This window comes from Vigna unguiculata, chromosome 3 (assembly GCF_037176805.1).
Source record: "Vigna unguiculata cultivar grain cowpea cultivar isolate G323 ecotype 2 chromosome 3, ASM3717680v1, whole genome shotgun sequence".
Classification (NCBI taxonomy): domain Eukaryota; kingdom Viridiplantae; phylum Streptophyta; class Magnoliopsida; order Fabales; family Fabaceae; genus Vigna; species Vigna unguiculata.
The window spans coordinates 43,198,364-43,342,542 of record NC_140794.1 but is presented as its reverse complement, the minus strand read 5'-3'; the positions used below and the strand labels follow the sequence as shown (position 1 = coordinate 43,342,542).

Genomic DNA, 144,179 nt, shown 5'->3' with positions numbered 1-144,179 from the left:
AAACAAATTTCACTTACAGATATTCCAAAAAAACGCATATCAGAAAGCAGTTTATGAGTTTTATTTAGGAAAGTTTTTGCAATAACATATTCCATACATTCTGAAAATTCTATTCCGAAAATCATACTTTTGAAAATTTTATTTCGAAAACTTTGTTTCATTAATATTATTTCAGAAATTTCGAAAAGTTTGTTTCAGAAAGATTTCGAAATATGTAATCCGGGAGTTGCTTTCCCAGAAGATAAAATAGTAATTTAAAAAATATGAGGGGTGTGTAAAGAAATTGCGTGGTGCAGGAAGTAAGGCTAGAATTATACATTGATGTATCTGTGATCTATCATAATTGGGAGCCCAAATTTTGATAAATTGCAATACCATCCATGAATGCATTTCTAAATAATAATAATAATAATAATGTGTGGTATTTCTTAAACTAAACCAAAGTATAGATTTAAATTACATATAATTTTTTTTTAAATTCTATCTTGCAAATTTATGATTTCTAAAAAATATTTATTTATTTTTTCTTAAAATTATTTGTACACCCAAAGAAATATTTTATCACATTTCTAAATTTGACTTCAGATAATTGGGAGTCAAGTTTTTTGATTGGGTGTGATAAAATATTTATTTTGATAAAAAAAGTGAATCTGTAGTAATAATATATCTCAGTTTGTGTCATTGTGGCATTGGAGAGAGAAACTTATGCAAACATCATCTTCTATTTCCTTTTGGTTCTGTCACACTTGTCACAAAACACGGTTTAGAAATTTGCAATTTTTTTTATAGAAAACTTATGAAGAAGGAAAGAGAACGTGCAAGAAACTTGTAAAAACAGAACTCTGGAGTATATTCTAGCATGCCATAACATTAAGTGATGTAATTGGTTTTATAATTGGAACAATAAATGAATGTATTACAAAATTTCTAACAGCAATCACATCAGCATCATCAGAAAACAAAATTAAACAATAATTTACAATCATTTTATAACTAAAATAAAGATTTGTGATAAGATGAATCATCCAAAGTCAAAATTACCAACCAAAATTGGACTTTGTCTAAAGTTCAGCTCAGGCTGCTAATTGCGCCGTGTTTGGACGAAACTTCACTCTTAAACGGACGTTTCACTTACGCTGGCATTAGATTCTTCTATAGTCATGTGCTATAATTTGTAATAAATTTAAAATGATAACAATTCTATAACTATTATATACACATTTTTTATGTTTTATATTTATCTATTAATTCTTAGGCTATTATATTATTGATGCAAAGGAATCCTTTTAATGTGATGTTTTAATCTGTCGACGTGATTTTTATTTTCATTTAAAAAAGTTTAAATGAGATGCTTTATTTAAAAAGGTTAACTGTACTTTTGACCAGACAAAAAAGTACTGTGTAGTTTAACAGTTAAATGTACAATTTAAAATTTTGGATAATGGATTATATTTTAAGGTTTAAAATTGATTTAGTATTTATTTGAAATATTGAGAAATATATATTTGTTAGGATAAAAGAATTTATCTCCCTGAATGAACCCACTACTGATAGTCAAAATTGAACCGAACGCCAAAACCAGCGTTGATTCCGCGGTCTGACCCAGTCTTTCTTGCCTACCCTACTTCCCCATTCACACGTTACTGTTTTCATTTTCAAACCTCACCTTTAACTAATTAATTATAAACTTCACTTTTATAGGATTTAAATACTATTTTTTTCCTTTCTTTTAAGCAATCATTTTTTTCCGATCACCTCAACACAATTATGATATACAAAATTAAGTATCAATATACTATGGTCAAATAAATTATTTATATCAACTGAATTCATCTTCATAGTATAATGTATTATGAACATCGATCGGATATATGTATGACTATAAATAATAATTAATTTTATAAATTAGATATAAAGATAACAATGAGCATATATTTCTCCTCTATATACTCATTTCAATAATCTCTTTTAGTTTTGTATCTATTTTAAGTTATACAATACTTTTAATTTATTAGACAAAACTTTAATTTTTTTTTTTATTTTCAAACTTATTTTCAACATACATAGTTAATAATTTTTACTCTTTTATATAATTATTTGATAAATTTTTTTAATTATTATTTATTATTCTTATTTCATATTTATATGATTATAATTCTTGATATTTGATATTAAATAAAAGAAAATGTGTGTCCATTTTAATATTAAATAGTTGTAATATTATGTTTTTAATGTAATTTGAAGTTTTTATAAAAAAATTATTTAAATTATATTTGATATAGAATAGGGATAGTAACCAAGAATACCGGTATATTTTATGGGATGAGATGATATCAAAATTTTATATCCATTATTATGTATGAAGGTCTAATGCGAATGATAATAAATATTTTACTTCAAGATGAGATAGAACTAATATCTTTATTATTATTTTTACTTTCATCATTCTTGCAATCGTCTTGTTTCGTTTGTTTTGTGATATCCCAAATATAAATTTAATAACTTTTGTATAAAAAATTAAAAATTATAACAAAATAAATAAGATATTATCAATTTAATATTAATATAAATAATTTATAATGTTAAAATTGAGTATAAAATAATAATGAAATGAATACGAAAGATTTATAATTATATAAAATAGAAAATTATAAAGAACTAAAAATTCATAAAAAATGTTTAGAGAAGGAATGAAATAATGACTCGGATATAGATGAAAGGTATGACCAACTATAATATAATATTGAAAGAAATATTTTAATTATAATAAATTAAAAATATCTTTAAAACTTAAAATAGAAACTAAGTGATGGAAATGTTAGAATTTAAAATAAAAATGAATATAAAGAGAGATACAGAACGTAGATATTCCTCGGACCAAAAAATTAAGTATTACTTATACCATCTAAATGCAAATATTAAATTGACACAATACTAAAAAAAACAAGTTTATTCCCAATTACATCAAAACATAAATTCTAGAATAGTAGCGCACATTATATAACGTCTTAAAAGAGACATTGACTATTATTCATTCCTATAACATTTTGTTAACTCAATCTGCATTCTTTTTTATCTTAATTATTATTGTATGTCCATATTCTATACACATATTAATCCACTGTGATAACTTGACTTCATACCAATGCATGTAAACGTGACCAACATATCCAATGGAATCTAAGACTTCTCATCTCACTACTACTAATTAACACATCAATAACACTCTGTGTTGAATTTTTGCACTTGTGAAACAGGGAAATGGTCATTATCGCTTTAATTCTTAATTAATCCACGTTAATGACATATTTTCACATTAATGTGGTTCCCTAATCGTTTTTTTGTTCATGACCGAAAAAACCATTCAATGTCAATTCCATATTCTACTGCTGACTCATCACGAAACTCCTATCAAATAAAATAACATTTTCTGTCTTTCTCTGTATTCGTATTTCTTACAGGCTTCCCATTCTTCAAAGTCTCATCATTACTATTACGCCCTCACGACAAGTTCCGATCTTTTTCGACGCTTTTCTTTTCTCCATCGCTCTGAAATCCCTCTTCTTCCGATCCGTGAGAGGATCCTCTTTGGTTGTGTGAATCTTCCCGAAAGGGTACGTTCTCTGTTCTCTCTGGGGTTCATTTGGGGTGTTATGTTATGGCTATGATCAATAGCGATAACGGTTCAGTTTGACTTTGAGGTTGATTATCTGATTGGTGTTTCTGTTTATAGCTCTCAAGTTCCAGGTTGTCCTCGCAAGAGTTTCTGAACTTGAGTCTGTGTTTATCTATAGCGAAATGGATAACTCAAAAACCAGGCATAATGATAGTTTGGGAGTGAACAAAACGGGAAAAAACATTAGAAAGAGTCCTTTACACCAGCCCAATTATGGCAGCAACAACAACAACAACGTTAATGGGGTTAGACAGCAACAACAACAACCTCAGCCTCACGTTTACAACATAAGCAAGAACGAGTTCAGAGATATTGTTCAGCAGCTTACCGGGTCACCCTCTCAGGATCCTTCATCAAAACCTCCTCAGAGCAATTCCCCAAAACCTCAAAGCATGAGGTTGCAGAAGATTAGGCCTCCCCCTTTACCTTATGTGAGGCCTCCATTGCCTGCTTCTTACAGTAACAACAACTTGGCACCAAGGCCTGCTCAGTTTAGACAACCATCACCCAACCCTTTTCCACAATCCAATACAGCTGAATCTCCGATCTCTGCATACGTCAGATACCTTGAACATTCAATAACAGATCCTGGTTCAAAGGGAGCCCAACTTCAACCTCTCCGACCTTCTTCTGCTTTGCTTCCAAATAATCCTATGCTCCATTCTCCGAGGTTAAATGCTACTGTTGTTGTTCCTGTCAATGGAATCAACCCTCTTCCTCCTCCACCTCATCCTCACGTGTCTGGTGTTCCTTCCCCACAAACAAATGGACCTCCTATTTTACCTTCTCCAACATCACAGTTTCCCTTACCTTCACCAAATGGTTACATGAATTTCCTGTCTCCTCAATCTGCTTATCCTCCATTACTGTCTCCTGGCATTCAGTTTCCATCTCCTTTCACTCCCAATTTTCCTTTCTCGCCCTTCGGGCAGTCAGGGACTTTTGGCCCCGGGCAGCAACCTCCTCTTTCTCCCGGGATGTTTCCTTTGTCTCCTTCAGGCTTTTTCCCCATCACAAGTCCAAGGTGGTGAGATCAATAAATACCCTTCTCATTTTTACCCTCTTTTTTCATTGGAGATGCTGCTCTCGCTAACTGAACTGATCTTTATTCTCAAAAAAAGAACTTTTTTCATTGGCATGTAAAGTGCGGGCAAGTTGTTAGATTGTAAGGTGTAGTTTTTGGCTGCTCATTGTTCTTCATTTTCCTTTCCCTTTGTTTTTTTTTTCTTCTTTTGTTGATGACCGTAATGGCTGCAATCCTTTTACTTTTACAAGTTTTAAACATTAGGCATTCTATTGAAGATCAGGAACACAATTGGATGGTTGGACAGGAGCTGTAAGATGGATGATTGGGGTGTAACATGAAAGGAAGTAGGTTTACAGACAATATTTGTTGTGTAGGTTAGGTCATGTTCTTTTGTAATATAATGGATTGCATGTTAAAATTTCATGTTATCTATACTGTGCAACATATCTTTAAGTACTCATCTTATACTTGTTTCCAAGTGCTTCTTCAGCATTTATTCTTCATTTCTTATGTTAAGTACTGTTGTTAATGGCTGTTCTGGAAGATTTCGTTTGCTGGCGAAAAATTACTACTCAGTCATCTTGAGTAAATTGATTATTCTTACGTTACACATGTGTTCTTTATTGTGTGGAAGGCAAGGCAATTTGCAAGTGTTTTTCTAAGCTGAAAGATGTTCTGTAATACATTGAAAATAAAGGTTTGGCATTCAAATAGTTTTGAGATTTTGATTCTGATAATCTTGGTAGTGATCGATGTGAAAAGATTCAGTTCTTGTATTTACACCTTGCTTTATTCTGCATTTTGTGACCATAAAGTTTAGTTTGAGGGGAGCATAAAAGGTAAATGAGCTTGGCCAATGAGAATTGAAGTGGAAAATGAAGTGATGGATGAAGTTACATGGAAAAACATTACATGGATTCTGTGATTCTGTGAAGAAGGTGGAATTATTGATGAAGATCACGACACCCCTGAGGTGAGTCTGGCTTAGTTGTGATCAGAGGGATCCATAATCCAAATTTTCAAATCTCTTTATGTTTGTCTCACAAATATGTTAGATATTAAACAAAAACAGAGTCTAAAACAAATTAGATTACATCCACTTAATTAAGGTGAGTTTAATTCTCAAATGAAGATCTGACATGGGAACGACTTAAGAGTAGAGATGGCAAATAAACCCGTCCCCGTGGGTATTGCCCGAACCCGTCCCCGTTTTGACGGGGAATCCCCGCATTGACTGGGTATGGGTATGGGTATGGGTATGGGGAATCCCCGACTTTTTCAGTTGGGTATGGGGATGGGTATGGGGATGTACATATACCCGCCATAATACCCGTCCCCGCCATATCTCCATTCTCGTTTAAATTATTAAAATATTCACAATTAATCAAGTAACCCCTATATATATATATATTTTTTTTTTCTATTTTTTATTTCTTTTAATTATTTCATTTGTCATGAAACTCATTCTCATCTCCAATATATTTTTTATCTTATCATAACCTTTATGTAATTATGTTAAATGATGTATGTTAATTAAAAAAAAATTATGCCTCACATTTGAATATTTATATTATTTTTTAATATTTTTATTTATTATAAATTTTTCTTTCACATGAGAATGTTTATACTCTCAATTTAAGATAATATAAAAAAAATTCTTTACTTATTATTATTATTAATTTTTGTTTAATTTGAAGAACTCTTTTGTTTCATTAAAATAATTTTCGTTATTTTTCAACCATTAATTATATGTTAATATTTGAAAAGTTTTCTTAATTCTCTAAGATATTTTTCGTCTTATCATACTTTAGTTATACATTTGATTTTCTTTGTGTGATTTTTTTCGATAGTCTCTCAAATTATTTCTAAAACACACATTTGTTAGTTTTTTAATATTTTTATTTATTTTTTTTATTTTTATCATGTAGAATAATATTTCGATATATTCTATCTAATTATTTTTTATTTTATAACTCATTATTAATCATAATGTAATTTTTTCACTTTAAATTCTGTTTGAAGTGGTTAAAATTTTATATATATATATATATATATATATATATAATGATATTTAGGAATAGTATATAATAATTCACTACAAGAAAAACATGAAATGGTGACTGATTTAGTCAGTAACCCATATCAGTCACTATTTTTCGTCATTGGTGGTAGTAGTTGATTTATTGTCTGAATCAATGACTAAATTAGTGACCGATTCAATGATCGAATCTGTACTTGATTTAGTGACCAATTTAATTACTAATTTATATGTAATTTAATGACAAATTTTTTGGTCACTAATGATATTTCTATTTAATTTTAACCACTTCAAACATAATTTAATAATTAGTTCTGTAAGGTATTTTTCATTTTATCATACCTTAATTATACATTTGATTTCCTTTGTGCGATTTCTTTCGATAGTCTCTCAAATTATTTCTAAAACACACATTTGTTAGTCTTTTAATATTTTTATTTATTGTTTATTTTCATCATGTAGAATAATATTTCGATATATTCTATCTAATTATTTGTTATTTTATAACTCACTATTAATCATACTGTAATTTTTTCCACTTTAATTGTATAAATAACTTTTATTTACTACAATATAAAAATTTAATGTAATTGCTATGAATATTTTTTTGTCACTATCCAACATATATTGAAGTTCAAAAGATACAAAATCTATGTCAAAATTTTATTATTATGTTTATTATTTGTTCTTTGTGTCATTTTGATCAAGTGATGTATTATAACTTTTATTAGTGTATAAAAAAGAGATTCATTATAATTTAAAAAATTGAAGTAAACAAACATTTAAAATATATTTTAATTTGAATATTTGTTTTCCTTTTATTATTATGTTTATTATTTATTCTTTGTGTCATTTTGATCAAGTGATATATTATAACTTTTATTAGTGTATAAAAAAGATATTCATTAGAATTTAAAAAATTGAAGTAAACAAACATTTAAAATATATTTTAATTTAAATATTTGTTTTCCTTTTATATTTTTTTGAAATATTTTTTAATTTTATCAACTAAGTTCATCAATGTTGTAGTTTGCAAATTTAACAAATGTTTTGGTTCACATGAAATTTTATTTGGTATTCTAATATAAAATGTAAACAATTATAATTTATTTTAAGGTATTTGGCATCGAAGAAAATCCTCCTAATATTGAATATTTTATAATATTATGTTTTCTTTACCGTAATTTTTTTTCTTTTATAAAAATTAATATTGAAGTAGTTAGAACACGGGTACGGGTATGGGTACGAGATTATACCCGTTACCCGGTGGGGATGGGGATGGGAAAAAAGTTTGATACCCGTTGGGTTTGGGTATGGGGATGAGGATGAATTTTTTATGCGGGGATGGGTATGGGATAGCGAAACCCGTCCCCGCCCCGCCCCGTTGCCATCCCTACTTAAGAGTGAGCATAGGGAGACACATTTTTGTGTAGTCAGCCTTTAGAATTGTCAAACAGAAGCGTGGGGAATTTGCTTCGAATTATTAGAACATAATAAAAATAAAATTAATATGAAAAAAAAGAAAAAAAGAGAGGTAAGCAATTAAATTAAATTGGAATAGACCAATTATCCACTCAACTATCAATCTTTAATTGATTCTAAACTGACTAATTAAGCATTGATCAATCAAAGCAAATTTCTTACAATGAATAATTTGGCGAGTTTTGATTGAATTAAGTTTAATTAAAGATGTTTCCTGAATATAGTTCAATTATAAGATTTGAATTTTACCAATTAAAGCACGAATTCAAATGGACCGTACTTAATCGTTAATTAGTCATGGAACTATAGTGAATAAATTATCGAAGATATTCAAGCTTCCGTAGCATAATGCATGAAAAATTATGCAAGACGAAGATTACACGAATTTAGAGAAAAACGACAAAATGTGAAAAGGTAAAGAGAAGAAGAAGACAAGTGATAGAAGAGAAAGTGAGAGAAAATATGAAAAACTGTAGAAAAAGGCTCAAATGTTCGTAACATTAATATAGTGATTCATATTGGGCCTTATTCATGGGCCTTGAGTAAATTAAAAAGTTCTTCCTATACCTTGTCACTTCTTCTACCACTTCCCAGGAATTTATTTTACGGAACACAATAAATAATTCAGAAATTTTATTCTGAAAATCAATCACCCCCTCGGAAAACATTTCGGAAGTTTTTGATGACGTGGGAGTGAATTTCGATGGGGTGCAGGAAGCTTTAGTCCTATTATAAATGTTCTAACATTAATCTTGCATAAGAAATTCAATAAATTTCACTTAAATTTAAAAAATCATAAAAATAGTGGAGATATTCAAATGTAGGAAAGCATAAATCCATTTTAAATTCTCATATGTCAACAATATGATAGAATAAAAAATCAACAAAAAAAGAATCATGTGGCTCAAGTTATAGCAAAAGAGTAGGCAATGGTTAAAACAGCTAAAAAAGCTAAATTAAAATATTTACTGAGAAAGAGTAAGGAAATGATGGCTGGACTGCTATGGTTAAGGATGTGGAACTAACCAAGATGTGTGAGGAAAAAAAAAACTATATAGCCCATGAAGGGGAATGGGTAAGAAAATATGGGATCCATCAAACTTTTAATACTAATGATTTTTAACCATAAAAAACAGTATCTCTCTTTGTAGGTTATCTTCAAATGATCAAGTACATATTCAACCAGTTGGATCACAAAAATTAATCAAGATCACATGAACAAAAGAATGAGTTAAAACTTATATTTGCACCAATTATAAATTCAATAAAGGAAGCCATACAAATGATAGAATAAATGATACCTCAGTTAATTTTATTAAAATCACAAAAAGGAACTAAGAATGAAAGAACTCATGGATCAAATCACATGAGTGGTTATGAAACTTGTTTTCTTGTCTCTCTTAACCTTGGCCAACATATGGAGTATTATGAACAACTCAACAATGTAAATGAATCCTTTAAATGAATAGAAACAATACTTTGATAGGTGCAAGAAGCACAATATTTCAATTGAATCTTATGGATCAAATGCAGTGTTAAAGTGGGTCAATCTGGTTCACACAAATTGGTTCACCACAACTTAACTTAAAAACACTTAACTCACATTTTGGTGAGTTATAAGTTTTGTAATTTAGCTAAACGGGTTGGTGGGTTAGGTGAATTGACTCATTTAAGAAGGTCTTATTCTTTCAATTTATATTATATATTTATTATAGTTTAATCAAAGTGGATTAATTATACTCATTTTTTTATAATAATATGATCAAAATATTAACATATTTAAATATATATTGTTATGAAGATACTAGTTTATAGTGTCAACCTACATAACTTGACAAACAAATAACTTAAATATATATATATATATATATATATATATATATATATATATATATATATATATATATATATATATATAAATATTATTGAATAACATTTTAGTATTTAAAAGGATCAAATTGTCAACATAAATATTTATAATAAAAAAATTATGAAAAAAAATGATAAACTCGCCTTCAACCTAACTTAAACTTATTTAATTTGGGGGTGGAGTGGCCCAAATTTAGTTTAACCCACATTTAAAAAAATTATTTTTTTCCAACCTAACCTGACTTGAATTCATAAGCTGGATTGGCTCACAAGTTTCAACTCATTTTGACATTTTTAATTGAATTTTTTAAATAGGTATCAAATATATTTTTTATGGTCAATGATTCTCCACACATGTAAAAACAACTATCAAAGGGATAGAAAATATGAATGAGGTTAAAAATGAAAAATACATACGCCAGATAAGTTCAAAAGGAGAATCATCACTTGAAGATAAAAAATTAAAAATAAGATTATAAAGAGATTCATCTTGAAGCTTTTGACAATTTAAGAAGAGAAAATCTAAATTCAACTTCTATTGATATCAATGAATGAGATATAATGAAGTAAAGACACACATATAATCTAAAATTTGAATAAATGTGAAATACTACAAAACAAAAATAAAAATAATAATCAATTATTTCAAGTTTATGAATAAAATGTGCAAAATTTAAAGATAAAACAAATTGTGAGTGATCCTAAATTTTAATACTTTCGGTCCCTACAAGTAGTAATCCAATATAGGATTATTTAGTGTCAAATCATACTATAAAAAGTTAAACATTAGCAAACAATATCAATTTGTATTCACATTGTAAACAAATTGAAAAAGAAAAAGAAAATAAGATAATAGTAGTTTCCATACTTCAAAATTTTTTATTTGTTTCATGTAATTTAGTTTACAAATGTTTAACACATTAATTATTAGTTTTGAGCCAATTGTGGGTACAAATCAAAACTTCAACTATTGAGACTTAGAAAACTATGAAAGACATAAAGCACATCTCTCTTCTACTAAAGACAAAACTTAAAGGACGTAATGGATACATGAATAACCAATATATCTCTGAAAAGAATATCATAATATTTTGTTGCTCTCATCCTCCACCATGTCAAAAGGTCAAATCCAAAATTATCATATTCAAATCATCTTTCGAGTATCGACACTACTCGTTCCTTTGTTCATCTCCTTCTTCTTTTTCTTCATTTTCATTCTAAATTGACTATCCAATCCTCCTCCTCCTCATCATTATTTTCATTATTTGCTAGATTAGAGACAATGTTCGAATTCATAATACTATTTTAAATAACAATAAGATGTTTCATTGCATATTTAATAAACACTCTATCTATTCATTTTGAGCTAATAACATAATTAACCCAACAGACACTTATTAGTAGTGGTTAGTTTGGACTTAGAACAAAGATCATTTCTTAATAATTACGAAATACTTTGAATTAATAACACAATTAATTATCTTAGTTTATTTTTAAATATTTAACACTAAAAAAGTGATTTTTTATGAATAAAATTTGAATACAATAGACTTCACCTAATATTTAGTTATTCACAATAAAACTAATTTTTAGATAAAGACATTTGAAGAAAAAAGTATTATTGCAATCTAGTAATTATTTTAAGGTCGAAGGGAATATATTTTAGCAAGATTGGCCAAATGTGAAAGGACAGATTTTTCAGGTACAATGTTTCTGTTGTTTCCTTGGAAAGATTAAAGAGCAGTAGAATTTTGACACGTAGATTACCATAGGTGGATGCTCTCATTCTGGTATTGACTAGGATCAATCGTCGTACTCATATGAAAATGATAAGAAACACAAAATTGCTTAATCAAAACCAGAAAAAAAAAAACCCAGTTTAAATTAAAATTAAAATCTCGCTAATATTAAAATTGAAACAGAAATTTTTTTCATGAGATGTGATTACCTCGTCAACTTTAGGTTTATTACATCAATAGAAGCTTTGGTGGTAAAAGCTAAGAAAGAAAGAGACATGGATAAAAATTGTAACTGAATTTCATGAAAAAGATATCATAAAAAAATGGGTTTAAGAATGGCAGAGAGCATAGTTGATGATGATGAGACTGACAAGGTTGTTCTGTCCCACAATGTGCGGTGGGGAGAAAAGAGAAGGCAGAGTGAGTGAAATAATGATTAGAATCAATACTTTTCCTTCAAATTTGACATTTTATCTTTCACCCACATATGTAACCAAGATTTTCGTACCATATTTGTTGTGATTTCTGAATTTTTCTGCCATTAACTTTCTTCCTTCTTTTATTTTCCCTTTTCCCAGGTAGTACACCTCAAAAATTTCTTTTTACAGAACCTGTTGACGGTGGTAAATGGCTTCTTAAGTCCAATTCTGATCATTATTTTCTGGGTTTTGGGTCAGTAAATTAATAAAAGATTAGTTTTTCATAAATTGAGTTATGGTATGGAATTCTTTTCTAAATATAAAAATTATTTAAAAAAAAATTGTTGAGTTAAAATATTTAATATTGTACTATTTAGAAAATTGATTATGGTAAAATATAGTTTATTTTCGAGTCGAGATAACTTATTAAGATTTGGGCCGATCATAAGTAGATAGAAGGTCGACCCTAAAATGGATAGAAGGCCAACTTAAGATAAAAAGAAGACTGACTTTAAGGTATATAAGGCCGACTTAAGGTAAGTAGAAGGTTGATTTTAAAAAAATATATAAACCAATAGAAATTAGTAGCGGATCTTTGAAATGACAATCCTCCCAATTTTTTTATATCTATATAACTTTTATGTTATTTTAAATAATTTTTTTAATATATTTTGATAATTTTTTATATATTCCTATCTATATAAAGGAAAAGTTATTTTTTTATTGTCCATATTTATTTTTTCATTTTACTTTTTAAATATATATATTTTAAAATAAAAATAATTATTTTATTAGTATTATCTTTTAAGTAATTATTTATTTAATTTAATCATTATTTATTTATTTTATTTTTAAATTTAATCATTATGAATGAAAAATAATTATAGTAAATTATAAAATTATTTATATTTAATTTTATAATTATAATAACAACAAGAATTATAATTTTATTTTTTTTATCACAAAAAAGAGTAAATATAATGTTTTTACTAGTTTGTTTAAATATTTTGGAATTACTCTTTTGGTCCATATCTTCGCTCAAAAATATCAAATTGGTCTTTCAGTCATTTTTAGTCTCAATTTGATCCCGATTTTTGTAAAAATAATGCAATTTAGTAATTTTTCGTTAAATTTTTTGAATCAGATCAAGGTTTTTTCATCAAAAATTGAAGTTTTGAATAAGGATGGTTTGATTTATTGGTGTAATTGACATAATCCTAATGTCAATTTTGAGGAAAAATCATTGCTCTGCGCTTCAAGAAATTTAATGAAAGAACTAAATTACATCAATTTTTAAAACACCGAGACCAAATTAAGACTAAAAAAATTAAAGAACCAACTTGACATTTTTAGATGAAAAAAAGAATAAAAAGATTAATTCAACCAAAATTTTGACACCCCAATTTGGGTAAAAATCCGCTATCGACAGAAATCCACTTATTCCTGAGTTTTAAAGGGAGGTGGGAATCAGTGATTTAAATGACCTCTTTCCTGCTTATAAATATGAAGGTCCATACCAAAGGGGGGATTAACTGATTTTAGACTAATGTTCCACTTAGTTGTTACAATCAAAATTTATTTTATGCTCCTCGAGTTGATGAGCTCCCTAGTTGACGAGTTGTTTTAGTTGCAGAAACAAATATCATTATTAATCTATTCATAATTAAAAACAAAAAATAAAGAAAAGTTAGAAATTAATACAATAATTAAAATTAGTTAAATATTAATGATATTTAACTTTTTTTATTAAATAATGGAATTAATTTTATGCTTAAAGATAAATGAAAAAGTTATTTAATAACAAAGTTAATTTTATTTGTATTGGAGTCATACAAAAATGTTTCATAGACTTATAACAATGGTTCTAGAATCAAAATATATGAATGCCATTTGAAAGTCCAAAATAAAAATAATCTTTGAAATAGACCTAATCTTACACTAACTCCTTGTCATATGTGTAGATTCCCAGTCTGTAACGCCCTATTTAATTTAAAGCGCAAAATTAAAGGAAACGTCACACAGAGATAACAATGTAGCGTAGTCTTAGGGTCCTTAATACAATCCCTACAAACCGGGCACACCACGATGCTAAGGGAACACCAAATAAAGTCTACAAAAGAGAAATGGGTAGCAAGGCGTAAACAATACATGGGCCATAGCCCTAACGAAAATCATGAAGGAAAGAAATATAAAATCCAACCCCGATGGCTAAGCAGCGGAATCACCATTTCCTTGTTGACCGCGGGAACCTCGCCCATCTGCTCCCATCAATTAGATTGATGATCATCGCAAGAAAGAACAACCACATACAATACAACCATACAACAAAACGGGTAAGCTAGAGCCAACAATATTTTCATCATACAGTCAAATATACTTTCACCATCCAATGTCCATACCACAACCAAGCATGTTATGACTCTTCAATCAATACACTACGACTCGACTCGACTCATCCGGATACGTATAACTTGGTCGGATTCAGCGGATGCTTGCACTTGTGGTGGATACCTCTGCTCACCCCCGAGCTATGTGTTACAAATGTTATAATGAATCAAATTTCCCTCACCACAAGGTTATCCCTTAATAGATTTCAGGCCTCCTGCTACTCTCACCACAGAGGTTAGTCCGCTCTAAGTGAGACTAACTGATCCCTTAGAGTGTCAGGATGCAATCCTTACCTTGAATCCTTATCCAGTTATACAGATGGGGCACCACCATGGACACCCACTAATAGGAGCCATGGAATTACGTCCTGACCACTAAAGCGCGACCCTGAAAGTCTCACCTAGAGACCCCAAGGAATTATGCACTGACACAGATCAACCACATTCACATAACCAACATAATAATTACCACGCATAGATATACATCACTCGTACCAACCTTTGAAGCCAATGCCTTTCATGATCCAGACCCAACTCATTCCAACACATCATAGTTTATCCATGTAAGTAAGATCCAACTCATCATGTTATCATGCCACTTTAATAATCCCCATCTCATTTAATTCACATGCCAATTCTCATACCAAACCCAACATCTACAATTCATGAATCATGCCAAACTTACTTAATGCTCCAATGTATATATATACATATTTCTCATCATAACGTTCATACTCAAACCAATATCAATCATTCAAGAACAAACAAGCATCCAAACAACACCTGGTCTCGCCTAGCCCCTCGCTCAGGCTGAAGAGTCTTGCTTAGGCGAGGGCTCGAAAGAGCATCCATAAACCAATGCGGGATCTCGCTTAGGCGAGACCTCTCTCGCCCGGGCGAGATGTTTGCTCGCTCAAAATTTTGAGCGGGTCGCTTGGGCGACCCTTCGCGCAAACTGGTTTGGGAAAATCCCTGTTTGTCTCACCTAGGCGAGACTGGCTCGCTTGGGCGAGATTAACAGGTCTCGCCACTGTTTCACCTGTAGCAGCCATGTTTTTCAAACCAACCAAACACACAAAGTATTCTCACGCATCAAATCGAAGGATTAAACCATACAATCAGTAACCAACCCAAGAACAAGCCAAAACAACACCAAAAACTGGAACCCTAACTTCCCGTACCTGGAAAAAGACTAACAAAACTTCGACGTAGAACCTCGGAGCACAGCAGCTCGAGTGATGGACTTGAAGAACTGGCAAAACAACGGAACAGTGGAAGAAAACGAGATTAGTTCGAACCTAAACGGTGAAATGCGAAGAACAGCTCAAGAAGTAGATACAGTAGGGTCAGAATCACTTACATGGAGTAGGAATCACTACTTGAGCTTTTAGGCGGACTGGTTCGAGGTGGGAGACAAACCCTAGCAGAGCTCTAGCGGTACAGTGGAGAGGAAACGACTGAAGGTTCTGTGAATGCAAGGAAAAGTGGGGCGTAAGGGTAACTGAAACAGGTTTTATCAGTTGGGCCAACTCTAGGCCCAAGCGCAAGGGGCAGCCTTTTACTCTAGGGCAGAAAAATAGTAAGCCAAAATTAATGGGCCTTACACAGTCAATGTTTTACTACCAATACTTAGATTGTAGTTCTTCATCGAGGGTCAATTATACTCGCATGTATTGGAATTCAACTTCCGATAGTCCAATTTTAGGTAGCTTTTTTCCATTTTTTTTTAATTTTAAGAAACCGAAGTATTTAAAAGGAATTATTTTTTTAATAAATTTTTGAACTATGTATTTGTTTACTTAGTAATAATGATTGATTATAAATTTAAAATTTTGATAATGTGATGTAAATTTAAACTCGAAAATATATTTAATTTAATATTTAAAAATAAGTTAGGAGTATAAAATTAGAAGAATAAAAATAATAAATAAGATAATTTGAATATATTGTAATTATGATAATAGAAAAGTTATGATAATAATATGTTGTAATTATTGTTGGTTTTTGTAAAATTAAATTTGAGAAATGTATATTTTTTAGTTAAATTAATTTATTTAATAAAAATTTTGGTGTAATATGTTAGAAAAATAAAATTAAATAATAAGATGATTATGTGGGAAATTATTTGAAAAGAAGTTTAATGTAAATTTAAAAATTAGGAATATGATTTTATGTAGTTCTAATTTTTCATTTAAATAAGTTAGTAGTAGATGTTTAGTAAAAATAAGAATGAAGAATAGGATGATTTAAGGGAATTATTTAAAAATAATGAATTATTTGGGAAATATTATTATTTATTTGTATGATTAATTGTAATTTTTATACAAATATGTTAAATCTTGAAAAATATCTTCTTATATTTAAATATTTAAATACAATAAAAATGATCATTTTTTTTTTCAAAAATCTAATTTACAAAAATTACCTTATGAAAAGAATTTCAACTTATAACCTATAGTAAATTAAGATACCAAATATAACCTTTTTGTATTTACTAAATCAAAACAGTCAATTTATCTCCGTAATGATTACGTCCGAAAAATATAAGAAACTCAAAATTACACATTTTTACTAAAGTATAAGCATTTCCTTTATCTTTCTCTTAGCACTCAAAGCACAACTAAAATAGAAGAGAAAGGCAAACACACCAAATAAGAATCACATTCAATCCAAAAACTTTTTGAAATTAACATTCTATGTATACTCTATTGTTAAAATTACCTCCATCACCTTTGCACGAATAGAATTATGTCCATCCAAAACAAAAAAAGAGGGAAAAGTATCAATAATATATTGTTCTTTGTTACCTCTAAAAAAATACATGCATATGCTGCATACCCAGGACGACTTTTTGCAACACCATCTATATTTACTTTGATCCATTTAGTCATAGTAGGCTGTCGAAGAACTTAAATATTGGAAGAAGATTTATCAGACCGATTATCAACACCCACAGATTTCAACATCATAAAATCTGCCATATTGTTAAGCATAGATTTTTATATAAATTTTGCAACAAAGTGAACATAATTCTTTACCATTAGAATAACAAAGTCAATCTGTAAAGGTTTCTCAAAAGCTTGATTAGTAATTTGTCCCTATATTTAGTCATATGGTTCACTTTGATTCCTATATTTTTTTTATTCAATTGAGTTTTTATATGTTTTAAATAGAGTAAATTTGCTCATTTGTTAGATTGGCACTATCACTATCTAAAAGGTGTTACATGTCAAGATCTCAGTAAACTTTTACCTTAAGGCTTCTCTTTTTTGACGTGTGGCACCTTCCAAATTTTGATATATGACAACTTACAAATATTTAACACCTTTTAGATTTTGACATGTGATACTTTCCAAATGTCATCAATATCAATTTAACATAAGAGACCAAATTGACTCTATTTAAAAAATATTAGATTTCAATAGAGTAAGAAGAATATATAGAGACAAAAATAAATTATAAATCTAAATATAAGGACCAAATTATAAATGATGACGTTTTTGAAAATTTTCATAATTACAAATGTGACATATCACCCAAATAGAAAAAAAATATCGAAACATAACTTTGAATAAAATGCACTAGCATCATTAACTATTTTATATGATTATCACATAAAATACGTTTAGAACATAAAAACTTTGATATACCTTTTTTTTTTCACTTTCTTTACTTATTAAAAAATAAAAATAATTTGTTTTTGTTTTTGTTTTCTTTCAAATCGCATTTTTCCACCTTATTTATATAAAATCTGTTGAGAAATTTATTCTTTATTTTATAAGACTTTTTTCAATTAATTATTTTTCTTATCCAAATACCTTTGACAACTTTATAGCTTTTTTTAGCCAATAAAATGTAAATGTTATGACTTCATAATAAGTTACATCAACTCATTTTTCTTAGGAGTTGTACTGTATGCACGATCATGTGAGATTACTTTGAAGAAGGTGTTCAAAGATGTGATCAACGCTCGAGTATCGCTTGTGCGAGATTACTTCGAAGAAGGTGTCCATAGATATGATCAAAGCTCGGACACCGCTCGTGTGAGATTACTTTGAAGGTGTCCAGAGATGTGATCAACGTTCGACCACTACTGGTGTGAAATTACTTTGAAGAAGATGTCCAGAGATGTGATCAACGCTTGGACACTGCTCATGTGAGATTACTTCGAAGATGTCTAGAGATGTGATCGACTATTGGTCGCCGCTTGGTCACAAATGTCACCGGGTGGTGCCACCAACTGGACTATCCACAAGATTTCATCCTAGTCCTGTATACAAGTTATGCATCGAGTCGTTCGGTTGTCTATATCGAATGACACCCGTATTAATCATTTAAACATCTAATTAGGGTAAACATGTCAGTAATCCGGATTAAAAGCAATTGGACCGTGATTAGGTCGATCCTAAACTATAAATACAGGTTGAAGGTATGGTTGTTGAAACTTTTTTTCTCACATTAATTACAACATTTATTGCTTTGACTAATCAATCCTCCACTGACTTTAGCATTAGAATGTCGAACGAACAACGAGAGTGAAGATTTATAGAGTTTAAAAATTGTTTAAGTGGACATTCGATCCTACGTCAAAAACATGAGTATTAAGAAAGATGGGTAACATATATTAATTAATTAATTAGGTTGAAAGTAATTAAGTGAAAAGAGTGAGATAATGGGCTCAAACAATTATAAGATATTATTTAAAAAAAAATGTTTTATCAACCATTATCCAAAGATGCAAGCTAAGGAACATAAAATAATATTTTATTGAAATTGGAAATGATATAAACTGAAAAAGTAGTGCTTATATATAAATTTTTATTTTGTTAGTTACCATTGTATTGTATAGACTAAAAATTTAAGAAATGATATGTAAAACGAATAAAATGAATGATTGTTTAAGTATAAAATAGTAAAATATAACAAGTATATTGTACTATTTTTAAACGATTTTTGTTCCTTAATATTTGTGATAGAAGGAGAGGTATGATGAGAACAAAATGAGCAGAAAGTTGTTGGATGCTAGGGTGGCATATCATAGAAGGATAAAGCACAATAATTGGTTGGGTTAGGTAGAGGAAGTTGTAGGGAAGTGACTATCATGATATGGCCATGCTCTTTTATCCTTTTTACCATTTTTAGCTTATTCTACAGATCAGCACACCCCTCTCTTTTTAATATATTGTTTGGACGTGCATAAAGAATAATTAAAAAAAAAAGTTTCATCTTGTTTGATGGAGAAAAGAAAAGTATTTTACTTTTGGGGTTAAATATGTTTTTGTTACTTAATTTTCAATGAATTTTAGAATTAGTTTATTTCAAAACTTTGAACAAATTTAGTCATTTATCTTTCGAAATACGTGAATTTAGTCATTTTAATCAAATTTTGTTAAGTTTATTAGATGTTTCGTATACATTTCAGGATTGTATTTGAGTTATTTATAATGTTTGACACATTTTTGCTTTAATGTTAAGTCAAATAGTATTATGAAACGTGCTTGAAATGTCAAATAAACTTAACAATATTTGATTAAAAGGACTAAATCAATATATTTCGAAAGATGAAAGACTAAATTGGTCCAAAGTTTTGAAATAGACTAATTCCAAAATTTACCGAAAGTTAAGAGACCAAAATCATATTTAACCTTTTACTTTTGGTTAATTTAGTCCTGTTAATAAGAAACCAATAATCAAATCATCAAAACCAATAAAAGCATAAGCTTAGTTAATTTTAAGTACTATTCCAAAATATATAGTTAAAAAGAGTTGACAGGGCAATAACAAATGGTTATATTTAAAAAATAATGATTTATGTAACTATATTAATTTTGATCTAGATTATTGAAAAAATCAATTTCAAGTAAATGGTACACCTAAATTACTAAATCTGTAAGAATGTTCTCACCATTTTCATGCAAAGTAAACTTTTTTCTTTAAATTAAACAAAATATAAAGTTTTTTCTTTAAGATTGTGTTTATTTTTGTTTTTGTGGATTCATTGTTAAAAGAGAATGGTGAGAAAGAATTAGCTATGATTGTATGTGTTTGTTTGGATGGATTTGGTCTAAAGAGGAAGCGCGGATTAGTGGAAAAAGTCACTTATTTCATCTTGCTTCATGTGATGAGATTTATAGATGAATGATGTTATTTTACAAAACTAACCTCGCAAAAACATCATGCGGGAGTTGTTCCTTGTTCATGGTGAAGAATCCACGAGGGACCAAAGGATGGGTTGGGTTGGACAATAAACACGGTGATAATGGAGGTTGAGAATGGCGAGAATGATGAATTGGAACAACATGGATGGAGGCCACCGTCACATTGAACAACTAGGGAATCTATTCTGGTGTTTTTTTGAACTTATTCTATGAGTTTTGAGGCACGATGGAATCAATTATAGATTTGTTGGAACCAATTTCACGATATCATGTTGGGCGATGAGAATCAATTCTCTTACAGCCTGGAATCGGTTCACTAATCCAAAAATCATTTCATATTTCTTTTATCGTCAATTTGGTAATATTTATTTACTACCTATTAAACCCTTTTTTTATCTATTGCATCAATCAAATTATTTACAAACTTTTATAAACTTCATTCCCAAATCTACTTACTATCACCTCCAAACCTCTTAAAAAAATAACACAAACTTCATGTTCAAATCCATTCAAATCCATCTTCACAAAAAATACATCCTAAGTAATAATAATAATAATAATAATAATAATAATAATAATAATAATAATAATGAAAACACAAGACTAATGCATGTCCTTACTTAAACAAGTTTCTAAGTAGAACAAATCTTGGTTATATTATTTAATAATTTATTAAAAACATTTGGATAATATTTTAGAGATTCTCTCGTAGATTGTGATTATATTTCTTCTTGAATTGAGATATACCTCTAAATCATTTTTGGTGTGTCATATTGATATTTATGATTAGTTAGGCAATACAATTATTATGGAATGGTCTTAATTTCAATGATGATTTCTATAATGATTTGTGTGTACCTCCTTTACACTAAAGAAAATATTTGCATAAGTTTTATTTAATGTTTGTTATATATCTCTTTGTCAACTTTCAACTTTTTTATCAAGATACGAGTTATAAATCTTAAAATTCCAAAAGATTAATACACAGTGTATCTTAAACTTTGCAAATAGGGAAGCATTATTATTTTGTATGAAAGCATGTAAAATAGGAAAAATATATGTATTTATAAATATTTTTAAAATGATTTTGCAAGTCTTGGGAGACATTATAGTTTTCAATAGGTAAAGAATAAATTAGGTCAAGATTCAATTAGAATGATAAAATAACAACATACAATAATGTTTACCATTACAACGAGTATTCTTCAAACCACTTATGTCTTAGAATACAAGTATTTTTAATTAGTTTTTTCAAACTAACCATACAAGTACTTTTATTTAGCTTCTTCAAATTTTTAAATTAGTTGTTTTCTCAATACAAGAAAAAATTGAATTTTTTGAACACTTATTATAACGGTTATAATCCACCGGCCACAATATGTGAAATAGTGGCAAAATTGTAAATATAATGAGACTTTCTATGTCGATTATCATTAGAACGATTATAGTAAGTGGAAGCGATAATAATTTCATAATAAGGTATAAAATTTCTATGTTGATTATAATTAGAATCGCCAAAGTAAGTGGGAACGATGACAATTTTTTAATAAAGTATACGACTTTCTATGCAGCTTATCACAAGAACCACCATAGCAAGTGAGAGCGGCGTCAATTTTATAATAAAATACAAGTTTATTATATTATTTTAAATTTAAAATACAAATACTATGTCGATTCTTCACTATAATTGACATAATATTTTTAATTTCCTTTTCCCTCCCGACCTTCTCTTGCTTGGTTGCTCTCACTCTCGCAACTCGCTCATTTGGTAAGTGGGTATTTTTGTCTCATTTAGGGTTTTTTTCATTCCTATTGCACAAATATGAGAATCTTTTCCTGTGACTTTCCAGAACCCATATTTGGTTGCATGTTCTTGATACATTTTGGTATTTTCTATCTTCTCCATGTGTAAAGGCTTCCCTTTTCTCCTTCCACTAGTGCATCTTCCACCTCCGCGTATGACTACGCACCTCGCTGCCACCACCACAACATTTCCTATCGACACTATTGTCGGTGCGTCCAACATCCTTCTTCGCATGAGGTCTCTCTTCCAAATCCACGATGTCATTAATCACAAGCCCTTCACCAACAAACCATGTGACTCCAAGCCATTGTTGTGCCATGGACGTCACACGAGCAAACGTCACCACTGGAGATTCGACTCACATTCAAGATTCAGAGTCGTTGAATGTCCACACCTCTCTCCTTTGTTCTTTTGTAACTACACGAGGTTTTTCTCCCTTCCATATTATTGTTTCATATACTAATTTTCTTCTTTATATCTCTATGTGAGTATTGGATGATTTTGCTAGTAGCACGATTAGGTATGGAATATGATGGTGACATCGTTGTTCTATTTTTTGTGCAAGGTGCGAAGGTTCATATGTTAGTTTGAAAATGGTAAAGAAAAATGGTTGGGTGCAGGCAAAGATTGATAGGATTATGAGCATGTATGAAATCTATGAATTAGGGTAGAAAAATGAAAAATTATAGAGTGTAGAACTTTCCATGTCAATTATAATAATATCTGAAACAAAATATGAATTTTCTATGACAGATACAAAACTAGCATAAAAGGTGAAAACTTTCTATGAGTTGTATCTATGTCAAATTTAGAGTCAACATATATAAATCCTTTTGTAACCGACATTGAAAATGATAACTACATTTTTTATTTTTTACACGTCTTAATAAATGTTTGACTACTTGATGCTGTACATTTATTAATGTATTTAATGTTTTGTGTGAAACTTGAATATGAGAATTTAATGTTTCTTAACTATTACTCCCTCTTTTCTATAATCCAATTGTATTATCTATCTCAAGCAATTCGAACAAAGAATAAATAAATGTAGAGTAACTTATCGTGCAATGAATGATGCTTTTTATAAGTTATAATTATAATCCTTAAAAGAGGCAACATTTGGTTAAAATGACATACAAAAGTGACAATTCAAGCAAATCATGTAACTCTGCACTATATATGCATGCATGAAATATGAAAACTGTGTAAATACAAATGAGATATGATACTTAAGATAAAAACTAAATTTCAACTTATAATCAATTTATTTTTACATTAATACAAGTTATTTATTTTAATTATTTTATACTGAAAATGATAGTTGTGGTGGAATAAGTTAATTTAATTCTTTTTTAAATGTTAAATTAAATTGAATCATAAAAAATAGATTAAAAATATAATAAATTGTTTGTATTATAATCAAAAGGGTAAATTTAAGCTGAATATTATTATTGTATATAATGTTAGTCTTTATTTTAATAAAAATTGTACTTCAATACATGTTTATATACTTTATTTAAACAAAAATCATTTAATTTTATCAATTGTTTTAGGTATGTAAAAAATAATTAACTCTTTTCAAATTGAAATGATACCAAACTCCGCTCTCTTTTATACAAGAAGGTACACTCTGTTTCAGAACTTATCACTTGATATCATTTATAATAAAATAATGTACAAAGTAACAAAATAACTCTTATGCAGCATCTTACATTCTTATTATAGAGTTTTTCTTTTCGGTAAGATTCTTAATATAGAGATTTCACTTGAGTGAAAAAAAAAAAAAGAATCACACTGCAGTGCCACGATTTAATTACGTAATTAAGAACATCCCAATAGATTTATCTATTTAAAAGTAATAAGATAAACTATTTTAATATGAAAACTACCATAACGATAAAGAATAAAAACGAAAATGGGACTTGAATTGACAAGAAAGGACAAGAATGAAATAAAAATCACACCGTAGATAATGGAGCGAAACTAACATCCAAGATAGCATTACAAATTAAGGCATCAATCACTACTTTATTTCACACGTGAAACTAGTTCCAGTCCCAAAGTAACAAAAGGTAAACTCGTAATTTCAACAGTGAAAAATAGAAATGAAGATAACAAGTTCGCCAGAAAAGAAAATAAAAAGGTTCGGAATGAAATATATTTTCTTTTTTTTTTCATAATTTGAACCCATTTTTCTTCGGGTCTGGGTGGCTGAAGCTATGACTTACCGTTCCGGTTACCGTGACCGTCACCGCTCATCCCTTCGGTGACAGACGCGAGCTTCTGCAGGTTGAGCTTCACGACGGTGTCAGCGAAGAGACGCGTGTCCTCCTCGGTGTTCCCCTCGGGCACATCCACTACGTAAGATTCCAGAACAACGGTCCAGATCTTGCCATCGCGCTCGAAGCCGTGCACGGAGGTCACGGAGTGGTAGTTCCTGAGGCGGTGCTCGCCGCCAACGATGGTGAAACCGATGACGTGGCGTTCGTCGTCGAGGAGGTCGAGGCGCTCGGTGCTGGTGGCTGCCGGCAACCCGGAGATGACGTTGACGTCGCGAGTGGAGCCGACGACGAGCTGGAAATCCTCCTTGACATGGCAGCTCTTGATGAAGTGCTTGTAGGCCTGGGGGTTGTCGAAGCAGCGGACGACGGACCAGACAGTTTGCGGCGGCGCGTGGATTCGTTGGGCGAGGAGGGAGGAGCATTGGCGCGTGGTCATGGAGTAGGTGTGGTGCTCCAAGATAGAGGGTATGAGGTCTGCGAACTCCTCAGGAGTCAACCCGGATGGGGGCTCCAGGTGGTGGTGGGTCGGGTGCGTCTGAGTCGGATCCTGCTCTGCGCTGGAGGTGTTGGTTCGGTCCATAGCGAGCGCAGAGAGGGAGAGAGAGTTGCGAAGTGAAAAGGGTAATTTTGAAAATAAAAAAGGGTTTTTGTTTTTGTGCAGGTGTTGTGTGTAGCCGTATCACTGAATATGAATACAAATGGAATGGTCTGACACCTAATTGAGTATGGTTTTGTCGTTTTATTTTATCTTTTATGATAAAGAATGCAAAATATTTTGCAATTTGGAGAAATGAAATATGGGAATTTTCTTGATTTGAGCGTCCCTGGACTAACCTCATCCACGTTCACCCAATTATAGCATACGGTTATACAGCCTCCATTCATTTTAAAGTATCTGTCGGGTTACAATATAAAGCTCTATGAAATTTTAAATTTACAAAAATATAAAATTAAATTCACCTCTTCTCGAACTTTTACTTATTTTAAAAACAAAAAAATTATACTTTTTGAATAAAAATGAGGGTGGGGTTATGAAAATTTAATTTTTTTAATATAATAAAAAACTATATCAAGATTCTGTAATTGATAATAATCCCACTTTGAATAACGGGCATGAGTTTTAAATAATAATATTTTAAGTTTCTGATGTATCATTATGAAATACAATAGTTTGTAAGAAATCATAAGCTGTTATGAAAAAACATGTAGTAATTCTTAAAATTTGGAATAGATGGTAATGGTTTTGTGTCCAAAATTTGGAGTAGGCGTATGTGATTATTTAATTGTACATCTTTTGTTATGTTAATATTTATATAATTCATGAGAAAAATGGGTACAAAAACGTCCACAAAAAGTAGATGTTTGGTGAAAACAACTCAAAAAGGATTTGCTTGCTAATTTATTAGAACTTTATTCAATTATAGAGTATAATGTTCTATCATACGAAGAAAAAAAAAATAAAACCTAATAAAATAAAATATTTGATAATAATAAAATAAAATCAAATATATGATATATCTATCAATATAAATAAAAACATAAGATATATAATATTTTTATCATCCCCTCTCAAGGTGGGCCTGAAAATTGTAAAGTCCCAATCAACTTGGAAGTAGAAATCAAAAAAGTAGAAGGATGTAATGACTTAGTAAACTTATCAGCAAGTTGTTTTGTAGAAGGAACATGGACAAGGTGGATAAGGTCATTGATAAGCTTTCTCCAAATAATGAGACAATCAAGTTTTATATGCTTGGCTCTCTAATGAAAGTGGGATTCTTGACAATGTGAATAGCGGAATTGTTGTCATAAAAGGCAGTGTAGGAAGTGGGAACAGAAAAATGCAAATCCTGAAAAAGGTATTGAATCTATTGTAATTCACATATCAGGGATGTCAATGCGCGATACTTAGCCTCAGAAGAAAACCGTGAAACAATGATTTGTTTCTTAGACTTCCAAGTAACCAAAGAGGTGCCTAAGAAAATACAATATCTAGAAATAGAGCGTCAGGTAGTGGCACATGTTCCCAATCAAAATCAGAAAATGTCTGAATTTTGATAGAGGTGTAGGATTTATACGAAAGGCCATAGCCGGGAGCATGTTTTAAGTACCAAATGATCCGTAAAGTTTGCTACATATGTGGTTCACATGGAGAAGAAACAAACTGGCTGAGTTGTTGGACAACAAAACCAATATCAGGCCTGATGTTAGTCACTAAAGTAATCGTCCAATCAAACGTCGAAAGGAAGAAGGATCTAGTAGAAGAGTTCCCCGTCGGCATGAAGTTTGATAGAACGATCAGATAATGTTGGTGCAGGTTTAGATCCAAGCATCCTGTCTCTGAAATGAGGTCCAAATAATATTTCATTTGGTTCAAAACTAATCCATCAAGAGAACAAGTAACTTCAAGGCCCAAAAAATATTTAAGGGGCCAAAATCTTTAATATGAAATCTAGAATGAAGATGAGCTTGTACAGTATTAATTTCAGCAATGCTATTATCAATGAGAACCACATCATCGACATAAACCAATCAAAACAGTAATAATAGAAGAAAATTTCTTCACAAAGAGAGAGTGATCAACAAAATTTTGTGTGTAGTCAAGAAGAAGTAGCTTTGAAGTTAATTTTTTATTCCAATTACGTCTGGCTTGTTTTAAATCATATAGAGACTCGTTAAGCTTACAAACAAGATTTGGATTTGGTTGGAAAAGAGAAAGACCAGGTAGAGACTTCATATAGATCTCTTCATGTAAATCTCCATGGAGGAAAGCATTGTCAACATCCAACTGATGAATAAATTAATCACTAGTAGTGGCCAAGGCTAAAAGAATGCATACAATAGTAAGTTTGACAACATGGGAGAAGGTTTCAAAATAATCAAGCTCCTCGATTTGAGTAAAATCCTTAGTCACCAACAATGCTTTGAACCTATCAATTGTGTCATCTGATGGTTTATGTTTGAGTTTGTAAACCGAACGACAACCAATTGACTTGATGCAAAAGGAAGAGGAACTAAAGTCCACTTAAATAATTTTAGATTTATAAACACAAACCACAAGCAAACTATTTTCTACAACAAAGATTTTATAATTATCTCAAGCATAAATTACTTTTTTTTAATCATCCTTTGAGGCCTATTAGTTGCTTCTTCTTCTTTGTTTTTTATCTTAATTGGCTACGCTTCAAATTCAATAATGTTGAGTGTCATTATCTTCTATCACATAATTACTTACTTCAAAATATATCATAAAATATTTATTTAACTAAATTAAATATACTCTCTAATAATCACATTTCATACATTATAAGCATTTGTCTTATATTTTCTTTTCTCAAGTCACCTCATTCTAAGTAAGGTAGTGAAGAACAGTGTTGTAAAGGTTTATCATTATTCATGTTTCTCCATAATATTTTTGACAAATTATTTCATATTCTCAACCACATTAAGTCAATTTTTTTCTAAAACGTAATTTCTCCACATTTGATAATATACCAAATAATCCAACTAAACAAAATGCTTCCACAAATTTTCATTATACGAGTATGTAAGCTAAACTAATGAAACATTACACTTATTTAAAATTACACCTATAAATCTAAATCTTACATTAGATAAAAATAACAAAATTTAACATCATATAATAAAAACCTTAAGGTAATAAGTATAAGCAACAACACACTCACACAATTATAACAAACAAAAACGTATTAGTTTAAAGTTTTGAATTAAAAACGGTGTCAATTTCTTATATAAATTTGGCTAAAATCACATTTGTGTAATCCCTTTTCATGATTAACCCCTTAACAAAACTCATCATTAACAAATAAATTGAACAATTAACTTTTGAAATTTAACGGATTATACACGTATTATAAAATTTAACAATATATACAGTTTTAACTATTACAAAATTTAAAAATTAACTAATTCTTTTAGAAAAGAATATTTAAAATTTAAATATATGAAATTTATTTTTATCATAAATTAAATTATCAATTAAACAATCAATTCAATTTCTTATGACACCTTTTACACTTAAAATTCTAATAATTAATTCAAATTGTTTATATTATAAACTTAAAATTAGTTATTATTTTTTAAAAATTTCCAACATTTATGTTAATAATTTATTATTGAATAAAATATTTATAATCATTAACTTTATGCTGTAATAAATCGTTTCTTAAAATGTACATCCTGACATTTTATTTTTACCAACACCCACGATTTTCTTACCATATTGTTTATTTTAATTAAATTTTAAAAATTTATAAATATATACAAATATTATAAATTATCTTCGTACCTATTGGAAAGATTGTTCGATTATTTAAAACTATTTTAATTTTACAACACATATATTAAAAAGCTATAACTCAATAGAAAAAAAAAACAGTTTTTTAAAAATGGTTTGAATGATTCTCGAATGGAGATTAAAAACAAAAAAGAAAAAAACCAAAACCACATTGAGAACTTGATTCACGTAAACCAATTTAACATGCGCGGTAAAATGTGTTAGGTAAATAGAAAAAGAATTTGTTATTTACAGTTCTACTTTTAATTTTACCTTTTAATGAATAATTGGTTTTTTTAAATTAAATAATTATTTTATTATTAGTATTTTTTAAATAACTGTTTATCAGATTTAACTATTTTTATCATTTATTCTTTAAAATTAGTCATTTTTTAAATTAAAATAAGTATTTGTAATAATTTTTTTTTAAATGATTTATATTTATTTTTAATATCTAAAAAAGTGAAAACGTGTGAGTATGTGTTTTCACTAGTTACAATAATATTTTTTTATTAAAAAAATTCACTGTAGAATCTTTTACAATAAAATATTAATAACATTTTTTTTTTCTTTTTACTATCTATCATTTACGTTATACGTGAAAGAAGATAATATCATATTAAATTTTTTTAGTAGTATTCAATTTTATATTTGTTTTTAATTATTGCACGGTATTTATTGTGAAACGAGAAAATGTATTGTATAATTAATAGTTAATATATCATTTTGGAGATTATAGACTACGAATAATTTCTCTTTTAAAAGAAATAATCGTTGAACATTCATTTAAAGAAAGAAGGATAAAATTAGAAGTAGGTAATAAATACATTTTACCACTATAGGACAAGAAAATTATTCAGAATATTACTCAAACAACAAACGGTGCTTACATATTCAAACTAACTTTTAAAATATTCTTACTTTTACATTTTATAATGATTATAAACCTTTAAAGGGACAATTAGCTAATTATACTCTTAATTTGGTTAGAGGTGTTAATTTTGTCTTAACTTGTAATAGAAAATTATTATTCTTTTTTTGGAATTTTTATTTCCGTTGGTGTTTATAAGATCTAAATTGACTTCTTGGAAGGATAAAATTCTTAATATGAGAGGAAGAATATAACTATTATTTCTAATTTTCTTTCTTACTTACGATTTTTATGTTTGTAAATGGCCTAAGGAGATGAAAGCATAAACGCAGAATATAATTTTAATATTGATTCTAACAATCAATCTTAAGTAATATCCCATACTGATAATCATGCTGTAACAAAAGTAAATGAAAGCGTACCTGAATTGGCCATAACAATAATATTAGAGCACTAATGATACAGTGATCTTCCTCTTATAGAGCACCTTTATTTCCCTTTGGTTTTCTCTCTTGATTGGGATAGGGAGAAAGGAACAGGAAGAGTGTGTTATGACTCTGTGTATGTTCTCAGAAGGGGACCACGACCATTTATAAATTGAATTACTTAAGTTTTAGTATTTCTAATTTGGCCCCTCATCATATTAGAAATTACTAACTGGTCTCTACACAATATTTATTTTCATGACATATGTCTTTATCCAAATCTTTAATTTAGTCAGATCACTTTATTATTTGGCTTTATAAATAATGGCCCTAACACATTTAATTATGTATCATATATATGCATGACCCAAAATTACTAACAATCTCCCACTGGTCACAAATATATATGTCCTTACAACCTTATAAATGTGTTAGACTTTATGAGCTCAAAATTGCCATTATATTACTCGAGCATACTCCAAAAGTCCCGTCCATTGATTATATGAGTATGTAGAACCAAACCAGTTTTTCATTGCATCAATCGCAACTAAAACCAACAATGATCAATAATCCCGACACAACCAAATGACATGACTTCATCATGAAATGTGTAGCATGAAAAAGTATGTGAAGGTGATATGTATATACACATTTATTTTCAACTGGTCCAAACTTTAACTTAATGAGATCAATATAAAAACTTAATGTACAAAGTGTAAAATTAAAACCACATATATAAATAACTAAATATGTCTGAAAGTTTAATGTATGCATACAAGAAATTAAACATAGAACATAAAACATATAAAAAAAAAAACTATCTCCCACTAAACCTCAGATTCCTTAAACTGTAAAACACCCATGTGAGCAACATGCTCATGAAAGACCTTGGGTGGAAGTCCTTTAGTTAGAGGATCTGCAATCATGAAGTTTGTCCCTAAATGTTCTATGGAAATCTGTCCACTCTGTACTCTTTCTTTAACAACTAGGAACTTAATGTCGATGTGCTTCGACTTAGTCGAGCTCCTATTGTTGTTGGAATACTATACAGGTGATTTATTGTCACAATATAACTTAAGTGGTCTTTCAATGCTTTCCACAATTTTCAGCCCTGTGACAAAATTTCTCAGCCATATCCAGAGATTAGATGCCTCATAGCATGTTACAAATTTTGCTGCCATGGTGGATGAAGCTGTAAGGGTTTGTTTAACACTGCGCCAAGAAACCGCACCACCTGCCAACATAAAAATGTAACCTGAAGTAGATTTTAAGCTATCTTGACATCCTACAAAATCTGAGTCAGAAAACCCAGTGATCTCCAACTGGTCTAACCTCCTGTATGTGAGCATATAACCTCTTGTTCTCTTTAAATATCTCATGACCCTCTTTGATGCTTTCCAATGGTCCAGTACTGGATTGCTTAAGTATCTGCCAAGAACCCCAACTATGTATGCTATGTCTGGACGCGTACATACTTGGGCATACATCAAACTCCCTACAGCTGACGCATAAGGAATCTTCTGCATTTTCTCAATTACCAAATTTCCCTTTGGGCACTGATTGAGACTGAACTTGTCTCCCTTAGCAACTGGAGTATCCCCGGATTTACATTCATGCATGTTAAACCTTTTAAGAACTTTATCGATATAGTTCCTTTGTGATAATCCTAGAATACCCCGAGATCGGTCTCGATGTATTTGAATTCCTAATACAAAGGAGACGTCACCAAGATCTTTCATTTCAAAAATCTTTGACAAAAATTTCTTAGTTTCGTGCAATATGCCTATATCATTAGTGGCAAGCAGAATGTCATCAACATACAAGATCAGGAAAATAAACTTACTCCCCTTAAACTTATGATACACACAATCATCAACAAGATTCATCTCGAAGCCAAATGAGAGAATTACTTGATGAAATTTATGGTACCATTGACGGGATGCTTGTTTTAGTCCATAAATGGATTTAGTCAATTTGCAAACCATATTCTTTGAGTCTCCCGACACAAAATTTTCTGGTTGCACCATATACATCATCTCGTCAATGTCACCATTGAGAAATGCCGTTTTGACATCTATTTGATGAAGCTCCAAATCATAATGTGCAACAAGAGCCATAATTGTCCTAAAAGAGTCTTTTGATGAAACTGGAGAAAAAGTCTCTTTAAAGTCAATCCCTTCTTTTTGAGTAAATCCCTTAGCTACAAGACGAGCCTTATACCTCTCCACATTACCGTTAGAATCCCGTTTGGTCTTAAATAACCATTTACAACCAATGGGTTTCACACCTTCTGGTAATGGGACAAGTTCCCAAACCTTATTGTCTTGCATGGATTTATACTCTTCCCTCATTGCTTCAATCCATTTTTTCTGAATTAGGATCTTGTATGACTTGATGAACGGTGATTGGATCATCTTCCATCACATCATTGTTAGGATCTTCATTTTCTTGGGGAAATACAACATAATCATCTAAAATGACACTTCTCCTTTCTCTCATGGATCTCCGCAAAGGTGCTGGCTCATGAAGCATAGGTTGTTGAGGATCTTGAGTTTGTTCTTCACGAACAACCAAATCATCTTGAGTATGGGGTTCATCAGCAATGTTTTGTGGAGGTTCCGAACTTACTTCATCAAAAGTAATTGTTTGAATCGGTTCTGGAATTATTACCGATTCTTCCTCCAAAACAAATTTCCTAATCTGATTCTTCCCCTCAAACTCAATATCCTCAAAGAATGTAGCAGTCCCTGTCGCAAAAATTGTCTTTAATATGGGATCATAAAATTTATATCCCCTGGATCTCTCAGAATAACCAATAAAGTAACTATTTACTGTTCGGGAGTCCAATTTCTTTTCATTTGGCTTATAAGGCCTTGCCTCAGCTGGACAACCCCACACATGGAAATGCTTTAGACTAGGCTTTCTCCCACTCCAAAGCTCATAAGGTGTTTTGGTAGTTGCTTTAGTTGTTACTCTGTTTAGAATATAAGTTGTCGTCTTTAGTGACTCTGGTAAGGTGGAATGACAAATCATACTCCTTATCATATCCTTAAGAGTCCGATTTCGTCTATTAGCTACACCATTCATATTGGGTGATCCCGGCATGGTGTATTGTGGGACAATTCCACACTTCTCTAGGTACCTGGTAAAAGGTCCTGGATGTTGTTCACCTGATCCATCATATCGGCCATAATACTCACTACCACGGTCAGATCTAACAGACTTAATTCTTTTGTTGAATTGATTTTCAACTTCAGCTTTAAAAGATTTGAACACATCCAAAGACTGTGACTTTTCATGTATAAGAAATAAGTATGCATATCTTGAGTAATCGTCTATGAATGATATAAAGTATTGTTGACTATTCCAAGAAGGTGTAGGAAATGGCCCACAAATATCCGTATGAATCAACTCTAAGACGTCTGAAGCTCTATATGCACCTAATCTCTTCGCTTTGGTCTGTTTGCTCTTAATGCATTCAACACAAACATCAAAGTTTGTGAAGTCAATGGACTCTAAGATTCCATTTGACCCAAGTCGTTCAACTCTATTTTTAGAGATGTGACCTAAGCGCTTGTGTCATAATGCTCCTGATTGAGTATTGTCAATTTTACGTTTAGTACATTGAGATTCTGTATTGAGGGTTTCATTATAGGTGGTCACAGTATCAAGCAAATATAGATTATCATAAGCCAAAAGTGAACCAGTTCCAACAATATTTGAATTAAAAGACAAACTAAATTCATTGTTTCCAAATGAACAAGAATAACCGGATTTGTCCAAATAAGAAACTGAAATTAAATTCCGTCTAAATGACGGCACAACAAAAGTGTCTTTCAAATCCAAATAAAAACCAATAGATAACAATAATCTAAAATGCCCAATAGCCTCCACCTCCACCGATTTGCCATCTCCAACATATATCCATCTTTCAGAATTAGTTGGCTTCCGGTAGTTTAGACAACCCTTCATAGAAACACTTATGTTAGTAGTAGCACCTGAGTCTAACCACCAAGTGTTACTAGGTACTGACGCTAAATTGACCTCAGAACAGACCATAGCAAGACTATGCTTTAGACTTATGCAGTTGAGAACAATTTCCATGTTCCTTTTCCAGTCCTTAAAACTTGTTCCGTTGAGGATCGGAACAGAATTCACATTAGCAGATATAGAAGCAACTAAAGCTATATATATAAAATTAGAGGAATAACTTATTATGCTCACATAATAAAATAAATCATTATAAAAAATATTCAAATAATGGTTTAACCCATCCCAAAACAACCAATGCACCATTAATATCAAGTCTTTGGACAGTAATACTAATTGCTAGGGGTATCTTGTTGTAATGATCAAACATTGATAATAAAGCATGTCCAACAACAAACTAATCTTTGGATTAATTTATTATCGACAAAGCAAATCCTTATATCCTTATAATTATCACATGTTTATCATCACAAGTGTGTATGCAATCCGGCCAAATATTAATCTTCCTTTGGACCGATCAATACTCGCATGAACGTACATAAACATCAACATTTAACATTTTTTCACGAACTATCTACTCAAGAGAGGTCACTTTGGTGACTTCTTGATTCAATTAATTCATTTAAAATATTAAACAAAACCAAAATTTGATTATATATTTATTCCAAAACCAAATATATTTATTTTATATATTAAACAACCAAAAAAAATATATAAAATAAATAAAATTATTTATATTCTAAAATATAAATCCTTATGTTCAAATGTCTTGAACCCAAAATTCAAAATTAATTAAAATAATTTACTTCAATTAGGGTTTTAAGAAACCCTATGATTCTCAATTTGGGGTTTTTTTCTCCCAAAAACAAAATTGGGATTAAGGGTTTCAGAATTAGGGATTTCGGGATTTAGGGTTCTGAATAGAAATTAATTAAATTAACCAAAGACAAACATGAATCAAGTATGGGTGGCTCTGATACCACATGTACGCATAAACGCAGGATATGATCCTAATATTGATTCTAACAATCAATCATAAGCAATATCCCATACTGATAATCATGCTGTAAAAAAGTAAACGGAAGCGTACCTGAATTGGCCATAATGATACAGTGATTTTTCTCCTGTAGAACACCTTTATTTCCCTTTGCCTTTGGTTTTCTCTCTTGATGGGAATAGGGAGAAAGGAACAGGAAGAGGTTATGACTCTGTGTGTGTTCTCAGAAGGGGACCACGACCATTTTTAAACTGAATTACTTAAGTTTTAGTATTTCTAATTTGGCCCCTCATCATATTAGAAATAACTAATTGGTCTCTACACAATATTTATTTTCATGACATATGCTTTTAGCCAAATCTTTAATTTAGTCAGATCACTTTATTATTTGGCTTTATAAATAATGGCCCTAACACATTTAATTATGTATCATATATATGCATGACCCAAAATTACTACCAAGATATTGATAAATGAGTGAGAAATTTATTTGGATTAAAGATACATGCAAACAAGGGTTGGTCGGTGTTAATTGGTCTAAAATTTGCTCTTTGAAAGTTGGGAGAGGTTTGAATGTGAAAAATCTTTAGGTAGAAAATAAAACATATATTCTAATGTATGCTTATGAATTCACTTATAGTTCCAAGCCTTCGACAAAGTTGATGCAGTCACGATCTTTAAACGATAAATATACAAAACTATCTTATTTTCAATTTTTCTTTGTTTAGCCTAGAGTAAGAGACTTTTATGATACTATCTGGAGAATATTGAGTGGATTGTTGGTGGTGGTGTTAGGATTAATTTTTGGAATGATTTATGGTGTTATGCTAAATGGATCTCTCTCCTTGCAAATGTTCCTTATGTTGTGTGATTACATTTTTCTACCATTGTTTTTCAAGCGTGGTCTAATTTTGTTTGCATTTTGTCTTCTTTTTTAAATGAGATTTTTGAGTTGCAATTCTTACACAATCTTCGAGTGACTTCTTCTAAAGATATTTCTAATTGGATTTTTGATAATTTTGGGATTTTTATATAAAAGGCAGTTTGAAATTTTTTTTTCTCTGTTGTTATTGCTACTTCATAGGATCGAGTGAAACTAAATTGGTTCGTTTCTATTCCTACCTAAAATCGCTTGTTTTATGGTTGACGGGTAATTCTTCTATGAAACATATGGGAAATGATATGCATGATTTTCTGATTTTAAAATCTTTTGATATAACCACTATACCAGAAAGAAATACTTCTCTTATACAAGTATTTCTTTTGAATTAAGACAAACTTTAATGGTAAAAATTGTGGAAGTCTTGGTCTTACGATTTGTACCTACTTTTTCAGAGACAATATGGATGAATATATTTGTAGTTTCTCAACTTTTTTGGGATGCTTAATCCTTTTTATGATGAAATTATGTGAGTTATTCGTGATATTGAGCATTCTTAGAAACAATGACGGATCTTGACCAATAATTATGGGGAGCCAAATTAATGTATTTAAAATTTTGAAGTTGTATTTGATATGAACACCATTTTAGATACGCTATCCTAATTTCATCATTTTTACTTACTGGATATTCTCATATTTGACTATGTTTTCCTGTATAATATTGTTCCAATGAATTAATATCAAATTCATCATTACCTGTAATTTTTTTAACCTTAAGAAATGACTCCTCCAATTGAACAATTGGATTACAAGTACGATATTCTGGTTTGTGTAAAGAATTTGAATTTGTTTTCATTTTCATCTTCGTGAGTAGTTTTCCTTTTATTATTTTTGAAAAATAAATATAAATTCTTTTACTCTTCATCAATTGACCTATGTTTTATAAGTTTGAAATTCAAAAATAGTTTATCATAATCTAGAAAAGTTCAAAGATATAACTAATAAAAGAAAACTCTAATAATCAAGTCACAATTGAAAACTCGTTATGAAAAAACACGTAGTACATTATTTTTTCTTCTATCTTAATAAAAAATGAACATACAAAGGCTCATAAGACAAAAAAAAAAGATAATGCTAACTATAATAAATTATAAAATTTTAAATTACAAAATTTTAAAATAATAAAATAATAAAATGATATAGGTCACAAGTCAATAAAGTGACATGGAAAGATAATAATTACGTCAACCCCTTAAGAGCTACATCATCCATTAAGAAAAAAAGTTAACATCAAAAACTTAATTAGTACTCAATAAATCACAAAATTTATCACGACCCTGTCCTATAAAAGCTCTGTCACTGCTTACGAAGTTTACTTTAAACATGTTTGGTTGGAAAATAATTCTAATTGTTATGTAAGACTTTTTATATTTCTCGATTTGTTTGTTGGTCTCCTAGAGGGAGATGAAGAAAATGTTTGAAGATATGTCAAAGTACGGAGCTGAAATACTATTTAAAATTAGATAATAAAATTAGATAAGAAAAAATATTGTGCAAGTTAACTTCTTTAAAATTGGATAATAAAATTCATTATAAATGGTAGGCTATTATGAAATTTATAGGATTGGTTTTAATTTTTTTTTTATAATAGATATAAACTTCTTATGTCTAGAGTTGTTTAATTTCTTTCGAAAGAACTTTGCTATACATATTTTTTGTGCATAGATTTGATTTCATCTCCATAATTTTCTTGTTACTTTTTTTAATAATATCTATTATATAATAATAAATGATTGATCTGCTTTAAAATGTGAAAATAATTGAAAAGAAAAAGAACAATTATTACAACCTAATTTTTAAAGGAAATTATTATAACCATATTATATGTTAATTTAATTATATTTTTTATTACATAGTTAATGTGCTTCCCCGAGTTTGGTCCTATTGAGTTTTTCTCGTTCGTTCTAATTTTTATATTATAATGTTTTAAGTTTGTAAATGCGATCCATCATTAAGTTTGCATTCAACTATGAAAATTGATGTTGACACGAGTCATGCTTAATGACATAGTTGACATTTTTAAATAGAAAAAGGGGAATTAATTACTTGGGTTCGTTGTTTATGTATTTTAGATCGAAGGAGTGTTCGTAAGTATTTAAACTAGTATTATATATGTTCTTATCTAAATTTTTCATAATTATTATAAATTTATAACTTCTCATCCCATGTTTAAGTTTTCATTGAATTATTAACATATAACACTCACTTGGGTCATGTTTAATGACATATGGTTGACTTTGTTGGATAGAAAAGTAGATTTAATTTGGTATTTTTATTCCTTCTAACTCAATAGTGTATGATTTGAGTTCTTTCAACTTTTTTTTTTTCCCAATCAAATTGATGAATTTTGAAAATTTGGCAAATTTTGTCGTACCACTATCTCTACCTCACCGTCCAAACACTACAAGGCTTACCCTTTTACACACCGACCTATCACTCTTATCCAACTCCTCAAACCATCATTAACTTGTCACCAACATTATCTATGGTTGCTTAAGAACCACCATTATCCTTTAACAAAGTCAAACCCTAAGATAAGATATGGATCATTTTATTACATCTTTCGAAGGATATACCATAAACATTTCACATCAATTAATTATGCATTAATTTATACAAGAGATTATTACATTATTTTAAATTTTAAATTTTAAAAACTATAAACTTTGATAATAATATTGAATCTTTAAAAAAAAATACATAAAAAATGAATCAATACCAATGAATTATGAATTGGTCTATTATAAAATATTAAAACACCATAATTAATTCAAAATCTTATTTTTATATATTATTTCTTTTTATTCTGAATATGATCACATCACAAAAAATCATTATTGTCACCTATCTTAATGATGGTGACGATAACAATCCATTACTCAGTTGTAGGTGATGATTTGAAAGTCATTAAGAAATATGACATCCTTATTATTTAATAATTTTTTAATGAAAATAATAAATTTTATTTCTCATTTTATATTAATCATAATATTATTTTGTATTAATCACAAAACTTTATATTTTTTAAAACTTGAGAAGAAGTAAGCAAAATGTTAGAGAAAGACAAAAGTGACAATATCCAATTAACAGAAAAATTAAACGATAAAAACTTAATTGGAAAGTATAAAAATTTTAAGTACTCAATAGAATAAAAAATATATAATAGGAACTCAATTAAAAATGTTCAAAGAAGGAATTGAAATTTAATTAAGCCAAATTTTTAACTTTTTAAAAATATAAGTTAATCATAAGAGGTAAGTAAAATTTTAAAAAATGTACAGGAAAGATGAACATGTGAATCGATAATAAGATAACAGATAAAGACAAAGACATTAGTGTAAATGGATTTATTATTGTTTATAATGACAGGTTAATCTTACATGCTAGGAGTGTAAATGGATTTTTTTATTCTACTACGTTATTTCATGGTACACCACACTTTTAGTACATTATTTTTTCAACTACGAGAGATTTTGACCGAATCAATCAATAACAAAATTAGATGCAATCAATAACAAGCGCTTGGGACATGAAAAGAAGATGGTTAAAGATTGAGACACTAAAGCATTATTTCTAACATAAAAATAATGACAAGAAAGAAAAACCAAAGCAAATTGTTTGTGGAGTACATTGATGTTAAGCAGTAACTTACTATCATTGTTGGTAATAATAGGGGAGATATAAATGCAAATGTAGAGAATACAGTTAATATGTTTAAGTGAATTCCTCTTGAACCATTTTAAGAGGCTTGGTTCAGAAGAAAACGAAAGGTGGTATAAATAAAGCCATGCAACTCATGGGTGCTCTCTTTGGCACGTGAACATGTAAAATTGATGAAAATGTTCACTCCTCAGTCCAAACACAATCTTAAAGACTATTGATGAAAATTTCACATATTTATCTAGAGGGCAATCATTGTATGGATAAACTAACTACTATTAGAAAGTCAAACTTTATATAAATGGTATGGCAGGATGTCATCTAGGTTACAACTTTATCTTTTTCATAATAAGTTTCAGTTGCCCATATTTAAATATCATATTCAAATACAATAAGTGTTTCTATTTTATTTTTTATTTTTTATTTTCAATCTGAATTTTGAACCAAACGATTAAGGAAAAAGTACGTAAAAAAAAATTCCAAAACAATATTCGATTTTGATCAATTTTCAATTTCTTAGATGAATTTGGGTTTCGCTTTTGGATCCACTTGATTTTCAATGTCGAAAAATTGAGATCCTAAAAAATAATGCATGATACTATTGAAGCTTCACATTTTGTTGAAGGTGGAAGTAGATTAAGCTTTGACAGCATTTAATGCATGACACACTATATACATGAAACAATTATCTTTAAAAAAAAAATCATGCAGACTAGTAATAGAATGAAGACGAGAAGGAGGAGCACGAACCTTCGAGTCTTAAGCCCATTTACTTTTAACAAGCTAATCAATGAGGCATCAAGGGTGGTGTCTTTTTTATTCCATTCTCTGTTTGATGCATCCAATTATTTGCCTTAAATAATTATACGTTGCTTGAGATATTTCTGGAGTCTGTTATTTTACAAAGGGAAAAAGAGATAGAGTTTTGCTTCCGTTTATTTATTTATTTTTTCTGTTTTTGTTTTCTTTCCATAATACCTGGAGTATTTTTTTATTACAATGCACCGCCAAGCATGTTATCGCCGTTAAAAACTGAAAACATCAGTTTAGCGGATATGACGTCTCATTATTCTGTGCAAAACAAAACCAAATAAAATATAAAGAACTACCAATATCCTGACTCTACAGAAATGTTATTGAATTTGACATGTGCTATATCGTGACTCAACAACTATAGAGGTTGATTCAGTTCTGGTTTGGTGATGAGTATCACACACCTCTTGTATAATTAGTTCTGCATAAAACATTAACATTGTTACATTATTTCTTCTTTCAAAGCGATCTTGAGCCTTTTTACATTGTTACCACTAACCGAGTCGACGAATTAAAAAAACAACAAATGCATATAACCACTTCCAAGCTCCAAGTATCTTACAATTTTAAAGTGGTACAGGTCAATCCACAGAGATGACAATTTGTTTCCTCGGACAATTTTCCCTTTAAAGTGATGTAGTTAATATGTTATGCAGAGTGTATAACGTGGCACCTGAAACTGAAAAGTATTTACTTTACTAGTGGTGAAAGAATCGGTCGTTGATTGAAGCAAATAACAGAAGACGCGCTTGTGCGGTTTTATGTCAATGGATGGAATAAAATATGTTCAGTGAACAAAAAGAAAAAAAAAAAAAAAAGAACATGAGAATAGATTGATATTAAACCTGATATAAGAATTAATCATGCCAGAGCTGATCTTGTCATCTCATATGCCAAGAAGCATGCTGCATTTGCAGGAATACTTCGGGCCATAGCAGGACCAAAACCCTTATACAAGCCTTTGAAGCCCTGTGAAGCTTGAATCTTTCTGAATGCATCAAATGAACCAGAAAATTTTGGGTTTCTGTAATCATCTACTTGAATCACACTCTTAATAACATCAGTTGGGTAAACAATGAACCAGAAAGAAGCTCCAGCCAAGCCTCCAGCAACAATCAGAGAACCTCTACTTAGGCCAGAAGTATCAGTGCCTCCTGCAAACTTTTGCTTTAATGCTTCGTATACACCAAACATTATAGCATTTCCTGGTATCTCTCGAGCCATAGTGGGAACCAAGCCCTTGAAAAGACCTCTTATGCCCCCTTCTGATCTGAGAACATGCCTGACCACATCCATGGGCCCTCCATATTTAACAGCCACAGTAGCTGTTTCAGAGCCGGCAAGCGCACTTTGTGCTTGCAACCTGATGATATTCACCATGGATGGAAAAAGTTAAGCATAAGATCACTACATATTTGGAGTACCTATGGTGATGTCTAAGTAACAAGAAAAGTTAATAAAGACACCAATCTGTAGCTAGTATTCATTTGGTTTTTCCGAAATGACAAAACCACTAAAAACTATAGAAGCTGATAGAAAGAAAAGGAAAAAGAAACTGATATTAAAGAGGATCATGACAAGAAGAACACCATCAGACCTGCATTTGATCAATTCAGTTGGGCATGCAAGAATGGAAACAGCAACTCCAGCTCCAGCACCACAGACAAATTGCTGATTCACTGTGAGGGGGACACCAGGATTGGACCTCACTAATGTTTCCATTTGTCCCCTCACTGAGAACAGGACAGCATTGAAAGCTGCTACTGTAGCAAGAGGAACACCCATACCTTTGTATAAACCCCTTGGCCCTTCTGATGCTATTGTCTGCTTGACAGCATCAAATGCACCTGAATACTTGGGAAGCTGACCGGGGGGTGGTACAGGCTGGCTTTGGAGCTTGACCTTGATAGTGTCAAAGGGGTGTCCACATATCAACTGTGCTGCCCCTCCAATAGTTCCAGCTGTAAGGTCCTTAGCCACATCTCCCATCTGCAAAACATAAATTCCAAAGAGGGAAAGAGAGAAACAAAGGATTTAGACTATGAAATATCAACACAATAAATGGTTTAATACAAAGAATCCAACGAAAAGTATGATCCTTGAGAAAACAGCCCATTTAAGCAATAAGCTATTGTTTTGCAGCAGATCAAATAGGATTGTTGTTTAAACAAACGGAATTGCGGTGCAAATTCATGAGATTATAACTTATCAATTCATACAAAACCTCTATTTTCAAAGAATAAAATCCTTGAAGTTAAGTATAGAGACGACAGAAATATGATGGATAGAAATAAAAAGGAGGAGCAGAAATAGTGGAAAATAAAGCAGAAATTGAAAATATTTGGTTGAAAATAAATAGAGAAGATGTGAGGAGAGAGATGAACGCAAGTATGTAAACAATAGTACAGTAGCATACTAATTTCAAATCAATTCTTCTCTAAATCTCTTAAACCAGCAACACCAACTTATTTCTGTCTGCTCAAAATTATTTATATCCCTAAACCAAACATGGCATTAAGTGTAGGATGGGAACTCAGAGTAGAAACATACACCATATTTTGCCTTTTGAATAGGACTAGCTAAGGGAAAAGTAAAAAATTGAGTTCTTTCCATACTATGTACCTTATTGATTAATTATGTGTGCTATTTCATCAATGCAAGTTTATCACACTAGAAATGCAAAGGCAAAGTGATTTAAGATATCCCGAGAGATACATTTCATATATGCAACACCAGGGTCTCAGGTTCGTGTTCAATGATATACATGGAAAACCAAATGAGTTGAAAGTTTTCAGAGCTCTCACCTTCATTAATATAAAAGAATTGGCAGGAGAAAATCCACTCACATTTGACAGATAATAAATTACGAGGGCTAGTTAGACAGAAAAAACAATCATTTTCTTCCACCAGCTTTATTTAAGGCCATATACAATAGCTCATATCACCTCAACATACAATCTATACATGTCCATGCCCTTTTCCGACTTGATGCCCCGAAGTATTAAAGGAGAAGAGAATCTGAAAGCTCACAAGAGTAATTTGGTTCAGATACTAAAAGGTGAAAGATGACACCTTCCACTCTCTTCTGGCTTTAAATTGCAGTCGCAATTTTTGTTACTTAGGATTGCATTGTCACCATACCAAAATTACAAAACAAAAGTAGATGGCGTGGTAATTGCTCTTGCGGAATTCTACCAAACCCAATTAGCGTATTTCAAAAGCATGAATAAAAATACAATACGTGTCAGCAATCATGTAACTACAGATAAATAAACATAAAGAAGGACAAAAGGCAGAAAGAAACGACACTCACATACACTAGTTTTCAATCAAACAACATGAAGCCAGAGCATACATGTACTATCAGGGACGACAATTACAATTACCATTCATTGATTCAATAAACAAACTTCTGAATTTGTCCTAAATCTTGAATCTTACCGTACTCTAGAAGTGCCCAGAGACTCCGATGAAACGCAGGGTGAAAAGGGAATAAAACCCAACTCCTTTGATTGACAGAAAGTTAGTTCGTTAGTTAAAAGAATCTGAAAGGATCAGCAAAAGCAGGATCGTGTGTGCAGAAGAATTTGCATCGTGTGGTTAATTGAAAAGTGGAGTACGGGAGTGAGGCATGAAATGGGTAATGTTCAGGTGGCGGAGAATCTCGGGAGTTAAAAACAAAAATGGGTAATTGAATCTGAGAGGAGAGAGCCACAAGAAAGTTTGGGATAGGAATAGGACAAAGTAACAAAGCCAGCGAAACAAAGTGTGGCTCAAACGTTGATTTGTGGAATCACCAAAATCCAACCTCACCCACTTCCCTGACTCAGCAATTAATCACTCACTTCATAAATAAATGCATATATTGAAAGAGAGAGATTGCGGCCAACATGAACGCACTTTGAGTATAAGATTATGGGAAATAGGAACACTCGCGTGAGTGGTTCGCTCTCATTCTATGACTCCCAACTTTTGTGGACTCAGACGATGCGACTTGCAAAAAGTGTTTGACATGATACCATATTTGGTGATAAAACTATCCATCTGCTACTTTATTTAAAAATTTTAAAACTCGATACCATATTTGGATTTTATATTTACAATGATTCAATATTTTTTATATTTATTTTTAATTCAACATGATTTTTATATTCTTTTATAAAGATTCAAAGCCGTTTTTTTATGTTTGATTAATGTTAATGTGGTTTATGTAGTCCTGATTTAGAATGCTAGAATGGACACATAAGGCATTATTTATGATTGCACTTGAATTGCAAAGGAACATGTGGCAAAGTTGTTCCTTTCATGGAGATTGTTGTATTTATTCTTTTTTCATTTCTCCTATTATGTTATTTGCATCTTATTTTTTCTTCTTTTTCTAGTTGTTCTATTTTGCTTCTTGTCCTATGTTGTTTCTATGTTTTTTTATATATGTCTCAATTCCTAACGTCTTTCTCATGTGGTTATAATAGTGTTAATGGTGTTGAGGATGCAAAATCAATGTAGTTCCTTTCACGGTGGTGGGAAGAGAGGTTTAGGGGTAACACTCATTTGTAATTGTGATCATGTCGCAATTTTGAGAATAATTAGAATTGTTATGGTAAGAAACAATTTTAGGATTGTCCTAATTATAACATTAGAGTTATAAACTTCTTTTTGTGATGATTAGGGATGGCAACGGGGCGGGGCGGGGACGAGTTTCGCTATCCCATACCCATCCCCGCATAAAAAATTCATCCCCATCCCCATACCCAAACTCAACGGGTATCAAACTTTTTTCCCATCCCCATCCCCACCGGGTAACGGGTATAATCTCGTACCCATACCCGTACCCGTGTTCTAACTACTTCAATATTAATTTTTATAAAAGAAAAAAAATTACGGTAAAGAAAACATAATATTATGAAATATTCAATATTAGGAGGATTTTCTTCGATGCCAAATACCTTAAAATAAATTATAATTGTTTACATTTTATATTAGAATACCAAATAAAATTTCATGTGAACCAAAACATTTGTTAAATTTGCAAACTACAACATTGATGAACTTAGTTGATAAAATTAAAAAATATTTCAAAAAAATATAAAAGGAAAACAAATATTTAAATTAAAATATATTTTAAATGTTTGTTTACTTCAATTTTTTAAATTCTAATGAATATCTTTTTTATACACTAATAAAAGTTATAATATATCACTTGATCAAAATGACACAAAGAATAAATAATAAACATAATAATAAAAGGAAAACAAATATTCAAATTAAAATATATTTTAAATGTTTGTTTACTTCAATTTTTTAAATTATAATGAATCTCTTTTTTATACACTAATAAAAGTTATAATACATCACTTGATCAAAATGACACAAAGAACAAATAATAAACATAATAATAAAATTTTGACATAGATTTTGTATCTTTTGAACTTCAATATATGTTGGATAGTGACAAAAAAATATTCATAGCAATTACATTAAATTTTTATATTGTAATAAATAAAAGTTATTTATACAATTAAAGTGGAAAAAATTACAGTATGATTAATAGTGAGTTATAAAATAACAAATAATTAGATAGAATATATCGAAATATTATTCTACATGATGAAAATAAACAATAAATAAAAATATTAAAAGACTAACAAATGTGTGTTTTAGAAATAATTTGAGAGACTATCGAAAGAAATCGCACAAAGGAAATCAAATGTATAATTAAGGTATGATAAAATGAAAAATACCTTACAGAACTAATTATTAAATTATGTTTGAAGTGGTTAAAATTAAATAGAAATATCATTAGTGACCAAAAAATTTGTCATTAAATTACATATAAATTAGTAATTAAATTGGTCACTAAATCAAGTACAGATTCGATCATTGAATCGGTCACTAATTTAGTCATCGATTCAGACAATAAATCAACTACTACCACCAATGACGAAAAATAGTGACTGATATGGGTTACTGACTAAATCAGTCACCATTTCATGTTTTTCTTGTAGTGAATTATCATATACTATTCCTAAATATCATATATATATATATATATATATATAAAATTTTAACCACTTCAAACAGAATTTAAAGTGAAAAAATTACATTATGATTAATAATGAGTTATAAAATAAAAAATAATTAGATAGAATATATCGAAATATTATTCTACATGATGAAAATAAAAAAAATAAATAAAAATATTAAAAAACTAACAAATGTGTGTTTTAGAAATAATTTGAGAGACTATCGAAAAAAATCACACAAAGGAAATCAAATGTATAACTAAGGTATGATAAGACGAAAAATATCTTAGAGAATTAAGAAAACTTTTCAAATATTAACATATAATTAATGGTTGAAAAATAACGAAAATTATTTTAATGAAACAAAAGAGTTCTTCAAATTAAACAAAAATTAATAATAATAATAAGTAAAGAATTTTTTTTATATTATCTTAAATTGAGAGTATAAACATTCTCATGTGAAAGAAAAATTTATAATAAATAAAAATATTAAAAAATAATATAAATATTCAAATGTGAGGCATAATTTTTTTTTAATTAACATACATCATTTTAACATAATTACATAAAGGTTATGATAAGATAAAAAATATATTGGAGATGAGAATGAGTTTCATGACAAATGAAATAATTAAAAGAAATAAAAAATAGAAAAAAAAAATATATATATATATATAGGGGTTACTTGATTAATTGTGAATATTTTAATAATTTAAACGAGAATGGAGATATGGCGGGGACGGGTATTATGGCGGGTATATGTACATCCCCATACTCATCCCCATACCCAACTGAAAAAGTCGGGGATTCCCCATACCCATACCCATACCCAGTCAATGCGGGGATTCCCCGTCAAAACGGGGACGGGTTCGGGCAATACCCACGGGGACGGGTTTATTTGCCATCTCTAGTGATGATAAATATATCATATATATTTTGGTTTTAATTCTATTAATAGATATATCATTTATTTTATTCTCTTTTATTATTATCAGATATTCTATTTTATGATGATACATAATAGGTCTTATATTTTTTTCCCTTATATCAAGGACATTGTACTCTATATATTGGACAAGTTTCTAATAAATTGGTATGCAAACTCTCATTCACACATTTTCACTAAAGTATTTCTCTTCTAACTTTCTCTCACTTGTGTTTTATCAAACACTAACATGGTATTAGATGGAAAACACCTTCCTCCATCACCTTCTTTTCATTGTTTCACCCATGGCGAATTTTGCTTCTCCTCACCCTTTATTTCTTTATCTTGGAGAAAACGATGCATTTGTTTGCATATTTCTTTTTTGTTGATAACACTTATCAGCAATGAAAAAAAATATCTCAAAGTTCTCGAATTTCTCAATGTTTTTGACTTTTTCAAGCTTCTCAAGGTTCTCAAACTTCTCAAGGTTCTCAAGGTTCTCAAACTTCTCAAGGTTCTAAGACTTTTCAAGGTTCTCAAACTTCTCAAGGTTTTCAAGTTTCTCAAGCTCCTCAAGGTTCTCAAGATCTCAAGATTCCCTTCATCTCACTGCTTTCCAAAAGTGCTACTTCCAAGTTGGGCCTTCCTAATCTTCATGTCCACCTTGAGAGGAGGTGATAAAAATATCATATATCTTCTGGTTTTAATTCTATTGACAAAGATATAATTTATTTTATTCTATTTTATTATTATCAGATATTTTGTTTTATGATAATACATATTAGATTTTATTTTTTCTCTTATATCATGAGATATTGTACTCTATATATTGGATAAGTTTCTAATAAATCGATGTGCAAACTCTCATTCTCATACTTTCAATAAAGTATTTCTCTTCTATCTTTCTCTCACTTTTTTTATCAAACACTAACATGTGAAGATTTGTTAATAATAATTATTCGTTTTGTGTTATGGTGGGGTGGAATTATTTCAAATGGTGCATTAAAGATGTTAGTGATGAAATGATGCAATTATAATGAGACAAAGAAGATATATAATGCAGAGAAATCTGTAAAAGTTTCTAGAAAATGGGTGCAACAGTTATTAGTGATGGTTTGTTTTTTTGGTACAATTAACATAATTATGATGTCAAGTTGTTGAAATTTCCATAAGTTATAGATTTGATTGTGTTAAGTTTCATGAAGATATGGAGCATTTTGTAATGTAATCTTAAAATAGTATTTGTAATGTTGAGTACAAGCAATGATCATAAGGTTTCTGGTCAATTTGCATGTAGTATTTTATGAAGAAAATGATTGAAAAATTGGACTTATAAACACGATAAAGAAATCCAAATTGTCATAAATGTAGTCCATGTAATAATTATGAGCTAATAATATAATTGTACTTCAAAATCACAACATTGTACTTCAAAATACATATGAATAGCCAAATTTTACTTCAAAATACATTAGAATAATCAAATTGTACTTTAAAATACATATGAAATTTAACATAAAAAAGACAGTAAAATAAAGACAATCATAACTTTCATATATAAGTCTTCCTATTCATCATTTACAAGGCTTATATGGCTAAGAAGATTTTCTTATTGAGGGGCATGTGGAGGGAGTTGTGGACACAATTTTCTATTGTGGTCAATCCTTTGGCAAATGCCACACTTTTTTTTTTAATTAGGTGGCATCCTTCTTTTATTCACAAGGTTTCAACCTTGTTTTTTTGTCTTCTAAGCAATCTCTTTTTAATAAGTGATGGTATATTAGGGCATGAAGTTATCTCCCACACATGTTGACCATTTACTAGAAGATGATTGAGCTATATGTTTCGTCATATGTTGTTTTTCTGAACTAGTGAACGATGTAGTTAGCTCCATTCAAATTAAAAAACTTCATATTAGACACTACCACTAATCATACATTTTCTATAATTGCACTCCTTTTTTATCTTAGTTAACCACAAATTTATCCTCAATAATTGTAATGTGTCTGACCTCAAACAATTATTTTGCAAACCAATTGTTACACATATAAAAGCCACATATCAGTACATAGAGACAGTCCCAAATAAAATGTAAGCAAATATATAACCACCTTGTTATCCAAAACTTTATTTGCTCTGATTCCGTTTGCAATTTGTTTTCAAAATTTGGGCAGATGGATTCTTCAAAAGAAGTTATGTATTCAATATTTTGTTTGTCCATCTCTTAATGATGTAAACTATAATCTTCTCCAACATCGTTATTATGGGTTTAGCTCTTGCACTAAGAAGGGCATTGTTCAAAGTCTCATGCATATTGTTTACAAGTGTGCCAGACATAACGTTTGAGGTGAAACTATATCTTGACAAAAACTTATTTCAAAGACAATGAAACATGAGAAGTTGTCTAAATAGAATAAGAATGAAAAGAAGTTGTTTAATTTGCAAGACATGCCTTGGAAAAATTGTTATGAGGCTTTTGAATGCCTTAACATTAACCTCTTTAATGCCCCTCATCTCTCTCTCCCTTGCTTGTGGACGTGTATTTGTTTTTGCTTATCGCATCTAACTCTTAAGATATTTTCCTAAATTTTTTTCCCAAAATTTGAACACAAATGACAAACGCAAAGATCGTTGATTAGCTCCAAGTAAAAGTCCTTAATTGTAGGCAATAAACTTTTTCAAATTCAAAACAAAACATGTTAGATGCAACATATAACTATAGCATCATATTAGTCTATGTAAAATACACCAAAATTCAGTACATACCTTTTGATAGTCAGATATAAAAGAGCATGAGACAAAACTACAACACCTTCCAAATCTTCAATCAATAATTCCAAGAATTAGGGCCATGATTCCTTGTTAAAGTTAAGCAACTAGCAACATTTGGTCATTATCATCCCTCCCCACTACATTAACATTTCATCTCCATAATAGACTTTAAAAAAAAAAAAACATCCAATGATAAGCCGACATGACATAAAGCTATCTTTGCATGTCTTCAAACATATGTAAAATTTCTTGAATATTGTCATACCATCATTTTCTTCAACTTTGACTTTCTTTGTTGACTTAGGATTTGATCTCAACAACTTATGTATATAATCATACATTCTCTTATATTGCTCTTTAAATGAATCATGCACATGCTTTGATGCCAATGTTATTACCCTCTAACCATAAACTTTTTATTAATTGTGTTCCATTTCTTAAAAAATTTATTACATATGTTAAAAACATTTACATTTGAATTTTCTCGTATACAAAACTCCAACCTACCACTTAACCATTTAAAATTAAGTAAATGAACTTTAAATTATCTACTACAACTATCTTTGTCCTCAATTTTTCTTAGTTGCCAAAAATAGGTTGATGGCAATTGGCCATAGCACACATATCACTTATAACTTCCACTCAAACTTATTTACATGCCCAAATAGACTCAGTCTCAACCTTAACCTCAACCTCATTCACTATAACATCGTGATCCCCATTCTCATTTTGACCATGAACCTTAGTCTAATTCTTCTTCTCACTATCAATCCTAACCTCAGCCTCAAAATCACCTTCAGCTTTATTCTCACTCTCAACTTCAACCTCATTTCTTTCTCAACATCAACCTTAGCACAACTTTAAAGTAAATTTTAGTCTACAACTTCTATTTTAATGCATTAAGTGAGTTTTTCTAATGTATTGGAAGGTAATTGTCTTAAAAGGTACATGTCTTTCGATATTTTTCAATGTTGACTTTACATATTGACAATTTAACAACATAATAACAAGAAAAATATCTTTCTTTTTGTACATAAGAAATTGGTATTTTTATCTTGCTTCTATAATTACTTTTCATAACCTCCTTTATGTCAACATTTAAACTAGAGACTAGATGTATCAATGCATACTTGGACAAATTAACCCGTTTAAAACTTCAAACTGCTTTGCTAGCCCTCTTGCTAGCTTGTAAGAAAATGAAAAAAAAAAAAAAACTTCAATGAGACCATTGACAACTTTTTCATCTCAATTTTGATTCACAATTAAATGCGAAAGATTGTTAATGAAGTTAAACACTAAAAAAACTTAAAGATTAACGATTTTGTTTATTTATTGCAAAAAATAAAAGAAAATGTTATAAAAAAATAAAATACTAAAATAGAGTAAGAACTAATATTTAGACTTATACCGTAAGCATATAAGAATTAATAAATAGACATCGTTCTTAATTATACACATAACAACTTGATGACTTGTTTGTGAATTAAATATTTTAGTGTAACTAGTTTTAAACTATATGAAATAATATATGTGAATATTCAATTTTAATAATCTAATCCTGGTCCCACACCTATCAAGAATAGATAGATAAATAGATAGAATTTTGTGTATTACTAATCATAATGATATTTTAATTCATCTTTTTTAACTCACTTTCAATTCACCATTTCAATCATCCTTCAATTATTTATTTTTATTTTTTTGTAGTGTGATTTAATGATATAAGAGTGATTGGAATGGTACATTAAAAATTAATAAACAAAAACTGAACAAAATATCATTATCTTAATATTGATTATTCTTATAACTGACCATAAGAGCACCAAAGGTCAGCACATTTGGGGGCTCAATCCATTTATTTGAACGATAACAAACCAATTTTCAACCTCCAATCTCTTAACATGGTCACGAGACCTTTTTTTTTGTTGTTGAAACTCTGCCCTTCTTTACTCATCAACTAAGATCTTTTCTTTCATTTTCCACACCTTGTGAAGTCTAAAGTTTGCAATAATCCAGCAGAGAAGACTTCTTTTCTCGCGTTATTTCTTTTATTATTTATTTGAGGGTTTTCTAAAACAATCTAGGTTGGGCACAAAAGTATTCCACCATCTAAATCAAAGCTACTTTGGTCATTGCTTTTAAAATAAAAAACGTTAGTTACATTTAGAAAGGTCAAAATAATATTAGACAACAGAGAAGCATCAGATACGAAGTAAATCTTAAATAGACAATGTGTTTTGCTCAGTTATAATAAGATTCAGTGAAAAGTACTTCTTAGAAATTACCCAAACAATTCGAAATTTACACTAGACCACTTTCATAACTAAATCTCAGGGCGGTCTTCACCATTTTTTGTACACCTAAGATGCTCAAAATCACACCAAGACCTCCTCCGCATATACCAATAAGAAAGAAAAAGAAACGAAAGAATTCCTCAACAATTGTTTGCACTTCAAAAAAAATTATATATAATATAGTATTTTCTCATCTAAAATTAATTATTTTAAAAGTATTATAACTTTAAAAGTTGTACCATGAACGTTCCTCTCTATTTTTACAAAAAAAAAACTATGAAATTCAAACTTATACTTTTTTCCCTTTCTATTTCCTTATACTCTATTTCTATCCAAACAAATACAAAGTCCACAGGTTAAGACAGACCAAAAGCCTTGTTTGAATTTTAAAGAAGAAAACAAAGTCTTTAATTCCTCTAAAGTCGGTACAAAATCCAAACTTCAGACCTGATTGTGATATTTGTACAAAAAAAAAAACATGAAGATTATGAGCTTTGCGTAGCTACCAACACTCAGTAATTCAATCTAAATTGTTCAGAAGAAGTGCAACAGAATAATAAATGACGCACAATGTTGAACAATCTCTCACTTTCCAATCAATCCATTGGGTATAATGACGGTCAATCAATGTGTAAAGCTTACAATGCAACCCTACAAGCTGAATGTGAGGGCAAATATTTTTATATCTTCTCATTTGATGAATTGAATAATTTAATCCCATGATTCAACTACCCTTTGGAAAAAGGGAGTATTCATTATACCAAAAACAATGACATGTTTTGGAAGTCAAACGATAGTCTTGGTGGTAATACTGTAACTGCTACTCACCAAGCTTCCGTTTCTTTAACTTCGACATTCGTCTTCTTCTCTCTCTTTCCTCTTCCTCCTCAATTAACCTAAGTTGCTCCTCATCCTCCTTTCTAGCAATTTTGGCACTGCATGTGTATTACACAAAATCATCGACAACCCAAAAAACTACTTATTATGAAGAAACGTAATTCAGGAATCATATGAATAAATGACAACCGTAGGATTTGTAACACAGTTATGTAGTGAAATGAAAGGGAAACCAAAGTATTCGACGCATGCATTTAGTTCTATGGGAAGAAAAATATGTAAAGTGAGCATCATTAAATGTCATGTAAGGCCAACTTTTGAATGTACAATGAGGAAAAGAAAAACTATGCATTAGCTTGAGTTCAATTTAATGAACAACTAAATCAAGACTGAACATATTAAGAAATCACATAGTTCAATTTAAATCGGAAAGAAACAAACCTCCTCCTTTCTTCCCTCATGATTTCATCAAAGCCTGCCTCCATATCGTCATCGTCATCGTCATCAACAAACTTCTTGGGATTGTAGCTGCAAATGGTCCAACAAATGATCATTAGAGGCTCAGAATAATCATTTGTAAAAACTCAACGTTATCTGCATGTCAATTAGGAAAACAAAAATCTCACTTAAACATTGATCTGATCATGTTACTGATATCCATTTCATCCTCCTCCTCTTCAAAGGGCCGTCTCCCAACCTTAGGCTTGGGACGATGATCTTGTGAAGCAGTATGCGTTGAATTATGTTTAAGTGGCCTATTTATCTGCAAAATGAGTGAGCACTTTAGATATATATAAGGTAAAAATCCACAATATAAGGGCCCGATGTGTAAGTAAAAAAAAGTATATAGCATCACACCTGTGGTTTTGATGATGTCACAGGTTGTTTGGGTATCATTTTAGGTCTATTTAGTTCTCGTATGTCTTTCCTTTGTTCCATACTCTGCCTTGAATTTCTTTGATCCAAACTCGGCCTTGGATTTCTTTGATCCAAACTCGGTCTTGGATTTCTTTGATCCATACTCTGTCTTGGGTTTCTTTGATCCATACTCTGTCTCGGAATTCTTTGTTCATTGCTCGGCCTTGGAATTCTTTGTTCCATGCTCTGCCTTGGAATTCTCTGTTCCATGTGCCTAGGATTTCTTTGTTCCATGCCCTGCCTAGGATTTCTGTGTTCCACATTCTGTCTTGGAATTTTTTGCTCCATACTCTGCCTTGAAACGGGTGGATGAGTCTTTAAAGGGAGTGATTTTGGCATACCATTGACATGGTTTTTTACACCAGGTGTTGAAGACTTGTTCCCAGTGCTACCAACAGACATCTTTGAAGACGTGCCATTTGACCCAACTGGCCGGCCTGGTCCATTACCACTGTTGTTGCCAAGCTGTTTTCTAGAATCAGCTGATGCCATACTAGGTTTACTGGCTGAACTAGTCTTATAACCAGATCCTGCTTTAGGAGGCAAACGGCCAGCCACAGAACTTAGGTTCCGTTCCTCATGACTTGCACGAGCATGCTTACTACCATTGTTTATTAGAGGCAGTTTACTCCGTGCTGGAACTTGAGCTGGTCGTCCCTCTTCAACATCAGCAAAAATCCTGTATAAGTTTCCTTAATTACAATAACATGTTTTAATCCAACATTCAACACCATATAAACACATAGCCAAGACCAATGTACCAGAATTTCGCATATGCATATTCTGAGGTGGGGGAGCTTTAGAAGCTGCTGGAGGCTCCGTATCATCAGATAAAAGAAATGAGTAATCTCTAGTATTCTTGAGTTTCTGGGCTTTAACTTGCACCTGTACATAAACAAGAAAAATCATCACCTAGAGCATAGAGGCTAAGCCACGAAGTTACGTGTAAATCTTAACAAAGATAGTGACAAGACCTCGCTAACTTTGGGTGGCAGATTATGAGACGAAGACTTTGATACCCCACTAGGTGCTTTATTCTGATGCTTCTTCTGCAAACAATATCATTAAGAGGAAGTAACACTCAATAAGATACTCCAGGGAGAAAAATAAACTAAAAAGCACCTAACTGCTGCATATTGGCAGTATTTGAGAAAAAGTCATTTTAATATTATGATAGCTAGCACAGCACTAACTATAATAACTAAATTATTGATTGGGAGTAATATGTTAGAATGCCCCAACCAAATACTTGTTCATACAAATTCATTAGGTCAAGTGCTAGTATAACTGGTACAAGCCTAAATCTACATACAATAAGAAAAACAACCTAATTAAATTAAGGAGAGAGAACAACAGAAGATATAATAGAATAAAGAAACAATTCACAAGGTTCTTCAATTAGATTACTGATACACTCCACAATAAGTTCTAATAATATTATAAGATAATCTAAATATATTCTAACACTCCCCCTCTTAAGCTTTAGGATTTAATGTTACCTATAATAAAATAATAATAATAAATAATAAATCAAGTTACAATCACAAGTATGAAACCAAAAAACAAAAAGAGGAAATAAGCTCGAAGAGGAAAAGCAATCCAATTTCCAAGAAGTGGCAAACCCTTCTCCAAGAGTAAATGTCAAAAATCTAACATATCATGTTAAAATTTAAAAGTTTAGATGTATTTAACACACTTCGGAGCAATTGGTTGGGTTTAAATGTGTAATTGACATGCCCAAAGCTAAAGGGTCGGAAGGTACATTAGATCTATGGTAAAGTTGGATGGGGGTGGGAGTTATAAGATTGATTTGGTGGGTTCCGAATGGAGGGTAGGTTCAACTCTCCCTACTAACAAATACTAACAACTAACATTTGCCTGACAAAAAAAACAAAGTTTCAACCTAATGCCCTAGCTCATACCCAACAGATAAAATGGGAAAGGGTACCCAATGCAGGGTGCTATATGTCCAGTGTTATCAATATCAAATAACGGAATAACGGAAAATATCGACAAGCCAAAAATCCTTTATAAAGTTATAATGGAAATTATAACGGGTTATAGCGGAAAGTATAAATTTTAAAAAATAATTATAGTGAAAGTAGAAAAGTAGAAAAAAATCAAAATAATTGAAAATAAAAAACAGAATTGACAATGGCGGCAGGTGACGGTGACTGTGGAGGCAGGAGGCAGGCGATGGTGGCTGACAAATGGCGAGCAGGGCAAACAGTGGTGGCAGTTGTGGCTGTTGTGGCTGTTGGTTGCAGTAATTAAAGCCAAAGTGAAAAGAATAAGAGAAGAGATGTTTTAATCAATATTTTACAGCAACAGTAACTAGTAAAAGAATAAGAGGAAGGCCGCGGTAACATGTAAAAGAATAAAAGAGAAGGGTTTCTGGGTTTAGGTTAAATAATGTCAGTTGGCCTGACCCAAATTTTGACCTTATGTATTAAACATTAATAAAACACATAGAAGGATGCAATCAGGGTTTATGTGTGCCGCCGCTGCTGTCTATCTCATCTCCCACACTGCTCATCTCTTCTCAAACGCATTATCTCTTCCACTTTGTTACTTTACTACTGCTTATCTCTTTCTTCAGTTCGCTTTTTCCGCCAGTACCGTTTCACCACCACCAGCCGCCATTCGAAAAGAGGCCGCCACGGAAAACCCGCTTTGCCTCTGCCATGTTGTGGTGGCAGATTGGGAAACCGCAACCTGTTTCTGCCATGGTGCTGCCATGGCCAAATATGTCATGAGTTGCATCTGTGAGCTTATGCTTTGGGCAAGGTTATATGTGTTCTTTGCCATATTGCTCAGCAACAGAGCAAGTGCAAGTTTGTATCTCAAGTTTGATATGAAATGATATGCCCAACGGATCACAAGGGTACATTTCTCTATGGATCAGATTCAATCCAAATGTTTATGGAAGGGAGCACATTTGATGCAAGATGTTTATGAGATGAGCCTCTACTCACAACTTAAACTTTTGGCATGGCAATAATGCTTTTGGTCATAATAGCAACTCACATTTTCCAGGATATCTACTCAGATAAGTATTCACTTTTGAGTGTCATAGTTAAACTGAATATATTATTTATAGGATGAAATATGTTGTAATACCCCAGCCTGATGCTTAAGCTAAGAATTAGGCCAACTAGTGGATTTACAAGTACAAGCTGGAGCTGTGTATCGATCTTTAATGGCAAGGCCAACCTCTTATCCACTTTGAGAACTTATATTTCCTTTGTATTTCTTATGTTCGGTACATTGGTCACTAATATGCTACGCTATCATTTTTGGGGATGCTTCAGGCTGCTTTACAGATTTCACTTGTCTTATACTACATGAATCACTGCCAAGGGAGGTTCCCAGAGCACAATAAGGAGTAAAGCATCAGAAGCTTGGCATTAAAGTAAAAAGGTACTACATTGATAAATCCACCACATAAAACACTAGAGCATACTAAGGTATTCCTCTACTCAAAAGAGGGCAAGCAAAACAGGAAAGGGAAAATATTTAAGCAATAGACAGGTCATGTTTCTTATGCAACATTTTTTGTTGCTCTATAGCCTCTTTTAATTTCTTGTCACATTGCTAAATGGGGAATAAGGTGCCAATTGCTATAAGATCCCAAATAGTCAGTTCTAACAATGTTAAACATCCCTTCGAAAAAGAAAGGAATTTTAATAGCACAAAATAAAGATCAATAATATCATACAATTTTTTTTTATGAAGGAAAACTGAAACAGTGATCTAAAAACTTACAGCATGATGTGGGTTAGGAACCTTAGATGCCAAATGCTGGTTTTCCAGCAATGACTTGCTCTCCTGGATAACTCTCTGTGCAATAACTGGTTGTGATGGACCAAAAAAGGAACCATAACTGCAACCAAACAAGGAGATAATATTTTCACTATTTCAAGAAGCAAAATTCAAACAGCATGCAAATAAACTCTCAATGTTCATCAATAAAGAGCATGAATAATAGTATCACACAAACAAACCAAAAGAAAAAGGTAACAGCACCTTGAGCCACAAAATCACAAATTGCATAAATAAAATAACAGATATCTTAAAAATATACAGAAATTAGACTATGCAAGATTAAACACGGACCTATTACACAACAAAATGATTACACATAATCAATATAAAAAGTAAATCCTCAGTTAAAAGATTATGGATTGTGTAGTCAACTGAGCATCTTAACTTTTATAAGATAATGAAAACATCTATCCAGATGTAAAAAAAAAATAAAAAAATGGTGGTTAGGCAATAACTAGCCTCCCAGCACACAAAAACAATCTTCCAAATGTTGTTGGAAACAAATAAACATAAAAAATAATCAAATAATAGAAAATGAGATTATATCCCTCAAACAACTGATTTAATATAGATTGTATGATAAACAAGCGACTTTATCAATCAGATCAAGGTCGTCATGCCCCGCAGGGCAATGCTAAGGAGAGAAGGTACAATCGAACTTACAAAAAGAACAAAAATTTGGATTCCTGAACCAAAGCCCCAATCAAAATTGGATATTTTAGCTCGAGACTTCCTCAAAGCACTCATGTAAAAAGTTGTTGGTGAAAATATGGTTGCAAGACTCACTTATCATAAGGAAGCTTGTTTTTCCTTCGGTCTGTCGCATCCAGGCGCGATGTACTACTACCACTACCCTCCTTCTTCATCTGCTTTCTAATTGATTCTTTCAGCTTCTTCCTCAACTCAAGGTACTCGATTTCTTCCTTTGAAGGTTTCCTAGGCTCCTCTTCCTGTTCTTCATACTCTTCCTCACCCTCCTCCTCATACTCTTCCATTTCTTCGTCTTCGTAATAATCATCATAATCCTGTGGTTCCATCAAATAGGAATTATCATCAAGGAAAAGATGCTGAGTAAAGCTCAAAAAACAGAAGGGACCGCAATAACAGAACAAATAATAGTAAAATAGGAAATGTTGACTTAAACCCTACAAAGTCAGGAATGCTTACATCTCTTTCATTGTCATAGCCCCGCATTGTTGTCTTCAATGACAACTGCAGAATAACCAATTGCAACGAGTATTTTCTGGAATGATCGTTCTGTCGGTTCCAATCACACACAACACGAGATTAATTGAGAAACCAGATAAGTACCCCAATCCGATAGGACAGAAAGTAGCATTAAAAAATCTCCTCACAGCAAAACTAAAATTAGGGTTCAGATAAGCACAATTGGAAAAAGGGAAAAATAAAACCGAAAGTTAAAAACATTATACAATTGATTGTTTCGGAATTCCCACTACCTAAAAAATTGTGGAATGGACCAAGAAAAAACCCAAGATTGAATCGGATGAAGCCAGCATCGAACGAATATGAAAATGAAAACATTACAAGCAATTGAAGAAGAAATGGAAGAATAGGAGATTGCGAAAGAGGAGAGGAAGGAGAACTTACAATGAACAATTGTTGTAGAACTCAGCACAGCGCAAATGTTGATTAGGGAAACTCGAAAAGAAAGAAAAAGGATTTGGAACTGCAAGAGTAGCTCCCTTTATTGTGTTTGTCAGGTTGCAGAATTTTTTTAATTTTTTATTTTTTGGTGATTGGGTTATATTGCAAAAAAAATTCCTTACAGTTACTGACCCAATCTCATCATATTTATTATTTCCGATGCCCTTCTCCTGTGATGGTTATCGAATCACACCGTCTTTAGAATCCGGACCCGACCCGAAATTCTTTAAAGTGAGTTGTAACTGAGCCAACGCACTATGTCCTATCCATGGACAAAGAACTCCCAAAAGTTAACCTATTCCTCAATTTTGGAATGTTTTGTGCATTACTATTGGTCCTCTTTTTCTATAAAGACAAAAAAAATAAAATTGTATTAGTATAAATAAGATATAAGCAAATAAAAGGATAAAGAAAACCCAAGTATTAGTATAAATGATAAATAGTTATTTTATTTTTAATTTATTTTTTATATTTTAAATCTAATATACCATCTGCATAATACAATTTTACGTCTGTTCATTCTTATATTTAAATTACTTGAATTAATTCTATATTTTAAGTGATCTCTTAAATTTATAATTTAATTGATTCAAAATAAAGCAAATAAACATAGGCAAAATTAAGTATTTTATCAAAATAATTTTTTGTGAAATATAGGGATCTAATTAGAAAAAATAAATAATAGATAATAAATTTAAAACTGGTCAAAATTATAGTTTATCCAAATGAAAAAAATATCAATGATATGATAAATTAATATATAAAAAATGATAATGGAAAGAAAAGATATAATTATCTACCGATATCTTTTAATTTTACATAGGTGTGCATTTGGTTTATCATGAAATTTTTTTATTTTTAATATATTAAATTAAAAAGATAAGTATTATGATAGAAGATTTTTTTCCTATTACTTTGTTACGTATTGATATTTGTTTATACATATTTTATTCAGTTGACTATACTTTTAAGAAAAGGATTTTGTGCCTTGTTTTAGATTTTATATTTGATGTCATGTTAGTATATCGACATTGTGCTATTAATAAAGATATTCCCTCGGGTGTATATTTCATTTTTAATTTTATCCCTATCCCTCAAATACTTTTGTAAACCTTGTTTTTTATACATTTGTTTTTCAATTTTATTTATCAAATAAAAGTTTTTTAAATTAAAATAAACTATTTTAATAATTTAACCTTTAAATAACTATATTTTTTATTTTAAATATTTTTTTCATTTTGATGTTTTTTAAACTTAATTATCTTTTCAATTAAAACTACCAAAAAAATAAATGAAAATTATTTGTAATTAAATTATAAAACTTATTTATATTCAATTTTATAATAATAATATTTTTATTATTTTTATTATCATAAAAATAAACTATGTATTTCACTCATTATTATGTAAAGATTTTTTTTTTCAATTTAATAATTTTTCGTTTTGATTTTTTTTATAAATTTAACAATTCTTTTGAAGTAGAAAAACTAAAAATTATTTATAGTAAAATTGTAAAATTTTTTAACATTTACTTTTATAGTGATTTATATCTATATATAAAAACTTCACATTATTTTTCAATTTACTCTTTAAATATAAAAAAAAATTAATTTATTATGTCAACATCTAATGTAACTAAATAATAAATAAAATAAAATAATTTTTTAGTAATAATAATCTTATTTTTCTTATTTTTTAGACAATTAATTTAAATATATAATATAACATAACTAAAATTTTTTGAAATAGAAAAGTAAATGAAATAGAAAAAGATATGAAAAATATTTTTATAGTGGAAATAAGTTTTTAAAAGATAAAAAAAAACATAAAACTAATGATTAAGAATAAGAATTAAAAAAAATAGTTTTATAATAAAAATAATAATAAATTGAAAATAGTTATTTTTCATAATTTTAATTATCATGTCGAGTCTTAAACTCGCTTGATAATAATTATTTTTCATAATTTAAATTATCATGTCGAGTTCTGGACTTGATAATAATTATTTTTCATAATTGTAATTATCATGTTGAGTCCCAAAAACTTGCTTGATAATCATTATTTTTCATAACTTTAATTATTATGTCGAGTCTCGGACTCACTTGATAATCATCATTTTTTTATAGCTTTAATTACCATGTTGAGTCTTAGACTTGCTTGATAATAATTATTTTTCATAATTTAAATTATCATGTCGAGTCCTGGACTTGCTTGATAATAATTTTTCATAACTTTAATTATCATGTCGAGTCTCAGACTCATTTGATAATATCATGTCGAGTCTCAGACTCACTTGATAATTATTATTTTTCATAACTTTAATTATTATGTCGAGTCTCAGACTCGCTTAATAATAATTAATTTTCATAACTTTAATTATCATTTGAGTCTCGAACTTGCTTAATAACCATCACTTTCATAACGTTAATTATCATGTGGAGTTTCAAACTCGCTTGATAATCATTATTTTTCATAACATTAATTATCATGTTGAGTCTCGTACTCACTTGATAATCATTAGTTTTTATACTTTGTAATTATCTTTTTGGGTATCAGACTTGCTTAATAACTACTTTTTACAACATACAAAACTTCTCTAACACAATTTGAGGTTACAAACCCTTTCCATCTTTTTCAAACAATTTTTTATTTTAGAACTATGTAATCCTGATTCTCCATTTCGATTGGAGATACGTAGGAGAAAGGTCAATCCTTATCGGGTTCACCTTCCAAAAATCACATCTTTTACAATAATGTTTTTTATTTAGAAATGTGATCCTTGATTTTTAATTTTGAATGGAAATACGTAGGAGCAAGGTCAAGTCCTTATCGGGTTCACCTTCAAACAAAATTAAAATCTTTTCAAAATCATTTTTCATAGTCTTTTATTTAGAACTACATGATCCTGATTTTCCATTCTGAATGGAAATACATAGGAGCGAGGCCTAGTCCTTGTTAGCTTCACCTCCCAAAAATTTAAAATATTTTTAAGATTTTTTTTTTCTAAATATTTTTTAAAGAACTACGTAACCTTGATTCTCCATTGTGAATGGAGATACGTAGGAACAAGGTCAATCCTTGTCGGGCCCAAATAAAATTTTAATAATATTTTCTTTAATATTTGGTATTTGTTTGCATGTTTGATTTTTTATGAGAAACCAAATATTTTAAAAATTGCATTAATTTTGCACACTTAATTAAAAGGAACCGTCTTTGGATGGACGTTGTGGGGTGCTAATACCTTCCTCACACGTAATCGACTCCCGAACCTAATCTTGGTTTTGAAGACTATTCTTTTTAAGGTTTTTCTATGTTTTCCTTAATAAACTATGGGGGCGAATCATCTGCTATTTTAAAATAATTTTTTTCATCATCCCGTCGTGACCTCGGTTACGACAGATGACGACTCCACTAGGGATTATTCTAGAGAGTCAATCCTAATTAATTAAGCATGCAAGATATTTTATACATATTTGTTTTCCCTTTTTTATTTTATTCTCCTTTATGTACATTTATCTTCATTTGGCTTGATTTGATTTATATCTACTTTAATGTCGTGGTTTATTATATTGTGAAATTATTGAACCCTAATGTAGATAAAAATTTCTATATTTGTCTATATCTGCTTAGGAAGTTTTCTAGTTGTTTTTTTTTTTTGCAAGTGGGGGATTTGGTAGTTTTAGGTTGCTCCCTTCACACATTACACTTTGCAGGCTAGTTCTGTTGTTGTGATATTGGGGCCTTATACCCGAGTCTGAGTGAGTCATAGGGAGTGGAGGTCCAACGATTGTCATGTTAGATCTCGGATCTACTTGGCTACTGTGAAGACTTCATATAGAGTTTGCTTCCTCTTGACATGCAACATCTATTAGGTCGCCTGTCGTTGTGAATTATGTCTGGAGGTTGACTTCAGCTTTAGAGGCCTGTGAGATTATTTAGAGCTACCTATAGAATTAAAAAGCCCATAGACCAGAAAATAAGTTTTATCTGCACCGTTAGGACACAATGAGAGCATGTTTCATATATGCACATTCATGATATCGTATAATTAATTTTCAAATTCGTCATGCTTGTATCAGCATATTGTATGAATAAACACCTTTTGAGGTGCAAGCATCCATTGCATTTTACATTTCACTTAGGCATGTCATTTACGTTGCATATCATTATTATTTTTTTATTGAGTGCATGACCATTTTACCATCACATCATATGAATAAATACACCTCTTGAGGTGTAGACAAGCACCTCATTACATCAAATAATTATATTCCATGCATATTTTTTAGTGTATCACAATTTTAGTAACGTATCATGTAAATAAGTACCTCTTAAGGTGAGCATCTCATTGCATCAATTAATTGCATGTTGTAAGAGCCACGAAATATAAATAATTAAATTAATAATTATTTAATAAATGTTGTTAGCGGAATCCTTTATGACATTAAATGCTAACTTTCATGACATGGAAAAGTATTAGTTCAAGTAGTTGAGAGTACTTAATTGTGTGAGAGGAATTGAGTCAAGTCCTATGTATGCCAATTGTGTGTTATTCAATTTTATTAATATTTTCTTATGATATGATGGGCGTGATAAAATAGTATAAATTGTTAGATTTATAAATATTATCAAGAAACATGAATTGGCTTGATAGTTGTGCATATTGCTTGGTAATGGTGTGGATGTGAGTTCAAGCCTTGGCATGAACAAAATAACTTTCTCTTTTGCTAAAATTAAATTTTGGCATTGGTGAGAGAGAGAGAGAGAAAAATGCAGAGTTTTGGGGTGATTGTGGATCAAAAAGATAGTCAAAGTTTTGGCAATTAGAGTTCTAATACCAGGTTAGAGGAGGTGTACTACTTGCTTTATATATGTTTTGATGTTTATGAAATAATTGAAATGCGTTTGAAACCCAATTTCTGCCAAAAACGTGATGCATTGTTCGTGTTTCTAAAATTTTCCAGAAACCGCCTAGCGACGTTGGATGACCCGTCAGGCGACGCATGCTCCAAGAACTAGTTTCTGGGTTTCTTCCTTGAGCTGCCTGGCAGCTAGACATTGCCGCCATGCGACACGAACTGGCCCGTCCAGTTGCTTCAATTTTCTTGAACATTGCGAGGTTGATGATGATTAGGTGGAGTTTTGTGTCAAATTGGAAACCTTTTTTTTCTGTTATCGTTTGATAATATGTGAATAAATGACAATGGTGCGAATCAGAGTGTGAATTGGGAAATTAGGGTTCATATGAGGGGGTTGGGAATTTGAGAATATGCCTTTGATGTGATTGGTGTAATGGTTGTTTTATGAGAGTTATATTGTAATTGCACAAGCATGAGAGGTGTAGGTCTTATAGCACACGAAAAATATGATAAATTGCCTGCCTGAATCGATAATTAGGGGTTCTGGGAATTCGTACTGGTGCAAGAAAAATATGGGCAAAACCTAGAATTGTTGTGCACCGCCTAGCGGCACCTGAATTACCACCAGCCGACATCGTAGATGCAGGCAGACACGCTGATTTTTCTCACGTTGGGTTTTTGGATGTAATTAAGTGAAATATGGTATGTAAAATTTTGTAATTGATCATAGAGTGTGAGAAGGAAACTTTGCAGGTGAGATAATGAACTATAGGTGCTAAAAGATATGAAATGAGTTGTGTATGAGTATGTGATAATGGGGAGATATGCATTAAACTAAAGAAGGTTGTATGTTGAACATGATAAGGACTGTATTTAATTGAAATCGGTAATTAGGACACTATGTGATGTTGATTAGATGATTATGGATTGGGCAATTAGAAAAAAAAATGATGAATGTGAAGTAGAATGTGCAATTTAGTTGTTGTAAATATGTTTGGATGAATGAGATTGATACTTGGAGGTGTTCAAGATTGTATGCTTCACTGTTTGTGTTATTTTAAGGTGTATGTGCAATATTGACAATTAATATGGCATGATTGAATGTTTACATTGGGACTCAGTCATACTATTATGACTGGATGTTTGTAAGAAAGTTGTAATTCGCGTACTGTGTGTTTGGGGTCCTTTGGGATCTATTCGATGTGCCAAAAACCAGTAGCATTGTGCTACTGGTAAGGCGCCTGGCGGCTCGCCCCGTGCCGCCAGGCGATAGAGCCCCAAAATAGTGACAGTGGCCACTGTACGTGCGTGGCGCCTGGCGGCAGGGTGGATTCCGCCAGGCGAAAGAGATGTGGTAGGAGGGTTAGAAGGCGCTTGGCGCCTAGCAGTGTGAGATGCCCGCCGGGTGGTTTGGAACCAAGTTCTGCTTAGCGACGCGAAAGGTGCGCCAGGCAATTTTTAGTGCAAAGTTGGTTCGAGAGGAGGATTTCTACATGGCTTTGGAAGAGTATTTTGATGCGATGCTTTGGTTGGGGGGCCAGTTATGAGTGTAACTTGTATTGGGGTAACACGTGGTCACTCTAGGTTGTAGTTTGATGGTTAAGGAAGTCCAGTGGAGTGTGCGAGATAGTGGCTCGTACGACGAGGTTTCGAATGATTGCTCTCTTTAGTGTATCTGATAGAGTTGGGTAGTCTGGGAACAATTACTGACTTTGTTCGTTTTAGGAACTCCACTTGGTGTCGCGGTGTGAGGCTGTGGCAAATTCATTCTCGCGTGTGGACTACTAGGTGGTGGCCTGTAGTCGGAGGGGCGAGTAGACACTCGTGCGGCAAGGATCGATCAGTGAACTCCCTAAAGGGTGTAGAATCAAGAGACGATTATCATAAGGGTTGAAAGTCAAGAGACTGCGAAATGGGGAATGCTAACATGAATTATATTTTTAAGATGTTTTATTTATGTTATGTTGCATTTGTTCACTTTAAATGAGCTCACCCTATCTGTATGTGTTTGGCGATGATCATGTAACTTGTTACATAGGAGCAGAGGTTGATGCAGGTGAGCATGTGGATGCATAGAGACGGAGTGGAGAGTCACAATGGGAATTTCACTGGATTTTTATTTGAATGTTTATGGATTATTTGTATTGGATTCATAACTATTTATGGTTGTATTACTTAAACGTTATGATTTTATTTGGTTTATTGCGTTGTATTAAATATTTTAAATTTTCCCGCATTTTGGGAAAGACTTTGAGAATAAATGAGGTTGTTATTATTATATTTAGTTGATTTTATTTAAAATAAGTAATTTTCGGCTAGGACGTTACACATGTCATGCAAATCATTTTTAAAGTGTGTCACATTTACATCAGCATTAGGTGAATAAGTGCCTCTTGAGGCATAAACATGCACTACACATTTTGTCTTCATTCATGAATGATACTTTGTACATACCTTTTCATATTTATAACACCTTGCTTTCACATTTCACATTCCATAATGTCTACCATGCATTCATATGGGTGGCCTTTGCATTGGCATAATTTCTAAATTCATACTAGCATCTTGCATTCTCATGTTTTCTTACATAATGTCTAATATTTATCCACTTACACATGCATATAGGTAGTTTTTCAAGTTTGTAACATTTTGTATTTTCATGTCACTTTGCATTCATTTTTTTTCCTCTTCATATCCTAAGATAAAAATAAAAACAGAAAAATAACGACAAAATAATATTTTTTCCCTTCATATTCTAATATAAAAATAAAAAAATGAAAATAATGGCAAAACCACTGTGACACCCTTGCAGGACTCGTGCTAACCAAAAAATCATGGAAGATTGGAAAAAGGATCAAGCAGCAATGAAGGCTGATATAAAGCAATTAAAAGACCAAGTAAATCAAATTTTGGAGATCTTAAAAAATCTGAGGACCACGAATAAAACTTCCCCCTCTCAAAGCAAAGAGCAAACATTTTCTTATCCTCCAAGATTTTATCTTAGAACTCATGCAAACCCTTTGGTATGCATGGCGAAACATAATGTACACCAACAACGACGAGGAATTCAAGCATAACTGTAACATCCCAGTCAAATATTACTAATTTAAGTAATAAAATAAAATATATATCATGAAAACTTCATTTATTATACTTCGCTTCCCAAAACGCAGGAAATTTTAAAACATTTATTAATCGAAAGTTATCCAAAAACATCCATAATTTATGAAACTACGATATAACATCCAAATTCACAAATCAGTAAAACATTGTTTACAAAGTTCATAAAAACAATAATGATAAAATGCTAAAAGCTTTTCCCAGCTAACACTCTCTTCGATTTTATGCCTCACCAGCACCACCTGCAACATCATCTACTCCCGTGTAACGCATTACACGATCATCGCCAAACACAAGAAAAAAAGGTGAGCTCAGAAACAGTTAACATAAAAGTTAATAAAAAAACAAGATACACCCATCTGTTTTATTCTAGTTAATTTTTGGCCAAGACCTTAATCCCCAAGGCTTTTCAACCTTCGCAACACAGAAATAGTTAGTCTCAAATTCAGGGTTTATGATGCTCACACGAACCTGCCCGCTCGTGGTCCTGCCTCTACAAACCTCCCCGCTCGTAGTCCTGCTCTACGAACCTCCCTGCTCGTAGTCCTGCTCTACGGATCTACCCGCCCGTAATCCAATACATGTGATCCACCAGATACGTACCTCCCCGCACGCAGCATCTCTCAAGTGTGAGCACGGAACATACGAACCTACCTCGCTCGTATCCCCACACGAGAGTAATAGGATATGAACCTCCCCGCTCATATCATCACGTGTTCACCACCATCCATGAACCTACCCGCTTATGGCACAACATCCCCTGATCCAAGTTTCACATCACAACATGATAACGAAAACAAGCAAAGCACACTACGCTACACAAGGTACACACTCAAGTTGGTCTTAGGGATTCCAATGCTTCCACGAACTTGCCCGCTCGTGGTCCAACTCTACGAACCTCCCCGCTCGTAGTCCAACTCTACGGACCTACCTGCCCGTAGTCCAACACACGTGATCCACCAACTACTTACCTCCCCGCACGCAGCATCTCTCAAGTGTGAGCATAGAATATACAAACCTACCTCGCTCGTATTCTCACACGAGAGTAATAGGATATGAACCTTCTCGCTCATATCATCATGTGTTCATCACTAGTCATGAACCTACCCGCTCATGACAACATCAAGCATATCCCAGACCAGGACCAACACAACAAACCATGCAAAACATATCACAATGCACCCTGCCACTACACCATCGCCTAGCACAGCCTAAGCACCGCTATGCGAAACGACAATATAGGCCGCCTGGCGGTTCCACATCATCGTCGGGCGCCACAACTTACAAGACATTCCTGTTTCATACTATCGCCTGGCGGTTCAGTCTACATCGCTAGGCACTACACCAGTACTGTGACACTACTGGTTTTAGGTACTCTAATTCATTTCCTAGAATCCAACCATTTAATTCTTAAACATCCAGAAATCAACATACACATTCATATATTCCAAATTACAACATCGCAACACATATGCATTTTTCAAGTATAAGCACACATTCCTCTCTTTTATAATTCATATATACTTACCTCTTAAATCAATTCCAACACACACAAAACTCAACTCTACGTCACCCAAAACACCAATGACTCTTCTGCAATCCTCTCTTGCCGGTACTCTCAACTGCAGTTCCGTTTTCCCTATTAATGGTCCAAAAACGAAAATTAATATTAATCCTATGGTTAATTGCTATTCAAAGCCAAATATGGCTATTCTCTACCTTTCTTGGCTGCCACTTTTGCCGTTAGGGTTTCTATGCCTCTTCATTACCATGCAAAAAGAGAAACTTAGCCAAAAAGGAATTTAGTTTTGTTTTTAGCAAGATTTGAACCCACAACCACTCAATCATTAAGTCAAGTGCTCAACCAATTCAACTAATCATGTCTCATGATAATTCCTAAAATTTTAGGATTATATTATCACGTCTCATATTCAAATATACATTAAAATAATACACAAGTTAAAATAACATACAAATGGCATACATAGGACTCAAACCCAAGTTCTCTCACGCAATCAAGTAATCTCAACCATTTGAGCTAGTACTTTTCTACATCATAGTACTCCGCATTAAATGCCTTAAAGGCTCATATTACCCGCATTTAATAAATAATTATTTAATTAATTATTTAAATTTCTTGGATCTTACATTCCCCCCACCTTTAATGATTTTCGTCCTCGAAAATTGAGTTTACTAGGGAACAAGTGCGGATAGGATTGCCTTGTGAGGTCTTCTATCTCCCAAGTCAGCTTTTGGGTTGCCTCGTCCAAAAGGACTTTCACAGTCCGAATATCTTTCCCTCTGAATGGCTTGATTTGAGAATCCAAGATTCTCACTGATCCAACTCCCACTATTAGATCCTCACGTACATGGACGTCGTCCTCCTCTAACACAAGTGTAACACTTGCAATCATTATAGTGTGAAAGGCCCTTTGTGGTAAAAAAGTCATTGTCTGGGGGAGCTTTAATTCTTACCTAAATGGACAGAGAAGAATTACCTTTTCCAGTCAATTCTGATGTGATCAAGAAATACAACGCTTGAAAGAAGTCCCTGATTCTCAGTATTTGCTAGAATTTGCTTTATAGCCAAGTGTCATATGTTGCCTTTCTTTCTATCATACCAATGTTGCCAATATATACCATCAATCTCGTGTCTCATATAACACATTTCACGTCATATATTTTGACTTCCCGTAGCTTTTTTTTTTCATATAAATGAGTTCTCCAAGATCTTGGTCGAATCAAGTTCTGAAGGGTGTCGTAAAGGTACAAAAAATAAAATAAAATAAAGAATAATAAAAATTGTATGTTGGGTTAATTCCCTATCTTAAATCATTAAATTCATTATAAAAAAATAATAAAAAATATTGATAGTTAAAAAGAGAATAATGTCTTGGAATGTCATGTTTTTTAGCCTAATGTTTTAATTGAGGAGAAAGAGCGTGATGTTTTCTTCCAACTATTCACATGCATGTCTCCTGAAATCCTTTAGCCTTCTTCATATCCTAAAACAAAAGAATCTTCCCTGTCGATTTTTTGTGTCATTACTAAAACAAAATCTCATGCTTAGGCAATTTTTTATGCCTTCGCATTATGCCACCTCTAAAAGTAAGGAATCCTTAACTTGAAACCTCACACGCAATGAGTCAAAACTGGGGCAATTTTTGTGTTCGTTCCACCATTGCACTCATGTTGCTATATCCATTGTAGTTTGTCTAACTAGGGCACCCCTTTCATCCTTGTACATCATGTTACCCTTGAGTTAGAACAATCCATATTCGTGCACAATTCTTTAATCTTATAGTTCACAGGGGTACGTCAAAACTGGGGCAGATTTGGTAGTTTTTCACCTTGGTATTGAGGAGTATTTGGCTACATTTTTCTCTACGGACCTATTCTTGTCAAACTCGTGTCCTCATAATCTTGTGACTACTTTTTTTGGGATCATTGATGAATTTATCCCACAATTTGAGCTTTTATCCCGAAAGTCAGGCAATCATTTAAACCAATTCACACACAATCTAACTACCTATGTTTTCAAAAATGCATGTGAATTAAGCTTTTTGAAAAAATAATCAATTTAATGACGCCTCAATCATTGCAATAGCTAAAAAAAAAGAATCATGGTATTCTCGTGTTCTGTTCTCAAAATGATCAATTGAGTTTTTTTTTTAAATGATGAGCTTACACGAATTTGATGATTGTATGGAAAATAATTGATACAAAATACATGCCTTTGTACATAAGAGAATGAAAAATGAGGAACAAGATGAAATAGGACAAATAATCTTATTTTCTCCTTTCATTTCATGCATTCATGCATAGCATGTCTCATATAAATAATGTCATTCATGTTTATTTCTTTATTAAATTCTAGTTTTTAGTTGACCTTTTCGGTAAAACTCAATTTCTATTGGCATTCATACTTTCACTATTTGTTAAAGCCTAGCTTGTGTTGGTCTATACAATTTTACCTACATTTAAAGTCCAGCATCTGACTAGCATCAGCTTTAAAAGTACAACATCTGACTGACACTTGCATTTAAAGTCCAACATCCGACTGGCACCAGCTTTAAAAGTCTAGCATCCAACTAGCACCTACATTAAAATCCCAGCATCCGACTGGCACCAACATGTTTATTTTATGCTAAAGTCCAGCATCCGTCTGACACCCCTTATGAAAGTTCAACATCCGACTAGCACCAACTTTAAAAGTCCAACATCTTACTGACACCTACATTAAAAGCCCAGCATCCGACTGATACCAACATGTTTATTTTCTATTAAAGTCTAGCATTCGATTAGCACCTACTATGAAAGCCCAACATCTGATTGGTACCAACATGTTTATTTTCTGCTAAAGTTCAGCATCTGACTAGCATTTGCATTAAAGTCCAGCATTCGACTGGCACCCATAATGAAAGCCTAGCATCCGACTAGCACCAACATGTTTATTTTCTGCTAAAATTCAGCATTCGACTGACATCTTCATTAAAGTCCACCATCCGACTGGCACCCCCTATGAAAGCCCAACACCCGACTGACACCAACATGTTTATTTTCTGCTAAAGTCCAACATCCGACTAGCATCTGCATTAAAAGTCCAACATCCGATTGGTACCAACATGTTTTCTTTTTCCGCTAAAGTCCAGCATCCGATTGACATCCACAATGAAAGCCCAATATCCGATTGGCACCAACATGTTTATTTTCTGCTAAAGTCCAACATTTGACTAGCATCCACAATGAAAGCCCAGCACACGACTAGCACCAACATGTTTATTTTCTGCTAAAGTCCAACATCCGACTAGCATCTGCATTAAAAGTTCAACATCCGATTGGTACCAACATGTTTTCTTTTTCCGCTAAAGTCCAACATCCGATTGACATCCACAATGAAAGCCCAACATCCGATTGGCACCAACATGTTTATTTTCTGCTAAAGTCCAACATTTGACTAGCATCCACAATGAAAGCCCAGCACCCGACTGGCACCAACATGTTTATTTTCTGCTAAAGTCCAACATCTGACTAGCATCTGCATTAAAAGTTCAACATCCGATTGGTACCAACATGTTTTCTTTTTCCGCTAAAGTTCAGCATCCGATTGACATCCACAATGAAAGCCCAACATCCGATTGGCACCAACATGTTTATTTTCTGCTAAAATCCAACATCTGACTAACATCCACAATGAAAGCCCAGCATCCGATTGACACCAACATGTTTAAAGTCCAACATCCACAATGAAAGCCCAACATCCGATTGGCACTAACATGTTTATTTTCTACTAAAGTCCAGCATCCGACTGACATCCATGATGAAAGTCCAACATCCGACTGACACCAACATGTTTATTTTCTACTAAAGTCCAGCATCTGACTGGCATCTACATTAAAAGTCCAACATCTGACTGGCACCAACATGTTTATTTTCTGCTAAAGTCCAACATCCAATTGACACCCACTATGAAAGCCCAACATCCGACTGACACCAACATGTTTATTTTCTGCTAAAGTCCAACATCTCACTAGCACTTGCATTAAAAGTCCAACATCTGACTGTCATTTCTACATTTCTCTCTCTCTCTCTCTCTCTCTCTCTCTCACACACACACACACACACATACACACATTATCAATCAAGGTTTCCACACTTTGTTTAGGTTATTACACCTAGCTTTTCTGTTTTTCTTTTCTTAAACCTGAACGAAATTTGTGTTTCTATCTTTTCTTATCTTTTACTGTGACACTATGAAAATAAATATTTTTATATCATCACGTAAATGTTAAGTAAAGAGAGACAACTGTCAATATCCAATTTCGTCCGGATGACTAAATAATAAATAAAATAAAATAAATTTTTAGTAATAATAATCTTATTTTTCTTATTTCCTAGATGATTAATTAAATATATAATATAACATAACTAAAATTTTTTAAAATAGAAAAAGATAAGAAAAATATTTTTATAGTGAAAATAAAATTTTAAAAGATAAAAAATTAAAAATAAGAATTAAAAAAGAGAGTTTTATAATAAAAAATAATAATAAATTGAAAATAGAAAAATAGTTTTTAAATAATCAAAACAGTCTTATAAAATATATTTGAATTTAAAAATGAAAAAAAAATAACATTAAAAAAACTATAAAAATATTAATATATTAGACTAATAAGTACTAGCGGCGCGACAATGCTTGTGTGTTGTCACTAGGGATGGCAAAAATACCCGCACCCGCGGATATCAGCGGGTAACGGATAGCGGATATTTTAATACCCACTTATAAACGGGTCGGGTACGGGTATCATACTATCCGTACCTACAAGTACCCGTTACCCGCAAAAAATTAAAATTAAAATTTAATTTATATTTTATTAAGTTAAATTTAATTAAAATTAAAATTAATAGTATATTTTATTATGTCAAATTTAATTATAATTAAAAGTTAATTTAATTCATATAATTTTTTATAATTTTATATTAAAAAATTTATAAAAAATATAATTTTTTAAATATTTACGGGTATCGGATATCTACGGGTACCCGCAGGTTTTAAAAATATCCGCGTAAATTTTTTAAGCGGATACCCGACAGGTAAACGGGCGGGTAGCAGGCAGATTTTTTTGGCGGGTCGGGTTGCGGTTAGGCACTATCCATGCCCGACCCGACCCGTTGCCATCCCTAGTTGTCACGCCTAGAGATGTCAAAAAAATTCGTATCCGCGGGTATCCATGGATAAAACCCGCAACGAGTAGGAAATGGATATTAAAAATGGATACCCGCTACCCGCGGGTACGAGTATTTTTAATATCCGCATGTTAACGGGGCGGGTACGGGTATCATAGTATCCATACCCGTGGATACCCGTACCCGCTAAACTTTAATTCACAAAAGTACTCTTGTATATATATATATATATATATATATATATATATATATATATATATATATATATATTAGTAAAAAACATTTTGGCCTAATGTTTTCTAAGTTGCACATCTAGTCTTCTGTCTTCATTCTTCAAACTTCAAGTATTGATATGTTGTCTTTTTCCAAGTACACCCCTTGATATTCTTTTCTTTTCTTTATTTGAAATTGGGCATATACATCAAATTATATGGTATGCTTGTTATCAAATGATGGAATCAAAATAAGAATACTTGACACGTGGCAGTTGAGGTTTATTATTTGTTTATTTTGTTTATTTTTTAGGAATCAGTTGGAGAAAATGAACTTTTTGATCAAAACACTAATTAAAAAATTTTCATTGTGTTGAACGTCATTTTATATTTACTTTTATAATTATTTGGACGTGTATGAACTTGAGTTTATTTGAACTTTATTTAAAATTTATGATAATTATGTATTTTATTTTATTTAAATTTATGATTAAATATTTGTTTTTTAAATAATTTTGTAAATACCCGCGGGTACTCGTGGATACCTGCGGATATGAAAAAAATAGGCGGGTACCCGCATAACGGATACCCGACGGATATGGGTACGAGACAGATATTTATCCAGCGGGTAGGGTACGGGGAAACTACTACCCGTACTCTACCTGCCCCGTTGACATCCCTAGTCACGCCTGTGTGTACATATTTTTTAATAATATTATCTATAACAATATATAAAGAGGATTCCCTCTTTTGTGTCCACATTTCATAATACCAAATATACCCTTTACAATATTATTATTTATTAATTTTTTAAAATTAATAATTATTTTTATCTATTTTTTATAAAATTGTTTATCTTTTTTTTTATTCATCAACAATTATTCTCTCTATTTATTTCATTTTATTTTTAATAAATATACATTTATTTTATATATTAACTTAATAACATTATACTATTATCATCTACTAATATAATATCATTCATATTTAAAAAATAAACACACAGGCGCGATAGCGCCTGTGTTTACACTAGTATTAATAGGTGATGATAATATAATATTATTAAGTTAATATATAATAAAATTATATTTATTAAAAATAAAGTAAAATATATAAAATAAATAAGAGAATAATCGTTAATAAATAGAGAAAAAAATTATAAAAATAATAGTTAATTCACAAAAATCAATAAATAATTATATTTTAAAAAATAAAATTGATATTTTGAAACATGGATATAAAAGAAAAAATTCTTTTTATATATTATTATAAATATAAAAAAGTTAATAAAAATAAAAAATAAAATAAAAAGATGTATATAATTTCTATTAAAGAAAAAGTAAAATTAAAAATAAAAAAAAGAAAATTAAAATTAAAAAAAAAAAGGTTTAATTACTCGGATCATACCCATTTTGGTTCGAAAATTTCAAAATGGTACACTTTGAACTTTGTCTCAATTTAGTACCCAATTTTGATTATTGCATCAATGTAGTACCCTCCGTTAAGTCTTCACAAACGGCGTTAACTACCTTGCCACGTGTCAGCCTCTGGATTTTTTAATTTTTTTAATTTTTTTTTGAATTTTTTTTGAATTTTTTTTATTTTGAATTTTTATTTTGAATTTTTAAAAAAAAAAAAAATTACCACGTGTCAAATCCTTAATGTGACACGTGGCATTGTCAGTGACACGTGACAAGGTATCGCCACGTGTCAAGGTACTTGGCAAGTGTCATTGTCTTCGATTCAACTTAATCCCCACATGTGTCTATTTGTTTCAATTTAGTACCCTTATTTGTTTCAATTTAGTACCAATTTATTTGTTTGAATTTTATTCAAATATTTTTTTTTAAATGGAGAAATATTGCATATCTTTTAAGACAAAATTTATTATTTATATAAATGTTTTATTGATATTTGTTACGAATTATAAAATTAAGTATTGAAATTTATATTAAAGCTAATGGTAAAAGTCATGAATAACATATTTGTAAGTCATTTTTAATAACAAACATAAATATAAAATTTATATAAATAATAAATTTGGTCTTAAGGGAGACATAATATTTCTCTATTTTGTAAAAAAATATTCAGACAAAATTAAAACAAATAAATTGGGTACTAAATTGAAACCAATAAATATATATGAGTACTAAATTGAAACAAATAGACACATATGGGGACTAAGTTGAAATGAAGACAATGACACTTGTCAGGTACCTTGACACGTGGCGATACCTTGTCACGTGTCACATCAAGGATTTGACACGTGACATTTTTTTTTAAATTAAAAAGAAAATTAAAAAATCCAGAGGCTGACACGTTGCAAGGTAGTTAACGCGGTTTGTGAAGATTTAACGAAGGGTACTAAATTGATGCAATAATCAAAATTGGATAATAAAATAAGACAAAGTTCAAATAGATACCATTTTAAAATTTTCGAACCAGAATGAGTATGATCCGAGTAATTAAGCCAAATAATGACATTTAAAAAATAAGTGTTATATGTTACCGTCGTGAACCGCATCTTTTTATACTCCCGATATTTAGATTCTCCCCCAATCTCTCCTTCCCGATTTTCATCTTCTGCCTCCGACCCACACTTTTCTAATTCTCCAATTTCTCACCACCAACCTTTATCATACACGCAGTAGCGGAGGGGTGAAGCTCCATTCACAAACCCATACACAAAAACGCATCATCACTCACATTCCGGCGATCCGACGAGGCTTGTAACGGCGACAACCGCACCGACTCTGGTCGTTGGCCATTCCCGTGCGCCACCGTGACCACTGTGCATTCTTCCACCGCCAAACCATCACTGAACCAAGGTCGAAGACGGGAGTCTCTGCACGTTTCGCATCCTTTCTCTCTCGTTCACGGCTTGCCGAAGAGAGCGGACCGCACCTGAACCCTAAACGGCCACTCTCCGTTGGTGCCTTCGAGGTTCAGTCCCGTTTCTCCTCTCTGTCTCTGTTTTACCCATTCTTGGACCCATTGCTTGAATGTTGTTTGGGTTTTAATTGATATCATCATGGATGGGTGAGATGATTGTTCATCACTGTTTCTCTTGGTTTTGATTAATATCATGTTTGGGTTGGAGTTATCTGGGGTTTCAATTTTGTATTCATTTGATGCGAATGATTTTTCCCTGCTTAATGCTTATTTCATTGCAAAAAAGAGTTTCAAGCTTGCTACGACGTTAAGAATAGATGAGGCATTGGTCTTGGAATATTAATTGGGATTCACTTGATAATGTCTTCATTTTGGATACATTTTATATGAACATGTGTGATACTGGTGTAGAGTGTATGGTAGGAGGTATTGCCTCTTATAGTCGTGGGCTACTCATTGTTATCTTGGTTTGGGATGAAGTTCATGTTTGCTTTGGTCTTAAATGTATTTTGTGATTGCATCATATTGAATTATTCAGAAGGTTTTTATAGATTGTTGGTGATATTTCAGTTGGTAGAGAGATTAAGAAATTCTTGATGCTAAATTTTGGTTAATGAGTTCGTTTGGTTATGAGATATGTTTTTGATAATTAAATTCATTTTAGATGCATTTGTTTGAGTTTTGGATTTCATAGACCACTGGGTTGGGTTTTGCATTTGTGCTTAAGGGTTAGTATTAGATTGTAAGCCAAAATTAGTTAGTTTGCTGATGTAAAAACTGACTTTACCGTTTTTGGTTATTTCTGTTTTTCTATTATTCTGTTACCTTACTGTCATTAACTTTTGTAAGATAACAAGTAGTGCTTTGTTTTGTCTTGATGTTAATGAGACGAGTTTGCTTTTTCTCCCTTCTACCCATTTCCTATAGGGACACACTTAATTTCAATTTGTCCAAACCGATAAAAAAGGAAAAAAAAAATATTTAACCATTTTATTAAATTTAACTATTTTTTTCATTTGACTGTTTTTTTTAAATTTAATTTTTTTTTAATTATAAAATTTATTTATATTTATAATAAAATTATAACAACTATTTTTTATTTTCATAAAAATAGTGAACACTTATCATTTTATTATCTTTTAAAATTGAAAAGCTCGACTACATCTAAGATTGAAATTTAAGATGCTTATGATAGTTTCTCTTATTAATAATAATTATTTTACTAGTTTAAATATTAAAATTGAAACTTTAAGACTTTTATAGATTTGTAAATCGACAGAAATAGTATTTTAACTATACTTACAGCTTCTTCTTTTTTTTATATTTTAAATAAACCTACTTTTGTTTCTTCTAATTTAGAAGGGCTTATTCTAATTCTTAAGATCTAAAAAAAAGTATAATTCTTGAAATTGCCAGAGCTTGGGTTGCTGAACGGAGTGAGGTTGAAGCACAAGCCATAAACGTGACCGAAGTTGAAATGGAACCTCGCTGAACTCAGCCTTCACTCCCTCAGGCTCAACGCGACTGGGGAAAAAAAGCTTCCACGGCGACGCTGGTCTCAAAACCCTAGCCTTCTCTCTTAATCATCGTAGTTGCTCCTGTGAAGCACTGAGAAAGGGTCTTTATAGGTACTCCTTGTTTCATCTATTTTTCTATGCTTTTAATTTATCGTGTTAAATTGTTTGCTGTGGCTTCTTGTCAATCAAACTCTTGTGGGTTATATAGACATCATATATGTAATAGGACTTGGGGAATAATTTGAGATATGAGAATAAGGATGATTGTGGGAAACATTGTCTTGTGAGGTCACCTGAAAAATCAAGAGCCACATTCACTTACCCAAACTCCTCACCACCAAAATATGGTTTGTCCCCAAGTTCAAGCATTCTATGAATTGTTTGTTGCACTCTTCTTGGTCTTTACACTTCTCCATCCATACCCTCTTGACAGCGTTTTACTACATCAAACACAATCACGCAATTCTTTACCCTTAAAAAATCAACTTTATTAAATATATTGGTCTAAGTCAATTTCAAAAGTTAGTTCAGAGTCTTAGGATAGGATTGCTTCATACCCAAATTCTCAAATTATTTTAGATTCTATCAGTAACTGCTCAACATATCAAGTTCTATACTATTTAGACTGATTTAATTATGTAAAATGTTTAATCCTCGGTATGAAAAATTGTTGTAGATTGTACATCTATTAATGATATTGCAGAATGGAAAGCAGTGAAGGCCAATTATATGTTTAATTCTCTTCTATTATGCAATTTATTTTTATCGATTTCTTCTCTTTTTCATAAAAATTGCAGAATGGAAAGCAATGAAGACCAATCACTTTCTGAATTGGAGGAAGAAATTTTTGAAAAATTCAGAGCTTTCATGACAGGGTAATTGCTAATCTTGCAAGTTGTTAGCTTTTTGTATTTTCTGTGCTAGAAATCACCGGTCTATTGATGGTAGTTACATTTTTGTATGGAGAAAATAAATTATATGTTTTCCTTGACACATGTTGACCTTTCAAAATTATAAAGTTACATGAAGGATTATTCTTGTTAGGTTGGAACTACTTTATATTGAGTAATTGTTTCATTCTCATGAATCTATAAACTAAAATGATCTCTAGATTGATAAGAACCCTTTGTTACTAAGGTCGTGAAAGAAGAAAAAATAGGTGTGATGCACACAATCATAATCTGGAAAGAGAAAATAACTAACTGCTGAGCTGAAAGGTGTGAATAGTGGGAGAGGAGATTTGAGGTGTGGGTGTAATCCAGTATTATGGGACAGAATACGGTGTGTGAGAATTTGGGACTGGGAGAGACTTGGCCTCCCACACCCAGGCTATAATTTCTTTTACTGCATTTCCATTTGTGATCAGCTACCAGGTTTTGCTTCCCTCTATAGCTGGTATTTTTCATTGTAATATTGTTGGTGATCTTACATCAACCGAAAATGTGACTAATTTACAGAATATAAGTGGGTGTAAACCTCACCTCACAGGTTAGTTTTGTAAGGTTGAGTTAGACTTAAAGTCCATTTCTTAATACATACCATAACACAAATATATCCATATCATTGTTTCTCAGCTATCCTTCATAGATGTATAATGGAATAATTGAAAGAACAATTTTACGATTGTAGAAACATTATAAGCATCAGCTTAAGCTGTAAAGAGTATTTTTTATAACTTTTGCACTTAGACAGTTGGCCATAAGGGTTTGATTTTAAGACATCCTACATACAATGTAAATCCTAACAGTAGCCCGCTTCTAATTGCTTCAAGATAATTACTTCTGCAAAGGCAATAACTATAGATTATCCATAGTCGTAGGGGTTGGAGGTGATAATTATGGATGAATGACATGGTGGGAAAAATAAAATGTTAATTTGTTAAGAAATGGATAGATGCATTATGAAATTTTCTTGGTTTATTCTTGTGACTTGAGAGACAAGCTCTAGGCACAGATATTGTTCGGACTGTGGAACTGGTTTGGCCCAAATGGGCAATTAGTTGATGAACTAGCCAAGCCCAAGGTGTGCAGAGTATATGTGGGAAGAACAAGGGGAGGGCAGAATGGGAATGATGAGGTTGCTAGGGGTACAGGAGAGACCTCACTTGTATGAGGGAAACTGGGTATGTTGAGAATGAATAGACAGAAAAAGAGGGGATAATCTATTAGTTTGTTATAGGCAGGGAGCATTAGCTCTCTGGAGGAGCATTGCTCAGTTGCAGTGGGAAAGTTTCCCAATTGAATTTTCCTTTAATCATCAGTAATTCCAGTTTTTCTATCAGTTTTCCTTTTCTATTACTTTGTAAGAAGCTTGGTTCTCTAACACAACAACACACTCACTCATATATAAGGAGGGTTAGTCTGTTAGTTTGTTTTGGACAAGGACCATTGACTATCTGGAGGAGCATTGCTCTGTGGCAGTGGGGATTTCCTTACTTTCCTATGATCATCAATGATACCAGACTTTCTATCAGTTTTCTAATTCTATTCCTTTGTAAAATCTTGGTTCCCTAACACGTACATACTCAAATATTCATTCATGAAGGACAATATTATATTTTGTATTCTGTTTATCACATAATATATGTGTATAAATTTTTATTTCTAACAGCTAACCTATGATAGGATTGCAAAGATTGATGAGTTGGGAATTGCTGGAAGCAGGCTGCTGTCTGGATTTCAACAAGCGATTGGTAATTATACAGAATTTTCTTAATCACGTGTTACTGTGAAATCATGATATTGCTTATTATTCACTTTTAGGGGGCGTTTGTTTCAAGTCCTGATTTATCATTCCCAAGGACGTAGTCTACGAGAATGTTATAATTGGAAAGTTATTCCTAGGCATATCTAAAATATGCTTGGTTAATTTTTCATATTTCTGATAATACTTTTTAATTCAAATAAGTTATAATGGAGGTTACAAAGTAACTTCTCTCATTCCCATGAGAATATAACTTACCCACCCTCCTTATCATGCATATAAAAATTGTACAAACAAAGGTATGCATCTTTCTGGGAATAAAAATACCCGAAAATACTTTTTATGAACTTCTACCAACATAGGAATAAAAATTCCTACTTCCATTTTTCTGGGAATACAAAAGGATTCCATGAAACAAATGCCTCCTTATTTTATAACTTTTAACTTTAGTTGTGCAGAGTTTATCAGGAGGCCTCCTATTGATATGAATTCCAAATTAGTGGACAAGATAATTGTAGCTAATGAAACTAAGAGAGTTAAAGCCTATATAAATTCTGGATGCAGGAAGCTGAACGAAAGTATCCAGAGTCTAACAAACTGTAAGTACTGCACTTTATTTTTTATTGGGGTTGGTCGTCTCATTCCATTATTAGGGTATGTCTCAAGACTCAACAAGGGCTTAGTGACTCATAAGTACATTTCTTTTACTTAACCATTTTAATTTAGTGTTATGTATTGAGAATCAATACTGTTAGCAGTGAATCTTCTTTATTCTATTTAACAGGAGTATGACAAATTGGTTTCCTTTGAGTGCAGTGTTAAGTTATTATTGGATTATTTCATAATTTTTCACAAAACTATACTCATGCAGTTTTACAAAAGTTACTCTTTTTATTTTCTCATTTTATTCTTGTAACCAAAATTTAACATAGCATTGTCTTCAAGTCAGATTAGTTTGGGGTATTCCACCAGTCATAAAGGATATACATGAGCATATATTATACATACATACATATATATATATATATATATATATATATACACACACAAACACACACGTATATATATATATATATATATATATATATATATATATATATATATATATGTATGCGCTTATCTTCAACTGGCTGAAACTTTACTTCTAAAGACGACATTTTTTATTAATGAGCATAGTTTCCTTATCCTCATCCTTTTTCATCTACTTCAACATCCTCATCTTCCAATTTGCCTTTGGTTTCAGCCTACATTCCGTAAATATTTCATCCTAATCATATTGAACCTTAGAACTGTTGATATTCATCCTATGTTCACCAGATCTTAAAATGGGATTGTTCAACTGAGAATTCAACCTAATCTTCTCACTATTGCTGAGCCCAAAAATGTAAAACCAGCTCTTCAAGACTCTAAATGGTTTGCTGCTATGACTAATAAATTTTCTGCTTTACAGAAAAAATAATGCTTGGACTGCCGTTCCTTTACTTCCAAATAGGATTCCCATTGGCTGAAAATTGTATTTTAGAGTCAAAGAAAATACTGATGACTCTGTAGAAAAATACAATGCCGGATTGGTTGGTTCCAAAAGATTTTAAGATTTGGATTTGATTCTTTCGAAACATTCTCTCTGGTTGTTAAACCTATCACTTTACGTATCTTTTCCACACTTGCTCTTACTCACAAGTGGTCTATCTTTCAATTTAAAGTAAATAATGCTTTTCTAAGTAGGCTCACTTCAACAGAAATTTTACATGTCTCAACCTTAAGGTTTGAAGCTGTAGATAAATCTCTAGGCTACAGGTTCAATAAAGCAATATATGTAAGAGTACCCTTCTTCAGTTTGGCTGTACTGACACCAAATGTGAGCCTTCATTATTTATATATAGTTGTGCCTTTGCTATCATCTTCTTGTGTTACAAAAAGGTTAATACAAGGATCCAAAATTCCTTAACAAACACCCCACTTCAGTGTCAGCATGGTGAATTTGGGACTCCCCCTTCGTAGGAGTAGGAGCCTCAATGAGGTTCGAACTTGAGACATTGGATTTGATGCAAGGCTCTGACACGATTGTTACGAAAAGGTTAACTTGTTCATACAAGGATCCAAAATTCCTTAACATCTTGTTGGTGTATGTTGATGATGTTATTATCACTCGCAGTTCACAATCTCTCATACAAGTTGTTCCTCACAAGAATTTCAATTTACTCTGAAACAACTTGGTTCCTCATATTCTTTTCTTGGTATGGAAGTTCATCAATCACCTAATGGGTCTTTTCTTATGACTCTAGCTATCAAAGACTTATTGATCAAGACTAAAATGCATGAACCTATGGTTATTTCATCTCTTATGTTATCTAACTTCAAGCTATCTAAACATGGTTCAGATCTATTACAATACAAAACCCTTCTTTCTACAGGTCTATTGTTGGTGCACTTCAGTATGTCACTATTACTCATCCTGAGTTGGCTGTCAACAAGGTATTGCCAGTTTATGGATTCTATATAGAATCTCATTGGGTTGCAGCTAAAAGAATTTTGTGATATTGCAAAGAGGCCTTACTTTGTGGTCACACCGTTCATCCTGCGATTCCTTATCAACCTCTGGCTATTTTGTGATGCAGATTGGGCAGCAGATTCTGATTACAAGAGGTTTATTTCAGGAGCTGCTATTTATTTGGGACCTAATTTAGTTTCATGATGGTTAACAAAGCAAAAAATGGTTTCTAGATCTAGCTCCAAAGCTGAATATACAAGTTTAGTAGCTGCCACAGTTGACATTTTATGGATGTAGACTTTTCTCAAAAAACTCAGTTCCTCATTATACTCCTATGGATTTGTGTGACAATCGAGTGTTGTTAATCTAGTTCATAAGCCTGTTCTTCATGCTAGAACTAAAATGTTTTCTACATTTGAGAATAGGTTACTAACAAACAACTTGTTCAACACATTCCTGATCAAGGCCAATGCGTTCTCATCCAGCCATGTCTACTACTAGTTTTTGGTGTCTTTCTTAGGGACAAACTCAATGTAATTGAGATGCCTTGGGTTTCTCAGCCCCATTGAATTTGTGTCAGAGAGGTGACTTTGACAATGTTATTGGTTGGTTGTGTTGTTACAACTTTTAGTTTTTATTCTGTTTTAGTGTATTTACTATAGTTGTTTCGACTGTAGTCAGTATAACTGTTTTAGTTAGACCAATATAGCTAACTTCGTGCAAATAAGCTCTGTATATGTAGTAATCTGTGTACAGAAATTTGGTATTCTTTTAGTATTTTTTATCTTTATATAATAAAATTCAAGTATCAGTGTTTGCTATCAACTTGCAATTATGTTTCTTTACATTTATCCTGTCTGCTTTTCTCACTCATTCAGTTTCCCTCTAATTCTTTGTTCCAAAAGATATCCGCCTGAATCAGCATTGTACAATGTTTTGTTATCAATTCTTCGTTTGAATTCTACTTATTGATTTATTGCTATTTATTATGCCGCTGACTATATAACTGTTTCAATATGGCAAAATATGTGTACGGAAGTTCACTCATGCACACAAGGACTCTGTAACCTTATAAGAGAAGGTATGGCCTCGTGTTTTTAATGATTGATTCCTGACTGCTATGCTTTGATAACCGTATACATCCTATGATAGATTTGAATATGTATTTCTCTTTTAAATATTGGAAAAGAAACTCGTTGAAATGCCCTATCCAAATAAAAGGTAAATTTAGGAAGATGTATTTCCAAATTGGAAGAAACTTATTTTCATTTAGTCAATATTGCTTTCTAATTTGCAGTGCTTAATCAGTAATGGGCTTGTTTCTAGCTCCTCTATGAAAATGTTTTGTTGTATTGTAGATACTAAATTTGTGTTTGGCCATCATTAATTTAAAAGTACATATTGACTGCGTGTTGTATGTAATTTCTTGGATTGTATACTTTATGTCATAACCATTACGGTGATATTGCCTTCTTTGTTTTTGTATATGCTTTTCAGCTTATTTTAGAAATAATTGTTTATTTAACTAGTTCTGAGAAATTTTGAAAATAAGTTTTTAATTCCAGAAATTAATCATTCCTAAACATGCAGTTAGTTTGACATTTAACTAGTCATGTATGTTTTGCAGCTAAAGAAATACTCAATGAACTTGAAGGTCTATTGGGGGATGTAACAAGTGCTATTCAGACTACAGATGGAAAATTATTAGCCTTCTCTGGTCTGGATTTTGATGTTGAATTAATTGAGCAAACAACCTATAATGATTTGGTAATATTATTGCTTATTTTGGAAGAATTTCTAATGTAATTGCTAACTTGTTTCCATATGTTTCTTATTAGTCTCCATGTTTCTTTGATTGAGTTTCTTCCCCTGCTATTTGATACATCTTATTGGAATTGAAATGGTTACATCTTTATTCAGGAGGAAAAGGATGCTTTGTCTCATTCTCAAAGTCCTGACATCACTTCTACCAAGAAAAAGAAAAGTGTCGATGTCACACATTTAGCCATGGTAATGGCTTTCATATATAGCATGGTCAAACAAGACTATTTGATGCAGGTAATGAATGATGTCTTTTTGTGACCTTGAAGTGGGAAAAATGAAGAATCCTTAAAATCTTTGCCTATTGTTGCAGGAAAAGATTGTGTCTGCTTTAGATCTCAAGATGTCATCAGAAGAATTAGAAAGCTACTGCCAAATGTGGTCTTTGCGCCCCTTCATAAATGACGAGATCGTGAATGGAGCTTGGGAACATATTCATTGAACATTCTGTTTTTTTTATTATAGGTATACAAAAATTAGTTGTCATTACTTTTCTAGATTTTCACTTTATTTTGACATTGTTTTTCCTCCACCCCTTTTTGAAAAAATAACACATTTGTTGTTAACTGAACCTTCAGCCTCAGCTTTCACAATTTACACTGTTCTGTTTTTTGTTCTCTTTTCTCGCCGGATTTTCTATGTGCTTTCATTGTTCACCTCCTTAGTTGTAATAATAATAATAATAACAGTAAAAATAGTAATATTATTATTATTATTATTATTATTACTATTATAATTATTTTATCTCATTGTATGTCATCTTAAAATTGATACTAATATGTCTTCTCATTTACGCTTTTTTTTTAATTTTGGTAATATCTTTAATATCCTTCATTTAAAACTTTTCATAAGTTCGTTTTCATTAATTATTTTATCGCTTAATATCATTTCTTTGAGGAGCATTTTCTTTTGTTCAAAAAGGAGCGTGAAGAAGTTGGTCTTCGGTTCAAATATTAATATTGAATTCGATTATTTTGGATAATAAATTTTCATTTTTTTGGAACTTCATTTTCGGTGGGACTTTTTTAGGTTCTTGTTCTAATTGAGTAATAATTCTTTTCAACAATTGAATAACAACATCAATATGTGACATCTCATTTAAATAGAGCAATCTATTAAATAAATATTGCATGATTTATGGAATAGAAGAGTTATCAGGTGAAACAGTACACATAAGGATTTACCATTACAGTCATCCAAGAAGCACTTAAAGAAAATGAGGTATATCTATCACACATGCCTCTAACAAAACATGCACCACAGGGAGGGATTTACCATTACAGTCATCCAAGAAGTACTTAAAGAAAATGAGGCATATCTATCACACATGCCTCTAACAAAACATGCACCACAGGGAGTTATGCAGTACACAAAAGAAAACCTCTAGAGCTAGGAAAACAAAAGGGCACTGATGCCATAAAAATGCTCTGTTGATAGCCAGAGGTGACAGGACCCTCTACACCACTGTTACCATCAGGTCCACCTTCAACGTGCTTCCCATCGGTTCCCACCAAGAGGTGATCATCGCAAAAGAGATAGCCAAACAAGAACACAGAAAACGAAAGGGTAAGCTAGTGAAAATAACATTTAACATATTATAAAACATGTACAAGACCAGGCAGGTTATTAACAATTGACTCATAAACATTTTAATCATAAGAGAGCAAACGAATGCAAGTTACTACGACTAGATATCCGGATCATATACTTGATATAGGATTCTAAAGGAAGTATACGCCTGTGCCAGTTTCTAAACTCTGCAGAGTCTAGACGCAAGGGGTATTCACCCAACCACACACAGGGTTAATCCTTTATTGTCTTGGGCTCAAACTGTCCCAAGACTAAGACCTCCTACTACTCTCACCACATTAACCATTCTGCTCTACGTGAACGTGAACAATTATTAGAGTTCAGGATACCCTCCTTTATCTAGACATCTCCTATATCAAGGTATACAATAGGCATATATATATGTCACCAAGAGTTTCCCATGAAACTCCCTCCCTGACACATTCCACATGCCTTACAATCACCCAATTCTCATGAAATTCCACCAACAATTATATCATGTTTCTCATTTCATACTTATCACATGCATACCAACATTCAATCCAATGAAATCATAGCTTATTACCTAACAACACTTTCATACCAAACCCATTCAGGCATACACACCAAGCATGGCCACATACTCTGAGCAAAGAAATAATTAACACAAATATAGAGTCACATCAGCCCACACAGCAGTCCTTATCACAACATCTCGCCCAAGCTAAAGGTCCTCGCCCAGGCGAAAGGGTTCCTTTCGCTCAAGCGACCCCTCCTCGCCTAGGCGAGAGCGCAATAGTGGCCACTACAAGGTTCCAGTGGGTTCTCGCTCAGGCGACAGCGTCTCGCCTAAGCGAGACTACACCTCACTCAAATTTAAAACCAGTCGCCTAGGCGACAACACGAACTGGAATCCAGGGGTGAGTCCCTGCTTCCCTCGCTTAGGCGGGGGTCACTCACCTGGGCGAGATTAGCAGGTTTCTCACCTGTTAGCACATGCAACTTCTCGCTCAACCAACATACACACGCACCAAACATTCATATACAACCAACAACATCATTCAAGCATCACAGACCGAAAGGTAGTCCAGAAATAAGCAAAAATGATTTAAAAACACCAAGTTTCTAGCTTCCCTTACCTTTTTGAGATACTAATAAAGAGAACGGCAACCCGAGCAAGAGCAAACGAGTTCCAAAGCAACCTACAGAACTGAAACCCACAGAATGGGTATTAGGGAGAACCTAAGACGAACCCAAAGTCTTTTAACCGGAAAGAGGAAGGATGAATTTAAGGTTCAACTTACCTGAGAGTATTAAGTAGAGTAGCTAGCTGGAAGGAGAGGGAACTTATGTCCTAGCAGAGCCTTAACTGGAGTTCAAGGGTGAGTGAGGGGGAACAGTTTCTACAAAAGGGACAAGTGAGAGTGAATGAGCTGGTAGAGTACAGGGGTTTTCTACAAGGCTGGCCTTGGGCCTACGAAAAGGCCAGGCCCAAAACTCACAAGCTGAAAGAAAAGGGGGCTTACACAATATATATTCTTTCTCCCTGAAAATGAGCATAACTTGATGAGGAAATATCATCTAGCTTTTACATTTGTTTGAACAAGGTGAACTAAAATATATCTTATATCATAAATTGATATTATCAAAAGGTGAACAAGGTGCATAATTTTTCCATTGCATCATAGATAGGAATAATAATGTGGGTGAGACTCATTTAAGAAATATAGGTTAATTTTTCTAGTCTGTCTCGCATAATAAATTATTTGTTTTTTAATTTTTTTTACTTTTATTAAATACTAGGGTGTAGAATTTTAATAATTTTATTTTTATTTAATTAAATTTGTAGAATCAATAAATTCTATAAGTCTATTTCTTACAATAAGTAATGTTTTCAACTTTATACTTTCTAAGTTTTTAAGTACAAGTCTTTTAAAAATAGAAATGACTTTGAATCAAACTAGAATAAGGAAGAAATGCAAATGAGTTATTTTGGATGGACTTAACTCAAATGAGTTATTTACTTTTGGATGGATTCCAAAAGAAACTCAAATGAGCAAGTTGATTAGAAGAAATATATGATGTGTTGTGCTGGTATTGCTAAATTTTAGGAATATAAGTAAATGTAGGCTATGCAGGCTAGCTCGTCATTGTTCTGCACAAGCTTCAGATTAGGTGAAGTGGGCCCAAGCGAGCCAGCAAGCTACAATAAGTGTCACATACTTTTTTCTTGTAGGTTTGTGGACTGGTCCACATGATTCACCCCACGTTGTCATCTTTTATCTTATCATAGGGGTACATACATTAGCTCTGTTAATGAGGGATTTCTTCCTACACCTCTATAGTCTTAGTGAAATGAGTTAGTTGTCTTTTATTAAAAAAATCACACTTCATGTTGTCTTCCAAATTTACATTGTGTATTGTACCGTCTGAAATATATTTTTACATTCTGGACTGTTTTCCAAATTTGTATTACAAATTATATAATTTGAAATATAAATTTGTATTACGAATTGTATAATCTAAAATATAAATTTATATTACGAATTGTATAATTTAAAATATAAATTTGCATTAGAAGCAAGAAGGGTTTCTCAACTTTTTAAGAGAGTATATGAAGATAATTACACTTGTAGATGGAGAATTCATTCACTTAAGGAAATGGAACTCTATTCACGACATCGAGGGATGCGCGGTTGGTAGGAAAAAGAAGAATAAAAAGATGAAGTGGAGAAGATTATGAAAAACTGGTAATTTCATTAACATATAAGGTGCAAGTTGAAATTATCTTAAATTATTAGGGTGCAAGAATAAATGCCTATCTTCAATTTGTGTTCAACATGTAGAATGCTATTTCTTCCTCTACTCCTATGGTTTCTTCATGCACCTCCATGTGTTGAAAAAGTCTAAAATGTCCATGCTTTAGATTTCTAAAGTTTGGGATTCAAAAACATGTTTTAGACCGCATAATTCATAATACATTTTAAGATTTGAAAATATTTCTAAGTTTTTGAATTATGCAATTTGAAAGTGTACAATCCTCCAAAAACATATTATTGATTACACAATCTAGAAATGTATATTAAATTTGTATTTTTAGATTATGCAATCAAGAAGCATATTGAATTGTGTAATCTAAAATATAATTTTGGATTCTATGATATGAAATTTACTTTTTGAATGTTAGATTATACAATTCAAAATAAATATTCAATATTACAAAATGCAATGTTTTCAAGTCATGAACAATTTAAACTTTTCTCTCACCTACAGAGGTGTTGGAAGAAAATACAGGAATGCTGAAAGAAATTACTTATATTGAAAATAACATTAAATGACATCCTCTTAAGCTTATTATGCAAACATTCTTATATATAACAAGTGGAGAAATTACTGAAGTAGGTTATATATATATATAACCAATTTCTATGAAAATAATTTTGTTCGTTAAACTACTTTTTAGATTATAAAAGAAGAGTTTTCTTTAACTAATGTCGAAAAATATAAATGATTAGATTTGATTACTGACAAATTGTTTATGATTGTCAATCTGATTGAGAGTGTTTTACTACGATTTAAATATTTGATGAAATTAACTCATTTTTAAAAGTTTTTACTTTAATAACTTATGTTTTTTCTTTTAATTTATATACAATTTAGTCATTTAAATAGTTTGATTTTATTTAGTTCTAGCTAATTATTCTATTTCGTCAATATGATTTGTATTTGACTCTATTTTAAAATTGAAGTATTAAATTATGGAAAATGAGGTTTTGACATTAGATTAAATTAAAAAGTACTTTTCTTTATTAGAAACTTCTGCCTTCAACTCTACGAGTTGAATTTATCTAAACTCGAGACACACACAAGTACAAATCAATGTAATGCTTTCAAACACAGAACATCTTTGAAACAACTCAGGTTTTAAGGCATGCCCTGGACTTTTCATCTCCAGAAAAATGACTTCTCTGTCAAAAATGAAACATAAAGAACAAGACGATACCTGGTTTGCAAAAATACTTCAAAACATGTTTTTTTATTTTATTTTTTTTGTTTCAAAGCCTTTCTTTGAAACCCAGCTAACCACATAACGAAAAACAAATCAATAGATACTCGAAAAGCAGAGGAAAGGTGCTCCTAATCTCCTAATTAAGCTCCATCAACGATTGGACCAGCAGCAAGAATCTCTTCTGTGAGGTTTTTGTTCTCTCCAATCTGGTAGTCAGTGAATGTTTCAAAATTGTTCTTGAACAATTTAGCCAACTTCACCAGTGTCTCCTTGTAGGCTTGTTTGTCTGACCACTGAAATCAAACAAAATTTCCAATCATTCAAAGGGCTTTGAAAACTGCAAAGCAGTGGTAATGATTGAAAAATTGAAAAATTGAAAAAGATAAGAGTTGTAGCACACTAACAGTGTTTTCAGGGTCTAGAATTTCCGAGGGTACTCCATCCACTGCAGTGGGGATTTGAAGTCCAAATATCTCAGTCTTCTTGTACTCCGCATTCAAGAGACTTCCAGAGTGAATGGCATCAATAATTTTTCTTGTATAAGATAGTTTAAGTCGACTTCCACTGCCATAGCTGCAGTTTTGCACAACCAAAAACAAAGTTAATTTTATTTCAACCGAAACTGGTTTTTGAAAAGTGTGTGAAAGTGTGTTGCTAACAGTGTTCTTTAATTTCATTATTAGTACTAAAACGCTTACCTTCCACCAGACCATCCTGTGTTAACAAGCCATCCAGTTGCACCATGTTTCTGCATTTTTTCAGAAAGCATGGCTGCATACTTGGTTGGATGTAGCATTATGAATGCTGCTCCAAAGCAAGCTGAAAATGTTGCCTGTGGCTCCTTTATGCCCTCCTCTGTGCCAGCCACCTTTAGTCCTCATAAAGAAAAGAGCCAATGAGAGAGATTCAGAGGAAGCAATATTATCAAGATAGAGTGTTCAAGTTACTCAGACATTACCAGAGCTGTGTATCCACTGATGAAATGGTACATGGTCTGTGACAGGTTCAGCTTGCTCACAGGTGGAAGCACACCAAATGCATCACATGCCAAAAGAATCACATTCTTTGGTTGAGGACCAACACATGGTAACTTCACATTTGGAATGTACTCAATTGGATATGCAGCACGAGTATTTTCTGCAACATGAAAAAGCAGTATTATATTTCTCTACCTATTTACATCTAGCTATCATGTTTATTGTCCAAATAAAGTTAAAATCAAATGAACTAGTCTGCATCAAGAGTTTTGCAAATAGAGGATGGATTTGTTAAGTTCCATCCTTACATATATGAGTGGTTTAATAATCAGCATCTTCTATTTGTAGGAGTTGACCTCAGATATTGGATTTGTGTTAAGTCAACCATTAATTTGATATGATATGACCAAGTCAGAACTACCAAGTCATTACTTACCTGTAACTGATCTGTCAGAATAATCAACGTCACGAAAATGGTCATCAAAGACAACATTCTCCAGAACTGACAACAACCAAGTGAACAATAAAAATGTGTCAAAATTGGTGAAGTCAAAGATGAAGAGATGTTAAAGTAGCCTAATAAGATTAACAAAAGGTAACACCTGTGCCAAATTTGATGGCGTTCCAGATGTCAGGCTCGTTCTCCTGAGAGAGATCAATGCATTTGGCGTAGCAACCCCCTTCAATGTTTGAGACACCACTCTCACTCCAACAGTGTTCATCATCTCCAATCAAATACCTGTTATGATCCGTGGAAAGAGTGGTTTTCCCAGTACCTAATGTCAACAATTGAAGAAAAATCCTTAAACTAACCGTTTATGAAAGTTCTATGTAACAAGAGTCGTAAATTTGTGGTTCTAATAACAGTTATTTGATGATCGAAGAAAGTTATACCAGAGAGTCCAAAAAAGAGGGCAACATCCCCAGCTTTTCCCATGTTGCAGCCAGAGTGCAGGGAGAGGATTTGGCGCTTAGGCATGAGATAGTGCATGACACTGAAGAGACCCTTTTTCATTTCCCCTGCATACTGTGTCCCAAGGATCACCATTTCCTTCCTTGCAAGATTAAGATCAATGCTAGTGGAGGATGTCATGTAGTGAGTGTAACGATTGCAAGGAAATTGCCCAGCATTGTATATAGTGAAATCCGGTGTGCCAAAGTTCTCTAGCTCTTCTTGATTTGGTCGAATGCACCTGCATCATGTCAAGTAAAACTATATTGCATACACATTTTTGCAGATTCACTTCACTCTTTCTCTCTATTCTGGGGAGACCTATTTCATTCGCTGAGAAGGTTTGTGCATGATCAATAGATATTTGGATTTCATTAAATTAGAACTGTTAATGTCAAGAACAGTACCATGATTATTTAAACATTTGGCTTCTGATTGTGTTTGAAAAAATTAAAATATAGAACAAAAAGGTCGGTGTGATGGTGAAGTATTCTTTTGCTTATATACAGTCACTTACATGTTATGCATGAACAAGGAATGGTAGGCTCTGGCTGAGACAATCCTCACTTTGATTTTGTTCTCTGGGTCCCAGTTCAAGAATTGGTCATTCACGAACACCTGAAAATTAGGTTTTTTTTGGAATACTCTATTGATTTCCTTCCATACTTAGATAACATAATTTCAAACTGAGATATAAATTATAATATATATAAGCAATGGGTGGAAATCAACTATGCCAAACAAACACATGTGATGCATCAGAATTAGTTAAAATATTTTGTCCACTGAAGCAAGTTTTCACATTGCTTTGAATTTTTGAAGGTTGTAGACACCTTCTGGGAAATGAGATAATAAAAGGTGAAATATAAAATTAGAGATGTTTAAAAGTCATAATTCATTTTAAAAAAATCTAATTTTCTTTAACAAATGACAACAGGTTGCATTCCTAGTCATCACCACCTCAAATAGATTGTATAAACCCACAAAATAAGACCAATTGTAGTGACAACTTATTTTCATTTTATAACATAGTTATCTGTGCATGCCAGACAGAAAAGAAGATCAAAAGAAAGAAAAGAGAAGAGAAATGACCTTGTCCAAAGAGTTCAGATAATCAACTGCTCTTTCCCTGTTCACCATGAAACTGTGTTCGTCCATCTCAATGTTGGGGGAACCCCTTCAAAGTACAATAATACAAAGATAAATCAGATTACAAAATAAACAGTTCAAAATGTTTAGCACCATTTGTCACACATATATATAAATGTAATGTGATGAACAATACTTACTTTCCCCACCAAAGATCATTCTCAGTAAGTTCGTCCTTCACCACACGCTTATCTCTAGGGCACCGACCCGTCTTGGCCCCAGAAAGCGTAGCCAATGCCCCAGTCGATGTGATGAACGATCCTTTCTCATGCTTGATCGCTTGTTCATAAAGTTCTGTTCCAAATTCAATATTTTACCATTTTGTCAGACATTAATGTGTGTATTTCTGTTAGGACAAGTTAAATTCAAAGTTTATCTCTACATAAGCAGGTGCTACGTCATTGCCATTGACCAATTCATTTCAAATATACAAGATGTGATGCTGAACTCATTTTCGTACATCACAGTACAAAATGATGTATCATTGATTTTTGAAAAGAAAGACAGAGAAGAAAAGAAAAGTATAGGAAGAAAACCTGCGGGGGAGAGGTTATAGAGGACATGGGTGAACTTCAAGGCACTGTCGCTGACAGAAATGGTGGGTGTGGCTGCATGACGGTGGTGGGGAACATGTGCAACCCTTGACCCTTCGAATCTTCTCGCTGGGTCACCTTTCACCACCTTAGGTCCACTGTCTCTTGTTAGCGAAGCCAACGATGCACTGCATGCATGCATGCATACATATCAACACACGTTTAAGCCAAACATTATCATTATTATTATTATTATTATTATGACGTAGAAACATCACCTGATGGACTCTAGCTGTATTTTGCTGCGTTCTTCCTCAGAAAGAGAGAGGGAAGTGGGTGCCTGCGAAGTCCCTCTGGGAGTGGTGGGTGCAGATATCTTCCTCTGCAACGAATGAAGCTCGTCAATGGTTTGAACCCTAACTGTTGGACGATCACTGTCTTCGTCATCGTGATTTCCAACCTTTGCAGGCAAGGTCAAGTTTCCAAGATTCCCCGGCATCGTCTTCTATTAAAAAAACATTGTATCATATGCTTTCTGATATAAAATAAAACCTCAAAAAACATGCACCCAAAATACACATCTATACCTGACTGAAACAAAGAAAGTGATTGTATGTAAAATGGAGAGGAATGATGTTGTGGTGATGTGATGATGGAAGGGTGTGGGGTTATATAGGGTAGGGTGTGGTCAATGATCGACGTGTAGCTGAGAGAATCATGGTTTGATCATATCTCTAGGGTCAGGCTTGAACAATTCCAAATCTCATTATAGAATACGACTCTGATAATGTGGTCATCGATCAGCAATAATCTTCTGCTACTCCTCTCCACCCTATAACGTTGCACGCAACTGCTTCCGCGTATTTCATGTCACCTATTTTGGTTGCAGAGAACAACCTATGTTTTCGTTTACTCTTGTCCAAGGGATTTGTGTTCGCTAATAATTTTGTTTTCAGAAATGTTTTTCACACCTTAAAGAGGTTAATTACTTCAAGTACACTATTTTTGTAAGTTCTTTGAGAGAAAATAAGTTTATATTTATAATATAACATTAATTTATAAACAGAATAAAAGATTAAAATTTTGTGAGTTAGTTTTTAGATTAGGAAAAAAAATATAATTTCAACTTTGTGTTACTTTCATTTCTAAAAAATGTTCTTTCCATACATAACCGATACTTTAAAATACTCTATTGATATTCATAGTACGCTACAAGAAAATCTTTGAATAATGATTAATTTTAGTGACATAAAAATAAATAGTCACTATATAGTGACAAATTTAGGTACCAATCTAAAAACTAAAAATTATTGACAAATAAATAGTTGCAAAAAATTATAATTGGTCTCTAATTGATAATTAAAATAGTTTATATTATGAATAAGTTTCTAAATTGGTCACTAACATTAACTACCAAGGTTTTGACAACAAAAATAATTGGTTTTTAAATTGGTCACTAACATTAGCTACCAAGGTTTTGGTTACTAAAATAATTGGTTTCTAATTAGGAAATCAGTCTCGAACATATTTTTGGTTACTAAAATTTATTATTATTTAAGATTTTCCTTATAGTGATACTTGTACGATGATAATAATTTATATTTTTTTATGTAACTTTAGTACCTATAGTTTTAATTTGAATTCACACAATAATAATACATATATTTATTATGTTTTTAAGAATTATTGTACATTTCTCAATATTTATATATCATGTATCTATCACATATCGTGTTCTATTATTTTTAAAATAAACGTACTAACGTATTAGATTGGTGTCGTATTTGATACATATATCGTATATGTGCATCATAGACAACCATCGAATGTCTTTCGGTTTTAATTTTGTATGGTTGTGAAAAATAGGTTGTCTTTAAATGTCGCATTATCTTTAAAAAGGAAAATTCTAAATGAACACCATCAAATTTTTCTATCCCAATTTAATACTTAATAAAAGTTAATAGTTTTACTTTCTCATTTAATTTTTTAAAATTATTTTATATTTTAAATTAAAATTATAGTCTTATTGGTGTTGTATAGGTGCAGAGTAAAAATGAGAATTTCCATCTATCATCACCTTGATTAAAATTTAAAAGAATCATTTAATATTTTCTTAATTTATGTAATTGAATTATCTTATATACGTTGACACACAAAAATAATAAATAAAAGCATTCATTACAAATAAATCAAAATATTTAACAGATTATCTTTTATAAATTTATTAATTTATTTAATTCATGTGTTTGTAGATTGAAAACCACAGAAGAGTGGAACCATATATACTACACTTTGTACGGGGAAACACAAAAGATCCAGTATAATATTAATGTATGAATCATGATACTTTCACATTTAATAAACTTTTATACCCACTTTAGATTCATTATTAATGTAAAGTTCCCTTTCTCTCTCTAATTTTTTTCTTAAATATCTTTCTCTTTCTAAAAAACCTTCTCTCTTTTCTTTTTGGTCATCTCTCTAATCTTTGTTTCTTTCGAAATTTAATTCCACTTCATGATAATTAAGAAGTTAGAAATATTTTTACCTGATCATATTTTTAAACGGACTTTATAGGAGTTGGGAAATTTTTTTATCTGATCATATTTTCAAAAGAATTAAGTTTTTATTTTTTTTCTCTTCTTTTTATTGTGATTTTGTTATCAATTTTAGTGACAGTTCAATTCAGAAAAATGATTCTCTAAACATATTTTAGCATATATTCAAATTTTGTTATGGTTGGATGTCTTATTCTATATATCCTTGTATTTTAGTATTTTAGAATAGTTTTATTGTTTGAATTTTTGAAAATTTATTTTGAATATAGACATTATAGTTAGAGAGGTTATTTATCATTTTGATAAAAATGTATCCTTACTATAAATTATAGATTTGATGTAAGTATAAACATGTATACTTTTAGTTAAAGGATAATGATTGATTTTGAAATGAGTAAGAATGATGTTTGAAAAAACATATTTATCTAAGACATCATCTTCTTTCTGGTGGTCTTTACCATTTCACATAATTTATGATTTACTTTAACTTTTTTATTATCCATCTTTATATATGAAGTTCACCGTTTAAATATAATGGGAGCTTAAAAATAGACTTTAAAAATTGCATCCATTTTAGTAATATATAAGTTAATAACTTCATTTAGATAAAAAATTTGGTTTGAAATTTTATATAATATCACCAGTAGTGTCTTGGATCCCTGAAATCTTATAGAATCTTATTAGTAATGTGTTGCATTAGTTAACAGGTACTATTATATCTAATCATTTATAAATTAGTTTAATAGTCATATTATCAGATAGCCCTTGCAAAAATTTTAGTTACATAATTAAGATTTACTTTAATATTTTTAATGTTAACTTATAGTTGAACAAAATATAGTAATTTCATTAGTAATGCAAAAAATGCCATGTCACCACTTTCATGTATTTCTTTGGCTAAGTATTAATACAATGTAAAAATGTAACTTAAACTCAACATTAAACCTTAAAACTAGGACTCAACACACTGACGTTGAAAGTATTAAATTTAAAATATTGAACTTGATATAAAAATGAATATGAGTCAAAAATCGAAATAAATCATAAATTGTGTAAACAGAATGTAAAAAATATAGGAAGTAATAAATAGAAGATTTAATCTATCGGAACATCCTCGGATTTTGCTCATAATTTATATGTAATATAACTTAATTAAAAATTTAAAAATACTTTCAAAAATTAAAATAGCGATAAGTTGTTATAAGGTTATAACTGAAAAAATAAATCATCTGAATTGTCACATTCAGGTCAACAATTTCAATGATTTGTCACATAAGCATTAACTTTCATAGGCATTTTTTAAAATATAATGAAAAGTTTACTTTTTTGGCTTCTTTTAACAATTATAAGGATTTTAGGGACTAAAATTAAATAGTCAGTCACTTTTTAATAATATAGTCATTTACCTTTCTATCTCAACGTTCTCGGGAATGGAAAAAAAGAATACGTGATTATGGCTGGGTTAATAAATTCCCTCGAGAATCCGAGAAAATTAACCAACACGGTAACACAGATGGAGTATGATCAAGAATACCAATAATTTGATACAATTTGGTAACAAATTTAACGTTACTATCTAAGTTAAATGTTTTTTCCTATTTTATATTAATTAAAGTTTCCTTAAGAACGGAGATATAGTCTTAATCTAACCATTTGTAAAAACTAGCATCACTTTTGAGTCCTTAAAAAATTGTGGTAGTAGCAGTCAATCATATTATTGTTCATGCTTTTACCAAAAAAAAAACGCCTCTATAATAAATATTACACTTCCATGTATAAATAAAAAATGATTACAAATCATGAATATAGCCTATAGCATTATCTATATCCATGCTTGCAGGGGTTAACTCATCTAGCTATTTTCATCCATCACAAACAAATGACTGAACTCGAATTCAAGAATAATATCAATTGGTGAGTTGTGATGTGCCTAGTAAACTCGGAGCTGCCCAAATCCTTAACCAGGGAAGCCATGTCCTAACTCTGAATATTTATGCTCCAAAGACATTATCAAGAAGCATAAAAAGAGCCTTGTTTTACTAACTGGTAGTATTCTTTCTGCCCATAGAGTTCCCTGAAACAACAAAGAGTACAACGTCGTATATATTTTAAACAAGCAACAATATATGATGATTGTTACAGAAGAATGATTAACTTATATTATCTAGGGGGAAAAGAAGACAAGTAACATTCAAATTTATTGAAAGAAATGACTAGGAAAAAAGTCAGTTTTCACTACAAAGTGTGTTTTTCTTTTACTTGTGTGACATTATTTTTGTATAACCTTTTATGCAGAGAGTGCCTCCAGTTGAAAGTATAAAATTAATTCATTTTATTAGCAGACACTTAACATAGAACCGGTAATTTATTCATTTCCAAGCAGAATTAGACCAAGCTATCCAAGCCACATCAAACTCAAGCTCGGGTTTCTCCTAAGTGAAGAACGAAGTAAAGAAATTCAATTTTAAGACCCCATTCTGAAAACTACCACATGTAAACGTCAATTTAGATTTATTCAAAACTTTCCTTGAAAAATGCCTCGTTAGAACATTAGTTAACAAAGATGTTATCACGGACAGGTTGCCTACAGATCCTATACCAAAGCCTGGCCTGTAGTCCCCCATTCCCATCCCTTTCCATAAAATGAAGTTTCCCTTACATGTGAGGAATTGGGTAGGCTTTAGTAGATCCTTCAGTACAAGGGAATACATGCATGTAATTGAAAATTATTAGTGACTGTGCAACTTATGGCCAAATGGTACATATCATACAAAATCGTGTCCAGTGGTAATAAGTGGCATTCCAATAAAAAGAAATTTCCGAAGACCAAAATTTTATCACATGAAGAATCAACAGATGTTTTCAATGATTTGATCCAATATTCCTAAGTTTTTCTTGAAGCAGATCCACTGTTTTTCATACAGGGTAAGACCCAATAGCATAATGCCAGATAGTATAACAAGTTACACTGTAATGAAGACAAACAGTATCGTGTAACTTACATAGTACACTTGCAAGATTCAATGTTTGATGCGCCACAAGACCGTAACAGTTGAGATGGGTTTGGGGCTTACACAACTTGATCAATAGTGGATGCGGGATATGGTTGAGTAGAAATAGAATATTGTCTTTTAGACCAACCATGTTATGAGTCAAACCCAATCCTACAGAGCATGTGACCCATAGCAGCCTCGAAGGGAGATGTCCAGCAAGAAATTGACAATGCCAAGCCCAAAAGAATCATTGTCAAGCCAAAAAAATGGACTAACTATATCTCTTTTTTTTCTTTCCTTCCACAGGTTCCCACTAAGCTAGTGAGTAATCTTGCTCCTAGTACCATGGGCCCAATGAGTTTGTTAGTCTATGACTCAACATGTTCTAGAACGAATTTTCAAATATAGGATGTTCTACCCATTCTTTGTATCCGGATTCATATATATTCCTTCTCCTAAATCCTCTAAGAGGGCTTAAATCTTCTAAGGCGGCTCTTTCTGTCCTCAAATTCCAAGAATCACTTCCCTGTCAATCCTAACATAGATTAACCCTATCAATTTTTATCACACCTCATGTTTATGTTTATCAAAATGATGTGATGACATCTTAAAAGGTGGACTTTAAACTTAACTTAACCTTGCAAGGTAGTTTTGTGAGGTTAAACTAGACTTAAAACTCATTTTCTAAGAGATAAGATCAATGATAATGGTATGTTATTTTTATCGGCCATACGAGGCTGTCTCCTGATATATATGCATCAACAATCTGCTTCCACTTTGCCCAGCAGCCAACAACTAATTCTATGGAGAGGGATTTTAAATCAACATTGGTGAGGCCTTACGTCCTTAGAATTTAGATTTTTTTTTTCTTTTTAATTAGCATGTTCAAGGGCCTTTTGCCAAACAAAAAGCGTAGGTTTTATGCAAAGATGTTGAGTTTGTCCCCATTTGGTGCTATAGGTTGAACAGATTTTCTCAATTTTTAAAAGAAAACTTTGTATAGGTTTACTTATTCCAATAGCCCGCAAATCTTTTCATGGTCTCTTTTGTGGTATTAAGCATATGGGAGGATTTTAAGAGTCTCATTGCTAGACCTGCAGTGGGATTGGAAAGATCTTGTCTTTACTGTTTTGATTTTCTTATTTTGGGTTTTCTGTGCGGAAGGTTACTTCTTCTCTTTTCTTTATCCTCCTCCATTAGTTATAAAATATTTCCCTCATGACAAGCAAAAAAAAAAACATGTCCAATTTGAAACTACTATTGCAGCGAATGCAAGACAAAAACTATATGAACCCTGTATTCAAAACAGAAGGAAATTCGTAACCATTACTACTATTATTATTATTATCTTGCTCACAAAGAAGGTCTAAAATGTCATATGAGGGCAAGGAAAGTGGCCTACAGAGAAAGCAAAGTAGTCAATACTAGGATGCAATCCTAAAATCAAGTAGGTAATATTTGCATTATACCCAAAAACAATCCATGTTAATATGCATCTATCTTGCAAGGAAAGCTGGGTAAATTCTATCCATGCCCTAAATTGGATACAAAGGAAATTGACAATAACATTACTATTTTCTAACTTCTAGGAAACAGAGAGGGCATAAAAATGTCAGGTGAGGACAGGAAGGGAGGTGAAAAGAGAAACCATTGATTCATTTGGATCCTTCTTTAGTAATCACATGATCAAGTAATCTCTAAAGAATCTGGGAAGCATTGATTCATTTTTATTTGTTTACAACAAATGATGAGTGTGTGTGACAACTGATTATACTGATCTACAGTCACATACTGAAAACATGAAGGCAGGTGGTAAGAACAAATAAACTTACGCTAGATCAGCTGTGGACTCTGATTTGGTGACAGCCTTCCCTTCAGCCAGTTCTAGGCAAGAATAATGTATTATCATTTCCTTTACTGTATACTTGGTGCTTTTTATATCATTATCCCATAAGATGCACTGATATCAAAAGTAAAGAGCAGTAACATTAGTAGTTAGTACCATGACATCCAGAAGCCCAACACCCTCCACCAATATAAGCATTAGAATATAGAAGAAGAACCAAAGAAGAAAAAATCTGTCTGGATTTGGAAACTGCATATTTATAAAATTATCACCCATCTCTAGGTAAAATGTAAAGGTCATAAAAGGTACTGTAGTTTGTTAACGTAGAACAAAAAAAAAAATACCTTCCTAATGTATTCTCTTTTTACATCTTCATGAGAGACTTCACCTTCAGGCGAAAATATTGATGCATTCCAAAGTGCCCCTCTGGCAACCATCACCGATGCGGCACCTTACATTACACACCAATTTCATTTAGTAACTAAACATGAAAAAATATTTAATAAATAGCAACTTAGATAGTCCATCATGATAGGAATAACATGTACAGATTTCATTGCATATTTTCTATTTGATCAAAAACTAATGAAGATAAAAAATAAATTCCCATCCTACATGATAAAAACCAACGAATTTCATTTCATATTATATTCAATTCAGATGCATACTATTTTTATGAACCTCGTCAGTTATTTTTGTGGATCCATGAGTGACATCCAGCAAACAACCTGATATACCCTGGTTAGTCCCCTCAATGTTACTTTTGAAACCTTTGTTTTTCAAAAGTTTCTACAGGCTGCCTTAGAGATGTTATAGTTTTCTTTCCACTTTAGTCTCTAGTCTTTTTGTCAACGTGTTGTCATATGGAGGAAAAAAACCACTTGAAGCTATCTCCAAGAGGGGAGCATTCAAGTTACCATAAATGTTAAAGCAACGATGATGTGGATACCTTTTGGGAGTTGGAAGTATTTCATATATATATATATATATATATATACATATATATACATATATGTATATATATATATGTATATATATGTATATCTATATATATATGTATATATATATATATATACATATATATGTATGTATGTGTATATATATATATACACATACATACATATATATATATATACATACATATACATACATATATATGTATATATATACATATATATATACATATATATATATATATATATATGTATGTATATATATATATATATATATATATTTTATTATGGTCTCTGTCAAGAACAGGTTTGCTTCTAGCTTTCTCAGTAGGTAGTCAAAAGGAATCTTCTGTGTCTAAGCCCATTACTTGGTCCTACATGAAGGCTCATAAAAAATGATTACCAATAGCATGAAGTGGACACTTGATTCAAGGCCTCTATGGGAAGGAAAAGCCTATGCGTACACCCAATCCTTCCTGAAGAACTGAAGGTCCTAGGATTAGGATACAAAGAAGTATGCAATTTATGATCACCACAGGAAGAAATTTGTTTAGCTTTGGTCCATCTCAATTTCGAAGACAATGAATTAAAACTTCGGGAGAACTCATTAACAAGGACAGGGGTTAGGTTGCAACATAATAAAATACAGACCAGATAACTCAGGTTCCTGAAGTTTATGATAAAAATCAACTGCATTCAGAGTTTTTTTTCCCTGCACACTATTTACAATCTACCATTCTTGCAGAATTTTTTTCAACTTACTTGTGGCTGATTTAATGCGTTCAAAATCTTCATACTCAAAAACATCACCATTTGCTATAACTGGAATAGATAATGCTGACACAACATCAGCTATTTCATTCCACTTAGCAGGATCTCTGGGCCTATCTGTGACTTTTCTGTAAATATATCAAAAAGGAAAAAAAGTGAGCGCATATTAAGAACCTAAAGATCAATTTTAATGATTAAATGAAATTAACAATTAAATACGAGAAAGAGTTCCCTCCTCCAAGGGTTTCCACTTTGTAAAAAAATTTACCTTCACAACAAAGCTAAAGCTCAATTCTCCCAATTGATACAAGATAGAATGAATTTCTTCTTGTAAATGAAAGCGCTACTTTATTTTTCAGTTCATTAACATCAAATTTCAAAAATGATAAATAAGCCCTAAGTTGTTCATGTGATACCTTTTGTATGTCTCAAGAATCTTGGGCTAGTTACTTTCTTAAATAATATGGTTTCCCTAAAAATCAGGCTCTAAGTCTATGAATGTAAAGTAAAGAATGTGGAAAGACTAAAAGAAATTCCATTTGAGTCTCATGCAAAAATCTTCTTTATTGAATGCCAACCTTACTAGTGAATCTACTTCACATAGTCTTGCCCTACGCATCCCTTTTTGAAGTTAAAAGCATATGGTAGTTACATATCAACTACATATGCCACGGAGATTGGTGGTGTTGAGAGATTCAACAGGGAGATGACTCGGGGATTTCTCTAAACGCTTGCGCCCTAGTGCCTGTTAGTGCACCTACCACTCATAACAAGCCCATTGGGAATATATCTAAGCCAACTTGGCTAAAGGACTACTACACCTGCACTACACCAAGAGTTGTCATTAAGAATCTTCTGTTATACACAGGGAACAAGTGTCTTTGACTGGTTTGTAGGAAGAATGTATTCAAGTCCTTGAATGACCTACTGTGGAAATGAAAAAGGCAGAGAATGTTCGTCATTTTCATATAGCTTTCTTAGTGTAGTATAGCTTTATTTCTTGCTATCACCTAAGCATGTATCATTTTGGTGTTTTCATTGACTTCACCATGCCTCCCAAACCCCAAAAGATCTTGATGAAACCCTTAAGCTTATCCTGGACAAACTAGCACTCTCCAAACTCTTCAGACTTCCCTAGAAACATGCCAGTCTTCTTTGGAATCCAAACAACTCCGAAACCTTGTTGATACCCATTCCACTCCCCTCTCACATCCATTGGTCTCAATCTTTGGCTTGTTCTCTATTAACCCAACCTTATACCAACAAGCCACCATAGTCTGTCTCAACATTTTTAATGCCCTGGATGTACAAAGATACTAAACTTTTCACCCATGAATGTCTTCCCTGTCAATAGAACAAGCCACCAAGTAGAAAAAAATTGGGCCATCTCCAACCCCTCCCTATTTCCCAACAAGTTTGAGATGATCTTACCATAGACTTTATCACCCATTTACATGTTGATAGATTAACCAAATATGTTTGTTTCATTACCCTCCAACATATCCTTCACCGAACCCAGTTAGCTCACTAGTACTCTATTGAAATTTGCAAGTCAATTGTCGTGGACCATAACCCCTTGTTCCTCTACCACTTCTTCCATGAGCTCTTTTCGCCTACTAGTAAACACATTGAGGTTTAGCACCTCCTACCATCCACCAAAGGATACTTAATTTGAAGTCATCAATCACAAGTTAGAAATTTACCTTACATGTTTCGTAGAACCACATTCCTTGTACATGTTTTTTCACCTAGTGGAGTATTGGTACAATTCCTTGTTCCATTCAGCAATCTATACCACCCCATTTTGTGCCCTTTACGATATCATACCACCCTCATTTCCATATTACATATCAAGCACAACTAGTATCCCATCTCTCAATACCTCACTACAACAAGGTGCCAAAGTACTCCTCCAACTCAAACAAAACTTGGAAAGAACTCACCAAGGCATGGCCTCAAAAGTCAACAAGTGCTGACACTACCATGCCTTCAACATTGGGAATTGAGTCTTTATTCACCTCAAACACTACCTGCCAAGGATGGATCACCAATGAACTTCCCACAAGCTCTTTCGCAAATATTTTGGCCCCTTCACCATTACTAGATATATCGGTGTAGTGGCGTACGAGTTGGCCCTTCCAACCACCTCCTAGATCCACCTCATCTTCAACAATTTGCTTCTGTGTTATTAATATCGGATAACGAAAAATATCGGCAACCCCAAAAATCTTTATATAGTTATAACGGAAACCATAACGAGTTATGACGGAAGTATTGCGATAAAAAAAAAAATATAATACCACCACATATAATTTTAATGAAAAAGTAATGATATTATGTATAAAAATTCACAAATCCACACCTCCTCCTATCCGTTCACATCCTACCATTGAACCATAGTGACACCACACACTAAACTCTCACCCCCACCCTTTTCCCTAAACTAAGCACTATTATTTAGTGGAGCTCATTTTTTTTAATTGGGGTAAATGAATTATTTTCTTGTAACAAGCTGATGCTTAGTATGCTTCATCTTGAGGAGAGTGTTAGACATATAAGAAACATATGAAGATATCATCTTAGAATATTTTAGAGTATCTTAGATGATCTTAGGATTTATTCTTTATATTTTGATTTGTTTCTTGATTTAATTAGGATGTTTATAATAATAGGAATATTTACTAAAATTGAGATTAACTAGAATTACATTTATAGGTATATCATGCCATCTATACGGGAATAAAGCCTCCTATAATTATTTGTATTGATTTTCATCAGCTTATATAAAATGGACTCAGTTGTGCAGCCCAGAGACAGTTTTCAGCATCTCTTGCATCATTTTTTCTCTTTCAACAATAGGTATATCATATCAACATATAGCCATAAAATCTCCTGTAATTATATCCACTAAGCATAATTATCTTAGATAAAATGAACTGTTATATAGTCCATACATACAATTTTAAGCATCTCTTTCACCTATTTTACCCTCTCAACAATAGTAATTGACAACGAGACGCACTAAGGGCTTGCATAAAGTGTCATTTCATCCCTAGGAAGAATCAATTCTTGTGTTTAGCCTAGGGGAAAAGGCTGATTTTTCAGAAGTTAGACATCAAATGCATATTGTTTCATTAGGTTCCGTTGTGTATTTCAAAAAAAAGTTATTTTATATTAGTCTGATGGTAGGCTGTTATTAAGTTTTATAGGAGCTGTCATTGTTCAAAATTAAAAATGCCTGATATGAAGGGGGTGGGAAAATATGTGCATTTGGAAGTTCTATGGGCAGAGTTATTCCCTTTAGGAGCTGTTACAACAATAGGACAGTTTTTGCTTCAGTTTCCATTCAATTACTGCGCCTAAATATCCAGTTTCAATGTACTAACATAATATCCCCTAGGATTTGGTTTTTGATTGAGCATTATCAGACAATTCATCACAAGTAGATCAAGCCTTCTGCTATTGCATTCTCTCCCAATAAGATACTTTGAATGTCCTCTGACAAAAATTTGTCATGATGGTTTATTCTACATATCCTAATTGTTTGAAAATTTCATAACTCCCACTTGGAATAACATATCATCAAAAAATGATTATCCTGCCTTGACTGCTTCAATGAAAACAATTAAACAAGCCTTTGCCGTGCCTTCTATTAAACACTGTATATCATCCTAAACCCAGATTAAAGACAAAAGTTGTATACATAGTCATCTCACAACAGAAAACGGTATAACATAGACGAATGATAGAATTGTGAGATAGATCCTGCTAACAATAATTGTATATATAAGCATCTAATAAGTTGATTGAAACAAGAATGACTGTCTTTTGAAAGCAAAACACCAATATTAGTTCACAATAGAGAAAGAAAGTCCCAGGGGAAAGTTTTAAGAATTGGAGATTACCGTCCATGGACTGCGAGAGCTGAAACACCAGTTTTCTCAATTCTTTTGGCCAATTCCACAGTCTCATGTGGTGATTTTAGGAGTCGGATCTTACAAGTTACGGGTGTGTTCAAATTCCTTCTTAATGTTGTTAAGATCTAGCATTTTAAAGAGAAAGGATTCAAACGTGTTAAAGAAGCACAATCAGAAATACAACAATTTATAAAGACTTACATCATGAATAAGCTCTGGTTTGGACAGCAGAGCAGCACCCATCCCACCACTCACAGAAAATGCCTTCGGGCAACCCATGTTAATATCTATGGCAGCAACATCATTACACCTGCAGCCAGTCATAGCATATAAAAATGGAAAAAAGAAACAAAATAAACACTTAAATACATTGCTTTTTCAGTGCAGAAAAGCTACATGCAATGATCTTGTACAGCAACTTCGGTGCACATAAGAAAGCATACATACTTCAAAACAGAATATTAAATCTGTTCATTCGGTCTATGTATTTGGAATCGGGAGAGAAAAAGATCTTCCAGCAAATCGTTACTATGACTAAGACAGCAACATTTTAATCTATATCTGAATAGGTTTTCACTTTTCAGTCTTATATATACTAAGATCAATAAAAAATAAAAAATTAAGAACCAACAACAACAATATCAGCCAAGCCACATCTTACTGGATGTGTTTTTCCCTACAGGACATAACTGACCCCATTGGGAAATCAGTCAATGAAAAGTATGTACAGCGCACAACTATTTTTTATACAGAGAAGTAAAAGCAAAACGGGTATATCAACTTCAGCGTAAAGAGGGAACCCAAATGCACAATTAACTTACACTAACTGAGCAGCAGTTAGGGCTCTCACAGCATCAGATGTGCCTATTTGAAATACAACCCTATCCTTTTCTTCATCGCAGGTTCTAAAAACAACACTATCTGTTCCCTTCTCCACAAAGTCGGTGCATCCAATGAGTTCTGACAAAGAATTAACAAAAAAAAAGACCTTTCTTAGTATATTAAATCTAAATAAGAAAAACCACAGGCATATGAATGATTAGCTATCTCTCCAACAGTTCCAATAAAATCTTAGCAGTTGACATCTTGCCACCACAAAAAATAAATAAGCATCGACATTCATCACCACTATTTCATTTCATTTGCGCATGTATACAACAGTAGAACTGAATTCTAGCATAATTTATTTATTTCACATTGGTTCAAGTAGAAAAAGAGTATAAAATACTACATTTATAAGAAGAGGGTGCAATTGAGAGACAGAAAGAGGCGTAGTTGTGTACCGTTGATTCGACGGTCGCACTTGAGCATCTTATGATCAATAATTTCCTCACCGTAAGTGATATCTGCACCATATTGAGCAGCTAGTAATCTAAATGGGAGAGTGCCCTACCAAAGAAAGTTAGAAAACAAAAAAGGCAGATATAACGATATGAATGTTGCGGTTTGGTTTGGAAGTTGAAAATGGTAGTTTAGAGAGAATGAAAAGGAAGTTGAACTCACAACGCGAACCATGGGAGCGAGAACGAGTTTGTTGCGGTAATCCATAATTGTAGGGTTGACGAATGCCTAGTTCCCAATTTGCCCGGGGCAATTCGGCCAGAGTGGCGAGAATAGATAAAGGATCGAAGATGCAAAATCTAAGAGTTCAAATACAATTTTCTTTTGTTGAGTCAAAACGAGTCCCGTTATTTCTTTGCTACCACTGAAAACGCGGTTTACAACACCCTGTAATATGAGAATTCGATTAAAGATAATCAGTTATTTGAGTTAGTTGTTTTATCTCATAAATTAAAAAAAAAAAAAAAAAACTATTCGAACAAATTAGCATACCAAAAGAATAATTGTTTGAATTAATTGAAATAATTTGTTCTTAAATTTTTGTAGAAGAAAAATCCATTCTATTAATATCTCGTAAAGGGAGATTTATTTATACGACCAATATCCGATCACACATTACCTACGTTGTTGATCATTTTAGCTGATTCGTGCTATTCATACAATAAGATTAGGAATAACATCGTGGCTTCCGTTTACAAAATATTCGTTGGTTTTTTAAAATTTGCAGAATTCATAAATATTTGCAAATATTTTAAAAAAATTATAGATTTTAAAAATAAAATTTAAAATAAACTTTAAAAAATAGAAAATAATGTAAATTAAATATAAATTTAATTTAATTTGATAAAATATAAATTAAAATTTAATTTAATTTAACATAATAAAATATAAATTAAATTCTAATTTTAATTTTTTACATGTAATGATATCCGCCGGTACGGGTATAATGATACTTGCACCTCACTTGTTTATAAGCGGATATTAAATAATTTGTTATCTCTTACTCGTGAGTACCCGTTTAAAGTATTTACTTACTACTCGTAGCGGATTTTATCTGCGGATACCTACGAACATCGATATTTGTTTCATCCCTAAACACAACATCATTAAGCTTGCATGTATATTATTTTATATCTCAAAGACTCACAAAAAGACTTATTTGTTAATGCAACAAGTGATCTTCAATTCAAGGCCTTCAATGACTCAAATTTAGTAGGCTGCTCATAAACTCAACCGTTTGTCACAAGTTACATCATCTATCTTGGACAATCCCCTATATCCTTGAAGTCTAAAAAGCAACCCATTGTATCCATAATGTCCTCTTAAGTTGAGTACAAAACTTTTGCTTCAACCACTTATGAGATACAATGACTTACCTATCTTGTGCAAGACCTTCAAGTTCAACACATTTGATAGTCTCTCCTATATTGTGAAATTTTGCAATTCAAATTGCATCCAATCAAGTCTTCCATGATAAGACAAAATAGATTGTCACATCATCACAAAGAAAATTTAACAAAATCTCATCAAACTTATTCTTATCAATATGAACCTTCAACAAGTTGACATACTAACTAAAGTTCTTCTTGCATCAACCTTTGATCATCTTTGTTCCAAGCTGGGAATGCTCAACATATATTCTCAGCTTGAAGGGGATTTCAAAATAGTCACAAAAAATTTATACACACGGTGTCCAAAGAACAATAGTTTCCACCTAACATGGCTTCGTTAGGCTTGAACGTTTTTTTTTTTTCTATTTTTCTATGATTCTATATTTTGTTCTTTGAATTCTTTAAACCACCGTTATTGGTCTAAGTGTTTTACCTATGGGCATTTTCTCATGTCTTCATGGTAATTTTTAAGACCTAAGGCAAATTTAACTATTAGTCAATAAGGATGCAAATTGCACAAAGCAAACGGAGAAGGAAGCAAACCTAGAGAAGGCGATTCGGTAAGGCAAAGGTAGCAAATAAAGAATGAAACATAGACGAAAAAGAGGACTTGCAGGGGAGAATGATGACGTAAAGCTAACTTATAAAGGTGAACTCTACGTGACATAGGTTCACCATGAGACGTCAAAGGTTTATCACTAAACGCTGATCAATGGAGATGTAATACACATCAGTTAGAGTGTAAAAGTATGCATATGAAGGAGATGATGTAAATAGGTGAGCATGGTTCGATACGAAAATTATCAAAACGCTTTGTTTGGATAAAACTTAATTATTTGATTGGAATTAGATCATGATTTTAGTTTTTTATAAAAACAATGCAATTCTGATCATAATACACCTTATTTATCTCTTTTTGTTTGTTTCACATAATGGAAATGAGGGAGAGTGAATGAATGCATTCAAAGAGATTGGGGTGTTGTTTGTTTCAAGGGATCGAGAGATGAAAGTGAAAATATTTGAAAAAAAATTTATGAAATTTTATAAATGATTTGATAAATGTAATGTGACAGACAAAAAAAATATTTTAATAGATTAAAATATAAGATTACATTTTTGTCCTTGTAGTTAAAATTAATATAAAATAAAATCTAATTCGTTAAAATTATTTTATAGTAAAACCTTGATGATTAATTTTTAAATAACAAAAACTAATAAGTGTAACTAATTTAAAATACAATGTGATTATTATAATCATTATAACGTTATTAATTAATTATTATAATATTATTCTTTTTGCTATTATTTTGTTTAGATGTTTTATTTTGTTTTTAATTGATGGTATTTTTTAGTAGATTAAATTTTGTCGTCGTCATTATTATTATTAATATTATTGATTATTGAGAGTGGCTGAACTTAAAAGAGCCAAATTACAATATATATATATATATATATATATATATATATATATATATATATATATTATCTTTTCTAATTAAAATAAATTTTCATTTCTTCGTATTATTTTCTCTATTCAAACTAAGTACACATAATAATATAATCAAAAAAATATGAAAATAATATATATGAAAGTGTGACATAAAGTTTATTATCAATAATAATATATTAAAAAAACAAAAGTTATTTTTAATGAGAGTGCTCCTCTACACTCTTTCAATAACTTAAAATCTTCAATAATTGAATTAGAACTAAAGTTTGTTGCAATATCTCTTTCAATATATATTATCATAGTGTTTGCTAAAAATTCAACTCCCATCTTATTTCTTAACTTGTTCTTAATTATTTTCATTATAGAAAATGATCCTTACTCCAATTTTTTAAAACCTATAAAAAATACACTAAAAAAGTTAAAACATGTTGATGACAATCAACTCATTGTCAATTAGAATTCAATGAAAATCAACTAAATTACATGTAACAATGAAAACTGTTGAAAATATTTTAATATAATTTAAAAGATAGATAATTAAAATAAAAATTTTACTATTACTCATATTTTTATGGACCTTTTAATTTTATGCGTTAATGTCATTTATGGTTAACGACTATATTCTTATTACTATTTTACTCTTATGTCTTCCTTTTCTACATATAAATACCAGCTAGGTATATGGGAGAAGACACAACAAACAACAACAAACACTAGAGTTTTCTGATAAATGTTCATATTTTCTTCTCTATACTATCTCTTAAAACAATGGTGTTCATAAGGTTTGGAGATCCTTCGCTGCACTCAATCGATCTAACGGGTTGTTGTATCTTGGTAGAGAAACGCATATGATTTGAAACACATATGATTGTGTATTTGTATTGCCCTGTGCAATGAGGTGTTTTTTCTATAAGGATAGTGCTATGCGTGTCTCAAATTGTTCTAATAATTATTATTATAATAATTTTATTATTAATAGTATTATTTGAGTAATCATTTTTTAACATTCTTAGAGAAAATTTTTCTCTTATTCTTTTCTAACATAACATTAAAGACAATATATAAAAGGAGAAGACTAGAAACACTTTTTATGAACTAATGTGTTTGTTATAGTTATAATTAAATCACTCTCAACTAAGCCTAAAAATGTATGTGTATAATTATTTCTATTTCTATTGGTAACAATAAATGAAATTATGGATAAATAAAATTCTGGCTCACTGAATAATTTGTTGTGATGTCTAAAGCTTATGTTTTTATATTAATTTATGCTTTAATATATTCTACTCTTATCATTGATAAAGATGTTCTATACCACCTATATATTTTAAGTTTTTGTATGAAAAAAAATGAAATAATTTGTCATATTAAAACTACTATTGTGTAAAAAATAAATAAAAATCTTCATATCAAAAATTAAGGAGATGGTCATGTAAAATTAAACTTGTCTTCTAGAATTGTTTTTCTTTTAAAAAATAAGTTTTTCATATTTCTAAATTTAGAAGCTTCCTTATTGCTCAACAAGGTTATTAAGTGGCTTTTCATGACAATAAATTATTATTTATAGACATTGTTATTCGGTTGATAAATGATATATTTGTGATGATTTGTTTGAGTTAAACACATTTATCTTGTAATAAAATATTTATAAGTTTTTCTTTGATTATTACAAAATGTTGAAAGTTGTGATATATGACATGCTATTATAATAATTGTTGAGAAGTTTGGTTAGAGACTATTCAAAGTATAAAATTTTGAGGTACAAAATTAATTAAAAAGAGAAGTGATAAATATATGTCTTTAGAAATGAGAATACATGTCTATATAAATGAGTTATTTTATGTGAAATTTATGGTATTATTCATTAAGTAACATCTTCATATAGTGTATGGTGTTAATCTAATGGTGCAGCGAAAGAAAAAAAATGCTTGGATGTGGTAAATGTTATTCTACAAGTTCTAACTTGCCTAACATTATATTAGTGAAATTTTATAACCTGCTTACCATATTTTGAACACAAAAGATTGTGATAAAACTTATTATAAGTTATTTTATGAAAGAAAAAAGAACCACATTTAAAATATTACAAAGTGTGAGGGTGTCTGTAAAGGTTAATATACCTCTTAATGCGAAAAAAAAAAAACTTTGGTTATTTATACTAATAAATTTCTAAAGATGTGTCTTCAAATGATAAATTAACTAAATTTGTTTGTGATACCTTTAATATTGTTTTTCCATCTAGTGATAATATTATTTGTGTTTCTTCTAGTTATGTCAATATGCCAAATTTCTTAAGATGATTGAAGGATATATTAATATAAGTTGGGTATTGATTATGGTGACAACTACTGATTATGGCTATGTTTTAACCTTGGATGAAGGTGCACTATCATGGAAATATGTTAAAAAGTTGTTGTTCTGTCATGATCTGTTATGCAAGCATAAACTATTCATTCTTCCATTCTAATGCATCCTAACAATCAAATTGTTATATTTAAAGTTTATAGTAAAAATGTCAATGAAAAACTGACATATATGAATGAGAGACAAATATATTAGAAACTTTATTACTCATGGTATTGTCTCTCTTGACTTTGTCAGGTCAGCAAGAAATATTGCAGATCTGCTCACCAAATGATTGATGCATCAATGAGTATTTGAGTCGAGGGGAATGAGACTATAGCTCATAAGTTAGTTGCAACAATGGACACCCATCTCCACATGAATGACGATCCCATGGAATGAAGTTCAATGGGTAACAACAAAGTTGTTTGTGACTAAAGTACACCAAATAATTTGATTAAATTTTATATCTCATTCATATGACGAGGTGTACTATAAATTGTGGCAATAATAAGGTTGATGTATGTACATTGTTATGCTTATTTTTTAAAATACCTTTTAATAAATCCAATGTTGAGGTATGTGCATTATTATGATTATTTTATAAAATACCTCTTAATAAATCCAATGACAATTATTGTAGGGGTGTGAGTCACAAATCACCCTTTGAGGATTTACCTAGTTAGTGTGATGGTGGGACCGTCATTGTGAGACATGGGCAAGTCTCTAAGTGAAAGTCATGAAATAAGATACATGCGCAAGACCGTAACTTGCACCCACTTATTAGAACCTATAATGAACAACACGGTCACAAGGGATGTAACTCAAGACAATCAAGTCCCTGCATTCTTTCGGGTGAAAGTTTATAAGCACTAGGTGTAAAGCTCAAAACCAGAAGGTTCCTTACACTGAACTACAATATTTTATTTTATTTTATTTTTTAAATTATGTGGGAGATTGTTGAAAATATTTTAATATAATTTAAAAAATAAATAATAAAAATAAAAATTCTACTTTACTCCTTTTTATGTACCTTTTAATGTTATGGATTAATATTATTTTATGTACCTAGGTGCATGGAAAAAGACACAATAAATACTAGAATTTTTTCATAAGTGTTGATATTTTCTTCTCTGTACATGAGGTTTGAAAATGACTTCATGCACCATATAATTTTTCTTCCTGCACCCTTAAACTTCTGGAATTGATTTTCGTAATACAGAAACAGTTTCGGATTATTTTTTTCTGGATAGCAATCAGCACTCCCTATTACGGTCCGATAATTGTTTTGATGGGGTGGATGAAGAAATTTGTATAAGTGCAGGAAGCAACACCCAGATCGGAAAGGGCAAGAAAGGGTAAAAACGGAACTTTATTTATATAGAATGCAGGCGGAAATTTTTGGAGGTCCAGATAGAAACTACAATCTAAAATTGGGCTTTGTAGGTAAAGTGGGCTGCACAGTGACTCGGTGGATGAACCAACGACACGTAAGTAACCCCTTCCCTCTTACACTTTCCATCCTAATGCACAAAACTCATCTTTCTCTTTCTTCTCTACGCTTTGCCCTAACCAACCTCCACAGATCTGTTACCTACATTTTCAGTAAGCTTCTCTTTTTCCCCTGTTCCACCAATTACTGTGAAACTCTTCACCCTAATCTTCTCTCTCACCTTTTTTATTTTAATTTATTCATCATAAATGATAAATACTGTTTAACAATTTCGGCTTCGTATGATATGCCACACGGTTCACTCTTTTAATGATAAACGGTTTGCTAATCAAGCTGTCTTTTTTCTTTTCTGTTCACGATCTTTTCTTCTTCTTCGTTAAATCTCATAGTTTGGATTTTTATCTTTCTGGATTTTTCGTGGGTCTTGCTCGAGCTGAAGTGGCATGTTTGAATTCTGGACCTTAAATTGTAAGTAATGGTCACTGGTCGTTTTGTTGAGCTGAACGTAGATTTCAAATTAGGCAATTTCGATTGGACGTAGGGAGGTTGGTATCGTTCATCTTCTTCCCTTGGGGTGGTCCTGTGACGGCGAAGAATCGAATTCAACTCTATTTTGTCAGGGATTTGATACTCCTTGTGGTTGTTTCTTGATTCAGCTTCTTGTGAATCTTTAACATATTCTTTTCAATTTATAGTGGACCTGTATTCTGATATGTTGGATATTAGTGGAACTTACTTAATGGCCTATAGGTTCTGTTATTTTCCTGTTGTTGTTGTTTTCGTCCTAGACCGTTTGGTTGGCGTTGTGAATAAGACAGTAAAAGTTATTGTGAAACATATGATGCAGACTCTGGAATATCACTTTTCCAAGATAGGGGCATATGCTTGAAGAAAATGCTAAGATACAACCTCCTCCGGAATTCTAATTGTTTGTTTGACTAATATAATGGGTTTATAATAATTTAATCTTTGGGAACTTATTCTTTCTGAAGCCTTGTTAGAGTTCTGACCAAATCAAAATAATATGTAAGTGGATTGTTTAGTTTAGTTCTAATTTTATTCTATACGTAAGTTGTTGTTGTTGTCCATTACTTGTCTGCACCAAAATTTATGTTCTCCAATGTGGGTGGATTCTCTTTCATTGTGTTTTTTTGCTGATATATTATTCGTTTAGTGGAAAAGATAAGTCTCAATTAGTATGATTGTGTAAAGATTATTAATATGACTAGTTTTTATTTGCTGCTTGAAGTTGCTTCTCACTCTGTAGCTATGCAAACTGACCCAGAATGCATTAAAAGGCATTTAATATTGCCAAGATTGTCCTGGAAGAAGATAGTTGTTTGTCTTGAGGTTTGCGTCTAGTATCATATAATATAAGTTTTAGAAACCATTTATAAACTTCTCAACTGGTAGATGGCTGTGTTTTCCGGGTATTGTTTGTATGGATACTTTGGGGGATGTCCAGGCAGGGTTACCTATTCTGATTATGGATTCTTTGGCAACGATTTGGATTGACTTAACAATTTTCTAATAACATGCTTTTTAGTATTATTCATTCTTCTCATACCAGAAAGAAAAAAAAAAAAACAGATGCACATGTGGCTAACTTTCTCTAACCTTTTTCCATAGTTCGTATTCTGACAGCATTTCATTTTTAATTCCTATTGAGTTACCAAAAATGCGAGTACATTTCACTCTTGTCTTTTTCTAAAGTGTGTATTTTTCTTTTACTTTTCCTTTATTGCAGTGAAATTCTGTTTTGGGAGGATTCCAAGTTCTCTTGCATTTCATTCTCTGTCTCTCCCTATCCACAACGTTTTTTTTTTGGAATAAAAGCATAACAAATTGTGGTACAGTAGTTTCCGTGGTTGTTCCATGAAGTTTTTTCTAACACTGAACTTTTGCAGGTGCCTCGCATTTTTTAAGGCATTACAAGTTGTAGATACAGTTACTACGCAATATGGAGCTGAGTACTATAAAAGATGCTTTTGACCGTGTTACTAAGAAGCAAAAGTTATCTTGTTCCAAGACTCAAGAAGCGATTGATCAGATCAGACAGGAAATTGAGAGTGTTTTAGATACAATTCAGTCAGTGAATAACGCTGACCATGAACTTGATTATAAAACCGTCATGAATGAGCTCAAGGCCAGTTTACTTAAAGCTGCTCCACTTTCTCAAATGGAAGGTACACAAAAAGAACTAAATGTAGCACTCAACAAGTATGGAAAACTTCTTGAAAAATATTTCAATCCTGATATATCCAAGGCTTACAGAAATATCGACATTGATATTCATACATTAAACCAAATAATTGCCAACCATTTTTACCGGCAGGGCCTTTTTGAGATAGGGGACAATTTCATGAATGTGGTTGGAGAGCCTGAATCTGCTGCCATTATGAAATCCCCATTCCTGGAAATGTATCAAATACTTGAAGCCATGCAGAATCAGAACCTAGAGCCAGCCCTCAACTGGGCTGTCACTAATAGTGACAAGCTTGATCTAAGTGGATCTGATATTGTGTTGAAACTTCACACAATGCAATTTGTGAAAGTGGTTCAAAATGGAAGTAGAGAGGAAGCCCTTAGTTATGCTCGAACACACCTTTCCCCTTTTGCTTCTCGTTACATGACTGAGATTCAGAAGCTTATGGGTTGTCTTCTATGGACTGGAAAGCTTGATCGATCTCCTTACCATGCGCTACTATCGCCATCTAACTGGGATAAGTTGGCTGAGGAACTTAAAAGGCAGTTCTGCAATCTTCTGGGACAGTCCTACAATAGTCCGTTGAGTGTGACTGTAGCAGCAGGCATCCAGGTTTTGCCATCTCTCCTCAAATTTATGAACGTCATGGCAGGGAAGAAGCATGAATGGCAGTCCATGAACCAGTTACCAGTGCCAGTTGAATTGGACAGCGAGTTCCAGTTTCATTCTATTTTTGTTTGTCCCGTCTCAAAAGAACAAGCAACTGGGGATAACCCTCCGATGTTAATGGCCTGTGGCCATGTCCTCTGTAAGCAGTCTATCTTGAAGATATCAAAGAACTGCACAAAAGTGTTCAAGTGCCCATATTGCCCCTTTGATATTGATGCAGGACAATGCAGGCAGCTATATTTCTGATATCGATGGATTTGTATGAAACTCTTGTATAAACTGAATCATGTGTTAGCATAGGTGTAACCGTATATGTCGCATGCAAAAAGCCAATTCCTTGTTGTGATGTCTGTATTTTAAAAATTTGTTGTAAATAGAAATTCTTTTTAATTTGGATATGTGCAGCAAGTCCTTCTTCTATGATTAATAATCACCAGCAATCATTTGAATAAGCTCTGATACACTCTAGTTAGATTTTGTCTCCTAATTGTTTGAAGCAGTAAAGGAAAGTAATGTCGAACATCTCAACAAACAAAAGAAAATAGCAGAAGAAAATCTACAGATTCAAGAGATCGAACATGCTACCTCATAAACAATTTTTCTAATTACTCTGATTGTTTAATTTACCAGACAGCACTATACATTATAATTAGTTTATATCCTTTGAGTTGATTCTGTTTTAAAAAACTGGTATAGTTGACGAAATATGCAGAAACTTAATGAACAAACAATACTCGTGGTTCAGTAATCTTGCATATAAGATTATTGTTGTATTGAAGAGAGATAGAAAATACTAGCAACTAAGAGTAATGAGCAGGTTTTTTCGTGGTAGAAAAGATCCGACATAACTTACATTGTAAGGGAATTACTATAAAAAGATTGTATCTTTTCTATTATATGTAAAAACAATTGTCATTTTCCCTTCTTTCCTCTTTTAAGGTTCCGAATGAACTATTTTCGCTACCTTCTCTTAGATTAGTGATTCTGCTATTGTGTCTACTGGAATATTTCCGAATTAGTACTCCACGGATCAATTCTTCTTTTATATCATCTTTAACTAATTCAAGTTAGTTTAGCTATCGGTAGAGTAGCAATAAAACAATGGATATTTATTACCCTAGTTGAAATTTAGTTTACATAATGTAATCATATAATTAAGAGATTACGTGTGTTGTCATTCTAACAAAATTGTCTAGAAAAAAATCTTAGGACATCAATACTATTTTATTAAAATATTTTTAAAGAATTTACACAAGACCTGTACTTCTTTATAATTTGAACCTCTTAGATCATGTTAGTACCTTATATCACTTGCAAATATCTAAAATCTGTGAATAAAATTTCTTTTGAACTTATTATCTCCTTTAGACCAATGTGGAAACATTCATTTTTCATATCATGCTTTGAAAGTTATTTCAGAAAAATATTATTTTAATTCCCGAAAATGTAAAATACAATCACTTTTTTTTGGCTAAGGAAATTCAAAATAAGTTTCTAGAGTGGCAAATAAGTATATAAATAATTAATCATAGCCTCTTTAGCTATTAAATATATGTTAATATAAATTTTTGGTTAAAGTGATTGATATAATGGCTTTAAGAATTCTTTTACATTTTCTTCATTTAAAAAGAACTAAGAATTCATTTGGGGGTTATGATAAGATTTGGTATCTTGTTGGAATAGTAAGTTTTTAATACAAATATTATCTTACCATCCATTGAAAAAATAAACAATATAGAACTAAAAAGCAAATAGATTAAAGAAGAATAATTTATGATGATAACTGCTATTGGAGTAGTTTATTTGAAGTGATTTAAAGTTTCTTTCCAAATATGAATGTACACTTACAACAAGAAAATCATTAAATGAAAAAAATAATTAGTTACTATACAAACTAATTTAGATATAAATTTATAAATTAAAAATTGTTAGCATTAAATATTTGATAGAGAGATAACAGATCTCTTCTTCTGTTACTGTTACCATTTTCTGTTTTTCCATTCTCCTTGTATATATACATTGTACCTTCCGCTGCTGCAATACACTCTGTATTCTTCTCTATTCAATAATAATGAGAAGCTTTCTCTTGAGCATTATTACAAACACTGTCATGGTATCAAATTGATATCCTTTGTTTCTCTCATGGCCGCTACTTCTTCTCTCTCCGATCACCTTTCTAACCCTACCCATCCTTTATTTCTCCATCCTGGAGAAAATCCAGCCCTGATTCTTGTTACTCCCCCTCTTTCGGACACCAATTATCAGCAATGGAAGCATGACATGCTTGTGGCCCTTGAAACCAAGAACAAAGAAAGATTTGTTCTTGGTACACTCTCGTGCCCTCCTTCTGACGATGCTCTTCATGAACCTTGGAAGAGATGCAACAAAATGGTGATTTCATGGCTGACATGTTCTATGTTTCTACCCATCAAACAATCGGTCATGTGGATGGATTCTGCGTATGAAATTTGGCACGATCTTCTGCAACGTTTTTCTCACGGAGACAAGTTTCGTATTGCTGATCTTCAAGAAGATCTTCATTCTTGCAAGCAAGGTGAATCTTCCGTTTCTCAGTATTATACCCGTTTACAAATTGTCTGGAAAGAATTATCTCTGTATAGAACTGTTCTTCTCTGTACTTGTTCTTCTCCATGTAATTGTGGTTTACTGATCAAGATCCAACAAGAAAGGAATGATGATTGTGTTATCAAGTTCCTTCGAGGCTTAAGCAATGAATTCTCCCAAGTTCGTTCTCAGATCATGCTCATGGAGCCCATGCCCCCTCTTCCCAAAACTTTTTCTTTAGTCCTTCAACAAGAACGTGAATTCCATAGTTCTTCATCTCAAACTTCACAAGATTCGATGGCCAATCTTAATTTTCAAGAACATTCGAATAAGAATTTCAATTTTTCTCGTGGAGGCTCCTCTGCTGCTCGTGGACGAGGACGTGCTAACAAGTTTGGTGGCCGCTCTAAATACTGTGATCATTGTCAGAGAACGAACCACACTTCTGAAAACTGTTGGGTTAAATACGGCATTCCTCAAGGCTACAAATCAAGTACCAAACAAAGCTCTGCTCAATCCAACCTTTCTGCTAACATGACTAATCCTGCACCCACTACCTCCAATGACTTCTCTGCCACACAACCTGATAAACCACATGTTCAATGTAGTTTTTCTCAAGAACAATATGAGGCAATTCTTGGTTTGTTGAAGCAATCTCAAACTGCTACACCTCCTATAGCAAGCGTCAACCAATGTTCTCCACAAATTCCAGGTCCTTCTATTATCTCTAACTATTATTCTTGGATTATAGACAGTGGGGCTACTGATCATATATGTTCCTCCAAGTTTCTTTTTCATTCTTTAAAGCCCATTTCTCCCATTTCTATACGCTTGCCAAATCATAATTTTGTTACTGCCAAATTTTTAGGAACTATTAAATTAGGAAATCTAGTTTTGCATAACACTCTATTTGTTCCTGATTTCTTTATTCACTTAGTTTCTATTTCCAAACTTTTGTCTTCCAATAATTGTTTCGTCATTTTTCATCAAAACAATTGTCTCATTGTGCAGATGAATACTTACCAGACGATTGGAGTAGCTAAAAAGTACCAAGGGCTCTTTTATCTCCATAGCAGTAGTAATAACAATGCTTCAGATTCAGAATCAAATCATTTACCTTCTGTTTTTAATAACACTAGTGATTCTTGTAATTTGTGGCACATGAAACTTGGCCATCCTTCAAATAAAGTTTTTCAAACATTGGCCTCTCAATATCATGATATTTCTTTTCAATCTGTTGATGCTTGTGATGCTTGTGCCTTTGCTAAACCAAAACGTCTTCAATTTTCTGCTAGCAAAACTAAATCATCTTGTTTCTTTCATCTCATTCACGTTGATATTTGGGGCCCAATTTCTACTACTTCTATTGATGGATATAAATATTATTTAACCATTGTAGATGACTATAGCCGTTTCACATGGGTCCTTCTTTTGAAACACAAAACTGATGTCAAAACCTCACTTCAAAATTTTATCATTTTAACAGAAAATCAGTTTTCTTGTACACTTAAGATATTAAGGTCTGATAAAGGAAAATAGTTTTCTCTTAATGAATTTTACGCTACTAAAGGTATTTTTCATGAGACTACTTGTGTTGCTACTCCCCAACAAAATGGCATTGTTGAGAGGAAGCATCAACACATTCTTAATGTTTGTCGTTCTCTTCTCTTTCAATCAAAAGTTCTAAATGTTTTTTGGTCTTACTCCATAAAGCTTGTTGTTCATATTATTAATAGACTCCCAACCCCTTTTTTGCAAAATATATCTCCTTATGAAAAGATTCATTCCATAAAACCTGATTTTGCCAACCTAAAAGTTTTTGGATGCCTATCATACTCTAGTTCTCCTACTGCATGACGCACAAAGCTTGATTCCAGGGGTATTAAATGCATTTTTCTTGGGTACTGTAAGACCCAGGAAAAATTAAATAATTAATTAAGTAATTAAGTGGATAAGTGTGGGTAAGGGGAACCTTTAAAGTAATAAATGCGGAATGTATGATGTGGAAAAGTGCTAGCTCAAATGGTTGAGAGTACTTGGTTTGTGTGAGAGGACTTGGGTTCGAGTCCTATGTATGCTATTTTTTTGTGTGTTATTAAATTTGTATTATTTTGTGTATATTAGAACGTGTTGTGGGTTTTATGATTATTGAATTGTATTGGTTAGTATGAAAAATAAATTGGTTGCATTGGTTAGGCATTGAGTTGGCTTGTGCATGGATGTGGGTTCAAACCTTGGGAGACCCAAAGGAAACTTCATTTTTGTCATTTTTGGTCTGCATTTGAAGTTGAAAAGTTAAGGAAAAGCCTAGCAGAAGTATCAGTTAGGGGAAACTGGAAAGCAAGCCAATTAGTGAGCTTGAATGGTCATTTTTCCCCTCTTAATGTAGTTTTCGTTTAAGGTTTTAACTCACCATTAAAACACCACTAGAGAGCCTAATTGTGAGGGAAAAGAAAGTTTTCTGCAGAGGGTATTGTGAGGTAGACACAGAGTGCGAAATTCAATGAGGAACTAAGGGTGTGGGTGAATCAGTGGGGGCTGAAGTGAGAGAAGGCAAGGGAGATCAATTGGAGTTCAAGGAAAGAAGTAGAAGAATATCGGGGAAAGCTTTAATCCAGGTTAGGGGAGCTTTTACATGTGTTTTGACAATAATCGTATGTTTTCATGCTTTATTGGATGGTTGTAATGTGTATTCTGAGTTTGTGTCGAATTCTGTTGAATTTCTGGAAATTTCCAGAAACCGCCTGGCGGGGTTGAAGGACCGCCAGGCTGCTCATGCCACGAGCGCTTGTTTTTTTGAGTTTTGATATGCACCGCCTAGCGGCTAAGGGTAGCCCGCCAGGCGACACGAACTGGGTTGCCCAGTTTCCTCTGATTTTTGGGTATTTTCACGGTGTGAGAGGCTTGGGAGAGGTTCTTGTAATACGAATGTCATTGGTATGGTAGATTGTTATCAGAAAATTAGTAATTGGTGGATTACGCATGAAATTTAATTGAAGTGGGGATTTAGGGTTCATGAATGATTAGAATGGGAAAATGGGGATGATCGTTGTGATTAGTCATATTGATGGAAAAATGGGAGTGAAAAGGAATTAGGGTATGAAATCTGAGTACTGGGTGATGTGTAATCATGTTAGACTTAATGCAAACTGAATTGGGGGTGATTACGAATACTGTGAGTGCTGGAAAATGGGACAGATCACAAAACCTGGTATGAACCGCCTGGCGGCTCTTGGGTGCCGCCAGGCGACACATCAGAGGCGAGGGTACTCTGGTGGCGTGCTAAAAAAAATGCGTTGTGGAAGGTTTCGGGGGAAAATTCTGGGGGATTCGGGGTAATAGTCAGTAAATTTCTTTCTTTGGAATTGAGTGAATAAACCAACATGTGAGGGCTAAGGATTAAGTTGCGGAATGACTTGGGAGTAACTGAAATCTGAAGAGATCAATGTACGATATACCTTATATTGGGATAAGTGGTTGACATACAAATTTATACCAGAGGGCTTGTTCTTATATTGATTTATGCAATATATTGTAATGTGGTGATTAAGACTTGGGTTTAGACAATTGTGCATATTTCATTTTTGGTTTGATGCATGTATTGTAATGCTCTGAATGTATGTGTCCTGAAACATTGTGTAAATGGGAGTCTATTAAGACCTGTACAAAAAAAGGGACCAAAAACCAGTAACATTGCGATACTGGTATAGCGCCTGGCGGTGCGGGGTGTATCGCCTGGCGGTAGAGGGAAAACCAGTGGCAGTGGTCACTGTTAGCGCTAGGCGCCTGGCGACAAGGTGGTCTCCGCCAGGCGGTGACGGAGAATTACGGGTCCTGTCTGGGCCGTATCGCCTGGCGGTGGGGATGTGACCGCCGGGCGGTTTCCAGTCAGTATCCGCCTAGCGGTGTCTAGGCGATACCAGGCGATTTGCATGGCTGTATAATTGTCTTCTTTTGCTTGATTAGTGGACTTGAAGGACTAAGTTCGCTTCTTTGTGCTTGGGCTTGATGGCTAAGTCCAATAGGGGTCTGGGATGTGCTTGAACGATTGAATGCATGATGGGCATGGAACTAGTTGAGTTCCCGTCGGCTACTATTGGGCGAGGAGTCCTTAGTATGGTGATTGCATGCGTTGGGCGCACGATGGGCAAGGAACTGTGATGTTCCCGTCGGCTACTATTGGGCGAGGAGTCCATAGTATGGTGATTGCGTGCGCGCCAGGGTCCAAGTTATGTAAGCTTGGATGTGTTACTACAGGCGAGGAGTCTGTAGGGTTGGACTATGAGCAGGATTGGCTCGTAGGGTTGGACCACGAAAGGGATAGTTTCGTGGAAGCACAATGAAAGTCCCAGGACCTATTTTCATGCATGGGACTCAGGAAGGAATCTGAGATCAGGGTGGATAACTTGTAATTAACATGTATCTGTAAATTTTTATTGGGATGGGTATCATATTTAAATTGTTTAATATGCATAGCTCACCCTATCTGTGTGTGCATGGCGATGATCGGATGATTCGTTATCCGGGAGCAGATGATTTGACAGGTGAGCCAGGAGATGCTTGAGACTAGAGAGCGGGATGATATGGGCTTTTTGAAGATTTAAAGTTTTTTGGATGTATTTATGTTTTGGAACATTAGCCGTTTTGGCTTTTATGAGTTGTAATGTTTTGATTGAGAACAGTTGCAATGTTTTGATATTACAACTTTAAATTTCCCGCGTTTTGGAAATCTGCATAAATAAATGAGGAAAATTTTTATATTATCGTATTTAGTCTCATTTATTTAATTATTTGTGATATTTTCAAAGTAATATTCCTTTGGGATGTTACAGGTACAAATCCGGAACCAAAGGTTATGTGCTGTATGATTTGCATTCACACTCTATTCTTGTATCACGTAATGTCATTTTTCATGAAAACATTTTTCCTTTTCATACTTCTTTGACCCCCCTTTCCCCTCCTACAAATGATGATTTTTCTGATGTTACCATTTTTGACTTTCCAAATATGGCACCTGTTTCCACTGCTACGAATTACACACCAGATAATGCTCCTAACATTGATTCTGATAGCACTATTGTTTCTACTGCTGGACAAAGAGTCTCTCTCAGGACTAAAAGTAGACCTCGATACTTAGACCAATTCTATTGTGGTGCTACTTCAAGCATTCCATCATCTTCCACCACTCCGTATCCCATACATTTGTTTCTTTCATATCAAAAATGCTCTCCTAACCATGTTTCTTTTTGTCACAATATCTCTGCACAAGTTGAACCTTCATCCTTTAAGGAGGCTAGCAAATTTGAGTGCTGACAACAAGCCATGAATGCCGAACTAGATGCTCTTGAAAGGAACAAAACTTGGACGATGGTTAATCTCCCTGTCGGCAAGAAGACCATTAGTTGTTGTTGGGTTTACAGGATTAAGCACAAAGCAGATGGTTCTATTGACAGATATAAAGCCCGTTTGGTGGCAAGAGGTTTTACTCAAACTGAAGGTCTTGATTACTATGAAACTTTTTCTCCAGTTGTTAAAATCACTATTGTGCGTCTCGTTCTTGCCATTGCTGCTGCCAATCAATGGTTTCTTCATCAGCTAGACGTCGATAATGCTTTCCTTCACGATGATTTAACTGAAGAAATCTACATGAAGCTTCCTCCTGGTCTGAGTCCGTCTAATCCCAATCTTGTTTAAAAGCTTCAAAAATCTCTTTACGGATTAAAACAGGCCAGCAGGAATTGGAACCATAAGCTAACATCTGAGTTACTATCTCTCGGGTATATACAAAGTTCAGCAGATCATTCGTTGTTTATCAAGCATTCTCTTTCTTCTATCACCATTATTTTGGTTCATGTTGATGATATCTTGTTATCTGGAAATAATTTCTCTGAAATCACCACTGTTAAGAACCATCTTCACAGTAAATTTCGCATTAAAAACCTTGGAGATCTCAAATATTTTCTGGGTTTTGAAATTGCTAGATCTAAAGTTGGGATCTGTATAAATCAGAGAAAATATTGTCTTGACTTAATTTCTGAAGCTGGTATGCTAGGGTGTAAACCAGCCACAACACCCTCTGACCCATCTGTAAAATTGCATGTTGATGAAGGAACTCTCCTCACAGATCCTTCTTCTTACCGTCGTTTGATTGGGAGGTTAATATACCTTACTAATACAAGGCCTGACATTGCTTTTTCTGTCCAACAACTTAGCCAATTTGTGTCTACTCCACGCCAACCCCATATGCAACAAGCCATGAGAATTGTTAGATACTTGAAGAATGCTCCTGGTTCTGGTCTGTTATATGTTGTTGATAATTCTTTTAGAGTTCATGCTTACTCTGACTCTGACTGGGCTACTTGTGCTACCACTAGAAGATTTGTATCTGGTTTCTGTATTTTCCTTGGATCTGCCCTCATATCTTGGAAATCAAAGAAACAAACTACCGTTTCTAAGTCCTCATCTGAAGCTGAATACAGGTCTTTAGCTTCTCTGACCTGTGAACTCCAGTGGTTGCACTACCTTTTCAAGGATTTACATATTCCTTGTTCTACTCCTTACTCAGTCTACTGTGACAATAATTCTGCCATCCATATTGCCAAGAATCCAACCTTTCACGAAAGAACCAAACATATAGACATAGATTGCCATGTTATCAGACAAAAAGATTCAAGATGGTCTCATTAAACTCCTTCATGTGTCGTCTGCCAATCAAGTTGCTGATGTTTTTACAAAGTCCATCTATCCTTCTTCTTTTAATTCTGGTGTATCCAAGCTCAACATGCATAATATTCATGTTCACCTTGAGGGAGGGTGATAGAGAGATAACAGATCTCTTCTTCTGTTACTGTTCAGTTAGGTTTGTTACCATTTTCTGTTTTTCCATTCTCCTTGTATATATACATTGTACCTTCCGCTGCTGCAATACACTCTGTATTCTTCTCTATTCAATAATAATGAGAAGCTTTCTATTGAGCATTATTACAAACACTGTCAATACTTTTTATTATGAATAAAAAATTATAATTAGTTTGTGAATTAAAGTCTAAATTAATCTCTAATATTAGCTACTAAAATTTAGCTATCAAGGAATTAATGTCTAAATTAATTCTAACTTTAATTTTATGGGTTGTCTGTGCAATCCCTTTTGTTTAAATACCCACACTTTAGTAAAGAGAAAATTAGTCTCCCTTTTCTCTCCCAAACCCTTCCTTCCATTGTCTCCCATTTTCCCTTTATGCCTTTCCCTAACTATCAGACCACTAATCTTCTAGTTCTCGTCTACAGCTTCCATCCTTTTTGTAATAGAGACTGGATTGGAGACCACTACGGAGTCCTCCTCTTTCTGACCGAACGTCTTTCCTCTCTGAAATTCTGAAATCCTTGGGTTGAGTTTTGGGTTTCTCATGCCCTCTTCAGTTTAGGGTTTTCCTTTCTCAGAGTTGGTAGTCGTTTAAAGGTAAGGGAAGTTAGAACTCCTTCTTTTTCTTTGAAATGGATTGTACTTATTATTGTTTTGGAATGTGCCGAGTATGTTTGATTGATGATTGCATTGAATGGGGATGAATTTCACATTTGGGTTTCTATAGGTTAGACAAATTTAGGGATTTTGTTGAATGCATGTGATTTAAGATAGATTTGATAGAAATTGAGACTGTAACGTGAAATTGAAAATGTTTTTGACTTACATGGGGCTTAAAATGAGTTTTAGGTTCATTTGACGCTGTCAAATTGCAGGATTTGCGTTTCTACATTATGTAGACTCGTTGAGGGAACCCAATATATAGCTGGGCGAGCCAAATATCTCGTTGGGCAAATTGAGTTTTCCAACTCTGACTTATTTCGCGAAATTTTGAATTCCCGCTTCGTTAACCGTCGTATTAAGCTAAAATGTTTACAATAGGTCCTAGACATATGATGCTTTGTTTTGACCGTTGTGATCTCTGTTTGGAAGTCTATAGTGAGAGCGGTTTTATTTTTGAAAGGTTCCCTTAGATTAGGTTGTTGGCAGCTTTGACCTTTGTCACTTGTTTAGTGCATAACTTTTTCTATAGGTACCCAATCAGCTTGATTCTTTTTCCATCGAGTTCTTGATTCAATCATCTTTAATTTGAATGTAAATACAAAATTTTTGGAGCTTTACACAAGCTGCGGTTTTTTTTCTAAATCCCAAATTGTTTGCATAATGTGTTGTTTAGTTGGATTGGATAAAAATGATAAGAATTAATTATTTTCCAAAAGAGACATATGTTGTATGGTTTCTAATATGTGTTTTCAAATTCTTGTGTGAGAATATAGGAGATTCCATGGAGGAAATCCTATTTGATTTAATTAGTAGTGTGTTCATTGATGTAAGGAGTCAATACTAGAGGTTTATTCTGATACTTTAATGGTCATTCAAGACTCATGTAGAGTAGAATGAGTCATGTAGTGAGAGGGGCATGAGGTCCTGTCTTTAAGAACAACCCCAAAATTTTTATGACGGTTAAAGTGACTAACCTTGTGTAGTAGGATGAAATTCATTGACAATGACTTTGCAGGTAGCAAAGGCCACTACAAGTGCAAAAACCATCAAGAATCATACATCAAATGTCTAGATCCGGATAATTGAGTCTAGAGTGTCATATGTGATGGGTTAGTTGATATTGCTTAGCTTGGTGTAATTGGTGCATTGTTCTACAAGTCTTTTTAGTGTTATATATATATATATATATATATATATATATATATATATATGTGTGTGTGTGTGTGTGTGTGTGTGTGTGTGTATGTATTTCTTTTTATTTTTGCAATGATCACCAGATTTTGGTGTGAGCAGATGTGGAAATTCTTAGAAATCGTTTCGATGGTGGAGATGTCGCTATTTAGATTAGGTGGTAGTTATTGCTCTTTGAAGAACTCTTTTGAAGAACAATTCTAATTGTAATTCTTTGCTCTGTTGAGCAATTCTTTTGCCAAACTATTTCATGTTTAAGTTCTGTTTATGGCATTGTTCTGTGCCTATGGTACTCCTGCTTTGGTATATTTTGGATAAGTGTAGAAGGTTGATTGTCATATACTTTTGTCGTGTGCTCTACTTTATATTATAATATGAAATGTCTTATTTTAATAGTTTTATACTACTAAAATGAGATGTTACATTGTATAAGTACAAGAAAATTCACATTTGATTATGTATTTATTTTAGGTGGACTAGCAATATTTTGAAAAAAATGGAAGGCATTTGATTGTTGCATCTACATGGAAGTTGAATTTATAGCATAATGTCATTATTAAGGCTGATTGACCATGAAACTTTATTTGAAGTTTTGGAATTGTCAACAACGTTGTTTGACTATTAAAAATATACTATTAATTTTGCACCGTTGCTTTTCTCTAAAAATGACATGTATTCTAAAGATGTTAAGTATATGGAAGGGAAGTACTTCACAATAAAAGAGGAAGTTTGGACACAAAAAATATCAATAGAACATATTTGAACAAATATATGATAAATAATCCCTTAATAAAGAGATTTCTTTCCAAAATATTTATTGAACATGTTGAAAATATAAGATTTATTATTAAGAATGATCGTTTAGTATTATATTTATTTTGTATTATGTTATTGATATTTTTATCTCAATTATGATATGGTTTTTATTACCTAATCTTTATGATTGCATACACAATTGTATCATAGTAATGCAAACAAGTAGGGTCTTAAATAAAGTAAAATTTTGTTGGATGAATTATGTGTGTCTAATTATCTTCATATTAAAGAGAAACTAAATTTGTGTCACATGAAAGGACTATGTCAATTAAGTGACATATAATCACCATGACTTGAATTAGTTCATGTTCTTAATTATGAAATTATGATATACCTAGTGACATGTCTTAGATGATAATTTTAACTAAACATAATTTTAATGGTTAAGTCACCATAGTTAATTTCTCCGCGTATTATAAGGTAATGTGGATGAGCTCCTTTTCCTCTCACATGTGTATTGCACCACTCTCATTTTACATGTGAAGAGATGATATAAAACAATTTGACCCTCCTAAATCACTAATAAAATTGTCCTTGTCTTTATTCTCAAAAGAAAAAGTTGTCAAAAAGGATGATTTTGACAACAAGATTGGGGTCAAGATAATCCCCCACCCTTGTTAAAATATACCATTAGATGTACCAATGTAAAAATAATAATTTAATCACATTATATCCGTAGTATTTTTATTTATTCATTCATAAAGTATACAGTTTTACGTCAGTCAAATTAAATAATATCATATTTTTATGTCTTATATGAGTCACTCAACTTGTTAAAAGATTGATAAATAAATAATAAATGACTAAATGATAAATAAATCAAAAAATAATCTTTTATAATAAAAAATTTAAAATGGTTAATACTCACATACTTTAAACAAGATTATATATATATATATATATATATATATATATATATATATATATATATATATATATATGCTCTTTCTAAATTTTATCTATAAAAATAAGAATGAAAAATAAAGAGTTAGTTCATCTTATTCAATTATTTAAAAACAGAGTTGCCAAAATGGGTTGTCCGACCCGGCCCAACCCGGCCCACTACAGATTGGTCATTTAGTGGACCAACCCAACCCGACTCACTTATTAGTGAGTCAAAAAAATTTGAATCCGACCCGACTCACCACGGGTTAATGGGTTAAATGGGTTGACTCATTAGTCCACTTAATTAAAAAAAATATATTTTATTTCTTAAGTCTAAAATTATATTTCGGATTAAAATTTAAATAAACTTGAATACAATCTCAATATAATCCAAAATGATGTTAAACTCCAATACAAACCAAAATAATAAATAAAAATACAAATTACTATCTAAGATCAAAACATTCTTGTGACTTACCCAATCTTTTATTGAATGCAATACTTTTTTCAGCAAACTAATTATATTTTTCTCAATAATTATACTTTTATTAGTTGAAGTTAGGTTTTCAATTGCCAACCCACCAATGTGTTTGATTAAAAAAAAGCCAAACATTGCAAAGTTCAACATAATGTGTGTCACCATGCGGGTTGGTGGGCCAACCCGATCCACCACGGGTTCAACTCGGATGAGCCGAGTTCTTGGTGGGTCGGGTCAAAAATTGACCCGTACTAAAATTTGTAAAAAAATTTCAATCCAACCTGACCTGAACATGTAGTGGACCAGGTTGGTCCACGGTTCTTACCTACTTTGACGACTCTATCATGAACTACCATGAGTATCATTATGTAAAGAAAATGTACAAATACCCTTCTTCTGACGTATGTGAGAATTACTAATTTTCAGGACCTGATTTTGATATTTAATTTTATTTATCAGAGAAGTATTATAATTTTACAGTTTCACCAAAAATATTTACTTGGTAAGCATTTATGCTTAGGAGTAAGGACGGAAATAAAGTAGCTTTATGGGAAATTTCATATTATATAATTAATAGGTCCTTTGAGATGCACAATCCAAAAGTAAGAAGTAAAGTTGTCGAATTGTGAAGGGCACTTTAGTTGAGTAAATTAAGGAAATCCTTAGTGTACTCCCAAAAGTGATGGGGGAAACGGCTCCAAAGGGACCAACCAAAACATAAACTTTAGTCTTAACCTTCATTCTCATTCCCTTTTCTCTCTTTCACATCACATATGGATCTACCCTTTCTCTCTCTTCTCCCATCTTTCTACACTCACTTCTCATCACAACAATTTCAGCAAATCCTTCACATTCACATTATGGCATCAATAAACTACACCGCAAGATTTTGGGTTGAGAGAAACAAACAGGCATATTGGTGCGGAAATGCAAAATTTGTACCTTGATCATACTTGAAGATAAAGCTTAAAAAGTAGCATATGCTGGAATATAATGATTGCTATTTCATATTAAGAATCCGAGGGACCAATTATGGAGCGCATTAAAGCAGCTTTTAGCCAAACCACATGGGGTTCAGCTCTGAGACTAAATCGTAAGGTGACTAGAATTGGAGTTGAAATTAAAGAAGATTTTTGACTAATCTGTTGGCGTTATTAATTTTGAGAATTGAGTGGGGTGTGTTGGATCTGGGTCGTAAGTTAGCTGGGATCCCAAAATTTACAGCATCGACATGATTTCGTTGGTGACAGAAAACAAAGCGAATGCGAAAATGGCATCGATGATTTGACGCACCATCTTAAGATTTGTTTGTATTACACACACCACACACTTTTTCTTCATAAAGAGCTGACACGTGACACTAGGGAACTCCATAACCAGATAAGCATTTCCAATAAAAGTTAGGGTACAATTACATGAATCTGATTATACAAGTACGCAACTTTGAAACAAGACTTTATCATAAAAAAATGTGCATAATGAAAAGAAGGCAAGAGAACATGCACGCACCTCATTCCCCAATTGCCTTGTCCTTTTAATTTCCTTCTCGTTGGTGTCATACTCTCTCTCATCATAATTTTAGTTGCTTGCCATAACTTGGCATTTTTGAAGTTATTGTTTGGCACCATGGAAGCAAAACCCCACTGCGTAGTAGTGCGCCACGCATGAGTGACACCAAGCAAAATATACAACAAGATAAGATCTTCAAGATGAGGTGTCACAAAAATCTCACTTCCACTGCTTTCAGATAGCTCCAATTCTTACATTCTTAAAAGAATTTGAAAGTTCAGAGGGCAATGTGCATGTAATGCCAAAAAATTCCAAAGTACTTCACATCGTCCTTTGTCTAAGTCTGAAATGAGACCCACAAAGCTAATAACAGCACATGCAAACATACAAAACAAAAGCCATTGGTGGTGTCACCAGTTTTGCACATTTTTTCTTGATTAGACCCAATAATGACACCTTCAATTAAGAATCGGGTACATTTGAAAACAAAAAGGAGAAAAAGCTACAAACAAACCCAATAAAATTCATTTCTTATTTCCAATTTCAATCTCATTTGATTTGCCTTTCACAATCCCTTCCTTTTCTGTGAAGGAAAGGCCCTGACCGTCAAGTACCGCTTGTCCCTATTAGGCCACTCTAGTACAATTTCCCATCTATAATAATGGCAGCGTAAAAATTTAGAATAGTATGAAAATTTATAAATAATTAATTATGAGTAAAAATAAGAGGTGGAAAGATGAATGCTTTATAACTTTCTTAACCATACATAATAAACAGGAAAACGGTATTTTTATTATTAACACTTTATTTATATTTTGCCTCTACAAACTACAAAAAAAATAGATACATTAAAAAAATAGACTTAAAATCTGGCATCCTCGAAGCCATGTAAGTCACTAACTCTGTTCATGGACTTTCTCATAATAGCCACTTTAGCCAGTTTCTCGGCTACTCTCCAAGCCGACATCGGCGTGAGCGGCTCTCCTTTTTCCTCGAGCAAACTGCTATCGATTCTTAACTTTTGGCTCCTCAAATCGGCTTGTTCGGCTTCAAGCCAGCTCAAACACTCATCGTCTTGTTTGCGGCTCAGAGAGGCTCGAGCTGATGATATCAAATGAAGCGCGCCTGACACATCATTGCGAGCCAACAACCGTCTCGACTCGGCTACTGCACGAGCGCTGAGGTGGCAACGCCTCAACCGCTCGATCCTGGGATCGCACGATCGAACAGTGTGGGGTCGCGGAACGATTAGCTCACGCTCCTTGGAATTAACAAGCTCTTGAGTGAAGGGGTCAAGGTGGGAGCACCGTACGGATATAAAACGGTGGTGGGACCCACGAGAAGCTGTGCCAGCTGGCACTTTTAACTCCACCAGCAGTTCTCTCTCTTCCGCCGCGTATAGATCGCCGAGGGCGACTGAATCCGGCGAGAAAGCATCGGTGCAACCCTTGGCCACAGAGTATACGGCAGCGATCTCCGCCGGGGCCGAGCGAGGAGCTAGTTTTAATTCAAGTTTGAAGTCCTCTGCCACCACGCTCAACAAATTCCCCACGCGTGTAGCGAAATCGGAGTCATGCTGCGAGTCGTCACACGCGCCATCGTGAGAGTATTTGAGGGAACGCACCGCGAAGCGCGTGGTGGATAACCGCTGATCCTCGTGGCCGTTTGTGAGGAGAATAATTTTGGCAACGGTGTTCTTCTGGCGTCGATCTTCCAGAACCTTCGCCGCTTTCTTCAGCGCGTCGTTTCTAGCCGGTGTTCCGTCGCGCTGGAGCTCGACGGCTGCAAGCGCATCGACGACTCGCCGCGCCGCCGTCTGACCGCGGCCTGTCATCCTCCGCAGCGGAAACAGCCTTTTCGAGGCACCAGAGAATGCGACGATGGAGAGACGGTCGGCAGAGCCAAGCGAGGAGATCACAACTTCCATCGAACGTTTCAGCATCCGAAGCTCTTTACCGGAGACAGTGTTTCCGACGTCGAGCACAGTGACAAGGTCCACAGGCGGTCGACTAGCCGCCGCTTTGCGCGGCGTGGCCATCACCTTGAACAGCGCAACATATGTCTCGGAGCTCCGATTGGATGCCACAATCGCAGCCTCTGGAGCGAAGCTGGCGTCGATGTTTCTGGTTTTGAGCGATGAGGAGACATGAAAGCTTTCTGGTTCATGGTTTTGTTCTTCCTCCTCCTCCTCTTCTTCTTCTTCTTCGTTCTCGTTGGATTCAGGTATGGGCTTGAAACGCGAGAGCGAAGTTGGCGACATGAGTGGCTCGTCGTCGCTGTAGTTGTTTATCTTAAACGACTTAGTCGTTTTGGTGTGGTGTGGTTTGTTTTCATCTGCGGTTTGAAGTTGGTTCCAGTTAGCGTTGCAGACGGGGCAGGTGTGGATTCGGTGTTTTTTGACGTGAGCTGCTATGCATGGGAAGTGAAAGACGTGAGAGCACTCTGCAGTGAAAATTGCCTTTCCTTGGCCGGTTTTCACGGTCTGCGTGCAGATTCCGCATGAGCTCTGCACAGAGAAATTAGAAGAAAGGGTTAGAAGAAAATTGAGAATGAATAAAGAGCGTAGAGTAAAGTGTGGGTTGATTAATTACTTTGGATAAGCGTAAGGGTCTCGGGGAAGAGGGAGTGAAGAGGTGAAACGGCGTGGGAGAGGGTGTTGTAGCGTTGTTGTTGTTGTTGTTGTTGCATTGGTGCTTGGAGAGTGGTGAATTGGTTCGGCAACGGAGGGTGGGGCGAGACTCTGAGTGTGGAATTGACGAGGGAGTGGAGAAGAGTGAGAAAGTGGAAGTGATTTTGGGAGTTGGATGGGCGTTCTCGTAATCACAACTGTTTTCTGGTAATGGGTTGGTGTTTTCGGGCATTTTGTTGGATGTGCAAAACGTCCTTCTCCATCCAGAAACCATGACTCTCTGGATTTTGATGCTTTTGTTTTATGGAAGGGTTGAAACGGAGAATGGCTTTAGCACTCCAAAGTGGCTGATAGAAAGGTAAGAGAAAAGGAAATGGCAATGGACTAGACACAGGAGGATACCACTCTTTAACCTTCCTCTTGTCTTCCTTTCTTCCCCACCAATCTATTTATAAATAAATATTTCTCTTTTTCTTTACCCTTTTCATGTCAATTTCCACTTTCAAAAATATCATCCATTTCTTTTTAGTTTTCTTTTTTTGCTTATCTATATACCACAATACCTCAATTTATTTAATCATTTCTTTCTGTTGAAAATGTATAATAGAATCTATTTTTTTCTTTTCTTGATCTATTTTTAATTGGGGTTGTTGATGGCAGGTTTTCACATGGATTAATAAATCTGAAAAATACATAAATAAAAAATAGTCTATATTTCAACTCTAAATTTAAATCAGAAGTGGTAGTGATTGAAAAAGAGAACAAACACTAACACTTAATAGTATTTTTGCTAGTTACTTAAGCTTGGTTTGCATTGGCGAGTGGTATTAAGAGAATCATGATTTTTACTAACACAAATTATATAATTCTTGTGCATAAAATTTTAATTGTGAAATCTTAGGTTATAATAATATAAGGACAGAAAACACTTTACTATGTGTATGTTGAAGTGAGTTAGATTCTACTCACACAATCTCATAGTAAGTGCCTTCTAGTTATAATAATAACTATACTTTGAAAGCATGATTTTCTTTCAAGTCCATAAAAATATTTTGCAAAGAGAATTTAAAAACAATAAAATCGCCACCAAAGTATACTAATTATCCACTAAAGTAAGAGGGTTGCTTCAGATTTAACTAATGTGGTAACCAAAAAAGTGAAGTTGGATATATATATATATATATATATATATATATATATATATATATATATATATATATATATATATATATATATATATATATATATATATATATATGTTGATTGAAGTCAACACCCCCATCTTGCAATTGTGCATTTTATCCAATTCCATGTTGTGGACACACTGACCCTTATAAAGAACAGTGCATGAGATGAAGAAGGATTCAACAGGTGGCACAAACCTATCTTCTCTGTTTTCTCTGAGAATGCACATGGGTTGCTCTCATTCATCACTTTTCCCTTAATCTCTCTCACTTTTTTTCCCTTTTCAACAAAGCTATAATCCCTCTCACCAATTTCTTTTATTCTTTTTAATTTTCAAACTTTATAAATAATTTGCACCCAAGTTTCAATGGCCTTTATTGTGGTGCAATATTGATTGACGAATCGAGTATCCAACTTTGACATCTGGTATATATGTTCTTAATTTATGCAGTGATCATTCAATTAATGCTTAAAGTTTAGTTATGGTTGCAAAATTTTCAAGCTGAATATATACATTAAAAGTGAATTTAAGGTATAAGATCTCTTTCATACTTTATAACCCTTCTTCCTCAGTGAATTTGGAGCTGAACTCTTCTGAATAATATAGGCTCTTTAACTGGTCAAACTATGTTAGTATTATAAACAGAGATATCTTATACATTTTTGTTTTAATTTTGTCTGCTGTGTTTCTAAGTGGATAGATGAAAATAGTTTTACCAACCAGTGTCTTTAGAAAAAAATAAATATAAATTTTTCTTAAAAAGTTCAGTTAAAGAGCTATTAAAGTTGTCATAAAGTATAATAGTTTTTCTTTTTTGTCTAAACAGTATCCATATATAAAGCACTACGTAAAAGAATGAATGTTCATGAACAAAGTGAAAAAATCTTTTTAAAACTTTAAATTTATGTTAGCTAATTTTTACTTTTGTGATAATTTTTCATCAAAGCGAAAGAAAGAAAAGACAAAAATGAGAAGCCATGAAAAGAGATTGATGCACTTCTGCATCTATTTTTTCTCTCTTCAATGTCTTTTTGTAAAATTAATTCGAATAGTGAAATTGAATTTATAGATCCCCTTACAACTCGATCGCTGGATGGGAGACAACCAACCAGTTTCATCAGACGGTGAGTACCGATCGGTGACATTATAAGAACCGATTAAACTCCTAATTAGCTTAAACAATTCACTAGACGAGTTTAAAGAAAATAATTATAAATATAGGTTAAATATATTATTATTTGTACATTTAATATATATATATATATATATATATATATATATATATTTAATATTATTTTGACCAATGTCAGATCTTTACCAAAAATTTTGGAGGGACTAGAATAATATAATTTTTTTATCATTTGATTGGACCATTAGTATAACACTTTAAAAATAATTTTTCTATAAAACAATTGGATCGTTAGATTGGATTATTAGTATAATGCTTTAAATACTTTAAAAGATATGAAGAAATATAATTTAACTTGTTTTCATCTTCACGTGTAGCTTCCCTCTTACTACTCCTACAAAATAAATTCATTATTTTATTCTTCATCGATATGCTTTTTTTTAAATATACTAAAAAATATTTTATCATAATCTAATAAAATATTGAGAGAAATAAGTATTAGAAGAAAAATATGTTATAATCAAGTCACAATTAAAAATCGGTTATAAAAAAACATATAATACATGATTTTTTTTCTTCTATAATCATAAAAAGTAAGTATACAAAAGGCTCATGAGATAAAAAATAATTTAATAACTATTAAAGTAATATTTCATCATCAAGTAAGACAAGAGAAAGTTACATTTTTTTTCTTCGAGAAATGAAGGAAACAGATGAGAAATGAGAGCAAACATAATGAGTATGTGTCTAACTTCATTTTTTCTTAAAAAAAAAACATATGATAGAGAGATGAGTACAATTTTGTCAAAATTTTAAAAGCCAGTGACGGAAGAAAATAAAAAATATTTTAATAAATGTTTGATTTAATTACTCTTTTGGTTATTGTTTCCAAAAATATAAGTTGATCTTCCACTTCTTTTACTTTCAATTTAGTGGCAATTTGATATTTTTATACGAAAACAGATATTAGAAGACTAATTAAACCTAAATATTTTTTTTATTATTTATTATTTATTAACATTAAATATTGTATTTTATAAAATAAATAAAGAGACACAATTTAATTATCATCAATTTTTAAAATATACTATATATAATTTTAAAATTTTCAAAATTTTTAAAAATTAAAAAAAATGGATATATAATTTTGGAAAAAATCAAAAATATTTGGGGGGGCCTAGGTCCCTCCCTGCTCTTATGAGGCTCCACCTCTGATTTTAACAGATCGAATTTAAACTAACTTAAATATCAAAATATCTTTAAATAGTACGGTTGATCGGTAACGATCAAGTTACTTACATGACTCGAGTGAAAGTAAAAAATGTTTAAGTGAATATTTAAACATGATCTTGAAATAGAAATAATTAATCACCTAAATGTTTTGTGAAATTTTAAATTCACAGAAGAGAATCTTGGATGATTCCCATTCAAGAATTATGAAAAAGAATGTTTAAATTATGTTTTTGTAGGCTATGTTTGGATACAAGTTTGGACACTTCAACATACAAAATTTAGTTTATTATTATGTAAAATTTTACATCTGCATTTAATACTAAACTGAAGTTTTAATTGGAAGCAATATATGAGTTGTTTTCGAAAGCTCATCTTTTTTAGTGTTTATTATTAAACAACAACATCAAGTAGAAGTACTTTTCTTTATTTATTAATATTAAACAAAATTTCATATCAAACTATTTCTGAATAAAATATATTGGAACATGTTTTTGAAGGAAACAAATTTATCCAAACATAATCACATCGTAATACACTAATTTTTATGTTTAATTCAAACTTATTCTGTAAATTTTTAATCCAAATGAGCATCAATACATTTTTGTCACACATAAAAAAAATTGGAATAATTTCGTTCAACTGAATTGTATATTGTATTCGATATTTTATAATATCTATTCTTTATTAATTCAAAAAATTATTTTAAATAAATATTAGTTTAAAGTTTATCTAAAAGATATTCGAACTATGATATCTTGACACTTAATAAAACTATACAATCAATTACTATTCATTATTTTGTCCTTTTTTTTTTAAGTTTTACAATTGCAAACGTTTGCTTTTTTATGATTCTCTTACCCCTAAAAATATATTGTCAAGCGATTGTTTAGATGTTAAAAGATAACTTTCAAATTGACTACCTATTTTTAAGAGGATTATAATCATTTAGAAAAGCTTTTATAATTATAAAAAGAAAGATAAAATAGTAAATATCAATTAATTATATAATTTTGTTGAGGTCTAAGATGTCATGACTCAATCAAGGCAATGCTAACTTAAATAAATAAATTATTAAAAATAATAACCCTAATATTTGCTAAGGTGACACTAACTTTATTTATTTTTAATATTTATAAAAAAATATTATCATTAACATTCACTTAGTTGACACTAATTTAAATAAATATAGAGTTAAATATGTTTTTGATCTCTTAATGTTAAGTAAAAATTGGAATTAGTCCCTTTTCAAAACATTGACTCAATTTAGTCCTCCAACTTAATGCATGAATTTAGTATTTTTTGTGACATCCTATTTTAGTAGTAATATAAAACTAATAAAATAAGACCTTTCATAATAATATTCAAAAATAGATAATTCAGTGTACAAAATATATTAATATAGTCTTACAAAAGGTCGGGTTAAGAAAGTATTATTTATACACTTAAATTAAATCAACAATCTCTATACATAAACTAACTATTACTAAAGCTCCTTAAGACTTTTACCTACTCTAACTGATAGCTCCTCATCCTCCAAAGGTGTCTCTAAACATGCATCTTCCTCTGCTTTCACGTGGCTAGATTAATTTTTAAACAAAATAATATTGCTAAACAAAATCAAATTTTCAAGCAGGAACCAATTCTAATTTTGCATTGTGTATGTGGGTGTGCGCGTGTGTCTGTGTACACGCGTACGCGTATGTGTGTGTACGCACGTACGTGTGTGTGTTTGTGCGTGCATGTGTGTGTGTGTGTGTGTGTGTGTGTCTATGTGTGTGTATGTGTATCTATGTGTCTATGTATTAGGTTACTAGATAACTTATGGATACTTAGTTAATTTAAACGGGGAGGAAGATGAGGCGGGTATGGGATGCGGGTATGGGATGCGACAGATATGTATATACCCATCCTCATTTCCATAACCAATACTGAATCAATATAAGAATTCCCTTCAAAATGGAGATGAGTTCGAATAATACTCACGGAAACATATTTATTTGTCATCCTTAAATAATTGTGCAATTATGGAAAAATCTACCTTATCTCTATCTTATCTCTATGAATCATATAAAATATTCAAGTTAATTGGTGTAATTTTTTCTCCAGTAATAATTTGTTTAAATTTTTTTTTTCTTTCTTTTTAGCAATTTTAATTTTCCTGTTGTAGGAAATTCAAAAAAAATTAATTCTCAATGATGAAGCATTTATTTATTTTTTATTTTGAGAATTAGAATAAAATTACAATCTCTTAAAAATGGTGAGACTAAAATCGCAAAAAAATAACTAAAATAAAATGACGAAGAAGAAATTAAAGAAAAACCAGAACTTAACATGAAAAATATCTTTTTCCCTTGGACATTTATTTTGTTTCCATTTTATGTAGCCTATAGATGGACGTATGGTTAGAACTTAAGATATTCCTAGAAACTGCCAACAAATATATACACATAACTTACTTACATAGATCAAATTGCAAGCAGGAATAATGAATTCCACAAATCTGGTGTAGTTAGGACCAACCATTTTATTCTATATTCTGCAGAATGAAAGGGTTTTTTTTCAAGGTTGGTGAGGATCTGCAATAATTGGGACACATGTCATGCCTCATAAATGCTACCATTACTACCAACCAAATATGAATCAGTCTCACATAGTACACTATAATAAAACATCTCAGTCTATTAGACTTTAATAAAACATCATGCATTATAGGTAAAAAAACTATGTGTCTCTCACATAGCAGGTCCTAAGGAGTAGTTTTTAGTCTTCATCAGCATATTACAACATTTATAAGGCAATCATTTTCAAAACGACTGTCAAGTGGTGTCGTATTCATTTTGGTAGAAGGAGTTTATGCCAGAAGTAGGTGTAAGCATGGGACAGTTTTGGCCATCAGAGTGTACCACATCGGGTTCAGTATCAATAAATTGTGGCACAGCAAAACGATATATGCACACAGAATGTTCTCGTCACATGCTTTTCAAAAAGCAAGACAATTAAGGATATCAGGGACCTTTAATTTCCGACAGTGACACCCAGTACCACAATGTTTCAGCAGTGACATTGACTACCAAAACATGACGTTCCGTAATGGCGTGGTTTCAGAAGAAACGCGTGGACTCTTTGCATCACAACACGAAGGATAGTTCAGAGAGAAACATTGGTAACCTTAGCTTAATCCACGGTTCGTGTTTATGGTTTTCCAATGGGCAATGTGGCAACTTACGACACATGAATCAGGGAACCCCCCCATCGTGTGTGTGGTTTCAATTTTGATTGTCTGATATAAATGTTTTTGATGAAAATCTTAGGAACAAAATTTGGAGGATTTTTTGTCCTTTTGATTAGCGTTGTCAAATTGTCGTCCAAAAAATGTTCTGAGCACCGTGTCAGAGCAAATCCTTATCAACAAACGAGGGAAAATCTAAAAAATTTCAGCTTCCAGTGCTGATCTGTGTTTGTTCTTTCTTCGCTTGTACTTCACTTGTGACAAAAATTAGAAGACTCTAGAGTATATGGGTTGAAAGAGATTGATGA

General features: G+C 32.2%; 9 protein-coding genes across 19 annotated transcripts; 3 read left to right on the top strand and 6 right to left on the bottom strand.

Annotated features, from left to right (window-relative positions):
- Positions 1 to 3,379: 3,379 nt before the first annotated feature.
- Positions 3,380 to 5,181, top strand: LOC114179486 (protein HAIKU1-like). The gene is made up of 2 exons (XM_028065841.2): positions 3,380 to 3,614; positions 3,734 to 5,181. The coding sequence occupies exon 2, from the start codon at positions 3,799 to 3,801 to the stop codon at positions 4,705 to 4,707; it is 909 nt and encodes a 302-aa protein (XP_027921642.2). The 5' UTR covers positions 3,380 to 3,614; positions 3,734 to 3,798; the 3' UTR covers positions 4,708 to 5,181.
- A 19,365-nt stretch (positions 5,182 to 24,546) lies between these two features.
- On the bottom strand, positions 24,547 to 25,592 carry LOC114176346 (abscisic acid receptor PYR1-like). The gene has a single exon (XM_028061365.2). The coding sequence runs from the start codon at positions 25,459 to 25,461 to the stop codon at positions 24,817 to 24,819; it is 645 nt and encodes a 214-aa protein (XP_027917166.1). The 5' UTR covers positions 25,462 to 25,592; the 3' UTR covers positions 24,547 to 24,816.
- A 15,688-nt stretch (positions 25,593 to 41,280) lies between these two features.
- Positions 41,281 to 44,786, bottom strand: LOC114179796 (mitochondrial carnitine/acylcarnitine carrier-like protein). 3 transcript variants are annotated; one of them, XM_028066256.2, is made up of 3 exons: positions 42,471 to 42,862; positions 41,719 to 42,236; positions 41,281 to 41,552 (listed from the first exon to the last, which is right to left on the bottom strand). In XM_028066256.2, the coding sequence occupies exons 1-2, from the start codon at positions 42,860 to 42,862 to the stop codon at positions 41,735 to 41,737; spliced, it is 894 nt and encodes a 297-aa protein (XP_027922057.1). In that variant the 3' UTR covers positions 41,281 to 41,552; positions 41,719 to 41,734. The 3 variants fall into 3 exon arrangements, with proteins under 3 accessions (XP_027922057.1, XP_027922055.1, XP_085527838.1); XM_028066254.2 differs by having other exon boundaries at positions 41,385 to 41,546; XM_085671712.1 differs by lacking the exon at positions 41,281 to 41,552 and adding an exon at positions 44,315 to 44,786 and having other exon boundaries at positions 41,598 to 42,236.
- Positions 44,787 to 53,460: 8,674 nt separating this feature from the next.
- Positions 53,461 to 60,250, bottom strand: LOC114178725 (uncharacterized). 2 transcript variants are annotated; one of them, XM_028064783.2, is made up of 10 exons: positions 60,079 to 60,250; positions 59,635 to 59,724; positions 59,254 to 59,492; positions 58,408 to 58,525; positions 55,617 to 55,691; positions 55,404 to 55,527; positions 54,583 to 55,301; positions 54,351 to 54,487; positions 54,166 to 54,252; positions 53,461 to 53,822 (listed from the first exon to the last, which is right to left on the bottom strand). In XM_028064783.2, exons 2-10 carry the CDS (start codon positions 59,659 to 59,661, stop codon positions 53,708 to 53,710), a joined length of 1,641 nt encoding a protein of 546 aa, XP_027920584.1. In that variant the 5' UTR covers positions 59,662 to 59,724; positions 60,079 to 60,250; the 3' UTR covers positions 53,461 to 53,707. The 2 variants fall into 2 exon arrangements, with proteins under 2 accessions (XP_027920584.1, XP_027920585.1); XM_028064784.2 differs by lacking the exon at positions 60,079 to 60,250 and adding an exon at positions 59,928 to 59,946.
- A 17,300-nt stretch (positions 60,251 to 77,550) lies between these two features.
- On the top strand, positions 77,551 to 87,054 carry LOC114176742 (FAD-binding protein). Of its 5 annotated transcripts, XM_085671132.1 has the most exons (11): positions 77,551 to 77,956; positions 79,322 to 79,533; positions 80,220 to 80,297; positions 82,047 to 82,114; positions 82,690 to 82,724; positions 84,540 to 84,600; positions 84,744 to 84,771; positions 85,656 to 85,697; positions 86,244 to 86,383; positions 86,537 to 86,674; positions 86,751 to 87,054. In XM_085671132.1, the coding sequence occupies exons 4-11, from the start codon at positions 82,061 to 82,063 to the stop codon at positions 86,877 to 86,879; spliced, it is 627 nt and encodes a 208-aa protein (XP_085527258.1). In that variant the 5' UTR covers positions 77,551 to 77,956; positions 79,322 to 79,533; positions 80,220 to 80,297; positions 82,047 to 82,060; the 3' UTR covers positions 86,880 to 87,054. The 5 variants fall into 5 exon arrangements, with proteins under 5 accessions (XP_085527258.1, XP_085527259.1, XP_085527257.1 ...); XM_085671133.1 differs by lacking the exon at positions 79,322 to 79,533; XM_028061875.2 differs by lacking the exons at positions 84,540 to 84,600; positions 84,744 to 84,771 and having other exon boundaries at positions 77,553 to 77,956; positions 82,584 to 82,724.
- A 4,938-nt stretch (positions 87,055 to 91,992) lies between these two features.
- LOC114177011 (phosphoenolpyruvate carboxykinase (ATP) 1-like) lies at positions 91,993 to 96,334 on the bottom strand. Of its 2 annotated transcripts, none has more exons than XM_028062228.2 (13): positions 96,193 to 96,334; positions 95,884 to 96,110; positions 95,609 to 95,793; positions 95,213 to 95,366; positions 95,016 to 95,100; positions 94,441 to 94,541; positions 93,866 to 94,164; positions 93,574 to 93,747; positions 93,408 to 93,473; positions 92,953 to 93,131; positions 92,693 to 92,862; positions 92,399 to 92,567; positions 91,993 to 92,287 (listed from the first exon to the last, which is right to left on the bottom strand). In XM_028062228.2, exons 2-13 carry the CDS (start codon positions 96,102 to 96,104, stop codon positions 92,135 to 92,137), a joined length of 1,956 nt encoding a protein of 651 aa, XP_027918029.1. In that variant the 5' UTR covers positions 96,105 to 96,110; positions 96,193 to 96,334; the 3' UTR covers positions 91,993 to 92,134. The 2 variants fall into 2 exon arrangements, with proteins under 2 accessions (XP_027918029.1, XP_027918030.1); XM_028062229.2 differs by having other exon boundaries at positions 95,884 to 96,107; positions 96,193 to 96,233.
- Positions 96,335 to 99,740: 3,406 nt separating this feature from the next.
- LOC114175625 (Aldolase-type TIM barrel family protein) lies at positions 99,741 to 110,363 on the bottom strand. Of its 3 annotated transcripts, none has more exons than XM_028060390.2 (9): positions 110,147 to 110,363; positions 109,927 to 109,989; positions 109,465 to 109,603; positions 108,845 to 108,953; positions 108,632 to 108,768; positions 104,718 to 104,854; positions 103,347 to 103,453; positions 102,989 to 103,116; positions 99,741 to 100,237 (listed from the first exon to the last, which is right to left on the bottom strand). In XM_028060390.2, the coding sequence occupies exons 2-9, from the start codon at positions 109,952 to 109,954 to the stop codon at positions 100,174 to 100,176; spliced, it is 849 nt and encodes a 282-aa protein (XP_027916191.1). In that variant the 5' UTR covers positions 109,955 to 109,989; positions 110,147 to 110,363; the 3' UTR covers positions 99,741 to 100,173. The 3 variants fall into 3 exon arrangements, with proteins under 3 accessions (XP_027916191.1, XP_027916188.1, XP_027916189.1); XM_028060387.2 differs by having other exon boundaries at positions 109,927 to 110,032; positions 110,147 to 110,360; XM_028060388.2 differs by having other exon boundaries at positions 109,927 to 110,015; positions 110,147 to 110,323.
- Positions 110,364 to 116,651: 6,288 nt separating this feature from the next.
- LOC114179033 (protein RMD5 homolog) lies at positions 116,652 to 119,894 on the top strand. Its single transcript, XM_028065222.2, has 2 exons — positions 116,652 to 116,773; positions 118,529 to 119,894. The coding sequence occupies exon 2, from the start codon at positions 118,582 to 118,584 to the stop codon at positions 119,740 to 119,742; it is 1,161 nt and encodes a 386-aa protein (XP_027921023.1). The 5' UTR covers positions 116,652 to 116,773; positions 118,529 to 118,581; the 3' UTR covers positions 119,743 to 119,894.
- A 15,341-nt stretch (positions 119,895 to 135,235) lies between these two features.
- On the bottom strand, positions 135,236 to 137,506 carry LOC114174923 (E3 ubiquitin-protein ligase WAVH1-like). The gene is made up of 2 exons (XM_028059655.2): positions 137,057 to 137,506; positions 135,236 to 136,971 (listed from the first exon to the last, which is right to left on the bottom strand). The coding sequence occupies exons 1-2, from the start codon at positions 137,366 to 137,368 to the stop codon at positions 135,328 to 135,330; spliced, it is 1,956 nt and encodes a 651-aa protein (XP_027915456.1). The 5' UTR covers positions 137,369 to 137,506; the 3' UTR covers positions 135,236 to 135,327.
- Between the last annotated feature and the right edge of the window lie 6,673 nt (positions 137,507 to 144,179).

Excerpts from the sequence above, each read along its gene's own strand:
- LOC114179486 (XM_028065841.2), top strand. The coding sequence starts at position 3,799 with ATGGATAACTCAAAAACCAGGCATAATGATAGTTTGGGAGTGAACAAA.
- LOC114176346 (XM_028061365.2), bottom strand. The coding sequence starts at position 25,461 with ATGGACCGAACCAACACCTCCAGCGCAGAGCAGGATCCGACTCAGACG.
- LOC114179796 (XM_085671712.1), bottom strand. The coding sequence starts at position 42,862 with ATGGGAGATGTGGCTAAGGACCTTACAGCTGGAACTATTGGAGGGGCA. Across the intron at positions 42,237-42,470 it reads ACTGAATTGATCAAATGCAG|GTTGCAAGCACAAAGTGCGC; the intron begins GTCTGATGGTGT and ends GAATATCATCAG.
- LOC114178725 (XM_028064783.2), bottom strand. The coding sequence starts at position 59,661 with ATGCGGGGCTATGACAATGAAAGAGAT. Across the intron at positions 55,302-55,403 it reads TATGCATATGCGAAATTCTG|AGGGACGACCAGCTCAAGTT; the intron begins GTACATTGGTCT and ends CTGATGTTGAAG. Across the intron at positions 53,823-54,165 it reads ATGAGGGAAGAAAGGAGGAG|TGCCAAAATTGCTAGAAAGG; the intron begins GTTTGTTTCTTT and ends ATACACATGCAG.
- LOC114176742 (XM_085671131.1), top strand. The coding sequence starts at position 80,221 with ATGGAAAGCAATGAAGACCAATCACTTTCTGAATTGGAGGAAGAAATT. Across the intron at positions 86,384-86,536 it reads AAACAACCTATAATGATTTG|GAGGAAAAGGATGCTTTGTC; the intron begins GTAATATTATTG and ends ATCTTTATTCAG. Across the intron at positions 86,675-86,750 it reads AACAAGACTATTTGATGCAG|GAAAAGATTGTGTCTGCTTT; the intron begins GTAATGAATGAT and ends CTATTGTTGCAG.
- LOC114177011 (XM_028062228.2), bottom strand. The coding sequence starts at position 96,104 with ATGCCGGGGAATCTTGGAAACTTGACCTTGCCTGCAAAGGTTGGAAAT. Across the intron at positions 94,542-95,015 it reads ATCTGAACTCTTTGGACAAG|GTGTTCGTGAATGACCAATT; the intron begins GTCATTTCTCTT and ends CCTAATTTTCAG. Across the intron at positions 92,568-92,692 it reads ACAGGATGGTCTGGTGGAAG|CTATGGCAGTGGAAGTCGAC; the intron begins GTAAGCGTTTTA and ends GCAAAACTGCAG.
- LOC114175625 (XM_028060387.2), bottom strand. The coding sequence starts at position 110,191 with ATGGATTACCGCAACAAACTCGTTCTCGCTCCCATGGTTCGCGTT. Across the intron at positions 108,954-109,464 it reads CTAACTGCTGCTCAGTTAGT|GTGTAATGATGTTGCTGCCA; the intron begins GTAAGTTAATTG and ends GACTGGCTGCAG. Across the intron at positions 103,454-104,717 it reads ACGCATTAAATCAGCCACAA|GTGCCGCATCGGTGATGGTT; the intron begins GTAAGTTGAAAA and ends GTGTAATGTAAG.
- LOC114179033 (XM_028065222.2), top strand. The coding sequence starts at position 118,582 with ATGGAGCTGAGTACTATAAAAGATGCTTTTGACCGTGTTACTAAGAAG.
- LOC114174923 (XM_028059655.2), bottom strand. The coding sequence starts at position 137,368 with ATGGTTTCTGGATGGAGAAGGACGTTTTGCACATCCAACAAAATGCCC. Across the intron at positions 136,972-137,056 it reads GACCCTTACGCTTATCCAAA|AGCTCATGCGGAATCTGCAC; the intron begins GTAATTAATCAA and ends TTCTCTGTGCAG.